Source organism: Canis lupus, chromosome 4, assembly GCF_011100685.1.
Source record: "Canis lupus familiaris isolate Mischka breed German Shepherd chromosome 4, alternate assembly UU_Cfam_GSD_1.0, whole genome shotgun sequence".
NCBI classification, from domain to species: domain Eukaryota; kingdom Metazoa; phylum Chordata; class Mammalia; order Carnivora; family Canidae; genus Canis; species Canis lupus.
Window position 1 is genome coordinate 64,543,994 of NC_049225.1, and position 144,179 is coordinate 64,688,172.

The 144,179-nt window shown below is 37.6% G+C and overlaps 3 protein-coding genes, 1 long non-coding RNA gene and 1 pseudogene across 12 annotated transcripts; 1 reads left to right on the forward strand and 4 right to left on the reverse strand.

Annotated features, from left to right (window-relative positions):
• Positions 1–1,643: 1,643 nt before the first annotated feature.
• Positions 1,644–2,216, reverse strand: LOC100687852 (annotated as a pseudogene).
• A 21,537-nt stretch (positions 2,217–23,753) lies between these two features.
• On the reverse strand, positions 23,754–34,785 carry ISL1 (ISL LIM homeobox 1). Of its 2 annotated transcripts, XM_038535133.1 has the most exons (6): positions 34,462–34,785; positions 33,311–33,500; positions 30,322–30,581; positions 28,176–28,462; positions 26,808–26,975; positions 23,754–24,751 (listed from the first exon to the last, which is right to left on the reverse strand). In XM_038535133.1, the coding sequence occupies exons 1-6, from the start codon at positions 34,487–34,489 to the stop codon at positions 24,635–24,637; spliced, it is 1,050 nt and encodes a 349-aa protein (XP_038391061.1). In that variant the 5' UTR covers positions 34,490–34,785; the 3' UTR covers positions 23,754–24,634. The 2 variants fall into 2 exon arrangements, 1 of the variants encoding a protein (XP_038391061.1); XR_005358482.1 differs by lacking the exons at positions 26,808–26,975; positions 28,176–28,462; positions 30,322–30,581; positions 33,311–33,500; positions 34,462–34,785 and adding an exon at positions 26,632–26,747.
• Positions 26,751–117,571, forward strand: LOC111095612 (amyloid beta A4 precursor protein-binding family B member 1-interacting protein-like). 5 transcript variants are annotated; one of them, XM_038535137.1, is made up of 8 exons: positions 26,751–26,908; positions 27,689–27,876; positions 28,166–28,356; positions 28,789–28,973; positions 31,607–31,711; positions 34,068–34,444; positions 37,180–37,235; positions 38,613–38,799. In XM_038535137.1, the coding sequence occupies exons 4-7, from the start codon at positions 28,865–28,867 to the stop codon at positions 37,195–37,197; spliced, it is 609 nt and encodes a 202-aa protein (XP_038391065.1). In that variant the 5' UTR covers positions 26,751–26,908; positions 27,689–27,876; positions 28,166–28,356; positions 28,789–28,864; the 3' UTR covers positions 37,198–37,235; positions 38,613–38,799. The 5 variants fall into 5 exon arrangements, 4 of the variants coding, with proteins under 4 accessions (XP_038391065.1, XP_038391063.1, XP_038391064.1 ...); XR_005358483.1 differs by lacking the exons at positions 37,180–37,235; positions 38,613–38,799 and adding an exon at positions 32,325–32,380 and having other exon boundaries at positions 34,068–34,202; XM_038535135.1 differs by lacking the exons at positions 37,180–37,235; positions 38,613–38,799 and adding an exon at positions 116,279–117,571.
• Positions 38,759–69,558, reverse strand: LOC102151185. Of its 4 annotated transcripts, XR_005358485.1 has the most exons (5): positions 69,339–69,558; positions 41,609–41,822; positions 41,363–41,470; positions 40,285–40,373; positions 38,787–39,127 (listed from the first exon to the last, which is right to left on the reverse strand). It is a non-coding gene; the product is annotated as an uncharacterized LOC102151185 (long non-coding RNA). The 4 variants fall into 4 exon arrangements; XR_005358487.1 differs by having other exon boundaries at positions 38,759–40,395; positions 69,339–69,540; XR_005358486.1 differs by having other exon boundaries at positions 38,760–40,370; positions 69,339–69,539.
• Positions 52,798–54,466, reverse strand: LOC119871538 (non-histone chromosomal protein HMG-17-like). Its single transcript, XM_038535138.1, has one exon. The coding sequence runs from the start codon at positions 54,402–54,404 to the stop codon at positions 54,024–54,026; it is 381 nt and encodes a 126-aa protein (XP_038391066.1). The 5' UTR covers positions 54,405–54,466; the 3' UTR covers positions 52,798–54,023.
• Positions 117,572–144,179: the final 26,608 nt, after the last annotated feature.

Consider the following 144,179-nt stretch of genomic DNA (forward strand, 5'->3'; position numbering starts at 1 on the left):
TTTCAGCAGTAATACTATTAGAAAAGGTGTTAGTATTTTTAAGGGGTTTTTTGTTTCTTTATTACATCTGAAAAAAATCCATATACAAAGAACCGAGACATGAGAAAGCATCGGTTCAAACAGGAGTGAATCTACAAGAATTAGGATTTGGGGAAGAGGGACAAGATTACCTAAACATTTCTTTTAAATTGGAAATTGAAAGCAAAATAGGTAAACAAAATCCTTACTAACACATAGTTATGAAGAAAAGCAAAATCGTAAGACTCTACATTTTTTTTAATTTTTTTTTTTATTAAACTATACAGCCCTTAAGCTACTCCAGGGCTCCTCATAAACAAAAGAGAAATGAGGGGATTCATGTGACTGGTCCTCATATTGTTAAATGTCTTCCCCATCCCCAGCTTCTTCATGAAGCAAGTCTCCATCCTCCCAACTTGAAAGAGGTTGTGCATCATTCCATAGACATCTATCTTCTGGCTACACCCTCACATTTCCTTGATTTACCAGGTTTTCGTCTATGTTCTAGGAATACTGTATCATGCACTAGTAAGCTGGACATCTATCCTAAGCATATAAGACAATAACTGACAGGGAAAAAAATGTTTTTCAATTTTGTACTCAATCCATTTGGTGTATTTCAAAAGTTGAAATATTTTTCTTCATTTATCAGCGAAAGAAGTTAGAAATTAACTTCAAAAAAATTAGCAAATGGCAAACAATTCTTGAAAGTCACAGTCACATAAATAGTGCATCTTAGAAAAAAAAAAGAGGGGTATGATAGGTTCCACTTATTTTCATGAGTTTCATCAGTTACTGGACCGACTTAAGGGTGGAGAGAAAAGGCAATGTTCAAAAAGGAGTATGTTATTAAATGAGGCATTTATTATACTCCTTCTAAGAACACCAGGTGGGAACAAGTTTTCTAAACTGGGTCTAGGAAGTAGAATGTGGAATCAATCCATAAAGGCTGTCCATCAATCCATCAAACCATAAGGCTGTCCAGTGGTTAATGAACTTTAAAAACATGACTCAATGGGGATGCTTGGGGGGCTCAGCAGCTAAGTGTCTGCCCTTAGCATCCAGGTTCCAGATCTAGTCTCAAATCAGACTCCTTGCAGGGAGCTTGCTTCTCCCTCTGCCTGTGTCTCTGCCTCTCTCTGTGTCTCTTCTAAATAAGTAAATAAATAAATTAATTAATTAATTAATTAATATTTTTAAAAATGACTAAATAAAAACAAACTCCAAACACATGCTCTGCCCCCACACAACAAAAAACTAAATATCCCAGATTATTCTCCAGAGTGGATAGATGGAGTCTGGGAGCAGCTTCAATGACCCAAATTAGTCTGTTATAGAGTCATCATAAGCATGTCTTGCTTTTAAACAATTTTTTTAAAACAACAAAACAAAAACTCATATTAATCACCTCTGACAATACACAGTTACTCTAATAAACTAGTACTGAGAGGTGGAAGGAGATCATCCCTACAGGCCTTGTCTCACACCAGAGTGCCTGTGGGAAGGTGCAGGGCATTTGTCATTTTTGCAAAAACGAATTTTAACCTTTAATCTTTAGTTTGATTTAACATTGCTTTTAGAATGACGCTGACAACAGCTGTGCGGAAAGGGCTCTAGAGAGATGTTCATAGCAGCATGCACCTGCGGCTCTTCTTCAGTTCTGGAGGCCCTAGGGCAGCCAATATTGCTTCGTCAAATACATTCTTTAGGCCTTTCTGTGTGAGTGCAGAACACTTCACACACTTGACTGCCTTCAGGTCCCGGGCCAGCTTTTCAGCAGTCTCTGCAGTGATAGGCTTCTGTTTGTTGTTGGCAAGTTTCTCAATCGTAGAGGGGTCATCTCAGAGGTCAATTTGAGTCCCAACAAGCCAGAAAGGAGCCTTTGGACAAGGGTAAGTTATCTCTGGCACCCACTTTTCCTTCATATTTTCAAGTGAGGATGGAGAGACCACTGAAAAACAGACTAGAAATATATCTGTTTGTGGATAACTCGGCCGTCATCATCTGTCACTATCCTCTTGCCCTGCAGTACCAAAAAGTCCGAGAGTATATGGCTCTCCACCAATCATAACTATGACTGCATGTTTGTCAAAAAATAGTCAGTACATACTCAGATGGAAATCAGTTGTGTAGGATATCAGGACACATGTGTTACTAATGGCACCATTGCCCACAACACTGCACTTAATTCTCTGCATTGCTGAAACAGCACTGAATCCACTTTAAATATTTCAAAATCAGTGATGACCTTGTTGCTCCAACAGGACATTGGCAGCACTACACAGAGTCCCCTCCACTCTAGTATTGTTAATATGAAACTTCCATGTGTGCATTGTAGGACAAAGCAAATGATTTAGTATAAAACATTCCAATTCTAATATTTCTGTCATTGAGAATTGGGATTTGGAGGAAAGCCAGTGAAGAGGATATACCCTGTAGTTCTGGCTTCGAATTAAAAGTATCAGTATAAAAAAATAAATTAAAAAAATAAAAGTATCAGTATAAATTTGTGATATGATGGTAACTTAAAAAAAAATTCTTCCCTAGTTCTTTCTTTTGAAAAGGCTCAAAAACATTGCATAATAGCAATGAGAACCACTAGCATCCAGACTGTAGTCTTAAAATATGGTTTCCAACTAAAAGATATCAGGGCTCTTTGGAGAGATAATTGACTGTAGGTTTGGGGCAGGAAGTGTATGTGATGATACTGGAACATATTGTCATACCAGATAGTAAATAATATTTTAAATACTATTAGGGTTATATCAAAAGAACTCAGGAGCCAAACTGAAGAGGTTCCCACTAAGCAAAGAAAGAACAATCTGAGCATCAATAACAGTAACATTGCTTTGGACTTGGATACTCCATACATGTTTACATTTATATTAATAGTAAGTAAAATAATTAATTTAATAGTTGTATTCCATTACGTGATGCTGATGAACAAATTCATCATTTTGAAAACTGGTAGGTAAGAGAAAGAATGATGTATCCTGCATTTCCTATTCAAACGGTACCACTTTTTAAGCAGCTAGTAGATGAGATAAAATGTCTCTTTACAGAAGTTTTCCAGCAAGTAAATGAAGATAGAATATCATCATTTTGTAAGTTATATTAAATAAATGGCTTTAGGCATTGATTATCAGTGGTTGCTACACCTCAGTAAGAGAGATACTCAGGTATTATATGCTTTTAATGGAAGAACACACCGCTATCTAGAAAATGGTCTTGCAAAAAACGAAACAAACAAAACCACAACACAACAAAACAAAAAAACCTGGAATCTAAATCTTGTTAAACCTCAAGATCCAGGGCAGCCCGGGTGGCTCAGCAGTTAACGCCGCCTTTCACCCAAGGGTGATCCTGGGGTCCTGAAATCGAGCCCCACGTCAGGCTCCCTTCATGGAGCCTGCTTCTCCCTCTGCCTGTGTCTCTGCCTCTCTCTGTGTGTGTCTTTCATGAATAAATAAATGAAATCTTAAAAAAAAAAAAACCCTCAAGATCCAAATATCTACAAAATGATTAGAAAATATGTTACATGATACCACAGGAATGTAATCAGTAAAATGCAGGGTGAGGAAAACTGTAGGACAATCTAGTTTTTTGAAGAAAACTAAACCAAAAGAGGCAGAGAGAGAGAGAGAAATGGAGAGGAAACACATTGATTGAAGGAGACATACCAACCAATCATAATGTGTGCACTTAGTCAAAACTCTGATTCAAACAATCTGTAAAAAATTATACACACATGCATTCACATTTATGAAACAGCAAAAAATTAGAATGTAACTGGCTATTTCACGATATTGAAAAATTACTGTTTTTTTTTTCCTTTTTTAATGATCTATTCATTTCTTTTTAGAATGAGGGAGAAAGAGAATGGGCATGTGGTGGTGAAGGGCAGAGAGAGAGGGAGCAAATCTCTAGCAGACTCCCCACTAAGTACAGAGTCTGATGAGGTGCTTGATCTCAGGACCTGAGATCATGATAGACTCTTAAATACAGAAAACAAACTGGTGGCTACCACAGAGGAGTAAATGGGAGGATGGGAGAAATAGATCAAGGAAATTAAGAGTACACTTATTGTGATGAGCACTGAATAATGCATATAGAATTGTTGAATCATTATATTATACACCTGAAACTAACATAACACTGTATGTTAATTATATTTCAATTCTTTAAATTCCATAATAAAAAGTAAAAAATATATACACTGATGCAAGTTCCCATTCTCAGATTCTAGTTTAATTGGTCTGGGGCTTAGGTATAAAAGAAAGAGATAGAGGAAGGAGGAGGAGGAAGAAGAGAAAAGGGAGAGAAAGAGGGTGGCAGGCAGAAGATCCACCTCTGTAGGATCCTAATGTGTGTGCAGCCTGGACTAAGAACCACTTGTCTACCCGCCAGCCATTCCGCTACTTCCAGGTACTCAGCCGTGTGGTTCTATCCCAGTTAGCTGGGATCCATGTTAAACATGCTGATCCCAGCCCTTATCCCAGAGGGACTTTTGGGAGGTTCAGGTAGGTTTGGGAGTATGTCATTCTGCTGTAAACCGACTGCGAAAATGCACATCAGAGAGGCCTTCCCATTGTTCCCCGTACACAGCCCTCACACCATCATTCATGGTATTGTTCATTTTATTCCTTCCTTCTTCCCCCTAAAATGTCTTCCCCTTATCCATTTTCAAATCAATAACCAAGTTCAAAATTCACCCATCTGTGAAGCCTAATCCCTTCAGCTGAAGGGATTCTTCCTCCTGTGAACTCAATTTTTTGCCCTTCCACAGGTTTATATCTGTTCATAGATAATGTTTCAGCTCCCTTACTCAATAATAAGCAGCCTTAGGTCAAAAGGCCTTTTTTTACATATCTTTGTAATTTCATAGAACTTAGACATACTTAAGACTTCACTAAGCCTATGCTAAATCAATGAAGTAATGAAAGTGTAACAGCTGAGATACTTACCCAGTAAGCTTTCTTAAGGACAGGTTAGCTTCCCCATTCCGCCTGCAATATGCAAGGAAGCACTTCTCCAGAAAGGTGGTACAGGCAGGAAGGCAGCTCAAGATATGTGACTATCAGCATTTCTCAAGAATCAGCCAAATAAGCTGTAAAATCTTAACTACATTCTAAATCAAAATGCCATGCTCACCGTTTTTACAAGCCAAAGAAATTGGTTTAAAGAAAAATATTCCAAGTCTTATTTTACATATAATAACTGTGTCCAAAAAATGTTGACTATCTTAGAGGCCACGTTTTATAAAAGTGTAAATAAATATGCCTTTATGTATAAATGTGCTTCAATTTTATGAGTCTTCTAAAGAAAAAGGGTATGTTTTTATAAAGACCTCTACTTCAAGTTCCTGAAGGAAAGGGGGAAAAAAAAAACCTTTCAAACTTTGGGAGGTTTATCATTATAAATTAATGCGTAGTGTTCATTGAGTGCCTGCTGTGCTCAGCAGTTGATCTGATTCTCTCGCTCAGTCTTCTATGAGTTAGGATGATCCACAGCTCATCGAGGAGAACAGTGAGACCTGGAGAGGTCAGCTAACTGCCCAGCTCACTCAACTGGCAGAAATGGGATTCAAGCCTCCATGCATTTGATTCTTTCTTGTGTAGACCTTTGTTTTCTTAGAATGTTCCAGTCTTTTTTTTAAGGTTTTATTTATTCATGAGAGACACAGAGAGACAAAGAGGCAGAGTCACAGGAAGAGGCAGAGGGAGAAGCAGGCTCCAGGCAGGGAGCCTGATGCAGGACCCAATGCTGGGGCTCCAGGCTCACACCCTGGGCTGAAGGCAGGTGCTACACCACTGAGCCACCCAGGGATCCCCAGAACATTCTTGTCTTTTGAGATGAAAACCACACATGGGCAGGGAAGGGAGTGGGGAGGAGAAGGGAGGGTGGATTAGAGGATGAGAAACAAGATGGAGGGCTTGACAGAAATCAAACAGATCACCTTCCCTGTATTGAGCCTCTCTGATCTTCACCTTCCTTCTCTGTAATAACATGAACCATTGAGAGCAGTTGGGAGGATTGTGTAAAGTAATGCATATGAGGATCGTAGCTCAGTAAATGCAAGGTATTGGTAAAACAACTGGTGTAGTCAACTTTGGTCTCATCCTGAACTGGGTGTTCTTGTAAATTTCTCGTTACTGGGTTATCGACTAATTCAGTGATATAAACTGACTGACTTCATCCTACACAGATTCTGCTGAAATCACACGGATAATATCTAATTTGTTGTTGTTCTTTGGGGGTTTTCTTGTCAAATATCTTAAAGAACTATATATAAAAGAGAGTGTAATATTCAAAATGCTGCAGATCTTTGCAGGATCCCAAACCTATCAGCTAAGCTGCTCTCAACTACCTCACTTGCCATGATCTGTCATATAAGCAGAAGGTTCCACTCTGTGCACAAATCTTGCCCAAAGGGATGAGACCCAGGAAGGTCAATGCAGTACACCTGTCACAATCAGCCTCCACAGCAGCCTTTCTGCAGCTTGTTTTACTTTACCCAGGGATAGCGATCATTATTTTTTCCTAGAGCAACCCTTCCTAAAGGCTCAGACCTGGCAGAAGGGAATGATCTAGGGAGGACACTGGGACATACAGGATGATAATTTTCCCTGTTTCTCTTTCCCTAATTAGATTGGCTTTATCCTAAACCAATTGGTAGATGTTGACCTCTTAGGATACCCATCAGAAAAAAAAATATATTTTTTCTGGAATCCATTTCTACCATCCATCCAGAAGGTAAATAAGGGATTTTATGGAGTAGTCTGAGTCCATGGTTAAATTCTAAGGTGACCTGATACTGGGGGATGAGAATTATTCTGCCTTCAAACTGGTGTGAAGCTTGAACGATGGACAGTAGTGAAGGGTACTGAGAGAGACTGAACACCACTGATGAATTATCTTTTTATTGACCAATTATAGACACAGATATTATTTATGGAAAATGTTTATAATCTCTACATTGCTTGTGAGAAATATAAATTACTAACCAATATAAACAGTTCATAATTGTGTACAATCTTTAGTCCTCAAAACAAGGCTAGTGCCTTCTTACACCTGGACTGAAGAAGAAAATAATAAAATTAAGTGTCTATGTATAACGTAGAAATAACTTTATAAATATTTTGACAGAATGATCCAGAAACCCATACTAATAAGCATACATATTTTTTCCTGGCAAATAGTGTGGTTCTCATACCTCTACAATGGCTGAGAATCTCTTGCTCTCTGGGGGAATCTTTCACATACTAATTTATTCTCCCTTTATTCACAGAGAGCTAAGATTGAAGAGGCTACCCTTTTTAATGTAGTACAAACATTTCTTAAAACTTAAGATCATTCATGTTTTTCTAAAAGATATGTTCAGATGCTTACACTTTTAATAATACAGCTATTTAAAACATAAATACAAAAAACATAAGACGTAAATACAATATTAAAAGTATAATCTTGTTGTGGAACCAGCACTAAAAAAAAGGATTTTTTATTGTTAAAATCTTCCTGAAAGCACTCTGCATTTATGAGATTAAGCTGTTGTGAAGTCTGTTTTATCTATCCCTGAAATTATTTTGTCAGTCTTTTTAACTATCTAAGTATTTTTTACAGTTAGAATTAAAAACCCAAACCTATCATTAGTATTCTTATAAATCCTTAGTAGAAAATCTTTTTACCAAGGAAAAGAAACAGACAATTTCTTCTTAAGCAGAGGATGCCCTACAACCAGAAACAAGGCATAAGTGATGTAAATGACACATTTTTCAAAATTTTTATTTTCTCTATTAGAATGATATAGAAGACAAATTATAGCCAAATATACAAGAAAAGCTTGGTCATGCTTCCAGTACAAGGGATTAAGCTTTCTTCAGTGTTCCTGTACCATTCTACACTGGTTGTGAGTAGCATTAGCATAATCCTGAATTATTAAGAAAATTAGAGGTCAGATTTACTTTACAGGAGAATTCAACCTCTCTGAATCAGGACTGAGAGGGTCGTAGCATTCCAGATGTGAGCCTGGTGGTAGGTGTAAAGTGCACCACATGGAGAGAATGTGCACAGTAAGGAAAAAGACAAATTACCCAGAGCTATTACTGTCATTAGTTCCATCAGCCTGGGAAGCCCTCCCACAGCATATTCAGAGCAGTGTGTGGAGAGGGCCTGGGGCTTATCACATCTCGCAGGGGGTCGTCTTCTGCCGGGCATAGTCACATAGCTTGACATTTCAGTTTTTAAAAAAAGAGAAAGAAAGAAAGAAAGAAAAAGTCTGGGCCTTCATTCTCCATGCAGGCTTCTCTCACAGCTCTACAACCAGTAGCTAAAATAAAGGGAGCCAGCCCACTGAAGGCTGCAATCATTTATCTGATGACAGAATTGCTTGCCTTTCTAGAGGTGCACACTGTTCTTTCACATAATCAGTTTTAAGCCAAGGACAATAAGCCTGGGCTACTATATTATACCAGAAGCTCCTTTGGGGGTTGTTTCATTCACCTTTTGAATATTTTGCCATAATTAAAAGGTTAGGAATCTATGCCACAAGAAATGTGATGAAATAATAGAACATCCACAATAATGTCAGATGGACTATTACATTTAGACTGTACAATGGTAACCAATGAGAAGAGCTTAAGGGATCAATGGATGGAACAAAGCCTTTTTCTCAAGACGTTTTTGATTCTGGGAGTACAGATGGATAATACTTATTATAAGATATTAAGCAAAAGAGCAAAATACAATATATATTTTTATATATGCACATATATGATAAACATACACAACAATTGTAACAAGGTAAGAATCTGCACTTCTGGGAAGTTATATGCAAAAAAGAATTGGGTTGTACTAAAGTATGATTTTTTTAAAGATTATCTTTTAATTATTTGTTAAATCCTTTTAGAGTTGCATATTCTAAAAAAAAATAAATAAAAAAAATAAAGTTGCATATTCTCCTCAGTTAAAAGAAGCCATAGGAGTATATGTATACAAGCATTCTCATGAAGAAAATAGGAACAACAGAAAGGAAAACAGATCCCCTACCTTGTCTAAAATCAAGAAAAAGCATAAAGACTCAGCATCCATCTCAACAAAGAACAAAGAAAAGATGCACAGAACCAAGTAAATTCTTTCAGGAGAATAATTTTCTCATACTACTACTACTAATAATAATAATTAATAATAATAATAATAATAGTACCATATTTAGGGTTTTTTACATAGTAGGCCCACATCAAACTAGTCCAACAACCCTTTTGTAAACACATGAAAAAGTGGTTCAGAAAAGTAAAGTAACATGCCCAAGGTCAAAGAGCAAGTATTAATATCCAAGACTGCCTGACTCCAGTAAATTATAGCATACTCTCTCACTCTCTCTCTCACCACACCTCCAACCCTATGTCTCTCTCTCATCATTTTATTAAACTCCAGCCCTCATTCTAAAATGGCAACTATTTTCTGTTTCTGTTTCTTCCTTGCCTTAATAAAGCAGTGCAGTTCCCTCTGACTTCGGTGGATCTTATAGTCACTCGTACTTTAATGTAAATACAGTAAATAAATATTTGAGTACTTGTTCTGCATTGTGCTGGTTCTGGGAATACAAAGCTGAAGAAAATAGACTCTGGGAACCTGTAGGCTAGTGGGGGATAGAAGCATTCAAGCAGGCAAAGGCAGTCTGTATGAGCACACAGCTGGGGCATTTGACCAGGGCTTCTTAGGGACCTGTTGTCTGAACTAAGAAACCAAAGGCTGAGTTGGGATTAGGCAGATGGATGGTGCATTATAGGAAATAATCCCTATAGAGGGCCAAGTGGGGAGAATCAAAAGAAGACAAAACCAAGACAAAACAAACATGGTACATTCCAGAAACTGAAAGTGACCCATAGAGCTGGACTTGGAGAGCAATGATAACCACAAACACATGGTTGTACCTATAAGTTTTGTTTACTGATGAGCTGAAGGGTTTGCTTTTCAAGGGAAAAAAATGATTCGTGATGTCAAAAAGCTACACTTAAAACTTTTTAGGCTTTCCTTGATTGCATGTCAACAATGAAAAGGGCTTTGTGAATAAACATATCAGAATGAAGTGTTGTTATGCAAATTGCAAGTGCAATTAATTTAAATGTAGTCGTGTCTCTAGCCATAGACTCTGAGACACTGGGCAACTTCTTTGGACTGGAGATTCCTTTTCTGCGACCTGGGATACACTTGTCTTACAAGTTTGTAGTTGAGAAAGAGAAACAATATAAAGCTAGCACCTAGTCTGGTGCCTGGTACACAGAAGACAACCATTAAATGGTAGTTCTAGTAGAAGAGTTTAGAGAGCCAAATGTTTATAAGTCTCATTTTTGTGACAAGAAGAAGGAAATGCCATTTTCTCATCAGCCTCACACTTGATTTCCAGTCCTGACTGGCTGTTCAAATACAAGATTATTTCACTCATGGCAAACTTCAACTGGGTTAATGATTCGCAAGCCTTCTTCTCTTCCCCATACTTCCTATCCATTCATGTTTGATATAAGAATATGTGCTAGGGATCAGAGGCTATAGATCACAACAGAAGCCTTGATTCATTCAGGATACAGCCTCTGGGGACACTTAGGACATTCCTAAACTAAGAAGAAGGTGTCACAAAAGATCTCATTTACTGCCTCTGTCATCCAGCCACCCATCTAGCTTATGCATGGCTTACTATAGGGCTAATTAGTTCAATGCCAAGAGGTTTGGGGACTCTTATAGAATGTCCAACTTCATGAATTTATCCTGTTTTTCTAAGATCGTTAATTGCATTATGTCTTACAAAACCGAGACCTTCACGTAACTCTACAACTTTCCCAAACTTGTTGCTTAGGTATTCTTGCTAAGCAGTAGTGAGTGATTTCAGGCTGCCACTCTGATTTACTGGGTAGTGGGGAAGGAAAGGATTCTCATTGAATCTCAAGTATAAAAATAGATTTATCATCATTCATTTTGAAGAAAAATGCTTTTTTCTCTGTAGAAGAAAAACAATTTTCTGAAAACAAATGTAGACTCGCTTGTTGTGGCATTTTTTTTTCCATAAAGACAATCAAGACTTTGTATTTGGAAAAAAAGTAACTAATGTCAGGTGATAGCAAATTAGTCTAGTTATAAGAGGTAAATGATATTTCCACTACTAATATATTTTGTACATGATATACATTTTAGAAAGTACATAGGATAAACACAAATGCTAATTTTTTTCAGAAAAAATATAAATTAAATTGTGTGACAATTTAATTTTGTGTGACAATTTATTTTTGTGTGACAATTCTGGGTTACACAGGGAATAGAATAACTAAAACCTCTACAGTTATAGGGTGTCTTTATTTTATTGCCTATGTGCTTTAACATAATCCCAAATTTAGAGCCTGGGGAAAAAAATGAAATATCTATCATTCTGAGAGAAAAACAGCATTAAAGAAATTACCATGACAAAACATTTTTAAAACTAAGTATTTCAACTATCCTCACTGAAATCTTTTGCTTTGTCTAGTCACACTTTTCCATACTCCACCCTGTTCATTTACCCATCCCTTTCCATTTCATTTGTGTTGGCCTCAAATCAAGTAAGACTTTTTTCTTTTTCCTCAATTCATGGCTACCTTCACTAAAGATTCTATGTTTTATCCTCTTGATTATACTCCAAAGTATTGGGTAGGGGATAATTGATCTTCTAAAATTATTTTGAACTACAAATAATAACTAACCTAGTGTGTTTGTGTGTGTTACTAGGTTTAGTTTTTATTTACTCTTAATGGGTTTGCAGTACAGGCAAACCTACAGTTTTATATGCCCTATTATTTTGCACAGCGCGAAGTAAAACTCAGAGAAACTAGCAGTTATTGGGAAGAATACATTTCAGAAAAGGCAAGTTATGGTAAATTTTCTCACTGATTTTCCTTTGCCATAGACACCTTGGAGATGCAAAGCTGTATGCCATCTGATTCTGAAAAGTGTTTTCAGCCTGGCAAAGCATCAGCTGTATGATGGATCACAATACAAAATGCAGGAGGATTTTGCTTCTTGCCAGCTGAATTTCTAAGGCCCAACTGATGTCTTTACTTCCTTTCAAACATGTTGTTTGTTTTCAGAGTCTTTTCAGCTGAGTTGTTAATAGTATAGTACTATAGAGTCCAAGGAACATCACCTTCTGATGAAACACATTTTAGCCTAGTGTCAACAAAACTAAGCAAATTGTTAACCTCTCAAACAGTTTTACAACATGCCAATAGACCTTTCTCCTCTTAGATTTTTGCCTAGTTTCTTATAATTGCTGGATAATTACCTCTCCACACTCACTTTCTTTTGACAGCTTAGTTGTAGCCTCTGGGATTTTAACATCTAATTGGTTTGTCTGCTTAGGTTGTGGATTCTCAAGTCTTCCTGATTTCAGCAAAGCCAGGCAGCCAGAGGTTAAAAACATTTTTGTAATTCTGTCCTCCAGAGTCTTTCTAAAAGGGTTAACAGAGGTGCCAGACTCTGGTACTTCTTCAGTCATTCTTCACAAATGTGGTAACTAGACTCAGTGAATACTTTGGCTATCAGAGTAGAGCTCTATAGAATCACTGCACTCAATAAATGTCCAATAACAATGGTGAGGAGTTAGATGAACTATATTTAAAGTATTTCTCCCCCTAATTCCCCTCCTAAATCTGGCTTCCATCTTTGCCTCTTTATGGTATCCAATGATCTCAATTCAGCCAAGTTCAAAGGCATTTTCTCTGTCCTTATCTTCCTTGATCTTTCTGATGTATGGGGCACAGCTTTTCATACCTGCCCCTTTGAAGACTTCTGGCTTCAGTTCCTGAGACATTTCTATTGTCTTTTATTTTTCTTCATCACCACCCTGATCTCTTCACCTATTTCTCACGTTTATATGTCTTTTTTTTTCTTATACTTTCCCAGTCACTTTTCTTCCAACAGATCTTTGATCATTACTATATTCCTTGTATCCTCTTGCTTTTTGCTTCTATTCCACACAGATTGCTTTGTTTTTACTAAGTTATATAGATGAATAACTTACAGATACCCTCCAACATTGATCCATTTCTTTCTTTATAGTCCCGGATACAACGAGGGCACATCAAAACTCAAATGTACAGTTTCAATATAGACCCAACGCAGTACATACGTATCTCATTTTCACTTTCTCAAGGCTCACCACTTCTTCAAAAGTCACTTCTTCAGAGAAGTCTTACTTGATCACTCTTCCTCAAATTCTCTGCACTGTTTATCTGCTTGATTTTTCTTCATAGCATCTATTACTACTTTCATATAGTGTGTATTTATTTGTATGTCATTGAAATGCACCACAAAAATACAGGTTTCATGAAGGCAAGAACTTTTTGCTTTGTCCACTGCCATATAGCCAGCACAAAGAACAGTGCACAGCATATAATAAGCACCAGATAAATATTTGAGAGAGTAAATGAATAAGTGAGTAAGGAAATGAACACATACATGATTTATTCAGAATCTGTCATTCAGATTCACAACCTTAGAGTTATCCTTGATTTCTTAGTATCTCAAAGCTCTATTCTATATTCTGTTGTAGGAGGGTAAGGCTAAGCTGATGTAATCAATGGGCCCAATAATAAATCAGCGGCTTAAAGAAGGTAAAAATTTGTTTCTCAATTATAGTTTAGGCTGAATGCTTAAGATAAGTGGGCAGCTGCATTCCTCAAAGTTATTTAGAACATTAGTTATTTCCATCATGTTGTCCCATCATACCCATAGGGCACTTTCATCATCTGCCCAGTTAAAGCTGGACTTTCATGGGTTCCAGCTAGCGGGAACGCAAAATAGAACATAAAGGAAGCACACCCCCAAGGCTAGAGTAACCTACATTATTCCTGCCTATATTCTGTTGGCAAGGATGTGCACCAAGGATGGTCAATATTCTGTATATGTGCACCAAGGATGGTCATGTGCACCACCCTCCAACTGTAAGGGAACCTAGGATATGTGGCCAATGCATGTGCTTATAAAGAAATGGAAAACAAATGTAGATGGGCGACTGCCAGTCTCCTCCACATTAGTCAATTTCTCAGAATATCTCTCAAACCAATGCTTTCCTTTTCTCCTCATGCTGCCTATAAAAAAGTCCATCCCTTGCCTGAAACCGCTATGATCCTTGACTTGCTTTTTTTCAAGCCTTCAATCTTTCATCTCACAAGCTTATCTCATTCCAAAAACCAAATGACTTCTCCAAATTATAACTATTTTTAATTCCTTGTCTCAGACTGCTGTGGCTAGCAATTTCTACCTATGCCAAATCTGAATTATTTGTTATGGATTTTAGTTCTCATCAGTCTCCATAACTACATGGGGATAAAGGATAAAAAGATAAAGGAGTCCAGTACATATTATATGCACTAGTCCGCATTCATAGGTTTGTCATTCCTAGATTTTTTTTTTTTTTAGGAAGGAGACTTATATTTTCAGTTATATAGCATCACAATATGTTTTTTCTTCAAGGCCCTGGATATAAATGACTCTCAGATCAGTAGTTGATGATGGAACTTAAAAGTCACAAAATAAAGCTCGGACTTGGGTTGAAAACAAATCTTTATCACTAGAGCATTATATAAGCAATTAAAGTCTGTCAAACAATACTTTCTCTATTAGCTTTCTGTAAAAGCCTGTTTTTTTTTTTTAAACACAACATTTTATTTATTTGTTCATGAGAGACACACAGAGAGAGAGGCAGAGACACAGGCAGAGGGAGAAGCAGGCTCCATGCAGGGAGCCCGACGTGGGACTGGATCCCAGGTCTCCAGGATCACACCCTGGGCCAAAGGCAGGCACTAAAGGGCTGAGCCACCCAGGCTGCCCTAAAAGCCCATTTTTAAGGCAGAAGTACGCACTATATGTTCTGAGGACCTCTGAAGGGATGTCCCTGAAACTTTCTCAGGAGGTCTATAAGGTCAAACCCTTTTCATAATAATGCTAAAACATTATTTACCTTTTTACATTCATTCTCTCACAAATGGACATAGAGTTTTCCAAAGGCTACATAATGTGAGATATGGCCACAGATTGAATAATGAAGCAGATATGAGGATTAAGCTCTCTTATATTAAGCCAAATACTTAAAAGATTTGCAAAATTAGAAAACTCTGCGACTCCTCTCAATAAATTTCTTGTTTTGTGACCTATACTTATTTTTCTTTAAAAAGTTATTTATGGTAACATGTTATTTTAAATAAATAATAGATATTTCAAAGTCCTCACTTTTAACTTCTCATATAGTAATATTAATAAACATAACCCACATAAACAAAAGCTCTTTGAGATCCTCAATAATTTTGAACAGTACAAAGGGGTCCTGAAATCAAAGTTTGAGAATCACTACTTTCAGGAGATAAATTATAGTTTTGCTAATTTATTGCATCCACCCGCATCACCATTCAGCATTTCCCCTCAATTCCTAGAAGTAAGGAGAGTGGGCATCACTGAAAATGTCTACAAAATAGTTTCCATTCTCTGATCTAATGTAGTCCTCATTGAAGTCATCAAGGACAGAGTATTGCTTCTTTGATGTTCTGCTCTTAAACATATGCAGGAAAGAAGAAGAAATAGAGAACTGTGCTGAGAAACAGGTATAGAGGTCATTAAGAAAATGGGCTCTGTGGACTCTCATGCATAACGAATGACTGTAAAGTGCTTTACAGATAGAAAAGTGTCATGTCATGGCAGAAACAACCACCCTGCATCTTTTGCTCTAGGAGAAACCACCTCCTTTCTTGATATTCCTTATAAAGAAGATTTAAAATATTCTTAGTCAGTAGACTAAGCGATTCTGGAATATTTCAACTTGAAAAACCAAAACAACACTCATGATGAATAACATTTATCATTTATACTCTTGGACCATCACTCAATTCTGTAATGTTACAGATCCTATTCTGAGGCTAGCCACTTAGCTTTGCCCTAGAGAAAACTCTATACCACGGCCAAAGGCTGCCATAATACACATTACAAATGCATATATTTATCCACAAGAATGATTTCATAGAGTCCATCACCACTACAAAATGAAAACAAATAAACAAAGCGTCACTCAAATTCTGGTAAATAATTCAATGGAAACAACTTCCTATATGTTGAGTAAGCAGTATATAACCAGCTTTGGTCCCAGGTCTCACTGGTAGAGAATCTATTGGATTTGCCTGGCAGAAATATTTCTGAACTATTAGTTAAATAAAGTTACTCCAAAAATTCTAAAAGGGGGTGGGAGTATTTTCAGGCCCTTTAAAAAAATAATACATCTGGTGTTAAAGCCAATTCTAATCCAGCCACTTCATATGCTCATTTGCACCTGCAAGACTAACACTCTGGGCTTTGATGTGATGGAAACGACTTTTTAGGTCATTTTAGCCCTAGCATACTTGCTATAAAGACATTGCTGGGTGAAATATCTCCACGTGCTGTTTTGCACATGACACATAAAGACATTTTCCATTAACGTTAATGAGACCTATGAATCCATTGATGGGATAACAGAACTAAAAGGTGAGGTTTTATTGGTGATATACCATCTTTCATCCAAGTGTTTAACTTCTCGTAAATGGGCAGAAATTTGTCCATGCAGAAAATGCAAGAGTGACTAGTGTCTCTGAAGTTGTAAAGACTTCAAGGATACATCATAGTTTTAAAAATATGAAATGTACTTTGATACAAATACAGAATTCTAAGTAGTGATCTCTAAGATATTTCCATGTGTTACTGCGGAAAGTGAATTATTTCAAAATTTACTAAGCATTTTCATTCTCCAGAAACTGATAATCTATATGTTCCACAATTAGTCCTTGTAGACACTCAGCATTCACTGTTGGTGGAAACAAATTACTGCATTTTACAAATAAAGTCACCCATCTTGTTTTAGGAATTAAATCTTAACTGTACTTGGGTTGACAGGCAATTTTAATTTCAAGTATTTCTTTTTAAGAATTGATATACCATAACAAAATTTTTTGACTACTGGTATAAAATTTTAAATAACTAGCAGGTATATTTTATGAGTTTAAAATGAGATTTTTTTTCACTATTTGATCCATAAGTATTTTTCCCTGTGTTGCTTAAAATATACTGTTTTAAAGTATATATGCTTTTTTCACAAATCTATCTCATTTTTTTCTGTTTCCTGCTAGTCCTCTCCCAAAATCAAATATGCTTTTTCCTTTGCTAAAGCTATTTTTAAAGTAAACCTTCTGTACATACCAAAAACCAAATCAATAGTTGTTCAATAAGTAATCATTGAAAATTTTAAGGCAAAAAGTTTTTATCTGGGTGTGGGCATTTTTTTTTAACGAAGGAAGAGAAAATTTATTTAAAACTAATTAAGAATATAGGTAATTTAAGTTATCAAAATGACTGCAGGATAGAACCTGCACAAGTAACATTTTGTCAATCATACCTTTATTGTTCACTGAACAAGTAGTTTACTGCTGGGTATTACAGGACTATGAGCAAACAGAACATTTTGAAGGAATACTAATTTAAAAAGCTACTAGGTTTTAAAAATTAAAGTCCTACATAGCCCTTAAAAGTTGATTCCCACCATATTTTACTTTATCATATTCAGTGGCCTGTCTAGCATTATCTCCATATACCTGCTAAGTATAACAAGTTTCAAACAACACGTTGTATTTGTGACAGGTCAAAATAAACAGCAACCCTTACCCATGAGAACAAGACAAGTCAGTGCCTGAGTACAGTTGAGAATTATTTTCTGCAGAAAGCATTAAAAAAAAAATCCCTACTAAAATTCGTCAATTTCATGAAACTTGAGTTTTGTCACATTTTGTCTTTTTTCATCTAACACACAGTTGTGAGGTTGAGACCAGACAGGGAGAAAGCATGATATGGATTTGTGGTGCTTCCAAAACTGGGAGATGGTGGTGTTTGTATTACCACCACATTAAGCACATAACCAAATTACTCTCACCCACATCTATGGTTAGTTTTCAAAGGAGGCAATATTATCTATTCCAAGACAATGACACACACACACACACACACACACACACACAGAATGTTGTTTGCAAACTACAAGAATAGTGAATAACAAGATGTAACTAGAAACTCTCCCTCCTTTCTGAAACAAGAGAAAAATCCCATAGGGGAGGACAAAAAATATAATTAATTTAACCTCAATTAATCTGAAATGCGAGCCACAAATCCTTGATTATGAATCCCCAAGCTTGGCTATTTGTCCTTCCAAAAAGGGCACTGCAAGCAAGCTCTGTTCCCAGTGGTGCCCTTGCTCCCAGTTGGATGGCAGTGCCAGCTTCTCGGTGGTGGAAGCCAGCTGGAGGATCAAGGAAGACCCATGGTTTGCCCAGTGAAGCGGTCACGAAAACACTGGAGAGCCACGTCACTTCTTTGTGCTCCTGGGGAAAGAAAGGGCGCTCGGCCGCTCAGGGACACCCTGTCCGAGATGGTGACGCATCTTTCTCGGTACATTGAGAGGTGGCGGCGGGCGGGGGGTGGGGTGGGGAGCAGCATATTACTGAACTAAATGTTTTTATTGATCGCCCTTGAGTCAGAGCTCACTGACCCCGCAAACCATAAATGGCTCTAGCGCAGAACTGTCATTTCCAGGCAGCAAGAGGAGATCCTGGATTAGCCCAAGACACCTCGCCCTAGGCTTTCTCCCCCAGCGCCTGCACCCACCCGCTCCGCCTCGGGGCCCAGCATACAGAGGGGGCCCCGCCGGGGCCTGGGTGCCGGGGCAGGAGGCAGGGCGCGAGTGCCGGGGGCGCACACACACACACACACACACACACACACACACAGTCGGTGGCCAGAACGCGAAGCGGCCGCGGCGCGGGCCCAAGAGCACAAACGACTGCTTTGCAGCATTCCCATTAAACAATAAAGCGAGCTGTAAAGCCTCAGGTGCTGTGTTTGTTGTGCCGTCTGTGGCGAGCGGTGGCTCCGGCAAGGGCGCGCGGGGCGCAGTGGGCCGGGGGAGCGCCTCTTCGGCTGATTCCAGGCACAGATAAGGAGCCGCCGAGCCACCAGCTCTGTCTAGACTCGCGACCTCACAAGTCAAGCGCCTTGTTTGGATTAGCCCTCCAGATCTGCCAACCTGATCAACTCCTGAAAGAGAAGGGCCCAGCAACACCCTCTTTTCCTCTCCCGGGCCGCGACTGTCCCTCCTTCAAGGGATCAAGGGCTGATTTGCCCGCAGGAGTCGCGGGGCTGGTTAGACCGGTGTCGGGTCCCCGCGTCTCCGCGCCCACCCACCCACGGGAGACGCACCGGAGCGAAGAACCCCTAGGAGGGGTCGGCAAAAATAAGCAGCCACCTCAATCAAGTCCATCAGCAACGCCACCCTGAAATAAGCAAGAACTTTCAATCAATGGGATGGAAAGAGGATCCCAGGCAAGGAGAGGGCGAAGTGGAATCTCCCACAGGACTGTCCTGAAGTGCGTTTCCCCCCACCTGGCGGAGAGCAATCTTACCCCACGTCGATCTAGGCGTTGCCTTTTGGAGGGGGGGATGGGGGCTTTGGGGGAATGGGAGGTTAGGGGGGGACAAGGTTTCTTTTTTAGAAGGCTTTGCTTATCATCACGGAGCGCTTTCCCAAAGGGTAATTAGGCAGAAAGATTGGAAAAAATAGATTTTTAAAAAATAAAGGGTCAAGGAGTCTTTAAGTGAGGCTCTGGGGAGACACTGGCTTCTCCAAGGCACAGAAACTGGCTTCTCAGAGCTAACAGCTTAAGCGCCATAAAAATTAAAGGATGTGATAGTAACAATGCTCACAGCAAACACTCAGCAGCGTTCCCTCCCGCCCCTCCCCCTCCTCTGCTCCCTGTGAACCAACTTCTCTGTCTACACTTCAGAAGTCTCCGGGAGGTGTGGAGAGATCCTCCATCACGACTTGGGACATTGTAAGCTGTGAAGTTTATGTTTGTGGCGCCTGGGCTCAAACAGCCATTCAGTGGCTTGCTCAGTTATCAAGAAAACAACAATCAGAAAAGATCAGTAAACAGACTCGGCTGCCAGCGCCCTGAATTAACTACTTGCATTTTAGTTTAAAAATATTGACCCACACTGTACAAGTTAATTGTTTTTATTTGAAATAGTTAACGAGAATTCGAGATTTGGGGCCATTTTCGAAAGTAACACTTTTTAAATAAAGGTACATACACACGCAAAAATCCTTTACCCTTTTCTCTCCGCACTTCCAAAGAAGATTGGACTTTCCTTGTTGTGACTAATCTTTAATTGTTGATAAGCAGAAAAGAAGTAAATATAGTCCTTAATGAATAAAACTCAAGCATAATTTGGATTATAAATCTCTCTTACAAAAATTGACTAAACTTTACAAATAAAAAAAATTAGTACTTTCTGCTTAGTTTACTTGTACTAGGGGTGGGACTCACACAAACTGGTTGAGTTATATCCAAACTTAGCTCTTCTGGTGGTTTGGACAGTTTTAACTTTTTCTTCTTTTTTTTAAGGAAATGGAAAAGACTAAATAAATCCATATGGGATTTACAAGAGATTTTTCAATGAGAACAATCTTATGGTTTAAAGAGTCAAGGTGCTAGGGAAATGCCAAGTACTTCTATCTTAAAAGTACATTGTCTTTTAGCTAGTAGTCAAAAGGCTGAGATAGACCAAGAAAGAGGTAAATGCAATGAGTTTAACAAACTTATTAGGGTGAATAGCAGCAGAGTATTACAGTCATTTATTTAATCTTGAACCAAAAAGAAAGAAAGAAAGAAAGAAAGAAAGAAAGAAAGAAAGAAAGAAAGAAGAAAAGAAAAGAAAGAAAAAGAAAGAGAAAGAAAGAAAGAAAGAAAGAAAGAAAGAAAGAAAGAAAGAAAGAAAGAAAGAAAGAAACCTTGTGAATTGGTAAGTGGGTACACACACCCACGAAGAATGTCAAATAACCAGAAATGTTATTTCAACGAAGAAAAAAGTCTCTTCAAATATGATTCTAACTTAGAAAGGACCCTTTTTTAATGGTAAGGAAAACCAGGTCCATTTAATGAGAAGGAGAGACAGTAGACTGAAACAGAAGTTGTTATTGCTTTGAAACAATGAGGGGGGTATCCTCTCTGAGTATAGATATTGATACGGATTGCCTGATTGAAGGAGAGTGTCCTGGATGTTTTTAGTTGCATTAAGTTTTAGCTTGCAGAAGCTGGAGGAAATGAGTCATAATGTCCAGAAGGAAGAATTCAGAGTAATAAGGGGAGGGAGGATCAAAGATAATAGCAAACAGGAGGAATTTCATTAGAAGAGCACAGCTTAAAGCTAGGTCTCCAGAGGTGTGCTGGGAAAAGGAGAGTATGTGCAAGAGATGGTTTGCAAACAAGGAGACATTTCAGCTACACATTTTAGAGCACATGCTGAGGAGTCTAGAAGGGAACACACCTTTCATATGAATAATACAAGAACTAGAATGCTATCGACCCATCAATCCATTCTCAGCCATCAGGCAACAAATATCTTGAATCTAGCAAGTGAAACCAAATCGTTCATCACTCCCTTCCCAAATTACTGTACTTAAATTCAAGCTGTGGACCTCAGAATAGTCTGACATCTATATATGTAAAACATCATCTCCTTCCCCACCCCTCCACCCCCCCCCCCCAAATCTTGGGAATAATTGTCAGGATAAGAAAGCATCACAAAGATGTGTGCCTCACTTAAGTCCTTCCGTTGCATTCAAACCCTAAAAGTTTCTATTTCCCATCTAACCTATACAGAGTCCACCAAAGGCTACAGCTGGGAAAGGGCACCTCATGGTTTCCAAACTAAGGCGTGGGCCTTTAGCAACTATGCAGACACCAATATTCACGTTGACCTTGCCACCTTTGCACTTATCAGTTAGCTATCCCAGGTGTCCTGGGAAGAAAAAGGAAAACTGAAAAGGTGGGCAAATAATGAGTCTAAAGGTAAAAGAGCCAAGTCCAATAGGAAGGATTAGGGAGAAATGGGAAACGAGAGAGAGAGAGAGAGAGAGAGAGAGAGAGAGAGAGAGAGAGATCTATCCAGAAGATCTGTGTGAGATAAGACGCAACTCCTGTTTTTCTCAACTGAAGACCACAAGCCATTATTACCGCGGGCCAAATTATTACCCCTCGGTGAAGAATTAGACACAACAATCAAAGTAATCAACGGGCATGTCTAATGCACTGTAACATTTTCAATGCAAAGTTTGTTTTCTCTCTGCCCCCACGTTAGAGCCTGTAATTAACCCGTTATGTAGAACGATGCCAAACAAAAGGCTAATTGAGGCTCGCTTCCCGACCTGCGGCAGGTTCGGAGAGGGTGAAAGCCACTGGAGAGCCCGGGGCCGCGGGGCTCACCCGGTCTCCAGCCGGGCCTCCACGCCGCCCCGGTCAGGGGCCCGCAGGGGCACGCGCCGCCAGACACACCACGAGGGTACGTTAGCCCTCCTATTTATTAAGAATTGTCACATACTTAAAACGGCATGACACTCGCGCACACAAATGAACCCAGTTTCTAAGGAGTCAAAGTATCATCCGGGGGGTGGGGGAAGAGAAGGGGACAGGGTGGAGCCCCAAATCCTAGCTCTACACCGCAAACCAAGAAGCACCAAGAAGCCTGATTTGGGGCAGGGCCCTTCACGTACCCCTGGATTTGGGCGCTCGCACTGGAGCTGCTGCAAATACCCGGGTGGAGGTGATGGGGTGGGGGGCAGCGCCGCTGCACGTCGCTCCGACCGCGGAGGGGGCCTGCCGCGGCCCGCGGCTCCCCGAGGGGCCTCCCCCGCGCTCCTCCGCCCCGGCCGGGCAGCCCTTAAGGGTCCCGGAATCAGAGTCGGGGGAGGGCGGGGGTGGGGAACAGGACAAGAAAAGACCCACGCTCACTGGTCTGGGAATTGCTGAGAAAACTCTCTCCCCTCGGCCTGCTCTTCCTGCGCAAGTAAAGCAGCATTTCTCAATCGGCTGACAGCCGCCCCTGGTAAATGATGGGCAGAGCTCACTGACTAGGCGGAAAGGCTCTCTCGCAGCAAGAGCTGAGACTGGAAATATAGGTCATTTCAACAATCCTAAGCAGGAGACTTTGGTATAAAGCACTTACTCCCAGAAAATAAAAGAGTGACTCCGAATCAAAACCCATTTATGCAGGACCCTCTTCCTATTTGGGGTGGGGTGGGTCGGGCAAGAAAAGAGCCAGGAGGAGGAAGGAGAGGTGGGGGTGCCGGACCGGGATAGCCCCTCATTTTCAAAAAAAGACAGTTAACATCACAGCTGAGAACCAAAGGCTTCCAACCAGTTTTGATTCAACTGTTAAAATGCAAACTGCAAGTTGGACCTTAACTATTCGCAATAAAATATCACACCTATTGTATGTCAGTTTACCCCATGCACATGCAGTTCTTAATTTCAGACATTTTAATGGCTTACTTGTAAACATATAAAAGAGGGACCCTGGATCACTGCATTTATTTATTTATCTATGCCAAACGTTTATTAGTGAAATAGTCCTGAAGATATAATTCTACATATGGCGCTTTGATTTCACATAATATTTAAGAAAAAAGACAAAACACATAGAATTAGACATATAATTCAAAGACCACGGTATAACCTTTATCTTTTTTTTTTTACTTCAGCAAACAAAAAAAATGTCAAATGACATGAAAAGTGGCAAGTCTTTCGACAATAAATAATAAATTACTTTATAATTTTTGCAATGCAAGAGCAAACAAAAAAAAAAAGTTTCCTTTTTTTTCCTCTTTATTTCCAGAGAGAGAGAAAACAGTCATTTTAACCAATAACTATACACATCTTTGGGGGAAAAGTTCGTGGACAGACACAAGTCAAACACAATCCCGAGACGCTTGTGGCAAAATAGAGGTAACCTTGTTGCAATGCTTTATAAGTTGGTTTTTAAATTTGAATTCAAAAACCTTTAAAGTCGCTTCAGACTTCTTGATAGAGGATGGATCTCAAAAAAAAAAAAAAAAAAAAAGAGGACGACGAAGAAGGGGGAGGGGCAAAAGTAAAAAAGAAACCAGCTACAGGACATGCTAAGAGACCCAGGATTTCAATTAACCCCTTGTTAAAGTCAACTAAAAACATCGCAAACCAATGCAGCTCCACCTTCCTGAAAGGACTCTTTCAGCCAAGGAGGCCAGTTTCTCTTCCTGTTCATTTGCTGGAGCTCCTGTTTGGCAAGGCAATGACCAATATAGAAACAGCACCATTCAGAATAGGATGGACTAGAAAATCTCTATTTCTGCTTTTTCTCTAGATGTGCAGTGAAATGAAAATGCTTTTTTTGAGATCCTTGAATATAAATCCTCTACGTTTTAAAAACGTCTTTTTTTTTTTTTTCAGTACTCCTAAGGTCATTGGATAGCGTATGTTGGGTTTGGGTTTTGTTTGTTGTTTAATTCTAGTAAAATCCCATGATTGTCTTCACAGTGTTGCTACCATATCACCTTGTCATTAAAACAGACTTCGTGCATTTCATGGAGCATTCATTTCTCGATTCAGTTTTCATTGACTGGGTCGTTAAATACTTTTGTTTCGGAGTTCAACATTATACTTTCCCACTTTCTCCAACAGGGAAAAAAATACATCTGAATGAATGTTCCTCATGCCTCAATAGGACTGGCTACCATGCTGTTAGGTGTATCTGGGAGCTGAGAGGACATCGACGCCACTTCACTGCCAGTGGAATTAGAGCCCGGTCCTCCTTCTGAAAAATTCACCTGCATAGAAGGTTGAGAAATGAATAAAGGAGGCTGCGATTGTATTCTTAAAAGGATTATAAGCTCATCATATGTGTATAGGTACGTGCAAGTGTTTTTGTGTGTAGATGGATATGCAGATAAAGATCTACATGTATAACTGAATTTTAACAGGCTTAAAGAAAGCCCACAAAGAAAAGAACTTGAGAAGAAATCCTCTCGCTTTCCCATCTTTCAAGAGATCTCTGTTTTAACTGAAACTGAATTCCCAACATTGTGTTGCGTTAAATTATTTAAGGACAAATGTGTTTCCCACTGTAAAATGGCATCGCAACTCTACCATGCATGCTCGAAATAAAATTATCCTGCTGGCTACATGTTGCCCTGGGAGCAGGCAAGTCCTCAGTCTCCAGGCATCAAAGCCTCTCTTCTTGAGTTGGAAAATCCATAACACACGCTCAGATCGTGTGACAGGAGATTCAGAAGAGGCTCCACAGAACAATGATTAACTCCTCAGAGGGTTCACAGCGTGGGCTTTCTTCCTTGTTGTTGGTCCTGCTGCCTTTTGGCCTTTCTCTCTTTCTCTTTCTTTTTCTCTCTTTAAATCAGGCTCTTCCTTCCGAGAGGAGACCCATATATTATAACGTCATCGCAATATAAATATCTGGCTCCTTCTTTTAAACCGAAAGTATTGTGTTGCTGTTGGAAACCTCTTTCTCCACTCTACCCCTATAACCCCCTCCTGCCTTGGCTTCCCTCCCACTGCTCTCATCTAACACTAAAGTTTTAGAAGGTACAAACACTTGGCTGCCCTGAACCCTCCTCTGACTTGCCTTCTATGATCCAGGTTTTGCTCAAATAACTCATAAGATTACTCTCACTTTAAATAAGTTCTTTTGCCTAATTCCAGAATTTGCCTTCCTTTCTATCCTATTAAACTTTCCCATGGAGAGGTCAAGGGGCTTCTCAAATTTGCCTAGCCTCTAGACTGGCCCACTTACAAATGTAAACCTGGACCAAGTCCTTGTAACCACTGCCTCTGACCTATTACCTAACTGTCACCACAGAGAAAGAAAATGTTCTCCAGGTAAATGTGAGGGTAAAAAACTAACCTCAACTAAAGTTTTACTTCCAAAGAAAGAAACAAGTTTTTAGAATAGATCTGGTTTTACAGAAGAAAATTCTACAGGACCGTTGACTATTTAAGAAAAAAGTAGGTGTATATATGCCATATCACTAAGTATATATATATAATACTCTTGTTTATCTGGACCCTTAAGCCTTTTGTAGGCATATGGTGAGTTAATTTTCACTTCTCTGGATGTATGAAACATACTAATGCTAACAGGTTTTTACGTGTTGTCTCTGATTGGTAGAACTCATGTTCATTTGGCTATACATGCCCCACAGTATGAGACTGTGCATAACATCTGAACTCATACACTTAAAATGTTAAAGTAATCCTACATTTTAGATTAGGTTGGTCCCAGAAAGGGGTATTAATAACAGAAAGTATCCATCATGTCTTTAAATAACTGAACTCTTTATTGATATATTTGAAAATCATACCCACACAGGTGCCTGCTGCTCATTGATAATAACATTGATTATGTCTTACAACATCGGTTATTAACATAAACAGCTCAATTTAGGTCTTTAAATACACCATTCTCTAGGAGCGGAGGAGAGAGTAAATTTACTAATTGCTGATCAAAATGACAAGGTCTTCTAAAAGTCCCTTCCAGCTCTAAAAGTCTAAGATACATGATTTTGCAACCCTGTACACCTTCCTATGCATGTCTAGTTAATTAGACACCTTGGAAGTTATCCCTCAAAGCGGGCCCAGTTGAGAAAAAATTCAACCTATATGGTCAAATTATGAACTCAGAGAAAGGACTCACAAGAAGTTTGTTTCCCTTGAGCGCTTGTCTCCTCTTCGCCAAGCCTCCTTCATCTCTCCCCAGCCTTGGGGCCAAGGAAGCACCCTCCCCTCGGAATCTTTCATTGTGTGACAGTTAAACCAGAATCTTCTTTTTGTTAGAGATTCAGCTTCCTCACTCTGAGAGCTGACACTTACCAGTTGCTGAAAAGCAGGCTGATCTATGTCACTCTGCAAGGCGAAGTCACTCAGTACTTTCCAAGGCGGCTGGTAACTTTGCACCTCCACTGGGTTTGCCTGTAAGCCACCATCGTGTCTCTCTGGACTGGCAGCCACCATGGGAGTTCCTGTCATCCCCTGGATATTCTGTGAATAGGCCCCCCCAATCCCAACACGTTAATGACCAAACTCCCTCCCTCCATTGTCCGCAGAGGCTAAGCAAATATACCCTAGCATTATCTTATCTATATAGTGGCCACTATTGACTCAGTTAATCTGCTGCATGTATGGATATTAGCCAGAGGGTTTCTTTTTTTTTTTTTTTTTATTGTATTTTGTTTTTCTGCTTCTGTGGGTGGGACTAGTAGGTCTGCTTGGAACTTACTAAATTAATATCTATTCTGACTTTCTCCTTTCCCTTTAAATCCACATTTTATCTCAGTTCCTCCCATCTGCCTTCACAGGCGGTAGTGTCACAGGGGCAGAAAGCTGCAGCCTCTGGACATGGTGGGTTTTCTGGGCCATTTCAGTTACACTTTCTACAGGCAAAGGCACTTCTCTTCACAGAGCCAACCCCCACCCCCAAGCATTTGGGTCTGGCTACTATTGTGCTACTACCAACTTAAAAAGTGCCCCGGCACAGGCTTGGCTGGCCTGCCAAGTTTAATGACAGCAGGGGTTTTATGGGATTTAAAAATAGGGCTGAAGCGGTAAAAAGAAAAGAAAGAGAACCTCTTTAGTTTAACTCAACCAGAAATCCTGGTGGAGTGGGTGCTGCCATGGGCTTGGGATGACAGTGGATAATAATATCTCTGGAGGCCTGGACTTGAACTAGAGTAGAGGGTGTCCTATCTTCGCAGGTCACCTTGGTGGATCTCACTGGTCTGAAGGCACTGAGGCAGGCCTTGTCAAGATTCAAGCAACACACCGAGGGGGTCCACCGCCAGGACGACCCACCCATCCACCTCTGAATTAGACAAGGAGCCAAGGAGGTGTCTCTCTCTCTCTGGTGCCTGAGGAACTGACAACCTGAATGCTGTCAGAAAGGGTCAGGCCTTGCTGCCCCCTGCTCAGCAGTGCAGGAGTGTTTGCTGGTGGGGGACAGGTTGAAGGGCACAAGCCCACTCACATGGGCTGGGGGTGGAGGTACAGGGCTCTACACTGGGCCCTTGCCAGTTGCTTCTCCCCTGGGGCCTGGGCCTGGCTAGAGGAGGTAAGGGGCTGCTGGCTTTTGCTTTTAAGCAGGAGGGAACCCACTTGCAGGCCAACCTAGGCAGCCCTTTGCACCTCGTGCATTTGCTCTGCTCCCCACTCAAGTTCCATATCCCCGGTCCCAGGGCCACTCACAGTTTTGTCATTGGGCTGCTGCTGCTGGAGCTGCTTCATCATGATGCTCCGCTTCTTGTCCTTGCACCGCTTGTTTTGAAACCAGACCCGGATCACACGAGGGCTAAGGCCCGTCATCTCCACCAGTTGCTCCTTCATGAGTGCGTCTGGCCTGGGGTTGGCGGCATAGCAGGTCCGCAAGGTGTGCAGCTGCTTCTCGTTCAGCACAGTCCGAACACGGGTGGTCTTCTCTGGCTGCTTGTGGACGTGGGGCCGCAGGGCTGGCTGCCTGGCAGAGATGGGCTCGGCTGCGAGGCAAGGGACGGCAAGGGGCGCGGTGAGCAGCGAGCGCAGGCCTGGGTGGCTCGCCCTCACAAGCTGCTCCCAGACAATGGCCAGTGCTTTGCAGCCACGACAAACAAAGCAGGGGGTGGCAGAGGTGGGGATCAGGGAAGCAAAAGGGAGAATAACATCTGGCTCTCCAACCTGAGAGGTCAATGCTGAGTAATTCAGGCTCAGAACGCAGCCTCCACCCCTGCTCTTATCAACATAGCCTTAGCAGAGGGGCGCACTTCTCTGGGGCAGCACTGTTCAGCATTGTTTCTCCTCCCTCTTTGCCCGTCCTCATACCCAGACTGGTCCCAGGTTACAAGAGTACCCACCGCCTCCAGACTCCTGGACAACAGCCACAGACTGTACATGGGAAGGAAATGCAGAACACCCCAGTGTCAGCCAGAGACACTATACAAGCCGGGAGGTCTCTAATGCAAAGGTCAAAGAGAATTCTGACAGAAAGCCTTGAACTTCAGTTCAGAGAGGGTAATCAAGCCACGGAGCTAAAGAAATTCAGTATTTCAGCCAAAACTCCCGTCCTTGATCTTTCCACTAAATCTACCTGGCTGTTCATGAGATGGACTGACCCAGTACAAAGGAAAACCGAAACTGTTGAGTTGCCTGGGTTCGGGACAAATGACAGCTGGGGAGAGTTCTGTCTCCTGACTGCCTCCCAATATTTCCATCTCTTCTGTGTTTTCCCACAAAGCCGAGCACAGGTTGCACAGAACTGAAATTGCCATTCTGTCTTTGCCCCTGTGCAAGCTAGTCGTGTACCCCCCCAGAACAGAAGCCTTACAGCTTCTGAAAAAGCAGAGTGCACAGATCTGTGTTTCCTCTCCGTCAGTGTTTAGCGAGAATTGATACTTTAATAATGCCCCAGGTAGATCTATTCCTGAGCGGTAGAGGTACTTCCCTTATTCCTGAAGGGAAGTAAGGTTTTGGAAACACTGTCTGCCTCCTCAGGGAAGGCCTCCTCGTGGCCAATCTTGCTGAGTTTCTACTCTCCTTCTCCCTGAAAGGGCTCTCTGAAATGTATGGTACAAATCCCGCACTTCTCAGGACCCCTAGGGTCAGGTCAAAACCTACTGGGTCAATTTAGTGTTAGGGCGACAGGCCTGAAGATGAAATTCTCACCAAATCACACAGAATGAATGGTTTAAAGAGGCAGGCTCCCTTTAAAAGGCAATTACTGCAGATTAGCTTGTTGACAGTTTTAAATTACAGCTCTGCGCAATGGCCTGCAGTTATTGAGACTGTATCTTTTCACATCCACTCTTTCACAAAAGGATAAAAATAAATTTTAAAAATATTTCAGAGTGTGGGGCAGTTGCAAGGAAAAAGGATTTGAAAGACTAAATGACTTAGGGCCACCTAAGCTTCCTTCATTGGGTTAAAGGAGGAAGCTCCGGGGGCCCAGAGCTCCACCCCTTTAATTAGGCAGCGGCAGGAAGACTACCTGGCGGGGAGCTGAAGCCCATTTTCAGTAAGCCCCGGTTTGGAGGCCAAGGTAAACTGGAAGTACTGTTTGGACGTGTGTATACACGTATGCACAAGTGGTGTACATTCATGTGTACGCATATTTAGATGCGTACAGGTGTGCTGGGGAAGGGGAGTCTGAGGAGACAGTAAGTGCACCGAATCTTGCGCAAAAGAGCGAAGTCCAGGGCAAACTGCTCCGAGAACACTTCCCCTGGCTGTGGGCCGCAGCCGCTGCCGCAGCCACTGCCCCGTGGCTACCAGGGGTGCCGCGGGGGCCCGCGCACTGGCCGGGCCGTGCTGGTCCAGCCCAGCGCCAGCCTCCCCCGGCGGCCTCCCTCCGGGCAAGGAGTACCTGCCATTTGCAGCGGCCGCGCTGGGTGCAGAGGGCTGAGCGGGTCGCCGGCGCCCAGGCTGGCCCTCTCCACCACGTCGTGGTCCGCGCGGCAGAAGAGCCCGTCCTCCCGAAGCGCGAACTCGTCCCCGGGGATGAGCTGACGGCTGCAGGCCACGCAGCGGAAACACTCGATGTGGTACACCTTGGAGCGGGCGCGCATCACGAAGTCGTTCTTGCTGAAGCCGATGCTGCACTTGGCGCATTTGATCCCGTACAACCTGAGCGCGCGGCCGGCCCGGGGCGGGGAGACAAACACGGAAAGAGGGGATCACTTTAAGCCGGCACTGCCTCGGCCCGAGATTGCTGAGGACCCCCGGCCACACGGGACCCTGAAATCTGCATTGGCCGACCAGCTGGGAATGGGCGGAAAGAAATCATTTGGTTTCTCCCTCTTCTCCTTCTGGTCTTTTATCCTCCCTTTCCTTTCTTATGAACCTCTGTGTCTCCGTCAGTACCTCCTTAATTCAGAATACCCCTAAAGTAAAAATGTTGGACGGGTTGGAAACCTGGACCTCTGTTCTAGCCCCGGCCCAGGGTAACCCTTGCAGCTCTTTGCAGAAAGGAGGCAGGGGGGACTCTAGTAGCCACTGGCCCCACACTTTTGCCTTCCTATCCCCCAATTTCTGCTGCTAGAAATGTCTCTAAAACTGCTACAAAAAGTCCTTCCAAGAGAAAAAAGAAAGGTTAGGGGATGAGACTGTCACCCCACTCATTTGTAAATATACAGAGATGCACAACAGAGTAACAAAATGAAACCTCTGAGGGTTTCCAGATTCCCCTTCTGCACAATAAGCACGTTGCAGTTTTTCCCCCAACTAAAGATTTTTTTCCTCGGGCAACAATGTTAACAGAAAGTTTCCTTTCCATTCTTCCTTTTATTATTATATTGAAAATCTGCTCCTGCTCCCTCAATCTTTTACAAGTTGCTGAAGCATCTACCTCTATTTCAGTTTGCTTGAGAATCATGACCACCCAGAAAAATGAAAAGACTCACTTCTAAGGGTTTTCTTGCTCCTGATCTTTCCTACAAAGGGACAATCCTTGTAGGTTCCACCTAGGCAGCACTGACCTGCCCCCTCCCCCCCTGTGTATCGGTAATAACAGAAGCGGGGGCATTCCTACAAATAGAATCCAGGAGAGGAAAAGATCCACACGAGGTGGAGGGAGGGCACCTCTCTCCCCAAAAGGAAGAAGGGCATTCAGAAATCTAAATAGTCTCTGTGTTCTGCTTTTACAACTATAGGAGTTCAAAGGGGCACACGCACACAACCGAGAGAGACTGAAGGGGAAAAGGCAAAAGCTATCGGCTCCTTCTATAAATGTGTACGCAAGAATTGGCTACGTGAAGGTCTGTATGTAATTGAGCAAAACACTATCTCCACAGGAGGAAAGATAGTCCTAGAGGTGCAAAGTGAGCTCTCCCTCTCTAGAATCTTGAGTTCACACACTAATCAAGTAAACAATGAAAACAGCTCATTTGTCAGAGGTTAGAAGGTAGATTCAAAAGTTTTTCCTCCCTCCGCCTACTCTATGTGAGATCTTCCATTTCATAGGATGAGGACTTTACCTTGCCTGTGACCAAACAATTTGGAAAATCCCTCCCCTTCCTCCAGTTCCCCACTTCCCCTATTTCCTCCCACTGCCCCCCCTCAGCAAAGTATTAATAAACCCTTACATGCACTGTTCAGTTTTACCTATCAAGATTATACTCTCTATTTCATGATTTTACAAGACGAAAAAGTGCTGGACACTAGACAAACAAGTAAAAATTGTGACTGCATACTTAACTCTTGACTAAACTTTAAGTTCTCAGCTCCAGAAATTCTATGCCTTACAAAAGCTAATTACTTGTTACTAGCCACTGGAGACATTTAAAAAGTATATAATATTTTGATATCATTTAACAGAATAGAGAAGGTGTTATCTCTTGTTTGTTATTAAAACAATAAAATTTTCTTTAGGAAGTCTACTGGTTTCCTAAGGCAGAAGATGGAATTTCTGCCGTACATATACACAGGTCAGAGAAAATTTGAGATTTGTGAAGCATGAACTTTAGGCATAGAATAAACTGGAAGAAAAAAAAAAAAAACTCAGAATGTTCCCTGTGTGGTTTTAGTCTTGTCAGTATGGGCAATTCGCTCATTTTATCAGTTACCAGATTTTAATGTGAGAAAGGAAGCTGTTCAATTATCTAAATATACCAATTGTTCGTAGACAGATGATGGGCAATTTGATCTGCTCTGTCTAATTCATCAGCTCAGATAAGATAAGAAAGAAAAGATAGTCAGATGTCACCAAAGGGTTAATATTTAAAAAGATTAAATTTCCGGTCTTTTTGCAGGGAGTATTTGGGTTGGTTTTGAAATTTTCCAAGAAAGGACTCTTACCCTAAAAGTAAAGGGGGCAATATTTCTATTTGCACTTTCAAAGTGCACTTCTAAAAATCCTTAGGTCAAACTTTTATTTCGCCTATTGCATTGACATCTCCACAGAATTTGTCAATTACTAACAGAATACTGAACTATTGAAATAAATTAATGAACAGAGAAAAACACTGCACTGTACGATACAATAAAAACCAACCTTTCAAAAAGAAAGTTTAGAAACCCCAAGTTATCCATCTTTAAATTTCTGCTTGTTTGTTTTGGGAGGGGGAGGGTGAAAGAAGAAAATAATTTGAGCATCGCCAATTCCAAGAGCAATTAAACAAGCTTCAACGCCACCCAATTTACGAAAGCCACTACTGAGTTTGTGGGGTCCCCCCCCCCCCTAAAAAGTGGAATAAACAGAATAGTTTAATTTGTGCAACGTCCTTAAAGATAACTTTTGCACACTGGACCCCACTAAGGCAAACTTCACAAAAAGACAAAGCTACATCAAATACTTAAAAAGGAGTAGGGAGAGACAGGGAACTCTCAGAGTTAGGGAAGCAATGTAAATGGCGTACCTGATATAATCTCTTTTACAGTAGGTTTTCCCATCTCTAACAAAGCACGTACAGCTCTCGTCCAAATACTGATTACACTCCGCACATTTCAAACATGCCGCATGCCATTCCAAATCCGGAGAAACCCTCAGAATATACTGATCGTGAATTTGATTGCCGCAACCAACACATAGGGAAATCAGACGTTTTTCTGAAATGAAAATAAATACATGATTGACTAACCGTTTACTTCCTACAGAGATAAACACACTTTTAGTGTCGTTCTCTTATAGGGCGTACTCTGGGAGGTTTTTTTTTTTTTTTTTTTTTTCTTCTTCCTTCTCCTTCCTTTCTTTCTCTCTCTCTCTTTTAAAGAGTATTGCACTTTGGGATGGTAATTGAAGTGTGCCATCAAAACCCTGACTCATTTTAAAAAGGAGGTGGAATATATGTAAAATGCAGATTTGAATAGTCTTACATTTGTAAGCCTAGCACGCAATCAAACCCGTTCATTTTGTATTTCTTGCCCCCCCCCCCAACCACCACCACCCCTCCTCCCTCTTTGCCGTAATCATTGGGAAAGATTATGGAGAAGTCAAGTCAAAGAAAAGGTTTTGACTAGCAGCGTTAAGGGAACGCTTATATTTTCCACGAAGCATGCTCTTTAATAGCACATAGGGCTGGATATTGTTAGCAAGAGCAGACATCAATACAGTTGTCACTCGTTCTCTTTTGCAAGTCTAATGCTAATTCACATCTCCGGGTATTGTATGTGCAGGCGGCACCTTTTGCAACAGAATAACCTCCTCGGAGAGCTCCGGGGCCCCGAGGAGGAAACCACCGCCCAGCACCAGCAGTAGCGCTCGGGTCCTGGAGCGCGCACGGGCGAATTCAAACGCGAGGCACGAGCAGTTTCCCGAAGATCGGAACCGACAGCAAGCATGCAGGCGTGGCGGCAAACGAGAGCAAGCCACCTTTCCTCCTCCTCCTCCTCCTCCTCCTCCTCCTCCTCCTCTTCCTCCTCCTCCTCCTCCTCCTCCTCCTCCTCCTCTCTCTCTCTCCTCTCTGCAGGCAGCGACTCCAACTCGGACGAGCTCCTGGCCCCCGTGCCTGAGAGAGACCCCCGCACAAGAACAGCACACCGAGCCCCGCAAGGTAAAATAGCCTCTTACTTTTTGGTGGATCTCCCATGTCTCCCATATCTGTAAGAGGGAGTAATGTCCACAGTGAAATGGTGGTTGTACAGTTGGTGACCAGCCCACAGAGAGGATGCTGGAGCTGTGGCTAAGTGGGAGACAGTGGCGCGTGGGGCTGCCAAGGCTCGGGGGGCCGCTGCCCGGCTGCGCCGCGCCCTCGCGGGTCGGGGAGTCCAACTTAAGCCGGCGGAGCTGGCGGAGCAGACGCGCTGCGGCGGCGGCGGACTCGGCGCGGCTCGGGCACCTCTCTTCCTTATCTCTTACTCAAACTTCTCGGCTCCAACTCAGCTCCATCGCCATTGGTCTGACGCTGCGCGCGGGGACGTCAGGCGAGCGCCGCGCCCATTGGCTGCGGGGCGCGCGGCGCAGCTGTTCTGATTATCATATTTCAGCCTCGCCGCCGCCGCGCGCCACTGACCGCTCCGAGAGCCCGCGGGAGAGGATTAGGGCTCCCGGCCCGGGCCGCTCGCTCCGGGCTCGGGCGGCTCCCTCGCGGGGCTCGGGCGGCCCGGCTGCGCTGGCTCGGGGCCTCCCGCTCCTGCTCCTGCTCCCCCTCCGCCTCCCGCGCCCCCTCCCCGCGCCCGCCCCTCCCTCCCTCCCTCCCTCCCCTTCCCCCTCCCGCGCTCCTTCCCGGCCGTGCCGCCGGCGCCCCCGCCGCCCGCCGCCCGCCGCCCGCCGCGCCGCTCCTCCGCCCTGCGCTCCTGGGCTCCCCGCAGTCCGGCCGGCCGTGCTGCGCGCGGGGCGCTTTTCTGCCGCCGGTGGCGAGTGGCTGGTGGGTAGGTCTTGCTGCCGACGAGGCCCTTCCAGGGCTCTAGGAAAGGGGGCGGCTTGGAACGACGGGCCGCTCGGCTCGCTGTGGTCCCGCGCTGTAGCTCACAGCGCCGGGCGCGGCGCGGCTGGGCCGCCGGGGAGGGGGAGTTCCCGAACTGGCTGCGCGCGGCGCGCAGGGAGCTGCCGCCCAAGGGCGAGAAGAACCGGGAACCGCACGAATAAGCCCAGGGGCATGGCTCTCTCAAGCTACCCCACTCCTCCGTTAACCACCGACCTCAGAGCACCCCCCCCCCAAAAAAAAAAAAAAAAGCTAGGGTGGGAGGTGAAGAGCGCTTCTTGCGTTAAGCGGAGAATCGGGTTGGGCGCACACAGGTAAAACCAAGTGGACTCCGCGGGCTCCTCTCTCCTCCTAACGGCCCCTGAGGTCTGCTTTTGCAGTTTGGCCCTGGAATGTAGCAGCGCACTAACCCAAAGCCAAAGCCTGAAATGATCTTCCAGGAGTGAAAAAGTTCGTAAAATTATCTGTATATATATATATGTATATATATATATATATATATATCCTGTCCAGTTCCTCTCTCTGCTGGCCTCCTCCCCTTTTGTTTGTAAGCAAACGTGTGCAATTCGCTGGTGGTGTTTCGGCAATTATAAGGACCGTTCTCCATGTCTCTCTAGTCTAGAGAGTAAAAAAAAAAAAAATGTGTTAGTCTAAGGGAGCGAGTTAGGGAGGAATCTAATACTGAAGGGCAGTGAAATACCTGTTTCACTTCACCGGGTTTGTTTATCTGATAATTTTCTCTCTCTCGGGGAAACAACCTGGAGAGAGAAGAACCTTGGCTCCAACTCGCGGGGAACCTTTTCCAATAATTTCTGACACGTACCCGTCACCTTTTACAGTCTCCCCAAAACAAAGTCACAGGGAAGGCCACGAAGAACACCCACATGTCTCCCAAAGCTTCTAAATAGACATCCCTTATCTAAAGTGACTGCCAGTTTTCTCTTAAAATGTCCACAAACCCAAGCAGTAGAAGGCGTAATTTCGGTGTCTTGCTGCCTGGGGAAAAAAAAAAACCCAGTTGGGTTAGGAAACTCCTTTCTTTGTACTTCTCGCCAGATCTAACCCTTGATAAGAGCTGTGAGCTCTCAGCTGGCCTCAATGGCTCCGTTTGCATGTATATGCTTTTCCAGAGTGCAAAAGAAGCTAAGGTGTTTGAGTTTCCTCCTGACCTAGCTGGGCTTTACCAAGAACACGTATCTGTTTCATTTTGTTTTCTCTCAAGGAAGAGTTTAACTGGATCTCATGCCTTCTGTTTTTATTATAAGTTATATCAGTGTGTGTGTGTGTCTAAAATTGAAAGTTGGAATAGACACATAGGTGGATAAATGTATCAATTTTTTTTTTTGTTTAAAAATCTGTTTTCTTTAAAGTTTCTAGCCTCCCGGTATTACATGCATGGAGCCCTTTGTCAGGCTGCTTTTGCAAAGCTGATCCTGGTAATCAAAACACGAAGCAAGTCTTCCCGGTATAAGGGCATGTTTCCCTTATAGATAATGAAGTTGACTCCAGTTTTTTTTTTTTTTTTTTTAAGATACCATTATAATGCCGGAAAGTAAATAGAGGATTTTAGCCAATCATATTCCCTTACGCCACCTTTATAACATGGAATTAAACAGAAGCTGCCAGAAGCCTGATGACATATTTGAGATCCACAAAACGCCCTCACTATCCATACTCCTTCAAATCAGTCACATACACAGTGTGATATTTTAACTTCCTAAACTAATAACCTATTCCTAAGAATTACTGCCCTTGATGGTAGCAATTCCAAATAGAAAAGCTGGCATGTGGCTTGGAGGAAAACCTTTACTCATGGGTAATTTCATCGTAATGGTGAAGACAATTTTTTTTTCCTTCTTTTTCAGCCTTCATTGTTATTGTAACCAAGAATTTTCTTGATAAGTTCCTAAGCTGATAAGAGGTAAAGCTCATGCAGAAGATACTCTCTGATAAAGGGAGAAATTAGAAGGAACCCAATAATATATTGTTCCATGATGGATGTGCTCTGAAGTTCTGTGTCTACTGCTAATACATTTTGCATCAGAATCCAAGTTAGGGGAGCAGTAATTTTTTCACTTCACCTGAAAGTTCAGATATGACCACAGATTATTCTCCTCTTTCCTTAGCTGATTGCTACATGTGCATTTAACACATCGAATATATCAGTAAAAAAAAAATGTGTAATGTTTTTATAGAACACAACAAAATGTGATTAGCAATATTTTCCCCCAGTACTTGATCACAGGAGCGACCTCTTGTGTTCGAAGGGGAGATTAGAACTTCTCCCTTCTCCTGACAAAAATGGACTTATTTTGACCTTTACACGTTCTGTTAGGTCAAAAATACATCTTTCAGAACAGCAGTTGTGTGAATCCCCTGCTGTGAGCTCCTCTATTAATGAGAGAAGAAGAATATTAGTAGTTTCTAAGTATAGTTCCGATTACCTCCAGGACACCTCAATATACTTCACAGTGTCTTTGAATATAAAAGGTATGCTGAGATTTAGTAAGTTCCACTTGAGTCTGTGGTGTCTGCCCACGTGCACTTGTACGCACCTTCCAAAATACAGTTATTACACCTAAAACTCCTGGTGGGCTCTTAAGCCCAAGTATTTGTGTGCTGTTACGTTCTCTGCTTTGAAATTTGAACATTCCACATCAAACTTAATGCCAGATACAGAATCCTGAACAAATATGTTCTCAGGCTACTTTTCAAAAATCTAAATAGGTTTTAATTGCAATTGAAAAGTGTTAATCACACATTTAGAAAGTATCTATTCCCGAACTGGCAGATATAAGGAATTTTTAAGTCCGTTATTTATGAAATTATGTACAGAAAAGGAAAAAGCTTTTTCCTTCCTCAATAACCAAGATTGGGAAGGAAAGAGGGTTTTGATCAGCTGTCTCTGAAATATGGATTTCTTTGGGAACTTCTTCCCAGGGAGGTGAAACTCTCTTTAGCCTACATCAGAATCGGGTTTGAAAGAGTAGTATAATAATTGGGCTGTCAGTTTCCATGAAAAAAAAATTATATATATATATATACATATATATATCATATCTTTTCTGATATCCAAAAAACATGTAATTTGGAGGTCAAAATCAACATTCACCTCAGAAGTTAGGTATGGAATATATGTATATGTACTCTGTTCCTCTTCTCATTTTTACTTTTTCAGTGTAATCTTATTCACGTAGAATAAGGCTATATAAACCAGTATCTTAAATCATATCCAATCATTTATATTCCACCGAGAATGAGGGTGTGTGTGTTTAGAGCCAATTCGCCCCTCTTCCAGTTGTTTTATAGGTGGTGGCTTACTGAGGATGAATCATGAGAATCTGCACTCAAATTTCAGAGGAAAAGGGAAGAGATCTTATTTTGAACCATCGGGTTTGAAATGATTGTCTCTCTTTTAATTGTCCATTAAGAAAATACAAAGCAATGATAATAATAAAGGCAGTTGTTAACCACCACAACAACCACCACCCTTCAGTTGTGATTCTCATTTTATTGACCAAGACTCCTGCTGCAAATGTGGTTTCCTTGAGTGTCAATTGCTTTATTAACCAGTTGAAACAAATCTGGGGATGAATTAGCAAGTATCTTCTTCTGCAAGCTGAAGTGTGTTTCTGGGTTCAGGTGGCTGTTTCCGTCACCGACGTTCCGGATATTCTTTACTGGCAGAGGCAGCCCGGGAGGCAGCGTTCCTGTGCGGTCTGCTGCTCGGTTACCAGCCGAGATAGAATTCCACGCTCCCGGCGGCGGGGAAGCCACAAACCTCAGATCGGTCTTGAGAATGTGAGGTTCGCTCTTCATTGCAGGGAGGAGTTCGACCAGTGGAGGACAGAAATTTGTACCCTTCATTTAAAATTGTGCTTCTGGAAATACTATGATCGCACAAAAGTGGCTAGTAATGTCAGGTTAAATCTTTTTCTTCCCCCCCTTTTTTAGGGAAGGGGAGAGTGTTTCTTTTTTGTTTTTGGGACTGTCAGTGATTAGGAACAGGTAATTTTTAACTTGCTGGGAGTTCTGTGTGGAGCCCAAGTTGGAGCCAGTGAAGGCAATGTGCTGACTGGGAGGTTCTGGCCCAAGGACGCTCTGAAACCTACATCTGGCAAAGCTTTCCTTAAATGTATCGGATTCTCATGGGAGTAGTTGGGAATCTGGAGAAGAGAGAAACCTTTATCTCTCAAGTCTTGGACGAGTAGCCTGAAAGCTAACATATCTGCACTGAATCTAGCAAAACGGGCCCACCCGAGCTCTCAGGAAACCGGGAGCAAGTTAACTCAGTCGAGTTGATCAAATGACATTCCTTCTGAAAGAAATGACACCCTGTCCCCCACTACAATTTTGTCCAACGGGCAGCTCTGACTTTAGCGCCAAAGGATTGATTTCCACCGCCTGCTGGAGGTTTACTGGGAACGAGTGGAGGAGGGGAGGCGAAGGTACCTTGGAGGAGGTCAAGAGGAGGAGGAGGAGGAGAAGGAGGAGCAGCAGAAAATTACCAGCCAAGCGGGGGAGGGAATTGGAAGCCCGGAAATCTATCAGGACGCCTCAAATAACCTTCCCTTAGCCTCAGAATTCAGCGCTCAAAAATCAGCCTCCTAGCAAGGTGTCCTGGGCTGGAGTCCTCGGGTGGGTTGCGGAGGTGATGTCAAGAGTTATAGCTACTTTCTATGAATTAACCTAGTGGCTAAACTGTCAGGGCTGTTTAGAGTAGCTGAGAGATGTGTGGGGCAGGGGCTGTTTTTAAGGGGAGGGGCAATCATTGGTGGCATCTACAAGTAGACTCTGAGGGAGGATGGGAAGGTGGATTTGGGGCTAGAAAAAAATCTTCAAATCCTAGTAAGTGGTTGATCAGTTCGAGAGATTTTAGCGAGAATTTTGAAGACTGCCGTCTGCTTCTACTCCTCGGACGGACGTGATGGAGAGGATGGAGCTCTGGGCGTCTTTGCGCTTACAATTACCTGCGCCTCCGGATCCAGTCGGTTAAGAAAACTACTCAATTTTGTGAGACTTCAGGTTCAGAGACGGATTGGCCCTGCTACTCCACCTGCTAAATACCGAGAAAGGGGGCTCTGGAGACGACCCGTTCCAGAAAGAATGCCACTTGATCAGCTCAACTGAGTTAGTGACTTGCTCGGGAAAGGGTTAGGAACGCCTTCCCTGCCCCCCCCCGCCCTCCCCGCGCAGCTGCGCGGCGGGCGCCCAGGGCAACCTGCCCACCCCAGGTAGCCTCTCCGCCAGGGCCCCGGAACTCCGGTGCTGTGGCTCTTTTCGGGCGCAGACCCCTGCGATCAAGTGCCTGGTATTGCCTAGAACCCACACCCTTCCGTGTTCAAGCACATATGGTTCTAGAAATTTAGCTTAGCCCGGGTCCCGGGATAAGAGAAGCCTGAAACAAAGAGACGCACCACCCCCGCCCCCTCCGGATCCCCTGGGCCTCGTCGTCCCTCCAGGGTTTCCAATTGGCCAACCCTCTAGTGGGACCTTCACCCCCACTCCCCAGTGTTCTGCGCTCAAGGGCATTCTTCGATTCCATCTTCCCACTGACAAAAGAGGAAAAATAGAACTGGATCTACCCCCTTGCCTTCACTCCCCCCAGACCTAAGGACAAGAGCAGCTGCATGCAGACCTCTCTGCTCCCCAGGTTGGCGAGCGCAGCCCCTGGAGAGGCCGCTCAGGTCCTTAGTGTGAATTTCCTTGCCACCCGCCTTTGGGACCAGAGCCCGGGCTGGCCTCCGACGCGCGGTGGTGGGCCCAGGTGGGGACGTGAAGGCAAAGGTGAATCCTGTCGCCCGCGGCTCCGCTCCTTAAAGGAGGACGGGTCCCCGCGGGCCACCTGGGGGCCGTCTGCTGGGGGACCTCCCAACCTGCTGAAGGCGAGAGTGGAGAGAGAACGCTCAGCCCCCGCCCGTGGCCTCAGAGATGCAACCCTCTGGGGAAGGTTAAGGCTCCAGGTCGCTCCCTTCTCCGCTCGCGCTTCAATCTCCCGGATTTCCCTCCAAATGAATGCACTCGTGAAAAATGAAAGAATCAAGGTACCATTTTAATTGCTTCAGACCCGGTCGCATCACCTCTTCGTGCCAGCTCCTGAGGCTCAACTTTCTCCGAGTGCCTACATTCCAGAAAATTGTAAGGACAGCATTCCCCCTGCGTCGGGAAACGACAGTATACTTATTAGTCCACAACCCTTAGAGAATAGTTTAATTCTTAATATCGTCCTCAAAATATAGACACCTCAAAGTATTAGTTGCCCCCCCCCCTTTTTTTCAAGTTTATTCTACTCACTTTGTGTTGCAAACGTTGAATTGGAAAACAAGAGAGAAACCCCGCAGCGTAGATTCACTTCTGTGCTCCGCTGTCAGGCGGGGGACTCGCCTGGGCTGATTAGCAGAGAGACGGGCTCCTTTGTTGATTTAAGAGTTCACCAGCCAAGACGTAACAATTACCTTGGTGCCTTTTCTCAGTTGTCTGTTGTTGACTTCTATCTGCAGTGCCTCCACTGTACAAAATTAGATCCAAAAAAAGAAAATAAAAAAAAAAATTTAGTGAAAATATAATAATAGTAATACAGGTCTATTTTAACTGGCTTTATTTATAGATTGTCTATATCTCACATCTATATGAAAGATATCAAAAGTGTATAGCACATCTTTTATGTATAATTTGTTATAATTATATGCTAATGTAACATCATTTTTAAAAGTTAATGCTATAAAGCAAAGTTTGAAATGCTATTTCTTCTACACATAACACCCTCTGTCCAAAAAATAATAATAATAATAATTAGCAGGCTTAAAATTGATATTCAGAGGTGTTTCTATAGAGAACAAAATCCAAAACTTTGAGAACAGAAATCCAATGAAATATGATGATGGTACATATCTAGGTCGTACAGATTAATACCCTGAGTAAATACTCTCCTGTTTTGCACAATCTCATTTTATCTTAGTTGTGCACTTAAAATTTGTATTTTATCATTTAACTCTTCTGAAATATCTGATCCTGTCATATCAGCAAGGAATAAAATCTGAAAAAGTCATCAATAATGCTTAAGGAATTATTAAATAACTTTTGTGCTTTGACGATATTGTGTCCTCTTTATTTAAATGTAAATATTACTATGTTAAACTTAATTTAACTGAATAATATAACAAGATAATATCACCCCATCATAATTTACAAGAAATTAATATAAAGTAAAAGAGCAAGTGTAAACTTCTTTCCATAATGGCTAGTTAGGGTTTATTATCAAAATATAGTAATAATAATAAGAATCATATTGTAACAAATATGTAGCTATCCACTCTCCTATCAGAGTGTTTGATCTAGTTGTAAAAACATTGAACTATTATTATGTGATGTATGGTCTCACTTGAATGTAGCTAAATTGATGTTTTGCCATATTTTAAGAGTCTGTTCCCTACTCCCTAGATACATGTAACAGCCTAGAAAGATCGCTGCATCTTGAACTGTAATGCTAAATCAGAAATTATATTATTGCCCATAACTAGCATCCTGCTGACTTTCACTTAAATATCAGGACCCAAATTATTTTATATTTCACTTCAGAATGTGGTACAATGTGCTATGCCATTTTATCTTCTTGGCCTCATCTTAGAATTTATTATACACTCTCCTTTTTATGAGCTACACAAACCATTGGTGATAGTGATGAGAAGCACTTTATATAGCTTTGGATTCTTGTATGGTGTATGAAAAAATAAAAATCATCTTTTAGGTCTTGATGGTGTATTCCTGCCAATCCCAAGATGTTGATTTAGCTGTCCCGAATGTCACATGATGTGCCTCTCCATAATCCTGTACTCAGGCCATTGCAGAATTGCTGACATGACTTTAGTGTGCTGTGCCAGGTCAAATATATTCTTTTGAATTATGCCAGCAGTGAGGAAGAAACATGAGTATGGATCTCAAAGTGGAAGTAAAGGTGAGTGGATGGAAAATCACTCTTTTTGAATATGGTGGTAGAGGAAGAATTGAGTGTACATGACTTTAACCACCATCAAAAAAGAGGAGGAAAATAGGTGTTAGACTAAGAGAAGAAAAGTTTTCCATTTTGAGAAGAGAAAGAGAAAGTTTATGAGGAAAGAGAAGAATGAAGTCACTGTCAAGAGAAACAAAGGAAAGGAACAGGCCTCAGTGACCCAGTTCATCCTGATAGACTGCATTTAAGAGCAAAATCCAGATCCTTATGAGTTGTAGATGGAAGTTGAGAAAGTAGATGAAGACTGGGAAAAAGTAGAGTTTATATAGTTATTTTAATCTGGCATTTAAAACTTTAAAACTCCAATTTAAGGGGTTTTTCTTTTTTTTTTTAATAGCCTGGCAAGATTTAAAAGTTGCATTCATCTTTAAATATATACTAGAATGAATGCTTAAAGTAAGCTCACTGTTGGTAAGCTGTTACAGCACAGAACATGCAAACCAAAAGTGCTGGAACTATCATAAAATGGACTCCTACATTAAAATTATATATATGTAATTATATATCTATATCTATCTATCTATAAATAAATATATATATATATATAGAGAGAGAGAGAGAGAGAGAGAGGCTCATTTAACAACAGAATTCAGGACTCAGGAGAAAAGACTAGATCTGAGAAGGAGTTTTTAAAAGTGGCTTTAAAATATTCTACAGTTTTTGTTAGCATTGCTTTTTCTACAGATTGGATTATACCGGAAGGTGTAATTCATATGTTTAGGACTGCTCACTTAAACCACAATACAAACAGAAAGATGTGAAAATGCTGCCTTATGCTCAAATTCATGACAGGCTATTTGAAGGGCTGCCAGCAACATTGCTGTTATGTTAGCATTTCTGACCTGGCTTCACGTTCTCCTAGACTGTTTCTTCGGATGTGAGAAGAATGTAAGCCAAAACCACCAGGGAGCATTCTTCGCACCCAAGCACTTGAGACAGTTTGGGTGTCCAAAATGTTGAAAAGGTCAGATACAGTTGTTCTCATAGAATCTATTCTGGAGGTCATGGGGTCAGAATGTCTGCACATGTGCACAAACCAAGAGGCCCATAAAAGCCTGATAGGAGGCAGCAGTACCCCATAAAAGGTCACACCCAGCCAGAATCCAACAACATTTGAAAGGCGTCTGCTATAGAGAAGAAATATGAGACTGACAGCATTGGTAGCAGCAGCAGCACAGAGATGGATGGGGATTAATCATGGTAAAATACGGAGCAAAAGAGACAGCAAATTCTGCCAAGCATGAATACTTCTCTACTCACATGTTTCACAAAGTACACTCTTCAAAGTACAAGCCGATTGGCCAAGGTCAGGTTGATCTTTGCTAGGCTAAAAGAAGCAGCTGCTGAGTGTATATCTTGGCCAATGGGGAACACATAAGGATTTTTAATGTTAACAAAAGGAAAATTATTGTGATTCAACAATAGAAAAACTTCTGATAACACAACAGGAATCAAAATTGCATTCCCATGGAAAAAAAATGCATTCCCTCTCTGTGCTCATGCCATAAACTTTGGGATAGTACCCATTTATAAAGATTCTTGGTTGTCATTAGCCTATGGATCTCCAGGACTTTTCTTTTCAATGTATGCCCCTTGTGTTTGTTAGATTTAGCATAGCATCTTGCCTTATTTCATAATCTCTCCTCGTTGAAGCACCTTTAAGCAAAACATGTTACATGACAGCTTTTGGAAGACTGAACGGGTTAGCCCTAAGCAGTGCAGTTTACAGGGCTCTCAGGAAGGGTACCACAGCTGAAATAGCATCCCTCGGTTCTATCAAGGTACACCAACTAACTGGTAAAGATTTACTTCCTTGATACTCATAAAGGCTCTTTAATCTTCAGATATTTTTGTTTAGTTTTGTTCGTTTCTTTTTAACTTAAATACTGAAGCTTTTGGTAGGTGATTTTTCCCTGTTTCTTTATCCTTTTGTATGATTATGAAAGTTTTGTATAATAAGCATGCTGTGTTGACAGTAAGAAAGAAAAAAAGATGTTAAAAAGGAAACAACAAAGATGGACTTAAAAACAAGTGATATACAATGAAATACCACTTAACACTGAAAAGAAATGAACCATTGACACATGCTATCACCCGGATGAAACTCAAAATAAACTGAATGGAAGAAGGAAGTCTGACAAATGGACACATTGTATGATTCCATTTATATAAAATTCCAGGAAATACACAGATTAATGCAGAGTGACAGATCCACTGGAGCTTGGGGATGCGGGTTGGTGACGGAGAGGCAGCAGGGAGGGATTGCAAAGGGGCTTCAGGAAACTTGGAAGTGATGTATCTTTTGGAAGTTCATTTTCTTGACTGAGTGGATTGTTTCACATATATATTATATATATGTATATATATATATAATATATATATATACCAAATATATATACCAAATCATACACTTTAAATATGTACAGTTTATCATATGTCAATTATACTTCAATAAAACTATTGAAATAGATTCCAAGAAAGGAGGAAACTGAGTACTGTGTTGCCGTCTTCTTCTTCTTCTTCTCCTCCTCCTCCTTCCTCCTCCTCCTCCTCCTCCTCCTCTTCTTCTTTCTTCTTCTTCTTCTTCTTCTTCTTCTTCTTCTTCTTCTTCTTCTTCTTCTTCTTCTTCTTCTTCTTCAAGATTTTATTTATTTATGAAAGAGAGAGAGGAAAAGGAGGGGGAAGAGCAGAGGGACAGGGATAAGCAGACTCCAGGGTGAGTACAGAGTCTGACAGGGTTGGAGGAGTTAGGAAGATCATGAGCTGAGCTGAAGTCAGATGTTTGACTGACTGGGACACCCAGGCACCCCACCTTACCCTTTATTATTATTGTTTTTATGATTATTATCATTGTTACACACTTTTTACAGTGAGGTGATAGAGCAAAGGGCAAATAATGCACAGCATTGTATGTCATAAAATAAGGCATTTGAAGGGAGAGAAGAAGAAACTTACCTTAACCATTGGCCTGACCAGTGTTTTGTCAGTTGTTGTTCAAGAACACTAATCTGGGGACGCCTGGGTGGCTGTCCGTTAAGCATCTGCCTTCGGCTCAGGTCATGATCCTGGGTTCCTGGGATCAAGCCCCACATCAGGCTCTCTGCTCAGTGGGAAGCCTGCTTCTCCCCCTACCTGCTTGGGTGTTCTTTCTCTCTGTCTCTCTCTCTGTCAAATAAGTGAATAAAATCTTCACCAACCTGAATTTCCTTTGATCTAATCCCATAATTTTCAGCACTTTTCTGTCCTCTTGTAGTAACAGTGTTAGGGATCCCAGCATACACTCTAAAGACAGCATCTCAAATATCCTGCTTTCCCCAGAGTCAAATTAATTCTCTAGTTTCTAGCACTTTGAGGATAATTTTTCTTTAAAGATTTTATTCATTTGTTCATGACAGACAGAGAGAGAGAGAGGCAGAGACACAGGCAGAGGGAGAAGCAGGCTTCATGCAGGGAGCCCGACATGGGACTCCATCCCGGGTCACCAGGATCACACCCCGGGCTGAAGGCGGCACTAAACCTCTGGGCCACTGGGGCTGCCCAAGGGTAATTTTTTATGATGTCATTTTATACTTGTTTAGGTATAGGTCTTTCTACCATCTTTAAAAACTCTTAAGTTTTTTAGGAGAGAGTCCACTTCTACACCATTATTATAAACCATTGGCTTTCTCAAGATCTTTAATGAACTATTAAATGATCTCCCAACCAGATTGTTGTAGTCCTGCTGCCTTTGGTTGAACTTCCTCAGATGTCAGTGGCTGGTTGGTTCAAGGGAACAAAATTCCTGAACACTCCGCTCTGTCACCCAGTGGATGCTAGAGTCAGCCTGATTTATGTCTGAGTTCTTCATACACTTTGGGCACAACCTCCAATACCTGGCTGCAGCTTAAGGCTTCCCAGATAGGTTAGCCACTTTCTTCTTTCTGTCCACTGTGGATGGGTCTCCAGCATGTCCCAGCTCATTCCTTCTTCCTTCACAGCAGCTGTGAGCTGACCGTTGTATCTGATCTTCAAGCAGTCGTGATGGTTCTGCCTTTAATCATTCAGCAACACACAGGTTTTGCTGTGAGGCAGGCAGGGAGAAGGGTAAAGGGAAGTGATTTAAATGTGTTAGTCCTTAAATATAAGATTTCTTTCTCTTTATGTTTTGGATTTGGGGTTTAAACATCTCCTGAACCAAGGAAAGGATCAGGCAGTAGCTCATTTTTGGATCTTTCCACAGGATGGGACATGAAACCAGTAGGTGAACACATGACTGTTGAAGACAGGGAAGGGTGTAAGGCATTTGGAGGCAGAAGAGATGAAGCAAGATCAAGAACATTAGTGTTAATTAGAAACCTTCCTTTGTACCCTGGTTAGAAGCTTGCTTTTTCATATGCTTCTGTGCTTCTTTCTAGAGGCATTCTTAAAGATTTTTTTTTTTAAATTTTTTAAATTTATTTATGATAGTCACAGAGAGAGAGAGAGAGAGAGGCAGAGACACAGGCAGAGGGAGAAGCAGGCTCCATGCACCGGGAGCCCGACGTGGGATTCGATCCCGGGTCTCCAGGATCGCGCCCTGAGCCAAAGGCAGGCGCCAAACCGCTGCGCCACCCAGGGATCCCTCTAGAGGCATTCTGCTTAGAAAATTGTCTCCTACTAGCAAACTTTCAAAGCAGAAAAAAAAAGACTGAAAGACTGATGTCAGGAAATGTGCTTTTTCCTTTGTTTTTCTCTTTGTGGAAAAGACCCTTATTTGCTCACCAAATGTCCATGCCCCTTCTATCCATCTTCTTTCTTACTAATAGAATTCTGTTTTTGTTTGCTTGGTTATTAGATATTTTCAGCTGAAACACTTGATTTCCTAGCCTCTCTTGTAGATAGGAGTGGCCAATAAGGCAGAAATGGAAGTTTATGTGTAGGTCTTCTGGGAAAACTACTTAAAAGGGTCACAGACAACTAGCATGTACCTCCCTTGCTCCTACTGATTTCTCTCCTTGATTAGAACCTGTGGCCAGAGCTCCAGAAGCCATCTTCTTTTTGAGAGATAACCTTGAGGAAGAAGCTATACAAAACAAGTAGTTGGAAGGGTTGTGTGGATCTCTGATTATTTTCTAAGGCCATCATATCATTTCTGAAGGGCTGTATTATCTATTACCGCATAGCAAATTACCACAAGTTTATCAGCTTAAAACAACACTCATTTATTATCTCATAGTTCCCTTGGGTCATGAGTCTGGGCATAAGTCCTTTGCTCTAGGTCTCACAAGGTTTCGATCAAGGTGCAGCCAGCATTTTCATCAAGAGTCTTGACTGGGGAAAGAATCTGCTTCTGGGATCACTCAGGATATTGGCATAATTTATTTCCTTGCAGTTGTAGAACTGAGGTCTCCATTTTCATGCTAGCTGTCCTCCAGGGAGTACTCTCAGCATGTAGTCCAGGACAACTCCATGTGGCCATCTCTCTAGTTTACAATATGGCTGTTAGCTTCTTCAAGGCCAGCAGAAGAATCTCTCTCTTTAGAAAAGGCCCCTTCCTTTTTTAAAAGGCTTTTGCTTGATGAAGTCAGGTGACCCAGAATAATCTCCCTTTGGGGGAACTCAAAAAACAGTCAATTTAGGACCTTAATTACATCGGTAAAGTTCTTTCACCTTTGCCTCATATGATATCCTAATCAGGTGAGTGACTTCCCATCATATTCACAGGTCTTGCCCACACTCAAAAGGCATGGGTAGGGCAGCCCTGGTGGCCAGCGGTTTAACGCCACCTACAGCCTGGGGTGTGATCCTGGGGACCTGGGATCGAGTCCCACATCGAGCTTCCTGCACAGAGCCTGCTTCTCCCTCTGCCTGTGTCTCTGCCCCCTCTCCCTCTGTCTCTATGAATAAATAAAAACCTTTACAAAAAAAAAAACAAAAAAAAGGCATGCATAGCAGAAGGGGAGAAGCTTGGAGGATATCTTAGAGTTCTGCTTACAACACTCTACCCATGGGCTTTACATCCAGAGGATGAACTTCTCATTTCTTTGGCCAAATAGACAGGGACATCTGTATTACTTGCAATCAAACACAATTCCTAATTGTTAAAATATCTGGAAAGTAATTATAATGGAAAATATATAAAAGAATAAGTTAAAAAAAGTAACTTCAAATTAATACAAAAACATGTTAGTTAAATGCATAAATTTAAACAAGAGTCAAAAATAAAAGTCCTCATATATATAATAAAACATGTAATCATATATTTATACATATATGCATCTGTATTTTAAAAAATTGAATCACACCTCACATGGTATTGTCATAAAATGTTCATGTTTGTTAATGCCTTCCCTCCAAAAGACTACTAGGAATTCACGTTTAGTCAGTCAAACATGCTGGGTTTATTGTTCGTTGCAAAGAATACTTCACACCATGGAGAACTCTGTAGTGTGTTGGTAAAATGGTGTTTGAAGGGATTTAGAGGATTCATGCTGTGGTTTGGTGACTTTGGAGAAGAAGTCAAGGAAATGGAGATTTGCTTACTCTGGAATGGGTGCTATCAGGAAATGGGGAAAATTCTATGATTGAGTATCCTAATAAATCTTTTCTAGAAGAAGGAAAGACTAGAAGGAAAATAAAGCTGTGAGGAAGCATCAGTCAAATTAGCCAAAAGATATTTGATATTTCTGTGGTTTGTGCAGTGCCCTGTGCTTAGAAAAAATTATGAAGTGGTTTTTATAGTGACAGAGAAATAGAACCTCATGTTGATATTCTGTGAGATTGTTTTGTTTGAACAGGAGAAAACCGAGTCTTAGCTGGAAGGGCCAGGTCAGCTCCTAACAATTAGCAGTAGTGAGTGAGGCCCAGCTGTAAGCATCAGGCCAAGTTCCTGGATGTCAGTGGCTGCTTTTCTCTTTCTCCCAGAGAATCTCTCTACTGAGAGAAAAAGAGAGACACAAATGATGTAATACATTGCATTGAACTAGGGATAGAGAGGGAACATTCCTCAGCATCTTAAAAGCCATCTATGAAAAGCCCACAACAAATGTCATTCTCAATGGGGAAACACTAGGAGTCTTTCCCCTAAGATCAGGAACAAGACAGGGATGTCCACTCTCACCACTGCTATTCAACATAGTACTAGAAGTCCTAGCTGCAGCAATCAGGCAACAAAAAGAAATAAAAGGCATTCAAATTGGCAAAGAAGAAGTCAAACTCTCCCTCTTCACAGATGGCATAGTACTGTACATAGAAAACCCAAAAGACTCCACCCCAAAATTGCTAGAACTCATACAGCAATTTGGCAGTGTGGCAGGATACAAAATCAATGCCCAGAAGTCAGTGACATTTCTATACACTAACAATGAGACTGAAGAAAGAGAAATTAAGGAATCAATCCCATTTACAATTGCACCCAAAAGCATAAGATCCTAGGAATTAACCTAACCAAAGAGACAAAGGACCTATACCCTAAAAACTAGAGAACACTTCTGAAAGAAATTGAGGAAGACACAAAGAGATGGAAAAATATTCCATGCTCATGGATTGGCAGAATTAATATTGTGAAAAGTCAATGTTACCCAGGGCAATTTACATATTTAATGCAATCCCTATCAAAATACCATGAACTTTCTTCAGAGAGTTGGAACAAATTATCTTAAGATTTGTGTGGAATCAGAAAAGACCCCAAATAGCCAGGGGAATATTAAAAAAAAAAAAAAAAACGTAGCTAGGGGCATCACAATGCCAGATTTCAGGTCATACTACAAAGCTGTGATCATCAAGACAGTGTGGGACTGGCGCAAAAACAGACACATAGATCAGTGGAACAGAATAGAGAATCCAGAAGTGGACCCTCAACTTTATGGTCAACTAATATTCGACAAAGTAGGAAAGACTATCCACTGGAAAAAAGACAGCCTCTTCAATAAATGGTGCTGGGAAAATTGGACAGCCACACGCAGAAGAATGAAACTAGACCATTCTCTTACACCATACACAAAAAGAAACTCAAAATGGATGAAAGATCTAAATGTGAGACAAGATTCCATCAAAATCCTAGAGGAGAACACAGGCAACACCCTTTTTTAACTTGGCCACAGCAACTTCTTGTAAGATACATCCATGAAGGCAAGAGAAACAAAAGCAAAAATGTTTTATTGGGACTTCATCAAGATAAGAATCTTCTGCACAGCAAAAGAAACAGTCAACAAAACTAAAAGACAACCTACAGAATGGGAGAAGATATTTGCAAATGACCTATCAGATAAAGGGCTTAGTATCCAAGATCTATAAAGAGCTTATTAAACTCAACACCCAAGAAGCAAACAATCCAATCATGAAATGGGCAAAAGACATGAACAGAAATTTCACAGAGGAAGACATAGACATGGCCAACACGCACATGAGAAAATGCTCCACATCACTGGCCATCAGGGAAATACAAACCAAAGCCACAATGAGATACCACCTCACACCAGTGAGAATGGGGAAAATAAACAAGACAGGAAACAACAAATGTTGGAGAGAATGTGGAGAAAGGGGAACCCTCCTGCACTGTTGGTGGGAATGTGAACTGGTGCAGCCACTCTGGAAAACTGTGTGGAGGTTCCTCAAAGAGTTAAAAATAGATCTGCCCTACGACCCAGCAATTGCACTTCTGGGGATTTACCCCAAAGATACAGATGCAGTGAAATGCCAGGACACCTGTGCCCCGATGTTTATAGCAGCAATGTCCACAATAGCCAAAGGTGGAAGGAGCCTCGGTGTCCATTGAAAGATGAATGGATAAAGATGTGGTTTATATATACAATGGAATATTACTCAGCCATTAGAAACGACAAATACCCACCATTTGCTTTGACATGGATGGAACTGGAGGGTATTATGCTGAGTGAAATAAGTCAATCGGAGAAGGGCAAACATTATATGGTCTCATTAATTTGGGGAATATAAAAATAGTGAAAGGGAATAAAGGGGAAAGGAGAGAAAATGGGTGGGAAATATCAGACAGGGTGACAGAACATGAAAGACTCCTAACTCTGGGAAACAAACAAGGGGTAGTGGAAAGGGAGGTGGGCAGGGGGGTTGGGGTGACTGGGTGATGGGCACTGAGGGGGGCATTTGATGGGATGAGAACTGGGTGTTATGCTATATGTTGGCAAATTGAACTCCAATAAAAAGAAATTTAAAAAAAGAACTAGGGATAGAGCAACTATAATCAGTCTATTACACACATAAATATATATGTAGAAATATAATGTTGTTAATAGTTCTAGACTTCATTTCAAGGCATTTCCATGTTTGAAATGTCCTATTTTGGTGGCATGCACACACACACACACACATATACATACATATATGAAATACAAACCTATATATACTTACAGATATATATTTTTAAGAGGAGGCATTACTCTAAAGATAACTATAGACACATTTATAATACATAATATATAACATCTACTATATCTACTTTGTTGAGAAAAAGCATTATTAACCATCTGCACCCTGAATCAGTATATTAGTGAGAACTTGTAGGATTTATCTCGATTGGTCTTTGTTTCAAAATTGTATAAAATAAACAACTAACTGCTGTTGCTAATATCAACATTTTCTAAAAATATGTTGAGTATGTTGTGTCCTTCTAAATATTTATCTTTTTTAATAACCTCAATAAGCTATATTTTGGGAAGCTTTTTGGGTGGGCAAATAAATACTTCCAACCGAGACAAAATGAAGAACAGTTCAGTTTAGCATTTAGAGATTCCTCTAGCATTTACAGAGATTCCCTTCTTATCTACTCATCGAAATGTCCTTTGTCCAAAATAGGTCTAGTCTATAATGATTTTCTCCTTAAAGTTGGAGAAAGTGAGTTTCTACCCACTGGTTGAACAACCACTCTGTTTTCCCATTTGTTTGTTTGTTTGTTTGTTTTCCAAGCCAAACTGTATCCAGCTTTATTAAAGATACTTTTCATAATCATGGTATTTCAGGAAGGACATGGGCGGACGATTGTTAACAGCATACAACAACTTTTAAAGCCCCTTCTTCAATGGACTACCAAAATCAGAAAGCCACTATAAAACCCAATGAATTCTTCATGTGATGCTCTGAACAGGGAAAGTTTAGAGTGAGGGTTGACAGTTCACATTTAGCATGTTGTTTAACAACTTTTCACAAGCCGACCCTGACTTTCAGGAAATGAAATGAAAATGGTAGAATTATCAATCTGAAGATCTACAAGCTAAAAAAAAAAAGGAACTCTTGAGGGACGCCATCTCAGTGGTGACAATGTAAAGTCCGGATTGCATAACATACTGGGAACCATTTCTTGGGGTCAGGTTCCAACAGGTCTCTGGGTTTAAGAGAATCAAGTCTATGTTGAAGGCAGAGAGAGAGAAGAGGACATAAAAAAATGAATTTTAGTCTTTCCACACCACCAAGGTGGCTCATGTATGCCAACATCAAAGAATCCCTCCTCCTGGGAGTCCAGAGGAAGTTTCTCAAAACTAGAAGGGAAAGGTGTTTTTCCCCTTGTTATCAATCTAGCTTCGGAGATATTCTATTAGTGACATATGCCCTTCCCCCAAAACAACAATGAAATGTTCTGTGTGCTAACAACATAGCTTTTAAAAAAAAGTAAAACAAAATTCTGCATTTTTATAAAACTTGATAAAAAATAATATTTCAAACTGTACAGGCACCAGAAGTAGACAGTTATCAAAAAATGCACACACTTCACTTGGCATCTCCAGCACCTTCAGCTTTCTGTGCCTGGTCTGTTTTGGCATCTCCGTTTCCTGCAGGGTTATTTCCATCCTTGCCAGCATCAGCTTTCATCTTTTGCCCTTTGGGTACCTTCTCTCCCTTCCTTTCAGGGGCCTTTTTAGGCTTGGGCTCTGGCTTTGGAGGAGCAGGTTTAGCAGATAACCTTGCAGATCTTCTCTGTGGCTCATCCTTCACCTTGGCTTGATCTCTTTTAGCATCCCCTTCAGCCTTTCTCTTGGGCATGGTGGTGACGGCGGCAGGACGCAAGCGCTGGACGCGGGGACTCAGTGGCACGGGCTTTGGCTGGTCCGGGGGTCGTTCTAGCCTCTTCTTCTTCACACTGTACCCCATCTTTTTATTAAAGAAAGTGGCCCTTTCCAAATTCACTCTGAAGTTCCAGCTGGAATATTGTGCATTCCTCACCTTTTCAGTCTTTCAAGTATTGCAAACCTTCTCTACAAAGTGCACAGTTATCTGAAATGAAATGTGGATTGCTTGTAAAAATAAGTAAGGAAAACTTGTAATTTCCTAGAAAAAAGTCAGAAAATGAGAGTTATCTTTGAGTGTTTGGATTGAATTTCAGTATTCAAAGGATGAAATCTTTCAGAATCTTTCATTTAACGTTGTTGAAAAAGGTGTGATGTAAGCACAATACCGAACCTTCTTTCCATAACTCCTGGAAGGCTGCCATAGAACATGCATTTACATCAAGTCTTTGAGATGAGTAAGCAGTTACCATAGATCAGCTTAGCAGCCAAAAGGGCACCAAATTCATTATTCAGTTTCTCGGTTCTTAATTTTGCCAGGTGTTCTATACACATGCCTCCTGCAATCTGTAAACTGAAATGTTATTTTATATCCAGGTCACCTGATAAATTAAAGGGAAAGAGAACAGGTATTGCTGTCTCTTGAGAAGGTACCTTGATGAAGCAGGTGATTTTTATCACCTTCCACATCATATGGTATAATTGCCCAGATGCTGGAGGGGATATCCTGCCAAACTCTGAACTCTATGAGAGTCATTTGTATGCCTAGGCTGGTCGTGATTGAGCTCAAGTGCCCAAAAAGATGATCTGGACTATAATACAGTCAGGCATAGTCTCCCACCCTTGGTTTATCCATTCTAGGTTTATTTCCTATTCCTATTTGGCCACTGAAGCACCCTCATTGCTCTCAGTTGATGCCTCTGGTGAGTTGAGGCAGCCCACTTACCTGAGGTTTGGTTGATTTTCAAACACCAACCCAGAAAATGCATTCTGAAGGTATCTGCTTCAGATTTCCTAAAGTCATGTGTGGAAAGTCTACTCATAGAGAAGGTAAAGTTTAAGTCTTAGTTGCAAGAGATACATGAGACAAATCTAATTTTCCTATTCTACCATAGTTCTATACCTCTAATATTAAAGATTATATTTTAAAATCAAAAGATTGATGTGATGCATCATACCTCTATACTGCTTTATCTCTATTTTTAAAAAAATTTTATTTATTTATGATAGTCACACACAGAGAGAGAGAGGCAGAGACACAGGCAGAGAGAGAAGCAGGCTCCATGCACCGGGAACCCGACATGGGACTCGATCCCGGGTCTCCAGGATCACACCCTGGGCCAAAGGCAGGCGCCAAACCGCTGCGCCACCCAGGGATCCCTATACCGCTATATCTCTAATATTAACTGTGTAATGCATACCTCTGTACTTCTAATATTAAAGATTATATTTTAACATCACAGGGTTGATGTGAAAAAACTAAGATAATTGATGAAAATAATTTGTAAATACCAAGCAGATTGATTCTATAGGCATTGTAGTGATGGAAGTAATGGTATTATTATTATCATCATCATCATCATCATCACTACCATTATTACTACTGTTATTATCATTGGTAGTAGTTATAGTAGTAGCATTAGGAAGGATATAGTAGATCTGTTTCTGTTCAAGTCACCAAAGACTTAAGAATGGGAAGGACACTAAGGATTTAATTGCTAGTTAATAATTTGCTGATGATTATTATATTTTTTCTAGCCATGTAGAAATACATAGCTTTATTTTTTTCTTAGAGATTCCAGGCATGTTACCTATATATATTTATGTTTATGTGTGTGTTTAACATGCCAATAAATACTAAGATGAGCACATATTCACATATGTGTGTGTGTGTAATATGCCAATAAATACTAAGATGAGCACATATTCATTAATGTTGTGCATGTATTTTGTAAGTACCATCCATGATGTAATGTGTGATATTATATCACATTATAACTTTATTCACACATGTTATAGTACACATCAAGTTAAACAGAAGCTAATACCTCATAACAAAGACCAACTATCATATATATTAATTAAAATCCGATCTTAGTTCTCTTACAAAGTATAAATTATCATAATATTGTGTAAAAATGTTAAATTGATCTTGGAAATGCAAGTATTTACACATATATGTGTACTTCTAGCACATTGTTTTACTAACAAGTACCAGTAAGTCTAATGAAGGCAGCTCAGTGTAGTTCAAACAAGTGTTTAATGCAGACAACATGAGCATAAATCTTGTCTGTTCTTAATAGGCCTTAGAGATAGGAACCTATTTTATAGATAAAAGTAAATGCTAAAATTATAATCTTAATGTGCATATTTAACCAGTTTTATAATTTTACAATCGTTTGATTTGAGGCATTTTTAAAATATGCATTACCTAGAGAGTGAAGTCTACTCTTCTATCTTTGTTTCAGTGAGAGTGTAGAACTGACATTATCATGTCTCTATATGTAAGACTCTTTGTGGCATGTCCAGTAGTGATAATGTGCTTTGAACCATCACCAGTCCTCTGTCCTTTGTGACATTCATCCATGAATAAAGTGAGAAGAGGTAGAAAATATAACAAAATGGTAACCAAAGCCAATTTTAATTGATGTAGAAAAAAATATCAACCCCACTTGGTGGAGAACTTTAGCTTTATTTTCCAGAATCTTTCCTCATCTGCCTGTAGCAAAACTTAATCTATAGGGTTTATTTATAAAATCGAGAAAGACTTTCAAGATTTGCATGAAGTAAAGTTATTTAACCAATTTGAGTGGACTGGTGGAGGGTTGTAAAAATTATGCTATTTTATCACTTTATCTAATTTATCAAATTTGATGAAGTGTGAATGTTTGTGATTTAAGTTCATACAAACTTCCTTCTATTGGCGACTTTGACCCAGCTCTTACTTGGGCATAATTAAGTTGATGTATATATACACACAGTATAAAAGAGCCAGATGTAAAGTGATAAATGTATTTTGGATATCAGTCTTTTGGATATTTATTTTCCATATCATAGCAAATCTCTAGAAGATTGACTGAATATCTTTGATCAGTCTAGATATTTGGCATTGCATTGATAAGGTTTCTGAAAACAGCCATGGTAATTGGTTTAATAGACTATAAATAAAACACATGTGCTCCTGATGAGCACACACATTTTTTTTAAGATTTTATTTATTTATTCATGAGAGGCAGGGAGAGAGAGAGAGAGAGAGAGGCAGAGAGAGAAGCAGGCTCCATGCAAGGAGCCCGACATGGGACTTGATCCCGGGTCTCCAGGATCACACCCTGGGCTGAAGGTGACGTTAAACTGCTGAGCCACCCAGGCTGCCCAGCACACACATTTTTAAAATTAAATCCTACTTACTGTTTATTCTTGTAATGATCTGTTATATCTAATTGACCTTTAGTGTTGCAGTGAATTGTATTACCTAATGAAAAATGTCTCTATTCTTCTTTCTGCCTTTGCTAATTAGTTTTAAAAGTGCCTAAAACACATTTTTTTTCTCTTTGAAGGTATTTTTGTGACATTTGGTAAATGTTATTTTTTTATGTGTAAATATATATAACCACTGTAAATGTGTGTGTGTGTGTGTGTGTGTGTGTTAACAGATGAGGATTCAGTTTCTTTGTAGTGGGGACAGACACTATAATTCAATCTGAAAGATGAACAATTTAAAATTTTAATTACTGGTAGACTATTGTACTTTCAAACTTTCTTATGTTTGGGATTCCTTCAGAGCACCTCAAGGACAATTTAAGACTCAATTAATTGAATTCTTTTAAAAAAAAGATTTATTTGTTAGAGAGAGAGAGAGAGAGAGAGGGATAGTGAGAGAGAGCAGAGTGTCCTTGCAAGCAGGAGAAGGGTCAGAGAGAGAGGGAGAGAATGCTCAAACAGACTCCCCACTGAGCATGGAGCCTCATGTGGGGCTGGACCCCATGACCCCTAGAGCATGACCTGAGCTGAAATCAAGAGTTGGACACTCAACCGACTGAGCCACTCACGTGCCTCACAATTAATTGAATCTTAAATGAATAATTATGAAAAAGATATTCTGCGTTGAATCAGAGTGTATTGGCAGCAAAGAAATGGCACACTCAAAGGGCTTAACGAGAGTTATTAATGAAGGGATTATTTAGGTAAGTGCGGGCAGGGTTAAGGGAACCAAGAGGTAGTGAAACAGCTGGGGCTAGCAGCAGTGGGGAGTCGTTATCATCCCTATGCTTCAGATGCTAGAAGCTGCAGAAGGGAGGACAGTTGTGGCCAAAAGGGCAGTGATCATGGGTCACATAGGAATAAATACTCTACCTCTCTCTTCCAGCTTCCCATTGCCTGCTGGTACCTCCCATTCATTGATCTCAGCTAGAAGCCGGAGGTTAGCCTTCTATGGCACAGATCAAGATGGAGAAGTAGAAAATGGATCTGATCTGGGAAGCCAGAAACAATTAGCACAGACCCTGTATTCGATTTTTTATTTCTGTTGTAACAGATTATCACAAATTTTGTGGCTTAAAAATAACACAAATTTATTCTCTTATGGTTCTGAAGGTCAGAAGTCCTAAATTTAAGGTGTCTACAGGACTACATTCCTTCTGGAGGCTCTCGGGGAAAGTTAGTTTCCTTGCCTTTACCAGTTTCTAGAGACTGTGTATTCCTAGACTCCTGGCCTTCCTCCAATCACTCCACCCTCTGCTCTGTTGTCTCAGGTCCTCCTCTCACTCTGACCCTCTTGTCTCCCTCTCCTAAGGACCCTTGTGGATACATTAAGCCCACCCATGTAATCCAGAATAATGTCTTCAATTCAAAATCCTTAACTTAATCCCATCTGCAAAATCCCTTTCGCCACATAAAGTAATGTACTCACAGATTCTGAGGATTAGGACATGGACATCTTTGGGGAGCCATTTTTCTGTTTGCAGACCACAGACCCCAACTAGCCTATTAATGTGAAAGAAATTGAAGTCTCTGCTATAGGGAGATTAAAACTAGAGACTGTGTTTACACATTTCACGACTAACAACGAGTTACTTTTATCATTCGAAGAGTGTTTTCTTTTTTGAAGAATGGAAAAAATGTCAAACTAATATTCTGTTTAATGTTAACATGGTTGTATATATGTAGGCCTTTATATTTTGAATATCTTCTAAATGTTCAACTTCTCAAGTTACCTTCTCCATATCTCATGGCATGACTACTTCAACATTTTTCATTGAAAAAAAAAAACTGACTTGGGGAAATAATAATTAGTAAGGTTTATTGAGTTGTTAGGTTTTTCTAGCCATTTTCATATACAATGTCCCTGTAAGAAAGATACTATTATTAACTGCATTTTAGAGATGATGAAACAGATATATAGATTAAGTAATATGTAATATAACTAATAAGTGGATATGTTGGACATCATTTTCTATTCATTTCCCTAGATCAATTTTCCACTCTGCATGGCTCTGGGAGGTTGAACTATTCACATTGCATGATCCAGGCCCTCTTTTTCTCTGGTTTCTGATTGGCTTTAACTAAAGGGAGAGGTCAGCAAGCTTGGTGGTGGAAGAAGAGAGAAATGGTGTTGCTTTTCATTACTGTACTGTCACTCCATCTCCCTTCCTGTCCTGCTGCATAGAGAGTCTGCTTTCTTATGTAGCTATAGCTTCTGTTAGGTGTTCTTTCCACTCTCACCAAATTCTGGAACTACCACTCCTTGAGTTCTTGAGGGTAGTAATGGTTTTCATTTTTGCTGGTCCTGGGGTTCTTTGATGTCTCCTGTTATTTCTTTCTACTTTCCCACATCTCTGTAAATAAATCCTTCATTATTTTCATTTAAACCCCTCTGAAAGTGCCATCTTTTTCTCTCCCTTTGGAAATTAGCTGCGATTTGATTATAAGGATATTTGAATCAGAAGCTGAGTTTTTAATCGTTTAATACATTGACTTTAACAAAAACACGTCTCCCAAACAAATGAATTTACAATTCAAAATGAATTAGTTGCATTTAGTCAACTGCTTATATACTTATTTATAGCTGCTAATTTTTTAAAAATGACTAATTTGCTCAATTAAGCCAGTTTAATAATTTTCGTATGCAGACATGGCGTATCTTATGTTGGGTTTAATGAGCATACTCTGTAATGAATCTATCTGTAAATATAAAGCCAATTGACCCTTGTTATTATTCTGCCATCAGTGAGCATTGTTTATAGCATCTTATCTATCATGCTCAGATTTTATGCTTTGCAGTGAGTTTGGGTTCAACTCATTAAAATGGGAAACTCATCAAATTCTCTTTCAGAGAAAAGAACTCTTACCCTGCAATATACAATACATTTCTGTTCTTTTACAGATTTCTTTTCACTACTTTCTAAGTGATGGTGATGTCTGTTTCCTTGACAACAAGGTTGGGTGAATGCTGCAATGATACCCAGTGCATGTCAGATGTATTCATAAAGTGAGTTGTAGTTGTTCAGAGGAAATATATCAGAACAACCTTGTCTTCTTTTGTGAGCAAAGATACTAATGAAGGAGCTTCTCATTGACAACGATTTCCATGGAGCAGAGGGGATAGGTACACGTGATACTTAATACCGACCTATCATGTTTTTGCATTTGTTTACTCGTACTGTTCACTTTTTTCCCCCAGTTATTCTTAAGTCACACATACTGACCAACTAGTTTATAACTTGAAAGCTAAACAAACATGTCATCTATTTTTTTTACAACTATGGCATATGGTTAAAAGATAGCATGATAGTCTCCGGTGGTCTTTGCACCTAGAATATGTAGTTCAAAGTGTATTGTGACAGTATAATAGTCATTCTGGGCTCCAACAGTAGATCAATCGGAAGTCTTTCTTACCAGTTGTTCCTGTGAGTCTAAATTACAACGTCTTTATTGATAAACCTGTAATGTAATAGGATCCTAAAATGACTTTTGGCTCATTTTAAAAAGATATTAGATTCTTTTCATAGTCACCTAGACATTAAGTGTATATTGATGTGTTTGAATTATTTGTAAATTTCTCATTCAAACAGTACATATGGAATCTCTATTAAGGGGAATATGATTAATCAACACTTTCCTTTTCCTGACCAGACAGATAACAGTTTGCTCTACTTGAGTAATGAGCTTCCTGAAACTAAAACCTGGGACACATTTATTAAAAATTAAATTATATATATATGATATAATCTTGTGATTATGGAATATAGACACTAAGGCTTTACAACTTCAGTTCTCTTCAATATTAAGAAGTTTTCCCAATGGTTAAGGATGTTTTGAAGTGAATAGATTAAATTTCTATTGGGTAAAAATGAGAATCAGTCCAGAGAGCTTATACTTTTCCACCAATTGAACACATTGATAATCTAACTAAATATTCATAACAGAATTTCTTTCACGGATCATGAAGGTTATGTCTATTGTAGTTATTAACAGAAGTTTATATCATCCACAAAACTACCAGATCCATATACTATTAGTAGCTGTCATCAGTTGGGTGCCCTGGGAAGCAAACTTCAAAATTAAAGATGGTATGTAGCAATTTTGTTCTTTGCAAAAGGATGAGAGCAGGGTTAGGAAGAGGCGAAAGTTGGGCATTGATGCAAATGTAGCAAAGGCTTTGGCCTACCTTATGGGTTGTTCTGGAGCTAGGATGGCCCTTCTAGCTTGTCCAAAATTAAGGTGAGGAAGCTAGTCCTTATAATTCCATATTTACTAGTCATTGCATATGGGCTGCAGAATCGCAGATTTGGGAAGCTCAAGTTCCACAAGTAGGTCACTGGGAATCAGGTAGGCAGGGCCATGGCTATTTCTGTCATTTGGTTCTCAGATCTATGTATTATACCTATGGGGGTTGTTGGATTCTATAACAGTCATTTGTTTACTGTGTACACTGTTCCCTGGAGGATAGTACCATCATCCTTACATGGTAACATATCCAAACTTGCACCTTGGCTGTGATTTTGATAGGTCATTTGATGCTCTACAAAGCCATAAGCCTCTGTGTGTGTAATATGTGACAGGACCAGTGGACTTCATAGTAATGTGCTCACTATCATAACTCCTGTGTTGTGAAGTGGACCCATATGTCTAATGCAAAGTTATAGGGCATGATGTGTTAGTATATCAAACATCCTGTAAGCCCTTGAATGATGGTGCTAGTTAAACCTGTATGGACAATAAAGTCACCCTCACCCTTGGAATACATGTCAGTCACTGGCAAGGTATACCAATAACACTTATCATGGTAGAGGGATCGAATGTAATAGACTTACCACCAAGTGACTAATTTGTTTCTTCAAGGAACAGTGCCATATTAGGTGCTCATTGTTGGTCTCTATGACTAGCAGTTGATAATTCAGCTATAACAGTAGCTATATCAGCTTTGGTGAGTAAAAACCCACCATCTTTAGCCCACATTTAGCCACCACCTCTGCTTCTATGGCTACTATTATTTATGTGCCCATTTTATTAGCACTGTGGTGGTTAATGATGGATTTGGACTGATGTCAACTGGCTGAATTGTTCTATCCATCTGGTTGTTTAGTATCTTTCCCATGGTGGGCATTCTCAGGATCAACACTTGTGGGAGAAGAGAATGAAGCAGGATTGGGCTAAATAAGAAATTGTACTATTGTACAGTCCCAGTGAGGCCTCAGGTGATACCATGAAGGGCTTGAAACTTTAATGGCTCTTCAGAGTTGCTCTGAGTTGGGAAAAGAGAGCTTGGCCTTTATAACACTGAATCAATGAGTCACTGACTGTGGGCTGGCCTTGAAAGGCAGATATAATTTTGGGCAAGGTGACTTTTTTCAGTCCACTTCTCCAGGGTGATTATAAGGTGGAGAAAAACAAACAAAAGACTTGACCACAATGAACTTGAGACTTTAGGAGAATCTTCTTTCCACCAAAACTAATCTAACCCATGCTTCAAATCAACCTGGATTACCATCCCAATAATTTTTAGGTTTATAAGAATGAAGCCTCCTCCACTGAGGACTGAGATGTGACTAAACAGGCCAGAGATCTAAGCTGTCAGATAGACTACCTTTGGGAATCAAGTCCATCTGAAAAGTTCCTAGCTGCTAGTGATAAAAAAAAAAAAAAAAAAAAAAAAAAAAAAAAATACACCACCAGTTTCCTGCAAATGGAGACTGACATATGCAGGGAGCTCTCCCTGGTGCTGCTTAAAAACTTGACCAAAGACTGCCTCCTCTGTTTCATCTTCTTTCAAATACTGCTTATCTGATCTGTTTTTAGTACATCTTGCTTAAAGGTGTTTTATTTTGCCTCCTTACAATCCTGCCAAATCTCCTGGAAAACCTCTGTTGCAATTGTGATCTGATCTGATTCTAAACATGTACCCAACCCTAGTCATCACTTATATCTGCCACCCTGTGACAATTCCTCTCTCATTAACTCACCCTATATTGTTTTGCTCAGTACACAGAAATCATCTATTGAAAGCTAAAGTTATATGCATGATTCTTTTTAAAAACATGAAATTCATTGGATTAAAATGCAAACTTAGTGAGGAGATTTGGGATATCACATGAAGTTGAAAGATCAAAATGCTTGTTAAACTTTATTAAATAGTTGTTCAGTATTTTACACAGAAAGAACAAAAGCTATATATCAAACTAAGTGAATTAAAATTAAGATAGATGATGAGAAACACTCTCTTTTTTATATGTCAATTTTTAAAAATGCTACTCATTATAATATGGATTTAGCTACATAGCTTGTCAAGTGAATATCCATTACACCTTTGTGTATCCCTTTAACATCCAGATTGGAATACCTTTTTAGATAGAGAAGAGCCTGAAAAAGGTCTTTAAGTTTACCATCCATCACTGCAGAAATGTTAAAAAAAAAACATTTCTTAAACAAACAAACAAAAAAAACCAAACATTTCTTCAGACAAATGTTCAAACTCACAAGGATCTTGAAATCCAGATATGATGTAAGGGCATACCAAAGAGAGGAGGTATGAGCTTGAGAAAAGAGATAAGAAAGCAATAGAGCATATTTGAAACATAGTAAGTAGAGCATATGGTTGGAACACCAGATATTCATCACACTAGTAGGAAAGAAGGCAAGGAACATATAGACACTGATAGGACTATTAGAAGCCATAATGCCTAAGACATCAAGTAAACTGATTAACAAGGGAAAAGATGCAGTATTAATAGTGGCAATGGGGGAAGAAGAGATACTAAAAGCATAGATATGGATATAAGATTGTTAAAATGGCCTGGCTATGCAATTTTTGAAGGCATAAACTAGAATTTGTTAGATTAATAGAAATAAAAAGAAGATAAGTGGGAAAGACATTTAAGAATTATAATTTACAGAATTTGGTGACTAATTTTAAGTTGGAGTGGATTTTTATGGGAGATTTTTATAAGTCAAAGAAAGCTAAAGTGTTTAGCTTGGATGGATGAACATTACATGAGTGTCCACTAATTTAAATAGAACTATTATGAAGAATTTGGTTGGGAAGTTATGACGTGGCCGCAGAACATCAGATAGGAAAGCAAAGGATAGGTCTAGCACTGAAAAGGAAGCTGAGTTGAAAGATTAAGTTGTGAGCTACATAGAAATTATAGTCATTGGGGCACATGGGTGGCTCATTTGGTTAAGCATCTGTCTTCCACTGGGGTTGTAATCCCAGGGCTCTCTGATCATCAGGGAGTCTGCTTTTATCTCCTCTCCTTCTGCCCCTTCCCCCACTTGTGCTCTCCTTCTCTCTCGCTCTCTCAAATAAATAAATAAAATATTTTTAAAAAAGAAATAATAGTCAAATTAAATTAAGTGGAAATGAAATAGGTTGATCTACTAGTCTGTTGAATCCATCTGGATCTTGGGATCATGTGTCTGTAGTTTGAGGGAATTTCCACAAGGTGGTGATGCATTCTTACTAGGTAGCATAGACTTGAGACTTCAAAATAAATATTAAAAAGAATCCAAAGACAACTATTTTTTAGCTTCTTCCTTGGTGGTCTTCTGAAACTACCATTTGATGTATTATATGAAAATGTTCTTGAATAACAAAATATACTATAATTTGTATTATTATTTTCTAAGATGTATCAAAAGTGTAAAGGTTACTTGGAGTAATTAAACTAATCACAAAATTTAGGATCATGTAAAGCTGCCTCAAGTTTCCATGTAAAAATAAAACATTTTCTCAAATTCCTGGCATAATTCATTATATAATCTCTCTTCTGTTTGCTTTTATGACAGAATACTCATTTAGTTCTTATTTTCCAAATAAATCTCTGTTTTCCCCACTAGCCTCATATTTTTTAATGTAAATAGTATTTTCTTTCTGGGTTTGGAAGCATTGTTCTACCCACACTCTCAAGAAATTCAAATCCTCTTGACAGCTGTATCCCACTCACACTTGCTTAGAGGTCCAAATAAAAACAATTCTCTTCACATGTGAATGAGTCATCACTGAATCATATAATATTACAAATATACACGTATCTCTAATTATCACTTATCTGAACTCTTAACCACATACTCACTATGAATACTTGCAAAATTTCCCCCACATTCATTATTGAGAACATAGTAATAGTAAAAACAATTATATTGCATTAAGAGTTTGAATGAGAGTGTGTAGATTGTTTTAGTCATATCTTAACTCTTCTAATAGGATCTTTGTTTAAAAGTATTGTGCAGGGATCCCTGGGTGGTGCAGCGGTTTAGCGCCTGCCTTTGGCCCAGGGCGCGATCCTGGAGACCCGGGATCAAATCCCACGTCAGGCTCCCGGTGCATGGAGCCTGCTTCTCTCTCTGCCTGTGTCTGCCTCTCTCTCTCTGTGTGACTATCATAAATAAATAAAAATTTAAAAAAAATAAAAATAAAAGTATTGTGCATTATCTATTGTCTTCTTTACATTATTAAGTGAAAGGATCTTTTAAGAAATTAGGCAAACCTAAAGTCCAGAAAATCCATTCATTGATAGAAAAATTCTAAGTGCTAAATTGAATTGAGAGATGAGAACTCATAAAAGACATAAGCCAGGCAAAGCACTTGTCTTTGTTTACCAGACATGCAATAATTTTTCTTTATGTGAGAAAGTTAAAAAAAAAAAAAAGACAAGAAAAGAAAAGAAAAAAAAATGTGAAAATTGTTGTTGGTACTAAAAAACTAGAGAAATAACCAAGCATTGTGTATTAAAAGCCCCAGTCATTGTGAAATGCCATAGAGAACCATGTTGAAACAGCAGAAAGCATTCAACATCTTCAAAGACTTGAAGAAAAGAAAGGGAGAAGTGAGGTCACCGAAAGACCTTAGTTTAAGTAGGTTCAGGATGCTTCAACAGCTTTTACAACTATGCATGACTATGTAATTTGAAAGTCATAGGTGAAGCAACTGCTGCTGATATTCCTCAATAAATTGCAGGAAATTATTGATAACATGGTTATTATGCAAAAGCACATTTTCAATTTTGATGAAATTGGATATCTTTAGAGATGAATGTCATCATGTAGGTTTATTTCAGATAACTGGGAGAAGACAGTGCCACACACCTGAAGCTCTCAAGGATAGGCTAGCATTGCTTCTAGGTGGAAATTATGGAATACTGTTAAGCTAAAAATTTGTAAGCTTGTCATTCCCTGAACCACATGGCCCCTAAGGGATCATTGAAGAGTGCTTTGTGAAACAAGCATTTAATGATTATAGGAAGTGTTATCTTTGTGATTATTCATAATGGAATACATGAAGGAGGAAAATCTTGCAAACAAACCTCTTTTGATAACAGATAAGTTCCCAGACATTCCTCTATTATTGATTAGGAACATCTTATCTGAGTAGCCTCCCCCCCCCCCCCCGTTATGTTTTTAGTTCCTGTAGTTATTGATTGGGAAGATCGTATCTAAGTGGTCTTTTTTGGATTCTCAAATAGTATGTGTAGTAGCTGGTATGATATTACTCCATTAACAGATTTATGGACTAGTTTTAACATCAAGAAAGTCCTTAAAACTTAGCAATCAGGTTTTGGCAAAATGCATCACAACATACAAAGAACAAATGTGAAAGATACTTCGTCTCACAATTTGTGACTCTTTTCCAACGTTTTAGGAAATGGCTGATGGAAAGCAAAAATCCTTAGAGCTTGTGGGGCACCTGGCTCAGCTGGCTCTTAATTTTGGCTCAGGTCATGATCTCAGCCTTGTGGGAGCAAGCCCTGTGTTGGGTCCTAAGTCGGTCCCCAAGTTGGACTCAGTGCTCAGCAGGAGTCTACTTGAGATTTCTTCCTCTCCCTCCACCCCTCCCCTTGCTCATGCTCACTCTGTCCCTAAAACAAATAAATCTTAAAAAAAAAAAAAAAAAAAACAACTTTAGAGCCTGCAAACAGATTTTTTGAAGTTAATAGTGGAAATGATGAAAAATTATTAATTTCAAATAGCAAAGAACTTACCACCAAGGAATTAATTTAACTTGATGCTCAATATAGGACAAAAAAAGAAGACCACATATATTGTGCATCAAATCTTTAAAAGAAATTTAATATCAAGTAGACAAAATGATTACTCTTGCAAGTGATCTCAACATGGAACAGTACATGTGGAGCCCAGGTCATCTACGTTGATACCTTGAAGTACTATATTTTCTTGTTAAAATTGTAAGCGGACTTTTACAGCAACCTTGGCCTGAGAATGATATGATTACAAAGAGCTCAGCCCCTTCAGGAAAGAAGGTTTGAGTTGCACTACCAGATTAGTCACTGTGATGACTTTTGTGTCAGTTTGATTAGGGGGCACTCAGGATAATTGATCAAATTTATCCTGGGTATGTTTGGAGGGTGTTTCTAAATGAGATTATCATTTGAATAGATAGACTGAATAAGGTAGCTTGCTGTAGTAGTAGTCATCCAGTCAATTAAAGACCTGAATATAGGGCAGCCTGGGTGGCTCAGTGGTTTAGTGATGACTTCAGCCCAGGATCTGATCCTGGAGACCCACGATCAAGTCCCAAGTTGGACTCCCTGCATGGAGAGACTGCTTCTCCCTCTGCCTGTGTCTCCGCCTCTCTCTCTCTCTCTCTCTCTGTGTCTCTCATGAATAAATAAAATCTTAAAAAAAAAAAAAAAAAAGAGACCTGAATATAATAAAAAGACAAACTGGCTCCAAGAGAGGACTGCTTGAACTGGGGCATTGGTCTTTTCTAGCCTTTGGAGTGACATTGAAACAATGGTTCTTCTTGAGCCTGATAGCTGATAGTTTTCCATTTACATGTAAAAATGTATATTTCAAAACCATATACACATGGCAATATGCTAAATACTATTAGAAAATAGAGGTAGATTACAACTCCATTACTTTCCCAGGAGCAAGAATTTTAGGGAACATAAAATTCTCCCAATGAAAACTTTACTTCAGTTTCGATTCAAACAGCTAATGGTGATCTGGAACCTTTGCAAATGGACCTTGGTTGAAGTTATTTGTTGAAGACTGGCCAATGTCTAGGCTCATAATCAACATTAAACCCTTAGGAATGATGATTTTCTGTATTTCAAGTTCAATTACTTGCATTATGTACATGTAAAATTTGAAGTTAATAAATATAAATGACATATTTTACATGTGAGAATTTTCTACATTTCACTTATAAATTCATTGAGATGCCATTATTCATGGGTTATGTATTTAATTTATAGATTTGTCATTTGTTTACTGGAATAAGCAAATAGACTTTTAAGACCAACTTGGAAAAGATTTGTGTATTGTAAGGACATGAATCTCTAAACTTGAATATTTTCTTGATTGAAGTTATTTCTTTTAAAACAGAAAAGTGATGATTTATGTAAAATTATCTTTCTCATTTTATTTCTCATATATAAATGAATACTTTTTTCCCCACTTGCAATCTTCTGTCTTTCGTTACAAAATATAGTGTCACAGAGAATTATAAAAGTTATACTAATTATACATATATATGTTTATATGATCTTAATTCCCCTACCTTTTTAAACTTCTGCATGCAGGTCCCTTTAAAAATTCCTTAGTCTGACAGTTGGCAGTTAGTCAGTGCTGAACCAACTTCCTGTGAAAGGACATTATTTTGCATGTCCTTTGAGACTGGATAATTAATGTGTAACGTTTTACTTAAACTCTAATTAAGTTTAAATTAAAATTCTTTGGGGTTTTAATAGAGGAGGAAGCATTTTGGTGCCTTTTTCACTTAAGCGTTATATTTGCCAGCCTGTCTGGGTTAAAGCACCTCCATTTATATAAACTTAATATTGTTGTTTAAATGTTGGCGTTTGGTCTGGAAACTTTAAGAAAACTTTGTTGGTTTTTTTTTCCCTACCCTCTATTACACTTTAATTTATGTTAAAGATATTATAAAACAAATAAGGCACTCATTTACTATTTACTTCTTGCTAGAAACTGGAAAAGTACTATTTACTCTTTTCTCAGAACTTCACTGATAAAACACTATAAATTAAGACTCATCTTAAAAAGCTTTTCTTTCTATTCTCCAAGGAGCATAGCTAGCTACATATGTAAATATTCCTTTCTCCATGACCCTGATTTTCTCCCCTCTGTTCTCCAGGCACTGGTTCCATTCTGAGCACCAATCATATGGATATGAAAATTCATGAACAAGCTTTATCAGCAAACATTACCAATTGGAGGACTGCCTTGTCTCTAGCTTGAATACATACTCCACCCCCATCTTTGAGAGGTATCATCATATCCTGAACTTAATGTGTTTTCAAATTAATTTTTACATTCAATAAATTGTGTTAGTTTTACCCACTCTGCAATATCCCTCCTTTTCTACCTACAGTTCTCAAAATTAGGAAAGAGTTTTAACTTACAGTTAATCACTTATTGTTATTCCTACCCAAGAATATTTTTTAACTTAAAAAAAATGCCTTTTTTTAAGTAGTTGGTAATTTGTCAGATCTAAAGAATAGGCCAGATTTACATAAAGCCATAGACATAAAAAGTTCTTAGATATGAGCTGATATGTTTAAGTCTTTAAGGTGGATGTTTGCCAATGGTTCTTGTGACTGAATGGTGAACATTTCTGGAAAAAAATAGGTCAACCAGTTTATTGAAAAATCCAGTCACGTTGAATTTTGGCTTTAGCATCTACATTCCAAGCAGGTGGCAGCTTTCAGAAATGTGTTGAATTTTTCTATTCTTTTATGACATTGTAGTTAAATGTCCAATAGGAAATAAATGAGGTGGGACACCTAGGTGGCTCAGTGGTTAGGTGACTGCCTTTTGGCTCAGGTCATGATCCTGGGATCCAGAATCAAGTTCCTCATCAGGCTTCTGAGAAGAGCCTGCTTCTCCCTCTGCCTATCTCTCTCTTTCTCTCTCTGTCTCTCATGAATAAATACATAAATCTTTAAAAAAGGAAATAAATGAGGATTTATTAATTTAATAAATATATTAGATAAATGAAAATGATTATTAATTTATCTAAATATGGTCTCTGCCAAGATTGAATGAAGAAAGTGAAATAAATAATAGTATATTTAATGTACATACTATTATTCTTTCTGATCTGTGTTTAAAAAAATTCCTTTTTTTCTTAAAACGTATGGGACTCATAGCATTGTTATAATACACACATTCATTATTGCCACAAAAATAAATTAATTAATTAAAACAGATAAAAACCACTATTTTTCATGAATTTGCATAATTACTGGTAAGTTAAATTATATCATCCATAATTATAACTTGTAACAAAGTAAATAAAGGGATAAAATAGATTTTTAATAGTAGTGAGGGGTGCAGTGGCAGTCAATTAAGTGGCAGTCAGTTAAGTGTCTTGGTTTCAGCTCTGGTCATGATCTCAGGGTGGTGAGATCAAGCCCTGTGTTGAGCTCTGTACCCAGTGAGGAATCTACTTCAGATTCTGTCTTCCTCTTTCTGCCCTTCCAGCTCATGCTCTGTCTGTGTATCTCACTCTCTAAAATAAATAAATAAATAAATAAATAAATAAATAAATAAATAAATAAATAAACCTCTTTTAAAAAAGAGAGAATAGCAGCTAGTAGTGCAAGTCACTTTAGAAGACAACTCATATTTTTTTTCTGAAGTAAAAATAAAATTGTATTTGTTAGTTTCATAAGAATTTATCTAGACCAATTGCCAAAGGATCTTTCTGGTCAATAATTTATCCAACAAATATATGTCGACCAGTAAGCTAAATCAGCTTTTTTATTTAGTACTATTTATTTATTTCAAATAGTCCCTTTTACAGTATTTTAAGATCCTAATGCAACATTTATATTTTGTTTTTAAAGATGCCAAAATGCCTAAAATAACACATTTTTAGGGTTTACAAAATCTATAACACATATTTTAAGCCTGCTCTTACATTTCTTTCTTAAAAATTTAATTTTAAAGTAATCTTCATGTCCAATGTGGGACTTGAATCCACAACTGTGAGATCAAGAGTCCCATACTCCACTGTCTAAGCCAGCCAGGCACCCCAAGCCTTCTCTAACTTAAGATATAAATATTTTACTAAAATATCATAATAAATATTAATTAAACAATTTATATGACACCATATATGTACTTCAAAAATACTGTCTAGATGAGAGTTTTTAGATTGAATATACATAAACAAATATATTAAAGATGCAAATATAGTTAAAATATGAGCAATCAGCATTTAAAATTTTTATTCTATACTTCAAAAAATGATTGTGTCATTAAATCCATCTATATAGGAGAAAAAGAAAGGGAGGGAGGGAAATATAGAGAGAAAGAAACGGAGAGAGAAGGGGAGGCGCAGGGAGGGAGAGGGAGAAGGAGACGGAAAGACAATACGAATATATTTGCAGGCAAAGAATTTAAGTTTGCAAATAAGTTCAAAACTTAATTTGAGAATTTAAACCTATTCCAAATAATTTTGAGCCTACAATAATATTGTAATGGTATACTGAAATAACTGAGTACCCACATTGTATTTTTTATTTTTTGCATGCATTTTATATTTTGTTATGTTTTCTTTTATTCATTTATTTTTAATTTTAATAAAAGATTATATAGTAAAAAATTAATATGATCCTTTTGTGAAGATTCTCATAAAGTCTGCAACTTCAAACCAGTTGCCTGGCATTCCCTTTTAACCAGTGTTCTTTAGAATTTTACTATCACATTGCAAATTTCCAGATTCTAATACATGAACCCATGTTCACTCAGCATGCTATGAAAAGAAACAAAATTGACTTTTAATGTAACCATGAAACCATGGCATTCCATAAATTGCAAATTATCAATGTCAGTTACAACTCTTAATGTCCAATAATCTCTTGGCAGCTTTTTTGAACAGAAAATCATTTTGCAAGTTAATATTATATTGAAGTATTTGCTTTAGGGAGAGGGTAAGAAGAGTTTTGAAGACATTTTTTTGGGATGCTAGATTTACAACCCCTGCTCTTTACCAGATTTACCATGTAATCTTTAATCTCTGGAAAACTTTGATTTAACATGTCATCTAAAAAATATTACTTTATACTTTCAAAGATGCAGCCAGTATGCCATGCATTTTGTCATGCCTTGAAAATTACAAATATCTCTATGTATTTGGGTGAGAGTATCGTTTCATGCCTGTTTGTGTTTTTTCTTAGCTCTATACATAAAAACATATGAATTTTATATGAATACTAAACAGAAGAATGTTTTGTTTTTTGTTTTTTGGTTTTTTTTTTTGCTTAGAGAGGGGAAGGGGAAAGGGCAGAGGTAGAGGAAAAGAGAGAATCTTAAGCAGGCTCCACATCCAGTGCAGAGCATGATGCAGGGCTCAGTCTCACAACCCTGAGATCATGACCAGAGCTGAAATCAAGAATTGGACGCTTCACCAACTGAGCCACCCAGGTACCCCAAGACTGTTTTATTTTTTTGTAATCATATATGTCTCCTTTTAGATTTGTTTCTAACTATTAAATACAACTTTTTTTTTTTAACTAAGGATTCTTATTAAGATTCAGAGATGATTGGATTTTGTTTTTTTTCCAGTGACCTGAATTTAGTGGCCTTTGCCTTATATGTAACTTAAGAGAGTCTACATGCAATTCATGTTGGCTAACACTATAATCACTTTCACGATATTTGCTAATTTTCTTCTAAGAATTGGTCTTGAAATTCCATACTCTCAAGATGTGAAGCTGTCTGTGGAATAACATAAAATCTCCAGAGTAAGGAAATTTTAGAATGTTATAAAGCTTATATTTCACCTTATAATGTCAAAAGATCTATAGAAAAAATGTTAAATACTTAAGAAGTATGACTTTTAAATTAGTCACATGAAATTCTAGGCATAAGCATTAAAATTAAGTTATGACCAACCTTTTCATGCAAATAACAAATGCCAAAATCAAATCTTATATGAAGATCTTTATCCGTATATTTATGTAGAAAGTGATTCTTAAACAAGTGAATTGTGAAGTTTTGAATTAAGGATTGACAATGAAATGTTCTAACTGTTAATTCTTTTTTTAAATAGATAGCATTTTTTTCTTAATAGGTAGATATGGATATAAATTACACATAGAGACATACTGGATCAAAAATATGATTAGAGGGATCCCTGGGTGGTGCAGTGGTTTGGCGCCTGCCTTTGGCCCAGGGCGCGATCCTGGAGACCCGGGATCGAATCCCACATTGGGCTCCCGGTGCATGGAGCCTGCTTCTCCCTCTGCCTGTGTCTCTGCCTCTTTCTCTCTCTGTAACTATCATAAATAAATAAAAAAATTAAAAAAATATGATTAGATTGCATTTAAAAATTATTTCTCCACCCCCTACCCCACCTTCTGTCTGTGGCAACTTTTAATCTGTTCTGTATCCATGAGCTTATTTCTCTGATTGTTTTTTGTTTTAGAATACTTATATAAGAGAGATACAACAATATTTTTTGTTTCTAACTTATATCATGTAGCATAATACCCTGAGGTCCATCCATGTTATAGCAAAATTTCATTCTTTTTTATGGCCAAATAATATGTATATGTGTGTGTGTGTGTGTGTGTGTGTGTATATATATATATATATATATATATATATATATATATATAATCCATTCATTATATATCCATTATATCTATTATATACATTCAAGTGGGTACTTAGATTATTTCTGTATCTTGGCCATTCTAAATTAACATGGGGGTACATATATCTTTTATGTTAGTATTTTCTTTCTTTCTTTCTTTCTTTCTTTCTTTCTTTCTTTCTTTCTTCTTTCTCTTTCTTTCTTTCTTTCTTTCTTTCTTTCTTCTTTCTTTCTTTCTTCTTTCTTCCTTTCTTTCTTTCTTTCTTCTTTCTTTCAGAATATTCCATTCAAAAGCAAGAGAATACACATTCTTTTTAAATACACATGGAATATTTTCCAGGATAGATCATATGTTAGGTCACAAAACAACTCATAATAAGTTTAAGAGTATTGATGTCATATAAAGGATCTTTTCCAACCACAATATTATGAAAATAGAAATGAATTACATGAAAAAACTGGAAAATTCACAAATGTGTGGAGATTAAACAACATGCTATTGAACAACCAATTTGTAGAAGAAGAAAACAAAAAAGAAATAGATACCTAGAGGTAAACAAAAATGAAATATACCAAAATTTGTGGGATGCAACAAAAGCAGTTCTAATAGGGAAATTCATAGCAATACATGTCTACCTCAAGAAATAAGAAAAGTCTCAAATAAACAACCTATCTTTTCCTCAGGGAAATAGTAAAAGAGGAACAAATGAAGTCATATTATAGAAGGAAGGAAAAAGATTACAACATAAATAAATAGAATAGAAACTAAAAATATGGTAGAGAAGGTCAGTGAATCTAAGAGCTGTTTGAAAAGAGCAAAATCAACAAACCTTTAGCTTAACTCACCACAGAGAAAGAGAGAAAGAGAGAGAGAGAGAGCGAGAGATTGGGGGGGGAGTCACTCAAATAAATAAAATCATAAATGAAAAAGGAAATGTTTCAATTGGTACCTCTGAAATATAAAAGATCATAAGAAACTACTATAGATAATTATATGCCAACAAATTGGACAACGTAGGAGATATGGATAAAATTTTAGAAACATACAACCTACCAAAACTGAGTCATAATAAAATAGATCATCTGAATAGACAATTACTAGTAAGGAGATTGAATCAGTAATCAAAAGCCTCCCAACAACCAAATCTAGGACCAGCAGATGGCTTCACTGATGAATTCTACCAAATATCCAAAGTATTAATACCAATTCTTCTCAAACTCTTCTAAGAAGTAGAAGAGTAGGGAATTCTTAAGTAACTTTTATGAGGCCAGCATTAGCCAGATAGCAAAACCAAGTAGGATGCCACAAGAAAAGAAAATTATAGACCGATATCCCTGATGAACGTAGATGCAAAAATCCTGAACAAAATATTAGCAAACCAATTCAATCGTACATTGAAAGGTTTAGACACTGTGATTAAGTGGGATTTATTCTAGAGATGCAAAAATAGTTCAACATCTGCAAATCAGTCAATGTGACACATCACATTAAAAAACTGAAGGATATGATAATCTCAATAGATGCAGAAAAAAACCTTTGACAAAAGTCAACATCCATTTATGTTAAAAATTCTTAACAAAGTGGTTCCTAAGGGGCATCCCAGGTGGCTCAGCCATTTAGTGCTGCCTTCAGCCCAGGACCTGATCCTGGAGATCCGGGATCGAGTCCCACTTCGGGCTCCCTGCATGGAGCCTGCTTCTCCCTCTGCCTGTCTCTGCCTCTCTCTCTCTCTCTTTCTGTGTCTCTCATGAATAATTAAATAAAATCTTTAAACAACAACAACAACAACAACAAAAAACAAAGTGGCTCCTAATTCTTGAATGTGGATGCTATTATGATGTTCTTTAAGATATTTTTTTACTAGTGGTTGTGGCTGTGAACCACAACCTCTTATTGTCTCTTGCATGGCGTTCCTTGTTACCTAAAAGAATTTTAAAGTCAGTAGGTGAAGATTAAGAGTCTTATATCTGGCTAAAGCAATATCAGTACATATGAGAGAGTCAACCTTGTAAGAAATCACAGATCTGATCATTTCCTTGCTTAAAAACCCTTCCAAATTTCCCTACTGCCTACTGCCTACAATTTGAGCTTGGTAGTGTACACAAAAGATCTCCATGAACTTGTTTCTATCCATTGACCTAGCCTCATTTCTCCAATCTCCCTCTATTTTCCCTCTATTTTTATTTCCCTTTATTTTCCCTCACTTTTAATACTTTAGTAATGCCAAGTTCTATTTAACTGTACACATATATTGTTTCATGGCATTATGCTGTGCTCTTCCTCTTCTGTTTGCTTTCCAAAGAATGACATCATAACATGGTGATCAAGAGTGTGCACTGTGGAGTCAGGCATGCAGACGGATTTTAAATCTCTGTTGTGAGTCTTTTGAAAGGTTACATACCCTCACTAAACTTCAGTTGCCTTATCTGTAAAATAAAATAAAAAATAATTCATACCTTTGGGTGAAATAATGATTGTGAAGGTATTAGTAAAAATTGAGCACAGAATATGAACTCAATAAATATTAGCTTTATAACTGATTTATTAAAGGGTTACTGGAATATATTATGAGTTTCTATTTTAACAATTCATGTTAACTCTGTTCTAATGGATCCCCTTTTCTCAATATATAATAGGTTCCCTTAAAGATGACATCTTAGTCCAATTCCACAGGTTTTTATTGACCTCTGTTTATTCAGTCTCATTTAAATTCTTAAGGCTCAGTATTGTTTATTTAAAAACTCTTTTTTTTAAAGATTTTATTTATTTATTCATGAGAGACACACAGAGAGACAGAAAGGCAGAGAGACACATGCAGAGGGAGAAGAAGGCTCCATGCAGGTAGCCCGATGTGGGACTCGATCCCGGGTCTTCAGGATCAGGCCCTGGGCTGAACGCAGCACTAAACCTCTGAGCCACCCGGGCTACCCCTATTTAAAAACTTTAATTTCATATTTTATCTAACCCAGTTAGTACAGGATAATTCAAGTGAGATGTTGAAGGTAGTAATTTGCTAGTGTTCCTTCTCTCATACATATATGTACACACTCACTCACTGCTCTTCCTTGCGTTCCCTCCTCTATTCTTGGCAAAAGAAGACAAGACTGTAGTATTGCAGCCTCTTATTTGCCTATCTTGCTGTTCCTGCTTGCTTTTTATGGCCTTGGCTTGGACATATGTTGTTTCCAATAGAACTTACTGAAGAGAGAGAGGAAAAAAAAAAAAAAGAACTTATTGAAGAGAGGTTCTTCCTAAGCAACTTCCTGACATTTTGTGGCTATCCACTCACCTATCCATCGAGACATCTCAGGTCATATGCCTCAATAAATGTGGTTCTTTGCTCCTTGCTGGGGTTGTCCCACCTAGACTATAGCACACAATCTCATCTAACTTCCAGAGCTTTCCAGCATTCATTTCCCTTCTCCCAGTTCTGGGCTTCCTATAACCTTCAGAATCCCGTACCCTATTTCCTAGGCAGCTTAAAACTCAAAAATTGAGAAAGTGGTATTGGACATCACTTCTAAAATGCACCATTATGACATCTGTCCCAATCCTCTTTTCAGATCCAGTACATAAATTCATAACAATCAAGTGGCTTTGGGAGCCTTTTTACCTATTGGCTTAGAAGAGAAAGACCCTGCTTTGTTTTTTTTTTACAGGGAGTATATAAGAGAAAACTGTCCCTCTTTATGAGCACTATAATTCATCAAGAGGCAACATTTTCTCCTTAAATGGACAGTGGTTGAAGTACAGAGGGTATTGTGAAATAGCTCCCATTTCAGGAAGTCCTGTGGAGAGGTGGCTGGTCTCCACAGCTGGTGATTCTTTTGAATTTGTTGCTTGGGGTACTAAAAGCTTGATATTCTTAACCATGATCGTAAGGGTACAATTACATTCTGAACATATAATAATATCTTCTTACATTTCTATCTTCTTCAGTTGGGCATAATATTATCTTAGAAGTCTTCCCTAAATCCTGAATTTGATTAAAACATTTCCTTCTCTTTGCTTGTACATCACCCTTGATCTTAGCTATTACCACAGTATTGGACACTCTATTCTCTTTGCTCCACCTTATATTTCAGCTAGTGTTCCAGCACAAATGACAGAACCCAAGTAATCTTTGACTGGCTTCGTGTGGGTGCAATTTGCCTTAGTGCTGTGCCTTTTACCTCTCCTTTACTGCCCTGGGCTTCTCTTGATGTCTTTGCATAGAATGGCTGTGGTAACCTGCCAGCACTCAGGTTGCACATGCAACCTGAATTTTCTTGAAATTAATTCTAGTGAAGCCACCCTTAATCAATGTACAACTGCAGCTAATAGATAAGTGTTTCCCTCTTTTGACCATTGGGACACACAGTTCTGAAATGCATTTTATAAGACTCCTGAAATGGTTTCTGCATGGTCACTTCCCTGATCCTATACTTCTGCTAACAGGAATCATATTCCCTTGCAAACTACTAATATTCAGGTCTTCATCCAAGGCTATGATTTTTTGGGAAAACTCAGCCAAGACACCATATTATGTTGAAATAGTTTAATTTTGGAATTATATTCCCACCATTACACTGTAAGTTACTTTCCTATCTTACCACTGTACCTGCACTCCATCAATCTTTATTGAATTAGCATCATTTACAATTACTCTTTCCAAAAAAATGTTAAAGAAATATCATCTTATAACCTATCTGAAGACCAGGTTCAAATGATCATATCCTTGATCACTGAAAAGATAAATGTCAGATTTCTGTTAATATATTGAATAGCAAAAGATTCCTTGAAAATGCTTGAACTCTGTGTGAATTCAGAATATCTCACAGTATCAGAAATCTTATCATACAGATTTACCTTAATTAACAAGAATTTATTTCCTACTGTGTTTAGAGTATAGAATTAGATACCTTGAAGTGAAGAAATGAATGTCTTCGTTTGAAGGGCCTGGGGTCTATGCAAGAGAGGCAAAACATACTCATGTTAAATTCCTGGGGAGCAACACCAGTGAAACATCAGACTATACCAAAAAATGTGGTAGTAATTGAAAGCTCCGTATAAAGTCTTCTAAGAAGATACCAAATTCTTTTAAGTTAGTGTGGTATCATCCACTTGATATTACAATTAGCAAATTGATCAATTGTTCTGTTTATCTATATCAATTCTCCTGTCAGTGTCCCTTTATACTATTCAAAGCCTCCTCTGGTTATATATAAGCTAAAAATTATGTTTTTATAAAATGAGAGTTACTTTCTCTTCAGCATCCAATGATAGAATTTTCTGGATGGAAAATGAGTAAATTAAAAACATGTCTTTGAAATTTGGCTTTTCTATATTTCTAAGTAAGTTGAATACTGGAAAAATTGATAAAATTTAATAATTCATCAAATTCAAATGATGAATGGCACATTTGCCACATTGCTTTGCTAGCTCAATGAATGTGTTGTGCTTGATGTATAAATAAATCTATTCCTAAGATAAAATATTAAGCACATGCTGAGCACTTATAAACATACCTGAGAATTCTTCTAAAACAAATTGCTCTGAAAGTATGGATTTTAACAGCACATTTCATTCCCATTATTTGTAAACTGGAAGATGTAGGTTTAGTTGAGCAATAGGACACATGGTAGTTTTAGAGCTTGTGTTAGGTCTCAAATAAGAATTCCGAAAATGGGAAAAGTGTTCTGTATTACAGAGGGGGAGTGCCTTTGTCATGTAAACAAAGGGGAACCTAGTAGTAATTTAAATTAGTTACATACATTACAGCTTGCTCCTTTGACAGATTGCCTTATTCTTTCAATATTGAAATAAATAATAGACTTTGCTTTTCCAAGTAGTACATCTATTTAATATAGTCTCATGATTACAAATATATACATTTTCCTAGATACAACAAATTTTAAATGTGATATTTTATAGCTAATGTAACAGAAGTGGGTCCTAAATAAAGCAATTAAAGTCTGATAATATGTTTTTTTTTTTTTTATATTTTGGTTGGTGTGCAGATATGTTACCCAGGCAATATTTATGGGTTTTAAAAGTGATTCAACTGAATGATTTGTACACAGTACCATGTTTTTGTAGCAAGAAGATTCATTTCATTTCTTTAAAGTAAGCCTTTCACATTTTCCAAATACATTCAAATTCTCTGGAAAAACATACAGTGAAATATTTTAATAATAACCTCTGGAATTGATAAAATTTATTAAGAGCAAAAATAAAATAAAACTGGGAATATCAGTAATGAATAATGAATAATGAGTAAGGAGTAGTTATCTATTAAAAAGGTGGTATTTGATGAAAGCATCTCTACTAAACTAGATAATTTAATGACTTTGTTTCCTCCAATTTATTTTTACTAGCTATCTAGAACTCTATTTTAGGAAAGCAAGAATGAAGAAAATTTCTCCTGGGTAGGAATCCTAAATTAGAAGAAATGCATAGTTATATCTAATTTATAACTATTCCATGAAGGTAAACTAGATCTAGTTTGAACTTCTACATTAACTTAAAATTTATTTAGGAAAAAATTCAGTCCTGGGAATTTTGGCTATTCAAAAATTCCTATTTGTGACAAATGTATCATACTATTATCATACAAGGTATTTTTTAAGATTTTATTTTTAAGTAATTACAACACCTAACATGGGGCTCGAACTTACAACCCCAAGATCAAGAGTCATACCCTCTGCAGACTGAGCCAGCAAGGTGCCCCTATTATCATACAATATTTTAATATGCATATAATATTTGTTCCTTATCTTTATATTTATTTAATATAGTCTAAAATCCATGGGGTTTTTTTGTTCATTTGTTTTTAAAGATTTTACTTATTTATGAGAGACACAGAGATACAGGCAGAGGGAGAAGTAGGCTCCATGCAAGGAGCACAATGTGGGATTTAATCCTGGGTCTCTAGGATCAGGCCCTGGGCTAAAGGCAGGCGCTAAACCACTGAGCCACTGAGGGATCTGCTAAAATCCATGTTTTTAAGTCACTTTAAACCAAGTACTCTAAAAAAGCACATATAGATCAACTTCCAATTGGGAGAAATCTACTTCATCATAGGACCCACATATTCTGAATTTATTTTGGAGGTAGAGGATGCATTCAGGAGAACTGGCTCCAACCTTGATTTTTAGATACTGCAATTCCGATTACAGCATCGTCTGCCAAAATTGTGGATCAGGTACTAACTGACTATATGACTTTGGACAAGTTATTTGGTCTTTTTGTATCTCAGTTTCCTAATCTGTAAATTTAGAGACATTAATACTTGGCTGGATTAAAAGGGTCAATGCCTGTAAAGTGCTTGGTGCAGTGCTGATGCATACTGAGCACTGAATAGATGCTAACTTCATTAACATCACAGTCAGGCCAATGCTTTGTACTTCACACTCTCCTAGATTTAGAAGTTACTCCTTTTTCGGATCCCTGGGTGGCTCAGCAGTTTAACGCCTGCCTTTGGCCCAGGGTGTGACCCTGGAGACCTGAATCTAGTTCCACATCGGGCTCCCTGCATGGAGCCTGCTTCTCCCTCTGCCTGTGTCTCTGCCTCTCTCTCTCCGTGTCTCTCATGAATAAATAAAATCTTAAAAAAAAAAAAAAATTGTTACTCCTTTTCTTGTTTCCTAGATAGAAACTAGAATCCTCAGTACAGGCGTAAAATTAGTAGTATTTTTTATGCTGACTCATCAAAGACTAGGATTCTGCATTTTTGTCTTATTTTTTAAAAGCCAAGAAATATAATCAAAATTTTGGTATCAAACAACAGCCTGCATCAGCAGCAACCTTTTTTTTTTTTTTTTAAAGAGATGATATTGCCTTCTTATTTTCCTAAAGTTTTGAGATAAGTGGCAGTAGGGATGAGGACAGGTATAAAATGTAACTAGTAAATTATATAGAAATATAGAATGATGTCTATTATTATTTACTCAAAGTAAAGTGAGATATGTCAATTGGTCTTGAGTTCCTATTTAGGGATCCATTCCCTGGAGAATAAGAAGGGCAATTCCATGACGTCAGCAAAGGATCACATTCTGGTCCAGTTACAGGGATGCATTTTTTACCTTCCTGGTAGAAATATCTATCTGCCCACCATAAAGACAAAACCAAAAGAGAACCTATCCCTATGGTGAGAAGCTAAAAGTGTAATCAGTTAACACCTATAGATAGAAATAAACTAAAAACCAAAATAAGAGTGTGTAATCATGTGATAGATTATATGGATAGGTACCATGTGGGATATAAAGAAAAGATTTCTGAGCCTTGGGTTCCTCATCTATAGAAGATAGATACTAATGCTCACATCACAAGGCTGTTATGAAGATTAAGGTATAAAATTATATGTTATAATAAAAAGTTTGGCACATTACATGTTCTTAATTAATGTTAGTTGAAACATATCATCCAGGCTTGAAGTAATTTAAAAATATTTTTTCCATACATTTATATGAAGATCCTATTATGTGCCAGATATTGAGGATATGGTGGTGAAGAAAACCAAAGTTGGTTTTACTTACATAGAGTTTAAACTCCAGTTGGGAAAGAAAGAAAACAATTACATAAATATGTAAGAAAATACCAAACAGTGATATGTTAGAAGACAATGAAGGAGTGAAGTAATGTCTTAGAAAATGAGTTGCTTTGGACTGGGTGGTCAAGGAAGTCCATACAAAAGAATGATATTATAGTTAAACACTGAGTGAGAAGAAGGAACTAGGTATGCTCCTGTCATGTGTTCCTCAATAGAGAAATTTAAAAATTTCTGAAAGTCTCTAATGAGCATACTAAATACTAAATAAATACTACTAAATACTACTTCAAGATCACTAAACTGACTTGCACTATATATATATATATATATATATATATATATATCCCATGATTTTAAGAAACTAACACAAGCCCAACGCTTCCTCAGGGAATTTTGTTTTTCTTGGTGTGTGAGGGTACACGATGTGTGTTTTATGCAATGCAATTATTGCTAACCTGCTTGATTTTCTACTTGAAATGATTATTCTATGCAATTGAACTGTCACCGTGATGACACTTTTCAGAATGTTAAGCTCTATTGACTAACATGATGTCTTTATTCTCAACAATTGGTAGCACGTTCTCTGAAGGTGGCCTGGCCATAATACAGGAATGAACACACTTCTAAACCTCTCTGTAGTGTCACTCTTCCCACTATTTGCTCCTTCCTGAAGCACATCAATAAATTATTTATATGAGATGTTGCCTTGAAATAGTTTTGTCTGTGGCCTTTAATTAATTTGGGAAGTTAAGAGATTGAAAAAAAGGTGGATGTGCTAAGATACACATGATAACCTGGAAGGTGCATTTCATGGGAGGTTATCAAGAAGCTTTGTTATGAATCCATGTTAACCTTAAATCCCTCCCAGGATTTGATAGTGCCCTTTGTAAATGTTTCAAAGAGTTTCTAGGTTTTTCACTAGCTTCTTCTGCAATAATGAAATATATGGAGTATTTAAATATACAATTGAGTTTAAGAAATTTGGGAAGAGACTCCTTTTATGACCTTAAGTAAATGGTGAGATTTTAAGAATAATAAAAATATCTAAGGCTTCCCTGAATATTGTTGAAAGGCAACTCGCTAACAAGTTTGAGCAAGTTTATCATCACTCAATAAATTATTCCATTGTCTGCATAGCACTGTCCTTCTGAATGAGGTAGTATTTCAGAATATGCCTTGTTATCTCCTTCTAGACATAATTGAGAACATATGATGCAAATAAGAATGTAACATGGATACTGCTCTGTATATTTCTTTTGGTAAATCTTTACCACAAACCTTATGCAACTCTGTCACTGGCCCAAAGTCAGTTCTAGTTTTCAGAATGTATATGTTTTGCCTATTTTCAACACTGATGTGCTATGAAGTTGCTTTTCCACTGGGGACTGGATACTGGAGAAAATAATACAGAGCGTTTTGGGAACGGGTTCTACTTTTTTTTCAGTGATACTAAAACTTCCAAGTGAAGAGAGCCTTGAGTTTCTGAAGAACCAAACTGCTGAAATAGAGAATGAAGAATGTCTACACCTACTAAGAAAATATAAAGATAGGATTATAAATGAATACACCCATAGGTGATAATAGATTATATCACCAGGAGAAGAGGGAACTTGTATTTGCCTGGAAGGTTTAGTTTTCAATCTTTTATTCCTCTTGGATTCCTGTATGTACATACATAATGGCTTAGGTTTAGACTAGTTCAAAAATATGTTGGCAACAATAAGTGATCATGGATGGAAGATTTGAAATTTCTTGCCTCTCATTACTTAACAAAAAAGGAAACATTTTTTAAATGTTTAAAACCTTCATATTCATTAAAACCTTCATATTTTGTATGAGTGATAGGTAGAGCAATGATAAAAAGGACTGACATTTAATTGAAATAGGCTTATGTTAAAATTCCAGTTCTGACATTTGTTAGACATCCTGGGTAACAATGAACAGGTTCCCAAACCTTTTACAGTTTAGTTTCTTTATTTACAACCAGAAAGAGAAGTATCTATCTCACAGGAATATGACAATTAAAATAATGTAATATATATCTAAAAGTACTTGGTACAATTCTGCATATATTTGGATGTTCTTGTCTCCTATTTTAAAAAGTCACTAACTTCTTGTTGAATACCACATGGAAGCCACCTTTCTCTCATTATTTTTTTACTTTTCTCAATGGTACCATCATATCTTCCAACTGCCAGTGATCAACTATGGTCAGCTATGCTCTTTGCACATTTAAAGTCACCTACTCTCTATTTATGACACACTTTCACAAAGCTTACTCTTCTTAGCTTCATTCATGCCATGTTCCTTTTTGCTGAGGACATTCTTATAAACTTCATATTTCCTAGAACACTGTCTAGCATTCTATCATTATTTCTTCTGAATACTTGTTTATGTTATTAATTAAGAAAAGTCAGCTTCTAAGTCTGTCCATTCCACCCTACTGCAGATTGGATTTTCCAAAGCTAAATTTATCATGAAGGCTAATGTGCAGGATGTATATTAAGAGGTGCCCTTGGAATCAATACCTGTAGACTTGAGGCAAAATAAGCAGGATTGGGATGCCTGGGTGACCCAGTCAGTTAAGTATCCGATTCTTGATTTGGCTCAGGTCATGATCTCAGGTTTGTGAGATCAATCTCTTCATGGGGCTCTGCATGGAGCTTGTTTAAGATTCTCTCTCTCCCTCTGCTCCTCCCTGCTGCTTGCACACATACTCTCTCTCAAAAAGAAGAAGAAGAAGAAGAAGAAGAAGAAGAAGAAGAAGAAGAAGAAGAAGAAGAAGAAGTAGTAGTAGTAGTAGTTAGTAGTAGTAGTAGTAGTAGTAAGATTGGATTAAGATTACCACCAACTGTGGTTATTCTGAGGTGGGCTGGAATGGTCTGACCTTTATAATTTTGTTTTGCTCTATCAGTTATTATGGCCCCCTCTCTGAAGATGTCAACTTGATCAAGGTGTTTTTTTGTCACTGAGACAATGCCTGAAGGGGCAGACAAAAAAAATATTGTTTGCTGACAGCATCATCAGTAGCTGGCATGGCAAATTATTTATTGAATAAGGCAGTTGTATCCTCTTATATACCACATATCCATTAAACAAAGCTAGCTAATTGAGCTAAACAACATGACCTTAGTGTTTAGTAACATCTACTGACCAGAATCACTTTACAGTGTCGAAAATGGGGATCTGTGTCCCATGCTAGAGATCAGAGAGCCCCAGTTGTTGACAATCTATGTAGTGAATCTTGAGCAGAAGAGTGAGTTTTATTCTTGAAAATGACCTTCTTTATATCTTGTGGACTGGTCGAAGAAGCAGCAAGGTTATCACTGAATAACAAAGACCTTCTGTTCACAGCCATGTATTTTAATACTTATTTAAATGCCAAAACAAAATCCACAAAGTTTAGGGACATAAATCAGAAGTGCATTTTTCTTATGAACTCTGCCTTTGTCCTAACAGACCCCAGAAAAGACAATTTATCACCTCAAAACATACACAATCACATTTCTCCCTCCAGAATAACACTGCTAACAAGGATTTCAAATAGCTTTTTTTGAGAGCCTTAACCTTTTCAAGGATACTCATCACATTGATTTCTCAATAGTTTGAATCTCTGTATTCTCTCTGAGTTCAAACATTTCATGGTGACGTTTTCTGTCAGACAATTAAGTGTATTTATCTGAAGCTGAATTCATGCATACAGAACATCAGTCTTCTACTCAAAAACTCTACTGGCTGTTCACTCATTTTAAAAAACCTCACACCTTCTATGTTAGGTTTCTAATTTTATAATCAAATAATACCAGATGGTTGTAGTTGGTGCAAATGATTTATCATGTTTTGTCATTATGACCTTCTCAATTCAACAGATTCAATAAATATTTATTACAGGGCACTGTGCTAGGGACACAGGGCATACAAATATAAACATAATACAGACACTGGACATTTTTTAAAAAGATTTTATTTATTTATCCATGAGAGACACAAAGAGAGAGGCAGAGACCTAGACAGAGAGAGAAGGGACTCCCTGTGGGGAGCCTGATGTGGGACTCCATTCCAGAACCCTGGGATCACAACCTGAGCCAAAGGCAGAGGCTCAACCACTGAGCCACTGAGATGCCCCTGAGCATTTACTGAATTGAATTTGTGAAAGCAATTTTGTGTTTGTAAGAGAAATAAGATATATGTCAAATAGCTATCAAATGAGAATACTATTGGTTTTGGCCAAGGGATTGGTATCTCCTCATGAAGGAGATAGCATTAACGTTTGGCCTAAAACTTTGATGGTGATTGATTGATTTATTCATCCATTTATTCATTTATCTAAGTTTCACAGGTGAATAATGTTCATTATAACAAAATTAGAAAATAAAATTAGCTGAAATAATAATAAAGTAAGAAGTATGCACAACCTCACTATTCATACTTTGTTAATCTTTTCCTTGATCTATGCTTGTTTGACCAAACTATGTCAAATGTTCACTCAAATCAAATGACCTTCATCAACTTTACTGATGATTTGTTACTAAACCAAAATTCAGAGTTACAGCCAGTTTTATTTTTCCTTATTATGATCATAGCTGGTTCCACATGTGTTTGGATTCTAAACACAAGGTTACATTTTCAATTCTAGATGTAAATCTCAAGCCAGGAGTGAGCATGTCTTGAGTTTATTCATCTTTCAGCCAAAGAGCTCAGGTATATCGCTTTTAATGACCCTGAATTCAACTCTGGCAAATAGTTGTCTCACCCCCAAGGACTGTAAGATTCATCAGAAAACAAAAAGGAAATGAAACAAAATAAAAATGAGGCAATAATAACATGGATTTTTCATATTGTATTCTGGGTTGAAAGTTCACACACAAAAAGAACATAAATAGCTAATTTCCCAAAATGCAAAAATAGAATGGGAAAGCAGGCAAATACCATTAATCTGTAATGACTCTCTTTTGTCACTCTTCTCAATTTATAGATTTTATTTCTTAAAAACATCTAATTTGGCATTATTAATAGTATCTGACATATACTCAGTGTCTTATAATGTTAGAGTGATCTGCATGCAATGTCTTGTTAGCCTCAAAATGACTAGTAAAAAGATGGTAGTCTCTTAATTTTACATATGAGAAAATGGGGATGATGGAAGGTGATGTGAAAATTCATTGTCAAGTAGCAAGTTATGTGTGAAACGTGGACTAGGAATCAGGTCTCTAGCTCCATTTTCAATGGCTCCAGTAGTTTTTTAGATGCAAAACCAACCAATTTTCTTCTCACTTTTGAATAATAATATCTGGTGAATCCTCTCAGAAGAGGAGCATTTTCATAACTCTCACCTGAATGAACTATTGTTTAAATGCTATTAGTTTTTGGCAATAGGCCTGAACTGAAGTGCTGACATATGGGAATAGAAAACCTTTTTGCTCCTTGCAGAAAACATTTATTTTTCCTGACAGTATATCTTCAAGGTAGCTGCTGGATGGTGTTAATAAGCTCAGGGGTAAGGATCTAGAAGAGTGACAAATATAGGTGTGAAATTCAGCTACTCCTGATGTAAAATAAGACCCGTAGGTAGCAAAGAGCCCTGAACCAAGAGAGAGCACTGTGACTCACAGGGTTTAATAAAACACAACTTGAAATGTTACCTTGGGGGGCTAGGCGAAATATGCAGTTTAACGTAAATAGTTTTCAATGTGACTTTTTCTCATTTTAAAGTAAAAAAGTAAAAAGTCAACAAGTTCACAGATAACTTTTTGGCCATAGTTTTTATAATTCCTCATGAAAAAGCTAATTTAAAAACTTAATGTTATTATCAAATATTCAGTGTCTCCATGAGACCTATGTACGTCGAAAAAATATGCTACACATGAAAGAACAGGAACTTAGGAAAAAATGATACTGCATATTAAATCTTTTGGGGGTTCCAAGATAGCCCAAAATACATTTCAAAATAGGTAAATTGCAAGTTCAATTTGAGGATACAGAGGGTGATAACAAAGGTGATTGAAGAGCTAAAAGATAGGATTTATATGGAAGAATATTTAAATAATTTAACTGGAGAAAGACATGGCTAAAGGTAATAAATTTCAAGTAGGTTGAATATTTTTAGTTGATAGTAATAATTTGTCTTTCAGTTTTCCTGAATGAAGAATAAATTATGTAATTTTAAACAATAATGTAAGAATTTCAGTGAGATGGAGAAAGAATATTTTTTATTTAGCTAGCATTTATTGAGTGCCTAGAATTTTGTAGATTCTCTGATAGGTAGTTGGGTGTAAATATGAATGTGATATGTCTATAATAATTCTGTGGTCTCTTCAAACTCCTCCATGTGCAAAATTTTTTTTAAAGATTTCATTTATTTATTTATGAGAGAAACAGAAAGAGAGAGAGAGACAGACAGAGACAGAGGCAGAGGGAGAAGCAGGCTCCCTGCAGGGAGCCTGACGGGGGACTCGATGGAGTCTCGAGGATCAGGCCCTGGGCTGAAGGCAACGCTAAACCACTGAGCCACCTGGGCTGCCCCATGTGCAAATTTTATCTTTCCTTTGGACTCATCTCAAATTCTACTTTCTCTGTGAGGTCTTTCTGAATCCCAAATAATAAAGACTGCTTTATTAAAATAGTATGTATCTTTTTGAAATGTAAAGAAGCATTTTGATATTTATTCCTTAAATACCTCTCGTGAGTCATACCAATTATCTAGAACAATGTTTGGCACACTTTGTTGAATAACGAACAAGTTAATGATAAAAGGAATATTTGAATATGGGTCACATTCAAGAAATAGAATTCCCTTATACTTAGGATGTAGTATTACCTAAAATGGATAAACTATATGCTTAAATTCCATATGGTTAAATTCAAAATGATAAGTGCTGGAATTAACATATGTGATATACCATAGGAACACAGGTATGAATAGTTAATTTTGACTATGGTAGTCAAGAGAGGGAGGCTTACAATGTTTCTGAAGTTCTGTTTTGAAAATTTTTAGAAAATGCTGCCTGTACAACTGGGATATATAATATAATCCCAACATTTTCTTTCTGGGGAAATGAATATATATTTTGTTAACATTTCAACTATGACTTTTGGGGTTAATAACACAGAAAAACCTGCAGCTTAAAGAATACTTTATCACTTTTCTTTGCCAATATCAATTTATGCTTCCATATTTTTAAATTTTTCATTTGCATTTAAAAGACTGTGACCGTCATTACATCCTAGATGAAAACTATGCTGACTTGTAGGGTAGATCATTTTTGTGCACAAGCTTTACACTCATAATGAGCACTAAATACCACAACTTTACCTGACCTAAAGAAGACTGAAACAATATTTTTATGTAACCAACTATGGACATTAGTTCTCAGTTGTCCTTTCTAAATCATAGAGCTTTTCTTTAGATTACTTGTGGAAGGAGAAAGTCTCTTTTTAAATAGCTGTTCTGCTGGGCTAGCATTTGAACTCAAAATTTTGCTTCCCATTTTAGAGAGGATGCCTAGAATGCTCTATATACTAAACAGGGGTGATCTTTGGAATCCTCTAAACTCTTCTGAGATTTTGAGCTCCAGCTCACTTTCTGCTATTTAAATCTGATTCCATTAACATCATATTTGACTTTCTGCTTCTATACTACTTTAAAGTCACTATTTCCCCCCATTGTTTTCCTTAAGCTAATCGTAAAATAAATTTTAATTTTAAAATTAGTAATTTATGAGAGTGGATGGAGGAACAATCATGAGAATGGAAAAATAATGGCCCAGATATATGAATAAGTGGTCAGAGAAAAGCCAGACTGAAATTGAAAAGAAGATACAGATAATCCACAAGGATAAATAAAAAATACAGAATAAGAGAAAATTTTGTCTTTGAAACTATTTCAGCATTCCAGGAAAAATATTAATACCTTACTGGTGTAGAATTTACAAAGGATTTGGCATGATTATCTCATTTGACATTCAGGATAATGCTGTAAGTCAGTCATTATTCTTATTTAAAAATGAAAAAAAATGAAATATAATAGAGACTAAATGAATTGACAAAATTCACAGGACTGAAAGTGTCCACAGGATGATTCAAACTCAAGTCATTTGACTTGAAGAATATGCTTAAACCACCAGCTCCAAGATGAAATAAGAGCTATATGATCATATCACATTCTTAGAATTGGAATGGAGGAATGCATTTTGGCTTCCTAATAACTTGCAATAGTACCTTAGATTTCAAAACTGCATACTGTCTACTCCTAAATGCTATATAAATAGGCCAACTAAGCATTGCCAAAAATGACTAACATGCCCAAATCCCTGTACGCAGAAAAGTCCTCTCTAAGTTTTGAATATTCTATATTGTGCTGACTCCGATACGATGCCCTCAGCTCCATATATCCATGTATATACAGGCATTTATACAAATGTGCACAAATAGTTCATCAGAAATAAGAGAAATAGAACTCAGATCTTACTACTCCGACCACTAATCTTTCACCTTTGCCATGACTTCCCCTTCTACAAGGGTTTGGTTAAAATATAATTATGGCTTTGAAATATGAGCCAACACAGTTGGAAATAACTCCTATACTGAGTTAGGAATCTACTTTTGTATAACCTAAATGTTCCAGTTTGGCTTAGAGAACTATATACTCTGTTGATAGGTCTTCAGATACTTGAAGATTATTATCATTCACTGTCTCTCACAGGCCTTGTCTTCTTTAAGGAAAATATTCATAGTTCTTTGACTCATTTCTTAGATGAAATAATATTTATATTATGTGTATACACATACACACATATATGTATATATATGATCCATCTATCTATCATCTATCTATGATCCATGTTAAACTCCCCTTCAAATGTGGCATTTATCTTAATGAGAACCATATAGACGTGTTCAATTTAATGCAACATTCAGTAGAATCATTACTTGTTTTGTTTTTGTTTTAAATAGATTTAGCTCACGAAGCTGCTGTGTCTCCATAGTAAGATTTGCTACATTACGCTTAAGAGAACTCATATCCTCAGTATATGGACTGTTAAGTCATTCTAGTACAATCATTTTGAGCTGAAAGTAACTTTTCATTTAACATTTAATAATTCCTATCTTTATAATTCCAGCTAATTATTTCAGTCAGCCCAGATTTTATGGAATTTGGATTTCATCAACTTGTGAAGTAACTTTCCCAACTATGTTTATGCCATCCTCAAAATTGATGAGAATATATTCTGTATTTTTGTTTATTGTAGTATACAAGGTAGTGTCCAAGTGAAGCTTTTTTTTTTTTTTTTTTTTTATTATATAAAGAAATGGCTTTAACAGGTTACAATCAATACAGGACTCAGGAATCCAAACTTTTTGGGAAATAGGTTAACCAACATCAAATCTACCTAATGACACTGTCTTCTGGACCAAATTCCCCATCTAGGGGATCCCTGGGTGGCTCAGCAGTTTGCTGCCTGTCTTTGGCCCAGGGCATGATCCTGGGGTCCTGGGATCGAGTCCCGCATGGGGCTCCCTGTGTGGAGCTTGCTTCTCCCTCTGGCTGTCTCTGCCTCTCTCTCTGTCTCTCATGAATGAATAAATAAAATTTTTAAAAAATCCCCATCCATTTTACAAGATAGTGTAAAATAGTATGGTAGTGCCTATATTTACCTAACACTAACCACTCTCTTTTTCTTTGATGATGTAATGATCACATTCTCTAAAGCATGACACTTTTGTCTAGGAATATGTTTCCTTAGCTAGAGAGTATACTTCCTGGCCTCTTTTGTAATTTCTGTGACCACTTGACTATGTTTCAGTCAATGGAATGGTGTAAAAACAATCTGTATCCTTCCCTTCTCTTCCTGGGAGTTAGCAACAAATGGAACAGTTGACTTGGATCTGATAGAAGCCATATGTCAATGAAGGCAGTGTTTCCATATCAGCCCTGCATTATCTATCTTTATATTTTAGATAATTTTAATGCAGCTGCTTAACTAATACATATAATAGGAAGAAGAACTTCAAATGTCTTGTGGATGTCTTCTTTTTTCACCTTCCAACGTAGTAATCTTATTAGTCAAGAATAATTTATGCTAGTAGGCACTCATTTTAAATGCAGATACTTCAGAAAGTGTTGCCTATCGGTCATTCACAACTCATTGTCTATAAATATAATCACAGATCCAAATATATTTGTGATGGTAACAGCTTGGAGAATAATAAGAATTTAGATTGCAGGTGAGTTGGATGAGCACCAGAGATTTAGTTTTGGACTGTGAAGCACTTGGTTAAGAGTGACCTTCGGTGGAGATGGTGGTGTAGACAGCCATACATAGGCCATCCTTAAGGATCTGTGTGCCTGAGAGGCAGCAAAGCAACTGTTCAGAAAAAGAAAAATGAGCAGGATCAAAAGCTAACTCTGACTCCCTTGCAATTTTGATTGGTGACCTACTTGCATGCATTGTGTTTTTAGAACACATCTCAAATGTAAGGTAATGTAGGTCTCCAGGGCCTGATGGCTTCCATCAGGAAAATTTTGCTGCCTGGAAAGCTTAGCTTACCCCAGCTCAGGGTAGGCCCTTTGTCCAATAGACATATTTTGCTCTCTACTCTATACCTGCAACAACAGTTTGAAAGTAAAGGGAGAAGGAGAGCAAAAAGAGGCAGCAGCAACAACAAAAACAATGAACAGAAGGAAGAATTATTCACTAGACAGCTAACTACTGCAGAGAAATTCATATTCTCTTACTTACCTGACTTCTTACCTTGATTCTACTCCACTATATTCTCATCTCTATTTTAATAAAGATGGGCATTTTAGAATTCCCTTTTCAGTGACCTACAAAACCTTATCCTGATGAATATTAAAGAAAAGTTATTGCCTGAGGTGGTTGAAAGTATTTCAGTGCACTTCTGACAATGTTATGGAAATAGAATTCACAATTGCACAACTGGAATAAAACAGCAGGCATGCTACTCCATCCCAGTAGTGACATGTAATGTATTAGTATGCTAAAATTCTCCAATATCAACACATCATTTTGAAAGAATGTGGGTGCATGGTTGAACTATAAGCAAAATAAATTTTACCTAAAATATACGATGCTTTCCCTCCTCCCCCACCCCAGTCCTGGCTTGTTCTCTCTCTTCTGAAAGCATCTGTTATTGAAATAGCTTGCCAAAAATGTCACTGCCAGATTTTGCTGGACATGGGCTCTGATCATTTCCAAATGACAGAAAATCAGCTGTGGGATTTATGCTCTAAGTAATCATTAACCATGGGCCTTGCATTGACTGGGTGGAAAATATAATGTTCTTAATCTGCTGATCTGCAAGGTCAAGCTGTGCCACATGCTGCCTGTTCCCAAGGATTCAATATCAGCTACAATGACGGCAACAATAAGACAGATTTGCCCTGAAAGATAAAACATTCCTTTCCCGGTGGTTAGAAGTACGAGCACCCATGTAGATATTCTCCATGTTAGAGAGAAGGCATCAATAGTACTTTTTCATATATGTGAAAATCACAAGGCAAGACTCAGACATTAGCTTCAGGAAATAAGAGAGATGAATGTGCCAATATTAGCGCAGAAGTCACAATTTGCTTAATTTTATTTGTCTTCTAATTGAGTGTTTACTCTTAGGATATACTTATATGTTTTCACTAGGTGAAAATATTTCCTAGATTCCCCTAGATGTATTCTCCAAATGTTTATTAAATTAATGTAATTCAAAACCTGGAAGTTACCTAAAATTCTTATTTTAGTAGCTATTGCCAGCAAACTATCTAAGTGCCCCTAATTATTTTGTTGAAATTCAAATATTAACCTTTAAAAATGTAATGAATTAGGATATCTGGTTACCCATCAGCATGTAAGGAGCTTAGAAGTGGCTACTGCATCCTAAAGACAAGAAAAAACTGAACAAACTGAAAAACAGAAAACTCTTTTTAGATCCATCAGTTAGGGAGGTCACAGAGCAAATTACTGCCTCCTGATTGGAAAAGCACTGACAGGTGAATACAGAGAATCGCGTTACCTGAGCAAGGACCCACCAGGTAGACACCTCCATAGGAGTGGAGGTTCAGTGTGGACAAGAGTTCACACTGAGAGTTAAAACTCCAGTGGGACCCAATCATAAGAGGTCACACTGAGAGTTAAAACTCCAGTGGGACCCAATCATAAGCACCTCTGCCCTATCCCTTTTGTGAATTTAACTCCAGGGTTATACCCCATCCTCACATTAAATAACAGATAAAAATCCCCTCATATTTCCAGCAGGGAGAAGAGTAAAAGAACAACTTTGAAATAAGCCAGAGCATTCAGTTCTTAGTAAGACCTGTTTTCAGGAGAAACTATTTTACCAAAACCTAATCTGCTGGGGTATTATCAGAGCCTAATTTAACTGAGGCAAAGAAAATAACCAACTCCAGCACCCTTAAGCCATATTATCCCGCCTAAGAGGAAAAAAAAGAAAACAAAACAGAAAACAAACAAACAAAACAAAACAAAACCAGAAGCAATGGTGAAGTTCCTAGTCCAGGGGCATAGACTTACCAAAAGATTTACCAAATGCTTCTCTTTCCTCCACATCTTACCACTTTCTAAAGGCCTATCTACAACAACAGTTCCTTTTACCCAGTACATAATGTCCACCTTTTGACAAAAAAATTGCAACTTATCATAAATGGCAAAAAGTAGTTTGAAGACCCTTCTCAAACATCAGAATGAATGTCAGTTATGGCTGGAATATTGGTATTATCAGACCAAGATTTTTTTTAAATTATGATTAATAGACAAAGAAAAAACTAGTTTGAGAAAAAACTAGACAACATGCAAGAACAGATGAATAATTTAAGCAAAGAGATGGAAATTCTAAGAATCAAAAAGAAATGTTAATTTTTTTTAAATATAATAAGAAATGAAGAATACTTTTTAAGCTCATTAGCAGACTGGACAAGGCTGAGGAAAAATCTGAATCTCCAAGCTTGAGGATGTAACAAAAGAAGCTTATGCATCTGATAATCAAAGAAAAGAAAAGACTGAAAAAAAAAAAGAACAGAATATTCAGGTACTATGAAACAACTACAAAAGGAAAAGGCATAATTTATAATGAAAATACCAGGAGAAGAAAGAGAAAAGAACAGAAGCAATATTTGAAGCCAGAATGACTGAGAATTTCCCCAAATTAATTCCAGACACTAAACCACAGATCCAGGAAACTCCAAGAATTCCAAGCAGGATAAATGCCAAAAATAAACTATACCAAGACATATTATCTTCAACTTTCATAAAATGAAATGTGAAAAAATTTTGGAAGGGGAAAAAGATATCTTACCTTTAGAGACACAAAGAGTTACATCTAAGGAAACAATGCAAGCAAGAAGAGAATGGAGTGAAGTGAAGAGAATGCTGGGAGAAAAAAACACACCAACATAGAATTCTGTATGCATTAAATTATCCTTCAAAAATGAAGGAGGGGCACTTCGATGGCTCAGTGAGTAAAGCATCTGACTCTTGATTCAGCTTACGCCTTGATCTTAGGGTCTTCAGTTCAAGCCCCACATTGGGCTCCATATTGGGCATGGAACCTTCTTAAAAAAATGCAGGAGAAATATTTTCTGAAACAATCACAAATTGAGGAAATTTGTTGCTTGTATGTGACCTGCCTTACAAGAAATGTTACAAGAAATTCTTCAGGGAGAGGGAAGGTAGTATAAGTCAGAAACTCAGATACGCAAAAATAAGGGGAAGGCATCAGAGAAGCAATAAATGAAGGTAAAACAAAAACTTTTATTTTTCTTATTTTTAAAGTATCTGATAGGTTTGTTTAAAATAATAAAATGTATTTATTTGCTTTTTTTATATAATATATGTGTGTATGCTTATATATGCATCAGGATATATAAGGATGTATAAGGTTATATAAGCATGTATATATGTCTTTGTATGCTTAATATATAAGTGAAATGAATGATGACTATGATATGGGAATGGGAGGGAAGAAATTGGAGCATTTTGTTATTGTAAGATGCTTGTACCACCCATGAAGTTGTATAATGTTATTTAAAATGGATTTGAGGGGCACTTGGGTGACTCAGTTGATTAAGCATCTGACTTCAGCTCAGGTCATGATCTCCAAGTCCTGGGATGGAGCCCCACATCAGGCTCCTGCTCAGTGGGGCGTTGGCTTCTTCCTCTCCCTCTGCCCCTCCCCCCTGCTCGTTTGCTTTCTCTCTCCTGCTCTCTCTTTCAAATAAATAAATAAAATCTACCAAAGAAAGAAAGAAAGAAAAAAAGAGGACTTGGAATAGTTGTAAATGTATATTGTGAACTCCAGAGCAACCACCAAAAAATATTCTAAAAGCATAAGTGATATGCTAAGAAAGCAGAGAAAATAGAATTATACAAAATGTTCAATTAAAACACAAAAGGCAAGGGGAATCCCTGGGTGGCACAGCGGTTTGGCACCTGCCTTTGGCCCAGGGCGCGATTCTGGAGACCCAGGATCGAGTCCCACATCGGGCTCCTGGTGCATGGGGCCTGCTTCTCCCTCTGCCTGTGTCTCTGCCTCTCTCTGTGTGTGTGTGTGTGTGACTATCATAAATAAATAAAAAAATTAAAAAAAAAAACACAAAAGGCATACAAAGTGTAGGAACAAAAACCAGGGTAAGTAAAAAAAAAAAAAAACAGGGTAAGTAAAAAACAATGATTAATATGGTAGATAGTAACCCATCTACATCAAAAATTACTTTAAATGTCAGTGGTCTAAATACATCAACTAAAAGATAGAGATATAAGTGGAAACTTGTAGAAGGTGCTATTGGCAAATGTCAATGGGAAGAAATGACCTGCAAGAAGACCAGAAACAACATCTCTTGGGTATATTAAACAAGATTTACTTGTCTAGAAGTCTAGAAAGAAATCAACACATTAGTGTATATAGTAGAGAGATCATCAATAACCTCATTGAGAGGTAGAAATTTAGGGATGATAACTTCTGTGATAGATTAAAGATGATGTCTAATTCCTCTTCCTTTTAATATGTGGGCTAGTTTTAATGAATAACTTTCTAAATTGCCAATACAATATACAGGGACTTCCAAGGCAAAGTCATTAGAAACCTTGCACCTCCTGACAAAGCCTCTTGGAACACTCATTCTTAGAGCTCAGCTTCCACTGATCGGAGGAAAACCCCCAGCCTACAGCTCTGGCTGAGTTCCCAGCTGACAGCCAGCTACAACTTGCCAGCTATGTGCATGAGCTGTTTTAGAAATGGATCTTCCAGTCCCAGCCCAAGCATTTCAACTGATGCTCACAGAGAAGAGATGAGTCACTCTGCCAAGTCCTGCCCTAATGGCAGACTCATGAGTAAAATAAATAATTGTTGTTACTTTAGGCCACAAAGTTTTGGAATGGTTTGTTATGCAGCCATAAATAACTGGAATGACTTCTAAGTGAGGCCTCCTATGAATATAACCTTCTCCTTCCAGACTGACCCATACACATGTAAAACTGGAGTCATCCCATATACATCCTAGCCAGGATAAGTGCTGCAGATATTTTCACCTGGGCCAGGTTCACCTAGTCAACCTCAGAACTATCCAATTTCAGTGAGGCACAGAGTTCAGAATTCAAACAGGCATCAACTATTAGGTAATCCAGGGAGTCATGCTTCTGAGTTTATTCCATAGTACCAGTCACAAATTCCCATTGATATGCATAAATTGGGGAATCTTCAAGTAAAGCAGATATCACCAAAGACTTGCCTTCATTGAAGCTAAACTATGAGGCCTCGTTTTCTATGATCTTCAAGTCTGGCCCTTCATTTTAGCTATCACTTTAGGTCCTTTCAAACACACTTTAAATACTGAGCATTTGACGACCTGCTGTTTTATCTCCAAGCAGCCCTTTCATGGGGGAAACCAAGAAATAGTACAGAGATGAAGCAAAGAAAAGCATATTTTCAAAAAACAAAACAAAAAAAAAAATAGAAAAGAAAAAAAGAAAAAAAGAAAAGAAAAACATATTTTCTCACCAAACTATCACGTCTAAAAACTGATGATCATTTTCCTTGGACATTGTCTTCCTGTGACTCACTAAAACTCTTACGTATTCAACATCAGCTCTTCAGCCTAGCTGTTCCAAAGACCAGCTTTCAAGAGAAGTGATTGTGCAAAGCTACATAAAATCCAAATCTGTGTGAAAGATTTGTAAACCTTTCTGTAGCCCAAATAAACTTATTTATCAGTTGCTCTTCCATGACTAGTGTCTTTTCCATTAAAGAAGTAAAGTTTGTTGATTTGGACTCTCTAGATCAGGAAGAAGAGGATCTAGCTTTTCTAGTGAAGTCTCACCTTAACTATCACTGCCACTTCTTCAATAATTGAGATTTGACATCTGGGAAATCTGATCTGATGGTCTAGAGAGGGAGAAGCAAAATCTTAGCTAAACTACTCCAAAATAAGAATAGTGGACAGTATTAATCTACTACTCATTGCAGGCTGGGAATTCTTTGAAATGTGTTACATGGTTAACTCAGCAAATTGTTGGGTTAGATTCTATTATTATTCCCATTTCATAGATAAGGAAATTGAGGCACAGAGATACTAATGAAACTGTTGTCACATAGATATTAATTATAGGAACTGGTACAGGAACTGAGGCAGTTTAGCTGCAGATTCTATGCTCTCAACCTCTATTCTTAGGATGCTGATGGAAGATAAGCATGTGTCTACGTAATAGTGAACCTTGTATCAGTTTGTATGTGTGCTGTATATGAGAGAGAAAAAGACATAGAAAGAGACAGAGAAGGATAGGAGGTTTTGAATGATTATCAAAAAAGAAAGGGAAAGATAAAAATAATGTACTTGTGGATTGTGAGCAACATACCTCAGCTTATGACCTCAAGCATTTTCTGGGTAGGATAAAATATGTTGCTTCTTGGGAAGAAGACAGGGAAACACTATTATCATCTAACAATATTTTTTGAGGACTTACTACATATGAGGTACTGTAGGTATAAGGCAATTTGCAAGTGCCTACTCCAAAATGTCTTACAAACTCAGAAACCAAACCACAACCTAAATTCCAAAGCCATACAAAATCTGCTAAGTGCCAAGGGCAAGGTAAAATTTAGGTGCTGCAAGACTGGAGCAGTTTAGGGAAGCTTTGTAGGGAGGTGGGTCAGGTAGAGTTAACAAAGCCAAGAAATCATTTGTAGATGTTAATCCATCAAGGGCTGTGCAGGGTGGCCCCTTTTCAGTCTGGCTTGCTAGAACAAAGCCCAGAGAAGCAAGCATCTTGGAAGCAGCTAGCACCAAGGAGAGTGCCAGACAGGCCAGCCATCCAAATGAGAGTTCCTCAACCCCTTGGCGTCTTGGCATGGTCCCATAAACAACAGTTGACTATTGCCAGGAAAAAGCTCAGGAAACCCCACCAGACCCCAAGGGAAGATTAAGTGGCTTCTTTCCAAGAAAGCTCAGAATGTAGTTCTTATTTCACCCCTACATGAGAAACATGAATTCTCCCAGACAGTAATGGTCTCCTGCCTCTTTTAATCTGCTTGTTTGCGACGTAAAATTGATAATGAAAAAGCAGTTGTCTTGAACCTTTCTATAAACGTAAAGGAATGGAAATATTAGTTTTATGTAACATTCCTGTTGATTATAGCATATCCATTAGCAGGAGGATTATGGCTTGCTCAATCTTTATGGTTTTTGATGTAACTAGCTTTTTAAAATTTCTTTTCCCATAGTGCTAGTGAAAAGCATAAGATAAAAAGTGTAAACTAAAAGCACAAGATAAAAGTGCAAAATAAAATACATCTTTTTAAAATTAGTGCTGAAATAAAACAATTTCTAAAGGGTGAGCTAAAGAAGAGAAGAAAGAAGCCTGAATAAAACTAGACACACACACACACACACACACACACACACACAATGGCATCTTGATCATCACATACTAAGCAAAACCATATAAATTATTTTAAAATATTTTGCTAGATTTATGGATTTTCTCATAAGTATATAGTGCATCAAGTGAGAACAAAAGTAAAAGGTGAGCTCAGGATTTTAGTGAGAATTCAGCTATCATCTCAAAAGCACAGTAACAAGGGTGGGAATAGTGAAAACTAGGAAAGGGAAGGAAATAAGCTGAGGTGAACATTTGATCAGTTAACATTATCTCAATCTTGATTGCTGGAACTCCCTCATCTCTCCTGGCAGCTTTGTCAACCCAAGCTTACAAACTTTGCAATGTTGTTTGATTTTCACTAATGGAAGAGGATGGTATGTACTGATGTGGTACAGTATTTTTCCCCAGTAGATAAATAAGTTGGTGTTTTTTTTAAAAAGGATCATGTACTGTTCAATTCTTTCGTTTGTAGAAAAATGAAACATGATCCATTGGAATACAGTGTTACTATGGTGAGCAACAAAACCAAAGTAATTTAACTGCCATTTGTACACTCAACTACTGATTTTTCCAATACCTAGGAGATAAAGTTTGCATACCAACCTAAACTCTGGAAAATGCCCTAAGAACCAAGAAAAGAAATAAATTTAGGTATATGAAACACTCTTTAAGCCTCAGCTATTCTTGAACTCTTTATTTTTTTATTAATGTGTATGTTTGGAGTACAGCAGGTGCGTAGGAAAATACAGCACCTATTAAGCACTTAGTAGCAAAAAAAAAAGCACTTAGTTGCTTACATGTACCACATTTATACAAGAACTATAATTGCTCTTTCAGATTGATAAACGATAGCTGGGTTCTTGAAAGAGTATAAAATCTGGCTGAGAGTACAAGATTCTCTCTCTCTTTCTCTTTGATAAATATTTAAGAACTTAGTGCAAATATTAGAAAGTCTTGAATTAAAGAGTTTTGAAAAATTAATTCATCAAATTACATTTTTTCTTTGCACTATTCATAGCATATCATGGATCAAATTCATTGTATCCTAGTCTACTAGGTAGGTCTCTTAAATCTTGACCTTGGAATTACATGGAATTATCCATCTTTTGTTCTCTTCAGTAGTTCTATGTTCATCCTTCAATAAAAATGACATTGAATTCAGATCCAAGTCATATATATAAAGACAAAACATATAATACCTTCCTATATATTCTCTGATTGATATTGTAATTAATAAAAACTATGTCAGAGGAACTGGACGGTACACCAGAGGCAGATTTATGGTATTTACATATTTCTTTTTTTTTAAGATTATCTTTATTTATTCATGAGAGACACATACACACACACACAGAGAGAGAGAGAGAGAGAGGCAGAGAGGCAGAGAGACACAGGCAGGGGGGAAGCAGGCTCCATGCAGGGAGCCCGATGTGGGATACAATCCCAGGACTCCAGGATCACACCCCGAGCCAAAGGCAGACACTCAACTGCTGAGCCACCCAGGCGTCCTGTATTTACATATTTCTAACTCTCAAAATAGTCTTCAACATTTTGAGGGTGGTTGCTTTATCTTTATCTTTGTTTCCTTTTTATTAAACACTCATTGACAATTTTTAATGCTGGATAAATAAGTCATGGGCTTGGAGTTAGAACTGAGTTTGTATTCAGGCTTTGCCTCTTTGTTGACCATCCTGTCTCTAACATTGGGGCAAATTTTAGAGAAGCTATTTAATGTGCCTCATTCTGTTTTTAGTTCTGTAACATCAAGATAATAATGCTGATCTACTTGTTTCATAAGATAAATGCAAAGACATTACCCTTTACTTATAAGAATCTGTGAATTTCAAGTAATTTTCTTGAAAAATTGACAACCACTATTGATATATCAGATATATCATGATATATATTGTTGATAATATATATTGTATAACAATATATAATATATATCGTAAGTTATTAATATGTATCATAATTGCCAACTGATGTTTATCGGATGTTAGCTTTTATATTGTAGAATACAAAGATAAGTGTAATTTTTTATTATCTTGTTGGAGAGATAAGAGATACACAAAAAGACATACTTAATACACATTAGATAGCTAGAGAATCAAATAAGTTGAAGGTAATAAGCAATATAGGATTTCAAAGTAGAGCACCATTAGCCACTCCAGTGCAATCTGGGAAATTTTTATGGGAATGCTGGGAGGTAAACTAGGCCTTGAAGTAAGATTCAGGCCTGGAAAAATGAAGAGAAGAAAAAACATTTTTGAGAAACAAAGAAGTAGCAACAGTAAGAATTTGGGGACTTTCAGTGTGTATAATGAACTATGAGGACATCAATTTGACTATATTATGGATGATTTATAAGCGGTATGATTAGAAAATGAAGTTAAATGTGTACATATTGTCAGGAATATAGAGAATCTTGAATGCTGAGCTAATGACTTACTAAATAGTCATAATGGGAATTGAAGGCTTTCTGAATAACTATGCTATGAATAATTAACTCAATCATCTGCGAAGACCCTATTTCCAAATAAGGTTACATTCATAGGTACCAGGAGTTGAGACCTCAACATCTTTAGTGGGGACACAGTTCAACAACGTCCAATTGTTTTCCATGTTTATAGAGACAGTTGGAAATGAATCACTTCTGATTCCAAAGTAATCTACAGCTATAGAAACAAAACTCAGTTTTCCTGCCTTCATTGAGTCATCTCTTCACCCAACTTAATTAGTATCCATTCTTAAATTAAGTCTCTTTATCCAAATAACTGCTAAATGAGATATACAAAATCCTCAGGGTTGTGTACCAAGTGTAGAACTGTTCCATGGATGAAAAGCATTTGCTGCCATAAGGTTAAAAGAGGAGTTCACAGTGTATGAAGATGGTATTTTTATTTTGTAAGGCCAGAAACATATAATGCCACCCACTAGAGTTATGCTGCTTTCTGTGTCATTAACTGACTTAATGTTATGTATCTGAATGTGTCTGATCACAAAAAGCAAAATGGCTCCAGCTTCTTGTGGACATTCTTGATTTTTCTCCACAGTTGTTATAGACAAAAGATACAACATTACAACTTAATGTGCCTCATGATAGCATGCTGTAACAGGAATAAGTTGACCAGCCTTCAGAAGTCAAAAATGACCACCACAGGAAAATGATTGGCCAGAGTTATTATCTAAACAATCTAAGTAGTTATGTGTGAGCCATGAGGTATTGAGCATAATAGCTCTGTCTAGACTTAGCACTTGCATAATATGTTTATTGCTGTCTTTTTTGCACTAGCTGATCAAGCAAATTGTAGATGACCTCTTTAATGGGCACATTCATGACATAGCCATAACTGGACAAATCTTGGTATTCTTAAAATACAAGATTTGAGAAATCTTATTTTTTAGGCTTTTGAAGTAATCGGAAGAGTTTGGTTTACATTTACAAAGAGTAAGTACTTTGATGAAAGTCACTGGATAAATACCATCTCATCGTTTCCTGCCAATGTCAGTGTGAAAACCAATAGCAACTCAACGAACATAGGCATCCATTATATTGAGGAACACTCTTTATAGAAGAGCAATACAGCGAGGTGAAGCGGAAAGACTATGAACTTGAGTGCCAGGTTAGATCTGGGTTTGAATCCTGGTACCAGTATTTGCTAAGCTGTGTGAACTTGGAGCCACGCTCTAAACATGAAAAATAAAGCAATACTTCCACTGTAGAATCATTCTGAGGACGAAGTGACATAGATAAGGAAAGATGCTAGAATAGTGATAATCATAGGTAGGAATTCAGTAAGTGGCAGCTATTACTTTTCTGAAAAGGATGAGTCACACTGAATTTTTTCTCCTTTTCAGTTTGACATGACAATATTTTTGGAAAGGCTCATTGAAAAGCTCCTTCTGAAACTCTGATTTCTCTTGTATTTCTCTGGTGATTTAATTGCTCTTATCATATTCATGGCCTGGTTTTTTGAAAGAAAATGACAACTGGTTTTCAGTAAACTTGATACTAGTTCACTTTTGGTTTTCAGTTTGTAGTTCCTATGTTGGGTTCCTCAGATGAAACCCTGAGAAAAGGATTCACATACAAAAGAATATTAAGTTTCCCCAGGAGAAAATGGTTAGGGCCAACACAGGACACAGAAGAGAGAAGAAGCTAGGAAGGGTGCAAAATCCCATGTAGGGTAGCTTCAGGCAGAAACCCCTGGAGAGCTCTAGAATATAAGCTGGGCCTCCAAGATATTCTCACTTTAGGCAAAGTGGCTGGGCTTTCCTACCTTTTTCCAATCAATCATTGGCTAAAGCAGCAAGAGCTAGTGGTATAAGGAACACAAGTCTGGAAACATTTCTACAGTGTTTGCTGCAAATACAGCTGCCAAAAGCTACCAGAAACTTTTTTCTGTGGATGTTTATACTACCTATGCATTTATGGAATGCCTATAGGGTATTCATATAACACACAGAGAAGAGGACTGCAATTCCTTGGTTTCTACAACTTCAATTTTTACAATTTCAACTTCTATCTCCACTTCAGAAATTGGAAGAATGAAGTATGAGGTCACATATTTTGTAATGTCAGATCTGGGAAAAGAAGTCACAGAGAGCTATTTCTGACACAATAATTCTTCTAATTGCTCTTGAATATTTTATCTCTAACAGGAATTGTAATATCATCTAGCACTAATCACGGAAAAAATAACAAACACCTAAAAATGCAAAGCAAACTAAGGCAATTTATTAAATGTATGCACAGATAGTACTAAACCCTTGTCATCATAATATAATTTCTCTCTCAATTAAATTTAAATAGAAATGATTTACTGAATTGTCCATTATTTCTAAGACTGTTAATTATGCAACAGTAAGTCAAGAGAAAGATGTACAGTTGACAAATCCTATAACCAAATTATTTTATTTTGGGCAAAATACTAATCTTAGGAAGGCCTTTGTTCAAATCCTTGTAAAAGCTTGCTGTTTCAGTAATGTAGCCTCTGAATTTGTGAAGGTAACCAATTCTTTGTCTTGTTGTATATTTTGTTCCAATCATAGCATGAGTTACTTATTAAGAAACTAACCACTCTTGTAGAATTGTCAAAACTGATGTTCTACAGTTTTGCAACATATCAGGCTCTTCCCCTAAAAAGGAAGATAGAATGAGAGATAGTAAAAACTGCACACACAGAGATACTGGCATTTTAGGCAAGGTGTACTGGACTTTATTTCTGCAATTATGTGTTTTTTTCCCTCTTCTATTTGTTATGTTGTCTTTAATTTGGGATTACGTATATAACTTTTTCCTCTAGATCACTGTAATAAAGTATTAAGTGTTCTTAATTCCCATCATTCCTTTTTCTCACTTTTTCTGATGCTACCACCAGATTAATCTTTCTTAAGTGTGGCTTCGAACACGTCCTTCCTTTGCACTAAAACCTTCAATGGCTCCCTACTGCTCACCTTGTGGCTCCCTTACATTTAAGGTTTTCAATGATGAAGTCCCCTAAGCTACTCCTTCAGACTTACCTTTAATTTCCTTTGTTCCAGCTGCTTAAATAGTGTATCAATATAATCTGGTCTTTCCCACCTCTCTGCCTTTGTTCTCGCTAAATTGTCTCCACTTTGATCACTGTGTATTGAAATTGTACCCAGCAGAGAATACCCCAAAATGTGATTATTTCTGAGTTTCAGTGGTTGTCATTGTCATATTTATGATTTTCTGTACTTTCTAAAATTTCTACAATGAGTATGTACTATTTATTTATCATTTATTTATTTATTTATTTATTTATTTATTTATTTCTATTTTATTTATTTATTTGAGAGAGAGCAAGGGCAAGAAAGAGTGAGAGAGAGAATAAGAGAGGGAGAAGCAGACTCCCCACTGAACAGATAGCCTGATGCAGGGCTTGATCCCAGGATCCCAGGATCCCTGAGATCATGACCCCAGCCAAGGCAAAGCCTTAACCAATTGGGCCGCTCAAGTGCCCCCATATGTGTTTTTTCTTTCATATTCAGGATAGAACAATAAAACTTAAATCAATCTTTTAAGACCTATCTTCTGTGTCCCCCATTCCTTCAGTCTTCATTTGTCCTTCAATCAGTCCACCTCCCTTCTGCTCTCTTAACACCACCTGCATTCCCACTCCTGTCATCGCCCCCAGGCCCATTCCCACGTTGCAGCATTTAGCTCTCACACTGGTTTTTAGCTAAATGTGAATAAAAGAGAAGATTCTTAGAAGACTTTTGATTTATGTAATTTCCAGAAAATAGCTTTACAAATGTAACATTTTTATGCCTAGTGAAAGCATAAATCAAGTAAAGGATCCCAAATCTTCTCCAAAGAAAAACCCTAGCAGATATTGGACTCAGATATTGGACTTCCTACTAGATTCTGCTGCTTATTGGCTCTGCAATATTGGGCCAATTACTTAAACTTTTGATAACTCGGGTATTCTTCTGTAGAAGAAAGATAATATGAGCAGCTGTTATTCATAGTTATAGTGAGGACTAAGTGAGTTGATACATTTAAAGCACTGAGACCAGTACCTATCACATGGTAAGTTTCCATAAATACTAGCTATTATTACCAGGAATAATCTTCCCTATGTAATAGTAGCATGTGCTACAAGTTAACAAATGAAGGCAAAATATTAACACTGATTCAAGAGTTCCTGAGCTCACATAATTGTGGCATTTCTTTGTGCCTATATCCTGTCACATACAGCTTGCAAAATTTAATGCTGACATTTTATAGAATAAAAAAAAGGAAAAGAAATTCTCAATGTTTTATGGAACTTGACAAAATGACTCTCCACCATCCCAATGCTAAAAATGGACAGTTATGTGAACGGTCTTTTTTTCTGCCTGAGTTAGAATATATTTATTATCTTTGCTGATTATAAATATAATAAAAACTTACTGCAAAATAATTAACAGTACAAATTTGTGTAAAACAATAGATAAAATATTCTATGCCAAACTAAGTGCATAACTATATGTCTAAAGACGCATGCACACAAACAATTCTAAACATATTTTTGTAGCCTATTCCCCAGTTTTCTTTCCTTTTAATTAATTATACATCATTACCATCTCTCTATGTCAGTGCAAATGCATCTACATCATTCTTTTTAATGGCTGTATATTCATTAAATAAATGACCAATATTGTACTGATAGACAGTGAGGACATTACCCAGCTGTTTATTGCTATAAGCAATGCAATAAACATCCTTTCACTTAGATTTTTTTGGTGCATTTTTCAGTGAATTCCTTGGGATAGATTCTAGTATTGGACTTGATGGATCAAAGGGCATGCACATTTAAAATGTTAATAGACAAGCCAAATTGCCTTCCAGAAAATTAGACCAATTAACATCTCTAGCAACAATGTATGGAAGTCTCCATTTTCCCACTTTTGATCACATTGGATATTATCATTATTATTAATTTTGCAAATCTAATTATTAGGTAGTCTTCTATTTTACTGGATCATCTGCATTTTTTCTTTTGCAAAATGCCCAATTAATTCTCTGTCCTTTAATCAGAATATTAACCCTAGAGGAACACAGATTGAATTTATTAATTGTTCTGATATGTTTGTTTTAGCAATTAATTCAAATTCCGACCTCCCTCAAACACAGATGCATTTTAGGGAGTATTTGCATTTATTTTCCACTTAGTATTCTTAAAAATTTGCTCAAGCATTGTGTTGTCTTTTTGATTCCTGCAACACCATCCCCCAAATTCCTCATTCTGTCAAGATAATGATACTCTTGACGATGGCGAAGAAATCCGAGGAACACAGCATTTGCATCTCAGATATAATATTGCTAATATAAAAGAACTGTTAGCGCCTTTCATTTACAGGGCATGTGAGGCTGGAATATTGCTAAGGAAATTCTCATCGAGTCTAATATTTAGAGAATATTCCCGTTTCTATTTGTGATGAGGTACACAAACACAAATGATGTTAGGATACAAGCTTAAAGGATTAGCAATGTTTTAAAAACAGTTGTCAGACTCATGTGAAACACCTGGTGAAATGTGGATTTTTTTTTGCCTCAATAGTTCTAACATTCGTACTACAAAAATATTAGGAACTCTTATCTTTTGTCTAAAAATCTGTTCTCTATAGAAACAAAATAATTATAGAAGATCTGTCATTAGCTTTAACACATACAGTTTTAGTTAATTCCCCTATATCTATTACTTGAATTTGGGGTAATATATGTATTAAGGATGGGAAAGCAGGAACTTTGAATTGTTTTAGTAACTCTGTTAGTTACTGATTTGGGGGCTCAGGGTAGTTACACAAACTTTATCTCCAAGCTTTCTTCATCTCCAAACAGAGAGAATTAAACTACATATTATTGAAAGCATATTGAGTTGTATAATGTTACCATACCATGGTGCTATATTACTGTGATGGTTTGCAAGGATAGTGTTCAGGAATACAATTTCATATAATTTAGGGGCTCCTGGGGGCACAATCAGTTAAGCATCCAACTCTTGGTTTCAGCTCAGGTCATGATCTCAGGGTCATGAGATCGATCCCCACATTGGGCTTAGCACTTTTGTGTGGAGTCTGCTTGAGGTTCTCTCTCTCCCTCTCCCTCTCCCTCTGCCTCTCTAGCTCATACTCTCTCACATAAATAAATACATCTTTATAAAAATTTTAAAAAAATAAATGATGTAATTTAGACTGAAAATAAAAAGCTTGAGCTATATCTTTATACCTGGAATAAGCTTTTCTAACACTTAAATTTTTAAAATTTTAACCAAAAATCTTTCCATTAAAGGGACTGGAGCAGAAATAGAAAGCTTTCTATGTTTTTATTTTGTGCTTCCCTGAACAGGTTAATTTTTTTCTAACTCTGCACATATATTACTTATGTAAAAATATAAACTGAGATTATCTACATGGTAAAATTGTAGGATTTTTCTTGTTCTTTATATATTTCTATATCCAAAAAACTAATAAACTTTATTAGTTTTTTCTATTTATTTTTTTTTTCTTTTGCAAGTTTTTATTTAAATTCTGGTGCACTGTTATTTTAGGTGTAGAATTTAGTGAATGTTCACTTACATACAACATCCAGTGCTCATCACAAGTGTCCTCCTTAATGCCCATCCCCCATTTAACTCATCTCCCTATCTCCCCTCCAGTAACCCTTATTTTGTTCTCTATAGTTAAGAATATGTTTTATGGTTAACATCCTTTCCCCCCACTATATTCATCTGTTTTGCTTCTTAAATTCCACATATAAGTGAAATCACATAGTATTTGTCTTTATTTCACTGACTTGTTTTGCTTAACATAGTATTCTCTTACTCTATCCACATCATTGCAAATGGCAAAATTTTATTCTTTTGATGGCTGAGTAATATTGCATCATATATATATATAATATATACATATATATGTATATATATGTATACCATATCTTCTTTATACATTCATCAGTTGATGGATATTTGTGCTCTTTCTATAATTTGATTGTTGTTGATAATATTGCTATGAACATCAGGGTACATGTATCCTTTTGAATCAGTATTTTTGTGTCCTTTGGATAAATACCTAGTAGTACAATTGCTGGATCATAGGGTAGCTCTATTTTTAACTTTTGAAGAACCTCCATATGTTTTCAAAAGTGGCTGCACCAGTTTGCATTCCCACCCACAGTGTAAAAGAGTTCCCCTTTCTCTGCATTTTTGCCAACATCTGTTGTTTCCTGTGTTGTTGATTTTAGCCATTCTGACAGATGTGAGGTGATATCTCATTGTATTTTTGATTTGTATTTCCCTGATGTTGAGTGACGTTGAGCATCTTTTCATTTGCCTGCTAGCAATCTGGATGTCCTCTTTGGAAAAATGTTTATTCATGTCTTCTGCCCATTTTTTAACTGGATTATTTATTTTCTGGGTGTTGAGTTTAAGTTCTTCATATATTTTAAATGCGAACCCTTTATTAGATATGTCATTTGCAAATATCTTTTCCCATTCCCATTTAGTTTGTTTATTATTTCCTTTGCTGTACAGAAGCTTTTTATCTTGACAAAGTCCCAATGGTTTATTTTTGCTGTTGTTTCCCTTGCCTCAGGAGACACATCTAGAAAGAAGTTGTCATAGCTGATGTCAAAGAGGTTACTTACTGTCTGTGTTCTCCTTTAGGATTTAGATGGTTTCCTGTCTCACACGTAGGTGTTTCATCCATTTTGAATTTATTTTTGTATGTAAGAAAGTGGTCAAAAACTAATAAAACTTTAAAATCTCTTATGGACAGGTTTGTATGCATGTAAAGAGTAGGAGAATTTCCTGAAATGGTGTGATGCCAAGGCTTCTAGAATGAAATCCAAGAACCTGGTATCAATGTGTCTCCTCCACTCCACCTCTGACCTCAGGAAAGTTCCCTGCTGCCTTCCTTCTTTCACTCAGCATCATCTTAATTAAGCATCTCTATTGTGATGAAGCTTTAGGGGATCACATTCTTGTAAGGGTCTTCAGACAACAGATTATTACTACAATATGATAAACCACCAGTTTACACTTAGCAACTTCTTTTTACTAAATCCTTGATCATAGATGGCTTTATTGAAACTTCCTTTTTTTTGCAGTCTGGTAGGTGAAAAATATTTTCTTACTTTATTAGCTATTCATTTGATTCTTAATGAGCTTATTGTCCACCAATTTGTGTGTGTGTGTGTGTGTGAGAGAGAGAGAGAGAGAGAGAGAGATTTTCTTATGATTAAATCCTTTGCCCCTCATCAAAACATAGGAGAGCAAAGAAAGGGGGAACTTACAGAGCCCTATCTCTAGGGTAGGGAAGACTCTCCTAGCCAATATTTGAAGGATGATGAGTAGACATGACAACAGTGATAAGATCATCCCTCAGCTTGAAATCCACCTTTCTATACTCTGCTTTGCAAGACTGGAACTAGAATTCTGAAAACAACAGTTTTCTTTTGCCTCTGGCTCCCTGCTAGGGAGGTTTCCTTGCCAAAGGGGAACTGGAGGGAAATTGGAAAGCAGGAGGGGAAATAGGATTTGAGCCTACTCATGTACTTGCTGTTACTGACAAGGTCTCCCCAGGGTCTCCCTAGTCAAACCCCTTTACCCTGGCAACAGGAGTTGGTTGAGATCTCTAGCAGTTTTTGTTTTGTTGTGTGTGTGTGTGTGTGTGTGTGTGTGTGTTTGGCATTCCAAGAACTGGCTTCATTGTGACTCCTCAGAGATCCGGGAGCAGCCTGAAAGTGCATGTCCTCAGGGTGCTCCCTCCTCAGCCAGCTCTCTTCCTCTCCTGGTACACCAGCTCCTCTCCTCACAGACCTGAGTCCATGGGATTTTATGATCTATAAAACTTCTGAGTTCTGTGAATGTAACTAAAGCCCGTTCACTTGGTTCTTGGTTCTTTCCAAGAAGCTGCTTACTTTGGCCATCATCTCTCTTATACCATTCAACACCTATTTAACTCATTTATATTAAGTTCTTTCTGTTGAAATACCTACTGGGATTTTTGTTTTCTCTATTGGAAGTTGAGTATCTTCTGTGGGGAAAGATGAGGACAGTTGGAACTATTAGACAGGGACTCAAATAGATGCTCAGACTCAAAATATCAGAATGATCTGTTTATTACCACAAAACTGAGCTCAGTATGAACAGTCACTTCTAGCTTCAAATTTTCAGATCCAGAACTGTATAGATAATTTTGTTATAAAGATGGTTTTTGCCATAAGAATAGCTGAACAGCTTACTTTGAGATATCTTAAATTATGGAGCAATAGTAAAGTATAAACAATTAGAGAAAATCTTCAGAATTCATGCTATCAGTTAAAGCAGAAATTTTATGTGGTAATGTGGCCTCTAAAGTTTTTAGAGTGGTGGTAGAAGTGCAAATGTCTTTTATTTTGAGTGGCTTGACTGAAATTGGAGTAAAGGTGTTAAATGCTCTGGTGTTCCCCAGCAGAAGGACCTAGAGTAGATGAACAGTTGGCCATTATCACTCCAGGAGAGGATCATTCTTCTATCAGAGTTCACAACAAGATTTTTAAATACTAGTGGAGAGTTTTAGACATTAGGCTAATGCCTTTTTAGATCCTGAGAATGAAAGACGAAGAAAAAGGTCAAAAAAACAAAACACTACAAAAATCATATTATAGAATTATTAAGTCTTCAAAAACTTTTTAGAATACTTGAGACCTCTATTCCCCTAATGTTGCTAACCGATTGAAGTGGCCATCGTAGCTAATAAGCTGATATGAGATGGTACTTTTGAAAAAGATACTGCCTTTGGGAAAAGCCTCTATGTGTCATAGTAGGGTAATAAGTTCAAGGGAAACCTAGCTGAGACACTCCAATGATTTCAAAGCAGCTTAAATGTAATAAAATAGGCGTGAAATGTTCTTAATAAGTGCTCTTAAGTCAGGCTTCTTCAGCCTGATATTTAGAGGTTTTAAGTAGAAAAACATTTTCAAATGCAACAGAACATGAGGTAGGATCAAGAGTAGTATCTATAAAACTAGGCTGAGCACTGTTTTAAAGTTTATAATGTGTTACAATAAAGGAGCACACTCCACAGTTACAACAGATTTTTTCATATCTTGTTTGTTACTTGACCTTAAGCATCTTCCTCCGTTAAGTATCTCTCATTGTTTCATAATCATTTGTGGGCAAGGAATATTTCAAGGATTTTATTTTTTTATGAGAATAAGTCTAATAGGGTTTCTTGAGGGTTTTTTTGAGATTCTGATTTCATGTGTTATTTTTCATTGGTTGTATTTCAGAACATGTGATTACGTTGAGTACATAAATGATTAGATAAGTTCAGCAAAGAAAATCTATAAGTCAGATCTTGTAGTGCTTTGAGCTTAAGTTCTGAGGTGTTATAAAATATTTTCATTTTATGGGATGTGTGGGTGGCTCAGTGATTGACGGTCTGCCTTTGGCTCAGGGTGCGATCCTGGGACCCACGATGGAGTTCCACATTGGGCTCCCCATGGGGAGCCTGCTTCTCTCTCTGCCTGTGCCTCTGTCTCTCTCTCTCTGTGTCTCGTGAGTAAATAAATGAAATCTTTTTAAAAAGCTTTCATTTTATATAGTTTTGAATACTTAGTCTGAATTTCTTATTTAATATGTGATCTATTTCTCTCATTTTTCTTTTTAAATGTACAGACTAACTAAAAGAATAGAGACTTTAAAAACAAAATCCTTTAAGTACGAAGTGAGTCAGTATCTGGTGAAATTAGGGTTTATGAACTCCCAAACTATTTCTTCATATCTAATCTCCAGCATCCACTCACTATTTTGCATTTTAATTCTTGGCTTAGAAAGGATATTTTTAAAAGGATGCCCTTACTCACTTAAAAAATATTCAAATACATTGATTTTCTTTGATGTCCAGATTTTATTATTGGATTGGACAAAGTTATGATGGACTGACTGTCTAAGCAATGACCAACTTGGCAGAGACAGGTTATCCCAAAGCCACAGTAACCAGAAAATGTCCTTGTATTTCCAGGTCAGATCAGTGCATCAATGTGGGTGCTTGGACAGAAGAAAATTAGAGAATGGGCAAGATTTACCAATGACAAAGATTAGAAGGAGGACCAAAGTACAACTGGCTCTGATAGATCTTGCCGTGCAGATAGCTTAAGTGATCTTTTCTAACTTGATCCTAAAGTGAAGAAACTTGTCTAGAGATAACTTCAAAGGGATGTTTAATGAAAATAATACTGGGCTGGGGATTTGAAGAACTGATTTAATTTGTTCAGCTCTGCCAGCCAGCTACCAGCAGTATGACCTGAAGAAAGTTATTCTCACTCTTTGTGACTCAATTCTTTTTTCCCATTAGATGGAAATTCATTTTTTTTTGTTGTATTTGTTGTTAAAGCTTTTTGTGAAAAAGCATTTATAGATATTCAGATGTTTAAAGTAGAAAAAGTAAAAGGTAGTAACTTTTATAAAAATTTTGAAAAGTTAAAAGCTCTATATTGACCCAAAATATTATTAACCAATCATCATTAATTATTTGGATTATTATTAACATTGTGTACTTTGTTAACTAGTAAAACGAGTAAGTAATAATACATGTCTTATAATATAAAACATTGATATTTTAACATATTGGCTATGTAAAATTACGGGGTAAAATAGGCATGATAACAAAAATGAAAACAATTTCCAAGAAATTAAGAAAAAAGAAAAAAAGAAAAGAAAAGAGGGATGCCTGGGTGGTTTAGTGGTTGAGCTCAGGGTGTGATCCTGGTCCGGAGATTGAGTCCCATATCAGGCTCCCTGTGAGGAGCCTGCTTCTCCCTCTGTCTGTGTCTCTGCCTCTCTCTGTGTGTCTCTTATGAATAAATAAATAAAATCTTAAAAAACAAACAAAACTCCATACAGGTAAGGTAATTATAATTATAAACTTGTGAAGTAGTTAAGCATCTTTTAATATCACCACCTCCCTTTTTTAAGGCTCTAAATGGAATGATTTTAATGAACCTGAATATAAGGACTCCAAACCAAGAGTATAAAATTAAGGCAGCTATTTTATTTCGAATAAGAAAGTGGCATAAGCAACTCCAAGGATCCACCCACTAATACAATTAATATGCTCAATCCACACAGCACTCACTACGCCATTTTGGGAGAAAAAGTGTCTTCCATCAGGCCAGTCCTGTCATCTATGATGATACCTTCTTACAAGGCAGACATGTCATCGATTGACATCTGCTTCCAGATGAAGAACCAGGTCCCCAAGGAGCAGTTCAGCGCTCACATTTGGAGAGATGACTCTCATTCAGGTTAAAGTTGAATGCAAGTGCTTAACACAGGGCTGCTGAGTGCTGATCTTGAATTAGGTAAAATAAATGTGATTTTCCACATTCCCACAACTGCTTCCATGTAAAAATCACTTTTATAATAAAAGCTCCTTTCATTAAAACAGTGTGATCAAATAATCTTACAAAGGGAAGCTCTCCTAGTCCCAAGTCTATAATAGAAAAGCAAGGAAAAAAGACAGATTCTCTGCTGGGATCATGTTCAGAACATTCACAGGGACGAAAGGCGAGCTAGGCCCTGGGAGCGCTACTCTGGTCAGCTGGCAGGTTGTACACTGTGCACTTTGGTTCCCCCACAAACAACCAAGTGGCCCTCGTGCAGTTCTTTTCATCCTGTGTAAAGTGGTGATCAATCCCTACAGGAAGAGTTATCGTATCTCCTTGTTGCATGAAAATGAGGACCCACCTGTCCTCTTTGTCTCTCATATCAAAGTACCCACCACTGGCCAAAACGTGGTGGATCTCCATCCAAGTGCAAATGCTCCTCATAGAACATCTTTATCTTTACTGTATAATTTGGGAGTTTGTCCTTACATATGGTTATTATGTCTTTCCAGGACTAGTTTCTCTCTTTTTGGATCTTTTCTAATTCTGCATCATTCTATTTGTCAGGATCCAGCTTCCAGTAAACAACCTCGAGCCTAGACAGCTGTTCCAGGCAGACCAGGTAGCCTGGCTGCACACTGTCGTTGGCGGACTCATCCCTGTACCAGGCCTGCACGATGGCCAGGGCTGGGCCAGGACCCCATGAACACCTGCATGCACGGCCTGCCCCATCCTGCTGACCCTGCACTGCCAGCCCGAGGAAGAGCCCATCTTTTACCTGTGGGTCAGAGGCTAACCGAGAATTAACCACTACTGTTGGCAAAATATAAATGACCAAGGACTTCCTGTATGGAAATCACATTGTGAAGACTTTATGGGCTACTTCTTGAAGACTGGCTCTTGATACACTAAAGGGAAGATAAAAGATTATATAAAATATTCTTCTTTCATGTTGTAGGACTTTCAAGCCTAAAGTCTTCTTAAAATTCTGTTTTGAATATCAGATATTGAATAGTAACTTCTTTGCATTTTTTTGGACATCCAAATCTTACCACCTCTATCAAATATGGAAGCTTTTGGTTGATCAAGTGCACGGAAAGAGAAGAAATAAAAATAAATTGTTTTTCAAAGCACTAGCTGAAAAAAAAAAAAAAAACCACTAGCTGAATTTCTAACTATCTGTTATTTATCACCACTCTATATATTAATCTATATTATCTATTCATCTATCTGTCATCTTACTGCTTATCTGTCAATCTGTATGGACATAACACATAGCAATAGCCTTGTGTTCATACACATGCAAAAAGACACATCTGAAATACTTTTCCACAAACACTAATAATTTTTTTCCTGTGTGATGAGTTTTTGAAGGTATTATGCCTTCTTTCTCCTTTTATAAATTGCTCCATTTTCTTTTTACATAAAAAGAGTATAATTTTTATAGAAAAATATTTTTCTTAAAAATGAACTAAAAATAATTTTTTCATTCATTACATGGAATAGTAACAATAGAACCCATCTCTTAGTGTTGTGATGAGGATTAAATGAAATTCTAGATGTCAGGTTTGTCTCAGGACCTCCTGTGGTTCATTGGTGACACTCCTGTATTATTATTTCAGTCATTTTTTCCTAATCATATGTAATAATTATGGACAGTGTACCTTGTTTTGATGTATACATCCAAAATCTCAGTGTATTTTCTGAAATTTTAGGGAAATATCATCTTTCATAAGACAAATTTTGGTGATAGTTTCAAATTTTGTGTCTGAAATAAAGGCAACTTTAGCCTTTACAATGAGACTGGAAAAAAAAAAAGAAAAAGAAGCAATTTAGTGGAGGATAAGGTAATGTTACACAGAATAATTCGCATGGGGCAGCACTGGTGGCTCAGTGGTTTAGCACCGCCTTCGGCCCAGGGCGTGATCCTGGAGACTCGGGATTGAGTCCCACATCAGACTCCCTGCATGGAGCCTGCTTCTCCTTCTGCCTGTGTCCCTTCTTTTCTCTCTCTCTCTGTCTCTCATGAATAAATAAATAAATCTTAAAAAAAAAGAATAATTCACAGTTTAAGAGACAGTTTATAAAGAAATTTAAAAATCTAATCATAAAAGAAAAAATCTAACATAAGTACAAATCTGTTTTTCCCCTTCCATCTATAGCTATAGTAAACAATATATTATGAAAAACTTCAAACTCATTTTTGCATGCATATTTTCTGGTAAAATCTAAAAACAATTTAACCATTTCAATGTAAATTTGCTAATAAACCAGACAAAACAAAACTGTAAGTGCTTAAGACTTAAGTAAGGTAGTATGAAGGGATTTTTGTCTGAAAATTCCTCTAAAGACTTTTTTCTTTTAGTTATAGTAATGATCCCCAGTGGAAAGCAACAGGGGAAAATATGTGTAAACTGATTCTTTGGCCATAAAATTTTTAACTCTTACAATTCCAGATATAATTTTTAAATTCTCTTTTATTTGCTTTATCTGTTTTAATTTCATTTGAGTAGTCTCATGCCAGATTTACCATGTATTTTCATAGTGGTTGGGTAACTTTCTTCACTTAAAAATTTTTCCATAGGTATTAATTCCTCTGTTGATGCAATTCTTAAAGATTGAGTTGCTCTAACATCAGCTGTTTATTAATACATGGGTTTGCAAAGTCAAATCAAATATTAAAGAAACATTCCAGCTAAGGCAGAGTTCTGTGTCTTCTTCTTTTGCCTTTGGATGTAAGAGTTGCAAGTATAAAATTGTGGTCTCTCAGAGGGAAGTGAAAGTTTCAGTTAACCCCAAATTCTCAGATCCATTGTCAATGATCCAGTCCTAGATGGGGGGATCTGCTGGACCCCCATCCTCTGTGGGTTTCTCTTTCAGTATCCTGGAGCTGTAATCAATTGTGAGTTGCACATGAGGGGCACAGTAATTATTTACTGTCACAATAAATTATATTTCTTGCCCTACAACTTTTTTTTATGGATGGTTTTACCCTAATTATTTGGAGATAGTCTATAATTTTCTCTTTTTAATTTACAGATCTACATTTTAGTTGTTTTATGAAATGACTAAATGAAAGTACCTGGCACAGTAGAGACACTCAAGAGTTGTTAGTTTTCTTACTTTTTTCTAGACTGGGAAAATTAATATACACTGCTCACTTTGTTAATGTAAATCTAATGAATTTTCTGGGTCATGATATTGAAAAGAGCCAAATATATACTTAGTCATTCAGAGGAAAAAGGAAGCTTTCTAATTCCTGAGCCATGAATTTCCCATTAACATTTTAATTCTTTAATCCATAGAGGAAGCCATGGCTGACTAATAATATAATACAAAGTTTACCTATAAATCTTCTGAAAAATACATTGAATATCTAATAAAGGTATAGTCATATTTTAAAAGTAAAATGAGAACTTGTTTTATGTATAACATCCTGTAATGACATGAAGATTTTAAAATGAACAATTATTTTTATTACTCTCTTATTAATTTTAAGGTGGACCTCTGTGTTAAAATATTCAGATATGGTCAATAAGACCGTCTCAAGAAGAACAAAAGGGTAGAGCTTATGTTTTCATCATTGCTATTTCAGGAACCACCAGGATTTCAAAGGTTTACTATTTAAATCCCCTTGCTTTTGTTTCCACAGAGTAACAAAGATACTCTGAAAACCAATGGAACTACTATTTCTCTTTTGCCATTGTGTTCTGAATACAAATGATTACAAGAACGTTCTTTCTCTTTTTTTCTTAGACACTGGCTAATGCTTTTAGAGTCAAGAAGGTACTAACTGCAAAAATGAAGGAAGTCCTATTGGATACTTCCTCAGTTTATTGAAAGTTTATTGAAATAACAAAATAAAATAGAGCAGAAAGATTCTGTTAAAAACTGGTGTGGTTAGCTTTAGGTAACATTGCTATTAAAGCGAAATCTTATTCATATTTCTCAGCCCACAGCATGTACAAAATTAACAGTTAAAAGAAGAACTCAGAATGAAAAAAAATGTTAAAAATATATCTTGATGAAACGTTCACTTCCCTCTGTATAACTTGTAAATTAGCCATGAGAACCTCCCACCTGTACCAAACTCTCATTCTAAAAGTATACCATTAGTCTTCCCTTGAGCTTCCCACGGTTTTTATATCTCATTTAAATTTCCTTTACCCACATCTTTTCTCCCTATCATTCAGTCTTCTCTAATATCCTCAGTTGACAGTGACTATCATTTTTGAAATTAACAAAGTAAATGAACAAATGGAATGTTGAAAGAATACAGTAAATACCTGATAGAGTAGAAATAATTTCTATCATAATTCTAATTTAGAGTCTCTGCATTTATATTATAACCTGGACTTTATCTTTGATCCTCCTGCTCCTCAGAGTGTGTTCCTTGGACCATATCCTTACAACACCTGGGAGCTTGTTGGACATGCAAAATGTCAGTCCTTATCCAGACCCAGGAGATTTAAATCTGCATTTTAAACAAATTTCCAGCTGTTTCATCTACTCATTAAAATTTGAAAAAAATCCTACCCAGCCTACCCAGAAAATGATATCAAAACTTATCCTTGCGTTACTTGAGTTTACAACTGAAACTACAGACAAGCTTGTAAAAATAATCAAGTTTTAATGTTTAAATTCAATAAAACTACCTTTTAACATTGCTAAAATGATGCTGGATAATATAGCCAGTTGGACTGAATCATTCTATTTTTATTTATTTATTATTTATTTATTTTTTTAAAAGATTTTATTTATTTGTTCATGAGAGACATGGAGAGAGAGAGAGAGGCAGAGACACAGGCAGAGGGAGAAGCAGGCTCCATGCAGGGAGCCTGACATGGGACTCGATCCCTGGTCTCCAGGATCAGGCCCTGGGCTGAAAGCAGCGCTAAACCGCTGAGCCACCCGGGCTGCCCGAATCATTCAATTTTTAATTAAAAAATTTTCACTTCAAGATGCTGTTCCATTCCCTATTTTTCATTAGATATCAGTCATTAGATATCTTTAGTAGACATATCTGTATCTCCATTAGATACCTCAGAAATCTGAAAGAATGTGTACTACTAGACAGACCCATTTGTGTTACTTACACTACTGTGATGGGCTGGAAAGCTCAAGTTCTTTCAGTCTTCCCATCTCTCCATTCACAATATCCAATGACTTTTTTAGATGATCTCCAATTCTTAGTTTACTTCACATTTCTCTGGCCACAAGTCCAGTCCCACCCCTAACAAAGCTCTTGGCCTCCATCCAGTCTCTGCTGCTGTCACTGAACTTCCTAAAGACAGCATTTCCTAAAGCAGGTTTACAGGAACACCAGCTCTATACTGTATTAGTGAGAATGACTTCTCCACAGTGTTCAGTGGGCAATCGTGTTTAGGAATGCTTTATAAAGCACAAGAGGATTCTTTACCATCAGTGGATCATACTTTGAATAGCACTACATTGAATTGTAGTTCTCAAACTGAGAAGAGTAGATATTGAAAAGAAATTAAAAACTAATCGTTGACCCCAGCTTTCATAGGCTTATGGTCATTCGGTAGTCATCAATGAGCTAAATGTATGAAGTGTTTAGAAAAGTTATTTGACCAGAGAACCTTTTTTTTTTTTTTTTCCACATGGTATCTACAGAAACTGGGGTGCTATACTATGTTTTAAAAAATGCCATTAGGGCTTTCCTCGTGTTCTTCTGCTTAGGACTCAAAATGGCTTAAGACTCCCACCCCTTAGCACATCGAGTTCAAATATCTGTGTTTTTTTTCTCCCTGTAGGACTTACTTGATCTTATTTCTGCCCTATTATCCTACCTACACAAAATTGTGCCCCCTGGCTTTACCACACCCAGAGTTAGCTATCAGAAAGGCTCCCCTCCCAACCCCCGACCTACATAAACTATACAAAGCCCTATCTCCCCAAGCCTTTGCTCACAAAGGGAACGAGATTTTCAACGTACCACTCAAATCTAAAGCATATTTAATGCCTAGATAAGTTTCAGACTTTTCTGGCTTAAATTGAGCTTTCCAAAAGTAAATCCAGAAAAGAGGATTTGTGTAAAAGTTATTTATTAAGATGGTGCAGGAAAAAGTAGGTAGGGGAGGAAGAAGTGGGATCCAGGATGAGAAGGGAGCAAGCATGGCCACCATATGTAGTGAAGTCCCATAGAGGGTCACTTGGGCTCAGCCTTGCAGAGGAGCTCTGGAGACAGCGTCGTGACACCTCTGAACCATCTCATCCAGGTGCATTGATTAGGCTGTGCCTAGTTGGTGGAAAGGGGCAAAGATGCACGAGTATTCACAGCTCCTGTCTGACAGAGACGTCTAGGTTGGCTACTCGGAATGGAGGCACACGGAACCTGGGAGTACAAAGCTGGTCACGCATTCAGAGATAGCTCTGAGGTCTGGTGTCAGCGGCAGCTTCCCGACCTTCTCTAACACTGTCACTCTCTATTGATTGAAGCCTCACTAAACTTGTCTCTAGAATTATTTAGTTTTGCACTTTCTTGCTCTCTATGCCCCTGTATATATTTTTCTATGTTCAGCAAGCTTGTAAACTCTTCCCGAGAAATATTCATGCATAATAATTCTCTTGTAACTTCTGCATTCCCAAGCAAACTCAGTTATTTTTTTAGGAAGCATATTACCAAACAAGAATTAAGCTTTGCTTATCAAGAATATGAATGTGATAGTGACAGGACTCCAACACACATCATCTAACACAAGAAGCAAGGTAGAAGCTGGGATTCCAGTTGGGTCAGGGTTGAAGGAAAGATTATTATTTTTTACCATTATGTAGGAATTAAACTGGACTATACTTTACAAATTAGTTCATTCCCCTTGATATTTGGATCATAATAACATACAATCTCTTTTTTTGGGTTATAAAAATCAGCAAGGTTATTAGGTTGTTGTGGGATACTTGGGTGGCTCAGTCAGTTAATCATTAGGCTCTTGGTTTCAGCTCAGGTCATGATCTGAGGATCATAAGATTGAGCTTCATATAGGGCTCCAAGCTGGACTGGAGCCTGCATAAGATTCTTTCTCTCTTTTTCTCCCTCTCCTTATGTCCCTCCCCTCCCTTCAAAATAAATAAATAAATAAATAAATAAATAAATAAATAAATAAATTGATGTGAGCTGACAATGCAATTTGGAAAAATGATATATGAGTCAGTAGATTCACATCACCACTAAGAACATTCAAGATTTTATTGTCCTTTTCTCTCTAAAAAATAATATTTTTCCTCTATCTTTGTTTTGAGGGTTAAATAAAATAATAACGTACAATAGGACTTTATAAATCAGAAAACACTGTTTCCATTTTAGCAATCATAGTAGGTATATTATGCAAACAAATAGAATATTTGTTGTTACTCAAGTGCGAACAGCATTAGAATACAGTTAAATTGTTTTTTTAGAAGCCAGAAAGCTTTTAGCGAACTCAAAATTCTAAGTTGATTTTCATTTATTTAAGATTTTTGTAACTAGATAATATTTAGCATATAATCACTGCGCGAATGATAGGTTGCTGCTTAAAAGCTCAGAGTCGGAAATCTGCATGTTTCAAATTGTATTGCCTTCGCATATCATTTCTTTTCCCATCATTAAGGTAGCTTTAGCATGAAAGGCTCAAAATTGCCAATTAATTAAAACTGTTGCCCAGTTTCCTTCAGCTGTGCATATAACCCTGATTGAGCTCTGCAGCTGGGTGAATGCAACCCTCGAATACCAATCTCATCTCATAATTGGTTGCACAATGTTGTACCTCTCAAATATGTGGTCTGATGTGCCAAACAAAGACCAGAAAACCTCAGTTTTCCTAAACTTTTTTTTTGGCATATAGACTTATATCATATTTAATCTTTTGGTTAGCTCTTTGAAACGGGTAATTGGGGCAAACATTCTAGATTTTGACTTGGTCTGTTTCATATTGGAAACATTGTTCTTCTAGGTGCTCCAGAGAGGACATCAAAAAGTACTGTTGGTGATCTGGGCCTTCTGGTTTACTGACAACCAGTTCCAAGAGAAAAGAAAGCAGCCAGGCTACTGAACAGATACCTGACACGGTGCATAAATCCTGAGCAGTGAGCTTTGTGATGACCTCTAATCCCATGGTAGCCATCAATGTCATCCATTCTCAAGAAAAGCTAGCATTCTTATGCTTCATTAGTGAAAACTGGATTACCTAATATCCTGAATTTTCTGCATCCTGAATGTCACATTCAAGTTTTTGGCCCAGAGGATCTGGTAAGTTACCTTTTAGTGAGCATTTATATTATGCCAGAAACCATATCATGCTATATACTTTTTCTCATTTGATCCCTACAATAATTCTAGAAGTAGATGCAATTTTGATCCTACTTCCAATTATAGAAAAGGAGTTGAGAGATTATAGTAATTTCTCATCTTCAGCCAGGTTTCCCTGGAGCAGAGCCAGAGATAAGTATTCTAGGGCAGGTGGTTTACTAAGAAAGTGCTTCCAGGAGAAACCAATAGGTAAGTGGGAGCAAGAGAGCAGGAAAAGGGAGAGAGCCAGGAAGGAAGAAACTTGACAAAGTCTCAGAGGTGACTTTAGCCTATGAGCACAGGGGAGTCCTGGGGTGTGAGGTGAGCTCAAGATTACTCAAGTCCAAAGCAAGGGAGCTCCATCTTTCCTGCCTCCACACCGAGCAGTAATTTGTGGAGTCTTATCCTAGGGGGTTGTAAATTCCTAGATACTTTCTCTTCTGGGCAAAACCAGTTTCTAAAGTCCAAGAATGCTCCTGGAAACAGGGAAAAAATGGGGCTGCTACTGGTGATTGGAAGAGAAAATTCAATAAGGAGGGCTAACGCAACCAACGTTATCCTATGCAGCACATAGCTAAAATGCAGGGAGACTGAGCTTTCATCCAAGCTCTCTCTGACTCTAAAACTTAGGAATTTTAACCACTATCCTGAATGTTAGACAAAAGTGGTCTGGAGAGTGGGCAATCAAGGTAATGGGGGTTCTGTATATTTTGTCCCAGGAAGAGTTGACAAAAATTAACCATAAATATCCTAAAGTAGGGAAGATTAGAGAGAGAATAGACAGTTGTCTTGAGTTAGTTTGAGAGCTATCAAGCCCTTGGAAGTAAGAGTTTTGAACTAGGTTGTTTCTAAGTGCAGACAGAAAATAAAGGGTATAAACTATAGGGAAACAGGTTGAAGCTTGATATAAGGAAGACTTTTAGGGCAGTAGGACTTTTCTAGTAATGGAATCAGCTGTTTCTACAATGAAAAAGTCGGCCATACCTCACATTTCCAAATAGTCCTAAATATCGTCAGTCAAAGAGGGCTACTGCAATGAGTGTTGGATTATGAGATTAACCTCTAGGGACCTCTGATTTTCTAGAATGAGAACATAGTTTGGAGAAGCTGCTTGACTTGCTATGTCATCATTCCCAGACATAGATGTTATGGTGATATTATAGATATGCCCCTTTGTTTTAACACAAAAATCAAGTGTACTACCTTCCATTTGAAATATGAAATTTAAAAAGAATCAATTGCCCTGCTGACCCACCTCTACCCTCCAATCACCTTTCCCATCACATCTGTTCCTTTGTAATAAAATGAGCCAGGAGACAGTATGACTGCTGCATTAGGGAACTGAGTATGTGCAAATGTCCTCTAAATTGCTTAGAATAAATCTGAACTTCATGAAATTGAAGCAAGAAGATTGTAAAACAGAGTTTAAAGGGAACTAAATATCACCACAGAGAATGTGGCTGCAGAATCGAGTCAAAACAACTCAAAATAACTAATCTAGTACAGACAAGTTCAATAATTAATAATCCCACTTCAGAGGAAACTGTTTGTAGGCTATCCACAAGTATTTTTACTTATGCTTTTAAGTTTTTCAAAGCCTGACACTGAAGGTCTTAAATTATTCAAATTCTATGTATTTATTTTTAAAACATTGAAAATCCTGAGAAAGACGTCTTTGTTCCAAAAAGAGGCTCCCTTTCCCTTTTCAAATAAAGTGTCACACCTAAATTATCAAGAACATTAATGGTAGTTAACCAACTCATCAGAATTAGTTCTTATCTTTTAGTGCTACCTTAGGAAAAACAGGGGAAGTGCAGAGTTGAACAATTAACCAAGAATGTGCAGATTAAAAGCTTCTGTGTTTACTTAATAAAACTAATTATCAACATTTTCTCAGTGACAGACTTGATTATGATTGGAGATTTTTTTTTAACCTCTTTATCTTTTACTCTCTGTTTTTCTCATATTCTCTATGCCTCTTCCTCTCTGTTCTTACCTTGCCTTCTATGTTACATAAGGAAGAAAAACTCTAATGAAAGGATGCCTAGTTTTCTGTCCCCTGACTGAAAACAAGGGTAAAGAGATCAATGGAGACAGTTAGTGTGATCAGTAATTCCCAGAAGGGTTTTTGTTGTTGTTTGTTTTAAATAAAAATATGGTACCTTTGGGCAAGTCCCCATTTGATAAATGGCTGCCTAGCTCATTGAAGAGTCCTCTCTTCCAAGAGGTTGGTGGATAAGATTTCCTACGTTTTATACAACATGTTATAGCTAACTTTTTCTTAACTTATCATTATGTTTTTAGATTCAACCATGTTAAAAGATATAGCTGTAATTAATTTGTTTTGGCTGCTGTGAAATATTCCCTTGTGTTACTGTATCACAATGTATTCATCCATTTTCAAGGTAATAAAGCTTTAGGTTGTTTCTAATTTGTCTTCTTTTTTTTTTTTAAAGATTTTATTTATTTATTCATGAGAGACAGAGAGACAGAGAGAGAGAGAAGCAGAGACACAGGAGGAGGGAGAAGCAGGCTCCATGCCAGGAGCCGGACTGGGACTCGATCCTGGGACTCCAGGATCAGGCCCTGGTCTGAAGGTGGCGCTAAACCGCTGAGCCACCGGGGCTGCCCTCTAATTTGTCTTTTATTGACAAGACTGCAAAGACTTTCTTTTACATGCTTCCTTATGCACAGATTGGTTTTTCCAACGCTTAGGACAAGATTTTCTCCCTCTAAACTAAATGGTGCCATACTGCTCTGCAGGGAGGCCCCACTGACTTACACTTTTACCCTTGATGTGCAGTGGGGAACAGAGACCAGTGTGTGAGTGTAATGTCCTTTATGAGTTACCCCTATAATGTATGTTAGTCAAGGACATAACATGAAAGGATGGACTTCAAAAGGTAAGACAAATGATCTATTATGGATAATTGTGTGAGTTGCACAATTAAGTATATAATCTAAGGTAAAGACATTTGAGCATCCATGATGGTAGGCATAAAGCACAATAAAAGCCATGAAACTGAGAAGAATTCTATGAAGACTGGGGAAATGGTGAGCTAGAATCGTGTCGGCCTTTGAGAAGTTGTATTATGCTGTTTCTAAAAGTATTTCTGCCTTTGTATATAAGTCTATGGCTTATTTACTTTTACATTATTTACTATCTTTCTGTATCAGTCAGGCCCTTGTCTAATTTCTTCTACAAGGGTCATAATTCCTATTGTACAGTCAGAATCAAAAATACATTTTCAATTTAATAGATATTTATTGAATATTGAATTAAGAACTACTTCTCTAGGCCCTGAAGATTTAGCAGTGAGCAAGACGATATGCTCTTTGCACATACAGAGCTTATAATTTAGTAGGGAGAGGGAGGGAGACAGTAAAAAAGAGAATACAGTAATTTCAAGGAGTATTAAGAATGTGAAGGAATTAGGGCTCCTGGGTGGCTCAATTGGTTAAGCATCAGACAGCTGATTTTGGCCAAGATCGTGATCTCAGTGTGTGAGATTGAGCCCTGCACTGGGCGCAATGCTGGGCTGGGAGCCTGCTTAAGATTCTCTCCCCAGTCTCTCTCAGTATATACCCCCTATTCCCCCATCCAGTTGCATGCATGGGTACTCTCTCTCTCTCTAAAAAAATGTGAATAAACTAAAATAGTGATTTCAGAGTCTGGGGTTCATCAACAGCACATTTATTGTGAACACCTTCCATGCTTCCATGTACCAATGCATGGCATCAGTTCTTACCAATTTTGTTCAGTGTTCAAAATAATAGAGGATAGAGGTCTTAGCTTTTGAACTTGACTTGAGATAGCCTAACAATATTTATATGAAGGCTTTTGATATCATCATCTGATCATATCAGGGAAATTATTATTGCAGTAGTTTTGTATTTATTATGTGATAGATAAACAATGTAGATATTTCAAGAAGGAAATTTATAATCCAGCAGAAGAGATCACAAACCATACATAAAATGTTCCCAGAACACATAGCAGCAATTGGTGGCTCTCTACTTGGGAGGTGCATACCCTGAGAACTAAAGGAGTTTGGAAAAAACACTGGGGTTGTCAAGAACGAATTCCACCAGGTATGATTTAGGCTTGAAGACTGACTGCAGTTTGACATGGAGATTGTCAACTTAGATCTGTGTGGCATCATAATTCTCTATGAAATTAATTCGTTTACTCCAGCAGCTTTTCTCTTCCTGCCCCAGATTCCATTCCAAATTAATTGGACTTCCATCTGGCATCTGCTTATTAGGCCTGATTTCTTGCCTGGAATGGCCTCAACTGTTCTTCCCTTGTCTCTTCCTAGTATTCTTGGTTTCTTTACTTCTCTTGTGGGTGGGTGGGTCCTGAATTCCTCTGTGCCCCCAATTACCTGCAGGCTGCCACTGTGCTGCCACTGCTGACACTGCCGGGTTAGTCCTAAAATGGCCTCTCCCTTCTTTCTAGTACTTGCTACAGCAACAAGCAACGTGTAGAACAGAAGTCACTCAAAGGAAAACAAAATCATAGTGATTTTCTCCTGCTCAGAAAAAAAAAAAAAAAAAAAGAAAAAGAAAAAAAAATCTGTTGGCAGCAATCTTCTTTCAGAGTTCTATTCTCAACAGCTACCTTGACAAGTTTCCTTCAATTTTATTTTATTTCAGTTTAAAATAAAGTAGGAACAAAATAAAAGGACCAACAAGTTGTACTGCACTGACAATTCAGAAGCACATTTTATGAGCAAGAGGGTGAGTTTGGAAGTCAATCTAAGGAAAAATGAAAAGAAAAAGGATATGTTAGAGATTCCACATAAAAGAAAAGAATGAATGAAATCGTGAAAAGAATATACAGAATTCTAGATAATAACAACTGAAAAATACAGGGCTTGATACAATAGCATTCAAGATTTTTCTAAAAGAACCGTGAATGCCTTTCAGCCTAAGATTGTTTCAGGAATTCACTTTTCAAAAAAACCCCAACAACGTAGATTCTCATGTATTTACTCAATATATTTATGAAGTCTGGGTACAGCCATCTTTACAAAACTGAGGTAAAGAGCTGAATTTCTGCCGTTGAACAGTCTGCAGTCCCATTCAGACAAACCAGGATAGTAAATACGATCATTAGCTGAGGCAGCTCTGAGCTGGGCAAGAGTGTGGTGGAAACAGGCTCTGCTTACGTTTTTTCTGCGTAATTAACATCTTACATGTAGGGTGGCTTTAGAAACTTTTGCCATATTTTCAACTTGACATTATAATTTAAATTTCAAAGTTAGGTCATTGATCCTCAAACCTTTAAAAAAATTTTTGTAACAAAATGGGATCCAGTTACTTTTCCTTTCCCTCACCCTCCTTAATTCTTCTGCTCCTTTTTACAGCTACCTTCCACCCTATTCTGATTTCTCTTTTTAGACTCAGATCTCTCATTCCTTTCTCCTGGCTTTACGTTCTAGGTGTGGAGACAGAGTGCCATTTTCTATTTCATTACTCTTCTCTACCCAGCTAGAGTGCCTAGTGCGGGGTTCTGTTCAGAGAGGGCTTGTTGACAAAATGCTGGAAGTGTCTAAAGCCACCCCAGAGAGAGGGTGTTATTGCAATGCTATCTTCTTATGGATTTCAGAAAGAAATCAAGGGAACTGATTAAACAGAGAATGTATTTGTACTGCGGAATCACCTCCCTGAGAATCAGTGGGAAGTAAATTACAGGAAGGAATCCTGCAGGGAAAGTTGTTCTTGATTAGACATCACTCTCACTGACCCCTCAAAGGGAAGCCCAGTGCTCAGCAGTGGTACATTTTGACACAAAGCACAGGAACCATGTGAATTAGTGCTGACGGAAAAATAACCTGTTAAAGGAACTGGATTGGGATTCCATTTTAGCAAGGACAGAAAGCCTAATGATTCATTCACAGGTTGATATTTTTGAAGGGGAATACAAACTCATCATGTGGGAGACTACTGCTTCCCAAGCAAGAACCCCCTGTAGGTATATATATATATATATATATATATATATATATATATATATATATATATTAATTACCATTTACTTTCTGATTGTTCTCAGTACAATATTCTTATATAAATGAGTATATGCTATCAGAAATGTACAAAGTACAATGTTAAAGTTTTCCTCTATTCTAAAATTACCCTCCAAGGTAATTTTCATTAACTGGTATATATCATTCCTATCTTTCATTTCTCCAGATATGCCGTGTTTAATGGTTTTCAAAATTATGTAGAGATGAGATCATACTAAATTTGTATTGCCCTGTAATTTTTTTGACTTAACATCCTTTGTTTAGATCACCAAGCCACAGATAGAAATTTAACTATGCTAGTACAATGTATGAGGATTTATACTGAATAAATTCAAACTCAGAGCAGAGTTCCCTGGGCTAAATTCTCGGTTCTGTTGGGCTTGTTTTCAAAGAAGCAACTGACTCTCAAACAAGAAATTCATTTGGTGTTTGGTATTTGAAATAACTTAAAACATGAACAGAGAATGGTTAATCATGAAACCTGATACAGAGGAAGCACTTAATAAATACTTATTCAATTGTATTCAATTAATTTCCCTTAGTCTGCTGTTACAAGTGAATAGCAGGGTTCTCTTAGTCTGTCTATATATTTATCGTAAAATATCAGCACCTGAATCCGTCTTATTTTATCAATTAGTTTATAAATATTTATTGATTGCTTACTGTAGTCTGTCAACAAAACTCACCCACTATGATGAGTCTTTTCTACATCAGAAATTTTGAAGGTGGGAAGTCATTCTCAAATCAATAATAAGATCAATAATAATAAACTGTTTCATTTGTAAAGTACTTTGCTGTTTACAAGACACTTTCATATAGCCTCATCCCATTTAACACTCACAACAGCTGTGGGAGTCTGATATAATTCCCATTTTATAGAGAAAGAAAGTGAGCCTCTCATAGTAATTGATTATCCCAAGCTGCTGAACACAGAAAAGTGAAGAAGCCAAGACTCAAACTTCCTTACTTCAAATGCAGGATTCCTCTGGTATATTTCTTCTGGCTACAAAAGTTACTACTCTATGGGACAAGCTCATTAAAAAAAAAAAAAAATCACATCTAAAGAGCTGTTTATATAAAGTGAAAAAGATGGTCTCTGTTGGTATCAAAAATAACAATTTAGGACATTATGAGGATATGTGTACATTTGACCAGTAGTATTCAATCCTGCCTATTCTCAATTTATGTTCTTTTGACCAGGAGTATCAGCATCCCCTGGAAACTTGCTAGAAAAGCAAGCACCCCCCGCCCCCAACACACACACTCCTCCTGCTTAGACCTACCAAATTGGTATTTGTTTGGGGGCTAGAAATCTGATTTTAATAAATTCCGTAGACTATTCTAATGCACATTAAAACTTAAGAACCATAGTTCTATCTAGTGAAGTGGAGGAAGATAAATAAATTGCTATTCAAATCTAAGCAACAATGTGTTTGAAACTTCTTGTTGAAACAGATTTCTACTGAGGTCCAAAGATATACCTTCTATAGCGATCAAAGGACAGCTTTCTTGCTTGAAACACAAGCAACTGCTCTCTGGTACAGGTAAGAACTTATTGCTTCCAGGTATAGTAGTAGAATTTCATTTCCCTTAATATAGCCTCTATATTCTTACTATTGTGAAAAAAAAATTGAAGCCTCTTTAATATACTTCTCCATTAATTCTCATTTCCCACATAGGAATATGAGATACTTTTGTGCCTTTTACTGGTTTATTTAACACTCCAACACATGACTTCACAGAAGTTGTATGTTGTAACAGTATCCTACAATGTGATGATATTAGAAAGTGGGCCCTTTCCAAGGGAATTAGAATTAGATGAGATCATGAGGTGGGGTCTTCATGAATGAGATTAGTGCCCTTATAAGAAAGCCTGCTTCTGTTCTGCTCTCAGCCACATTCAGATACAAGAAGGTGGTCATCCACATCCTGAAAGAGGATTCTCACAAGAACCTGACTGGACTGGCCAGTACCCTGATCTAAGAGGATTTCTAGCCACTGAAACTGTGAGAAATAAATTTCTGTTGTTTATAAGTGACCTAGTCTATGGTAATTTGTTACAACAATCCAAAGTGACTAAGATAATGCCTAATTCATAAACACATACTTAAAGTGAAAGGAGGAGAGCCATAAAATACAAAAGGGTCAAGTCAGACTTAGGCTACTGCTTAAAACTTTTCCCACATCATACCATGATTTGAAATATTCTTTTTCTTTCTTTTTTGTTTTTTAACAATTTTATTTATTTACTTGAGAAAGAGAGACACACACAGAGACGATAGCGCAAGCAGGGAAGAGACGGAGAAGCAGGACCCCTGCTAAGGGAGCCCAACTCAGGGCTCAATTCCAGGATCCATTGAAGACCTGAGCTGAAGGCAGATGCTTAACCAACTGAGCCAGCTAGGTGCCCCGGTTTGAACTATTCTTGAATGTGGTTTACTGCAGCAGAGACCTGAGATTTGATTCACATCATCCTTGGGTGGCCGCATCTATTTCAGGGAGTTCTTAGGGATTCTCCTAGATACTCAATCATCAACATAATGTAAAAATAGTGTGGGGCAAAGGGTTCATTGATAGTTTTTCTATTAAGTTAGAAGAGTTTCAAGTAATTGCATGAAAATATTGTCACCCAAAGAAAATGTTGTTGAGTAAATTGATGAACAAACTTACAAGAAGCAGAATTTTGAGCATCATGCATAGTATTTTTGCGTGTGTGTGTGTGTGTGTGAATGAACAGCCAAATATGTGTGGTCCACAGAAACTTTGATGTGCATTTAATAAAAAAAAAACCTCAATTTTATTTTTAAAAAACAGTTTTAGGTTCATAGCAAAACTGAGGGGGAAGTGTAGAAAGTTTCCTTATATCTCCTATCCCCACACAAGCACAAACCATCCGACTTCCATGTCCTGCACCACAGTGGTATATTTATTACGATCAATGTACCTATATTGACACATCATAATCACCCAGAGCACATAGTTTATATTAGGGTTCACTCTTGGTACATCCTAGAAGCTTGGACAAATGTCTAGTAACATGTCTCCATCATTGTAGCATCATACAGAATAGTTTACCTGCTCTAAAAATCCTGTCTCTGTTTATTCATCCCTCCTTCCCCCCACCTAACCCTGACAATCACTGATCTTTTTACTGTCTCCAAAGTTTTACCTTTGCCAGAATGTCTCATAGTTGGAATCATATAGTAGGTACCTTTTCACATTGGCTTCTTTCACTTAGTAAGACTTCCCCCAAGTCTTTTCATGGCTTGATAGCTCACTTCACTGTAGCACTGATAACATTCCATTGTTTGGATGTACTCGTTTATTTATCCATTCACCTACTGAAATGCACTACAGTGTCATCTTGGTCACTTCGAAGTTTTGGCAATTATGAATAAAGCTGCTATAAACACACATGTGCAGGGTTTTGAGTGGACATAGGTTCTTGATTCATTCCTGTTGCTCCACAACCACACCATTTGTTGGAAGGGGTTTAGATTTGAAGACTCGAAGAAACACATTGTAATATCTCATTCCCTGCTGACATACAGTGTTAAACATCTTTGCCAATGTTTACTTGCCCTCTAAATGTCTTCCTTGGATAAGCGTCTGGTCAGGTCTTTTCTATTTCTTACTTGGGTTGCTAATTACCTTATTAGTGAGTTTTTGAGGGTTCTTTTTATATTTTAGATAACAGTGTTTCATCAGGTGTTTGTTTTGCATATACTTTCTCCCAATTTGTGGCTTGTCTTCTTATTCTCATGCCATTGGCTTTCACAGAGCAGAATAATTTTAATGAAGTACAGCTTCTCAATTGTTTTCTTTTCACAGTTGATGCCTTTGTGTGAGAAATTATGAAATCTAAATTCCTTCAGATTTTCTCCTATGTTATCTTCTAGGAGTTTTATAATTTTGCATTTTATATTGAGTCTTATGATCCTTTATGAGTTAATTTTTGTAAACAGTATAAGATCTGTGCCTAGATTCCATTTTTTCTATGTAGATGTCTAGTTGTTCTTGCACCATATGTTGAAAAGACTATTTTTGCTCTATTGTGTTGTCTTTATTCCATTGTCAAAGATTAGTTGACTATATTTTTATGAGTCTGTTTCTGGGATCTATCCTGTTATATTGATCTATTTAACCACTCTTTCACTGATACCACACTGTTCTGATCACTGTAGCTTTATTGTAAGTCATGAGCAAGTTATTCATTTGAAGATGGGTAGTAGTCCTCCAACTTATGCTTCTCTTTCCATATTGAGTTGGATATTCTGAGTATTTGTCTTTCCATAGAATATATATGTTGATACCCACAAAAAACTTGCTGGAAATTTGATTAAATCTATAAGTCAGGTTGGGAAGAACTGACAGTTTAACAATATTGAGTCTTCCTATTCATGAAGGCTATTGAGCCAGCCTTGCATACTGGGATAAGTCCCACTTAGTAGTGGTGTATACTTTTTTTATACATTGTTGGATTTGATTTGTTAATGTTTTGTTAAGGATTTTTACATCTATGTTCATGAGAGATATTGTTCTGTAGTTTTGTTTTTTTTCCTTATAACATCTTTACCTGGTCTTGGTATTAAGGTAATTTGCCCTCATATAATTAGTTAGAAAGTATTCCCTTTGCTTCCATTTTCTGGAAGAGATCTCAGAGAATTGGTATAATTTCTTCCTGAAATATGTGGTAATATTACCCAGTAAACCCAGGTGGGCCTGGTTTTGTGTTTTGGAAGGTTATTAACTATCATTTCAATTCATAAAAAAGATACAGGTCTATTCTGATTGCCTATTTGTGTGTAGAGGGGTTAGCAAATTGTATCTTTTAAGGATTTGGTCCCTTTAATTATCAAATTTGTGAGCATAGAATTGTTCATAGTGTTCCTCTATTATTTTTTATTTTTTTTAATATCCTTGAGATCTGTAGGGATGACCTTACTTTTATTTCTGATATTAGTGATTTGTATTTTCTTTTTTTTTTTCTTAGTTCTCCTGCTAGAGGTTAATCAATTTTACTGATACTTCAAAGAACCCATTTTTTTTTGTTTTGTTTGTTTGCTTTATTCATTTCCTGTTTCCAATTTCATTGCTTTCTGTTCTAGTTTTTATCATTTCTTTTCTTCTGTTTACTTTGGATTTATTGCTCTTTTTTCCCCTGGTTTCCTACGGAAGCAGCTTAGGTTGTTGATTTTAGATCTTCTTTCATTTCTAATGTATACTTGAATGCTATAAATTTCCCTCTCATACTACTCCTCTGAGTTCCACAAATTTTGAAAAGTTGTGTATTTCCATTTTCATTTAGTTCAAAATATTTAAAAAATTTTCTTGGGATTTCTTCTTTGACCCATGTGTTAGTTAGGAGTGTGTTGTTTAATCCTAAAAGATACATGCACCTCTACATTTATTGCAGCATTATTTACAAGAGCCAAGATATGTCAGCAACTCAAGTGTCCATCCACAGATGAATAGATGAAGATGTGATATATACATACAATGAAAAATTACTAAGCCTTAAAAAAGAACAAAATCTTCCCATTTACAACAACATGAATAGACCTAGAAGGTAAAATGTTACATGAGTTGTCAGTCAAAGAAAGACACATACCATATGATTTCACTCTTATGTGTAATTTAAAAAAAACAAAATGAATAAACAAAGAAAAAAAGACGAACAGAAAAGCAGACTATTAGCTGTAGAGTATAAACTCATGATTGCCATAGAGGAGGGGGAGGGTGAAATAAAGGGGATTAACAGTGAGCACTGAGATATGTATAGGATGGCTGAATTATTATAGTGTACACTTGAAACTAATGTACCACTGTACATTAATTATGCTTGAATTTTTTTAAAAAAAGAAGTGTGTCATTTGACCACCAAGTATTTCTAGTTTACTTCCATTGTGATCTAAGAGCAGACATTGTATGGTTTCTATTTTTTTAATGTGTTAAATATGTTTTATGGCCCAGAATGTACTCTATATTGATAAATGTTCCATGTGAGATTGAGAAAAACTCTGCTGTTGTGTATGAAGTAGTTCATAGATGCCAGTTACATCCAGTTGACCTATGGTATTCTTAAATTCAATTATGTTCTTACTGATTTTCTGTCTGCTGGATCTGTCCATTTCTAATAGCGGAATGTTAAAGTCTCCAACATTAATAGTGAATTCATCCTTACAATTCTACCAGTTTTTGCTTCACAAATTTTGAGACTCTGTTGTTAGGTATCTATACATTATAGATTATTATATCTTCTTGGAGTGTTGACCTCTTTATCATTATGTGAAACTTCTCTTCATCCCTGATAACTTTCCTTGCTCTGAAGCCTGTTCTGTCTGAAATTAATATATCTACTCTGCTTGTTTTGATTAGTGTTAGCATGGTCTATCTTTCTCCATTACTTTTCTTTTAATCTATATGTGTATTTATATTTAAAGTGAGTTTCTTGTAGGAAACATAACTGGGTCTTGTTTTCTGGTCCATTCTGACAATCTGTAGTATGTGTGTGTGTGTGTGTGTGTGTGTGTGTGTGTGTACAAATATATATATATAATTGAACTATATACAACTATATATATACATATATATATATAATTATTGTTATATATATAGAGAGAGTGCACACATGCAGGGGGATGAGGGACAGAGGGATTGAGAGAGAGAATCTTAAGCAGGTTGTACACCCAGCACAAGGCCCCATGTGCATGTGAGGCTGGATCTCATGACCCTAAGATCATGAGATCATGACCTGAGCTGAAATCAAGAGTTGGACACTTGACTGACTGAGTCACCCAGGCACGCCCTGACAATCTTTTAATTGAAGTATTCAGATCATTGGCATTTAAAGCGATTATTAATATAGTTGGATTAATATCTATTATATTTTCTACTGTTTTCTTTTTATTGTTCTTATTCTTTGTTTTTATATTTGTCTTCTTCATTTCCTCTTTTACTTATTTTGATGGTTGCCTGAGAGTTTGCAATATGCCAGGTACACTTTCAAATAACATACTACTTCACAGGTAGCGAAAGTACCTTATAATAGCAAAATATTCTTAATTCCTCTCTTTGTCTCTTGTATCATTGCTGTCATCTATTGTCATTTATTTCATATATATATCCTTACACATTGTATAATGTATACATTGTATACATTTTTGCCACTATTTTGAACCAACTGTGGTCTACAAATAAAAATTTTGTTTTATCTTCACTTATTACTTCTCTGGTGCCCTCTGTTATTTTTGTTGATCTGAGTTTCTGATTTATATTACTCTCCTTCTCTCTTGTGAGATTTCTTACAAGGCAAGTCTACTGTCAGCAAATTTACTCAACTTTTGGTTGTTTAAGAAATTCTGTATTCCTCCTTAATTTCTGAAAGGTAATTTTGCAGAGTAGCAAACTCTAGGCTGGTGTTTTTTCATTCAACACTCTAAATATTTCACTCTCCTTTCTTCTTGCTTGCATGGTTTCTGAAGAGACATTTATTTTTTTCCTGCTGTCTTCTTCAAAGACTTTTTGTTTATCTCTTCTGAAGTTTAAATATGACATGCCTAGGTGTAGGATTTGGGGTATTTTTCCTATTTAGTATTCTGTGAACTTCCTGGATCTCTGGTTGAGTAACTAACATTAATTTAGGGAAATTTTCAATCATTATTATTTCAAATATTTCTTCTGTTCCTTTCTTCTCTTTCTGATATTCTTATTACATGTATGTTACACCTTTTATAGTTGTTCCACATATCTTGAGTATTCTTTACTTGTTTTTTTCAGTCTTTTTTCTTCTTTGTTTTTCAGTTTGAGGAATTTCTATTATCATATCCTCAATCTCAGAGATTCTTCCCTCAGCTATGTCTAGTCTCCTAATGAGCCCATCAAAGACATCCTTCCTTTCTCTTACTGTATTCTTAATACCTAACATTTCTTGTTGATTCTTTCTTAGAATTTTCATCTCTTGCATTATCAGTGTGTTCTTACATATTGTCTACTTTTTCCATTAAAGCCCTTAGTTTATTAATCATAGTTTAAAAAAATTCTTAGTATGATAATTCCAACTGTCCTGCTATATCTGACTCCGATTCTGATCCTTGTTCAGTTCCCCCAAACTATTTTTGCTTTTTAGTGTGCTTTTTAATTTTTTATTGAAGGATGGACATGAAGGACTAGGTAAAAGGCACTGTAGTAAATAGGTCATTTGTAATATAATAGTAAGATGTAGGGGGAGAGGAAGTATTCTATAATCATATGATTAGGTCTCAGTCTTTCAGTGGGACTGTGTCCCTGGACTGTGAACTTCACCAGTGTTTCCCAGCCCCCCACCCCTTTAAGTGAAAGAGGATGGCTAGAAGGGGCTGGTGTTGGTTATTTCCCTTTCTCCATTTAGATTAGGCTCTGAAAAAAAAAATTCGGTAGTTTACTTGGGTAAAACAATTTCTTCTGAGGGTAGGCCTTGTTAAGAACAGAATGTTCAAATTTATTTCAAAGAAGTAAGAGATTTTCTCAGATATTCAGCAATTCATCAATTACAGTTCAGGTTTTCCTTCCCAGCACTAATTCCCATGAAAGTTTCTGCTTTGGGATTTCTGCTCTGATATATTGTGAATCTGTATCCTCCTGTCTGTTTCTCTAATTTGGGGGGCAGTAGTTTGCCCAGTGACCCCACTACTCTGATTGATTTAGGAAAGTTTGATTTTTGTTGTTCAGCTCCTTGCTTGTCGTTAGAATGGAGTGACTGACTTTTATGTCAGACCAGAAAACCTGTGCTCTCTTTACAGATAAAATTGTTTCCTTTCCCTTCACGCTGAACACTATTTCACTAGGGAAGCAGATGACAGAAAGCTATATATCTAAATAAAGTTATAACAATGGAAAATCTGTACCATATAACATAGCTTTATAATCATGTTGCTATTTGGAAAAAGATTAATCACTAATTACAGTACAATTTTTAATTAAAAAGAAGGTGGGAACTAGATAAAAAAAATAAGTATGTGCAGTAAGCTAGTGATCAAAGCCAAACATTAAATTAAAATGTTTTCTATGAAAATATGAATCTGCTTATGCAGATTATCCCACCGAATTATTCCACCATCTGCAGAATTCATGCCTTTTTGTTTGACTCATTTGTTACAAGTAGCTTATCAACAATAGCACCCACTATTAACATAAATAAGAGATTCTCAGATGACTATAGGAAGAAACAATTGGAAAGTCATACCCTGTTAGAAAAATTAAAGAAACCAGCACTATATTTTCATGTTATGTATTACAGTATCAATGGGACTGTGTCTTTAAGAAATCTAGTTGTATTCCAAAAAGAATAGCAAATGTTAATCGTATCATAGAAAATGTTGAAACATTTAAAGATGCTCTTTTTTTTTTGATCTAGCTATAATTTTAATGCAGAATATGCGTAAAGATGGAAGCCCATTCAATGAATAATCTGCACTGCTGGCTGTGGCCAGTTATACTCTTACTGAGAAAATTTTTAAAATCACATTTTTTATTTAAAACATTACAAAACATGTCTTTAAAGACAATATTCACAATATGATGCCTGTATTATACATCAGTAGACACACCAACCTTCAGCTTTTATTTGTATGATAATGAATTGTTCAGAGAAGATATGAGCAAGCTTTCCTAAATGGAGTACCCACTGTTGATTCTTGTGATCTATGTCTTTTAGTCTGAGGCAATAATATGAGTACACAGAAGACATCAAGAAGATTTTTATTTATCTTTATATATATCCATCTATTTAGTTATCCAGGTAGTTACCTAACATCTATCTTTGTATATATATTTGAGATATTAGAAATGAAAATTCCTCTGTAAGATTCCAAATGCCCTTCTACTGGAAATGAATCTATAAGTTTGTACTTCAATGTAAATTACTTTTAAGGGCACCTGGCTTGTTTAGTTGGTAAAGCATGTGACTCTTGATCTTAGGATTGTGAGTATGAGCCCCACATTGGGTAGCCAGAATTTCATGTGAAGCCAAAAGAGACTAGAGGGCAAGGAGAAAAGACTATCACATGCTGAGACAAGACAGAAAAGAATTTAGAGTGCATTAAAAATGAAATTGTTCTAGATTTGTGTTTTCTTCAGGTTCCTGAAGCAACTCCTTCCCTAGAAGCACTTAGATTTCTCCCATGTGCTACCTTCGGTGTGATTACTGTTGATAGATGGCTGCTATCTCTTCTACATCAATAGGAAGGATGGTGTACTATAGTTTATGAAAGGAAACAATGCTTTTAAAGTGGCTAATGGTTATATTATTGCTAGAGGTGAAACTAGAGTTTATTTAACTATTGGAGAAACAAGTGTTGTTGGCTTTCAATGGAAGGCTCAGGCTAGAGGCCATTTTGGAGAGACCAATTAATGTGCTTTGAAGCTTACTATAACCTGCTATGGTTAGTGAGTCCATGATTTTTAGGGGAAATCTAAATTTGCAAGCTCTGTCATAGGCCTCCATTATCAGAAGTAAAGACAATAAAAAGTTTGTGTCAGACTTATGTCTGCTGTTATTAACATATTTTGTCCATAAATGTGTTTCATTAATAATAGCAAATGGACTTGGAGAAAAGTTATTAAGTGTGAACATAAAACCATGTCCCATATAGCTCAATTCAGCAGAGTTTATCACATCAGAAGAATGTCAAACAACAAAAGTTAAACAGGACGGGGGAACATAAGGCAGGAAAACACTAAATTAAGAATAATGAGAGATTGTTAACCCCTCCAGGATCAAATCAAACTTTTTTAAAAATTGAATTTAAAATTAGACAGTTAGCTTTAGGCTTTATTTTTTTATTCCAAATAGTTGTTTGTTAGTGTCCTTTTGTTTCCTGAGTTCTCTAGGAGAATAAAGAAAAGGAGCATATGCCTGCTATCCAAAGGCTAGAAAACTTGGTTCATCTTAACGGTCAGGACTACAGTTCATATATGGTCATATCAGGCAGTACCACACACAGAAAGGGGTTTGTAAGCAGACTGTGTCAGCAATCCTATTCTTGGATGCAAAGGATTATAAGCCTAGCACAGAGTAAATAGTCAGTTTTGCTTACATTTTCAGAAGGCTGGACAAAAGGCTGCAGACAATATGCACAAAAGAGCTAAATTAATTCCTCAATTCAAGACAAGAGGTACCTACCTATATGTTGAAAGATAAATGGGATTTGCAACTCTCTACTTGAACTTTTCCAGTAATTAAGAACAACACTATATTTGTGCAGAGTTTGTTAATGTATACGTCTGTAGACACTGACATAAACATCTTTAGGTGACCCATGCACAGGCAATAAAGTGCACCTGTGATTTTAAAGTGGACTCTTCAAATGGGTAAGGACATCCCATTTTCACTAACAGTGTGTTGAAAAACTTTTTTTTCCTTTTCTGATTTAGACTGTAAAACATTACTTTAAGTAATGGCTATTTTCAACCGCAATAATGAAATAGTACTACTTTATTCTCCTTTAGTTTTCCAGACATGTCAAAAGACCATTTGATTGCTTAATTTTTTTAACATCTTGAAGTTCTTAGAACCAACTGGAATAACATCACTTCAATCTGAGTGAAGACATCTCTGATTTTCAGAATTCAGTGACTCACACATATTGTAGGAATGCTATTTTATTAGTTTAACACCTCAGAGATAATGTTTCTCTGAGGACATGGTTTTGAAGAATATTAAATTTAGCAAAATTTTCCAGCGAATTTTACTATATGAGAAATTGCACGTTAACATGTATATGAAATTTAATATTTGAGAATAATATTCTATCTAAAAATGGCACTTAAATCTCTCAGGGGGCTCCTGGGTGGCTCAATCAGTTAAGTGGCTGCCTTTGGCTCAAGTCATGATCCCAAGGCCCTGGGATTGAGCCTCACATCGGGTTCATTGCTCAGTCTGCTTTTCCCTCTCCCTCACCCATGCCCTCTCATTCTCTCTAATAAATAAATAAAATATTTTAAAAAATCTTTCACATTACAATTGCTGTTATGAACTATGAGGTGTATTTGTTCTTTTAGTCAACTGATGCACTGGAGTAAATTAAATAGTAATCTACTATGTAAAATGAAAGAGTTAAATCTTCTTGGTAAGCCAATAAAGACTTCAAAAGTGTTTATTCATCTATATATGTTAATATGAAAGTGTGCTCATTTTTAATAAATAAATAAATAAATGTGTTTTCTAAAAAAATAGCTTTTTATAATGAAGATTTTTTTTCTAAATTTTTAAGAAAATAAGCTTCTTGAAGAGATCATCAATTGGACAAGATGATTCTGAAAAGAAAAGAACCATAAGAATTACATTTACATGGAAAAACAAATGAAGTATAAATGGGTTTCAGGAAGTGCCTTAATCAGACTGAATGTGACATGTGAAATATTTTTTAGCTTCCCAATTGGGATTGTATTTTTATGTTTCTAATTAAAGTAAACCTTCAAAGATTAAGTGAAATAAGTAATTGCTACAACTATTTACTGAAAGTGCTTAGCTTTATAGAGTGGTAACATTGGACATTAAAATGGGCATAGAGCTTTTTTACCCCTAATGGTATTCCAGAATTCCACTCTTCTAGTGCTACTGTGCACACTGATCATAAATTCCCTAGAGGTACGAAGGTTTGTTTTGGAAGAGAATTTAGGAAAGAAAGGATTGTGAACTTGAGTTTTGTGATCATTTCCTATTTTATCTTCATATTGAAAATGCTTGGCTATGGGAGACTGACATCTCATATACATTTTATTCATTAATTCAACAAGTATTTGTTGTGTGCACCTAAACAGCCTTACTATTTTAGGTACTGAAAATAGGCCAGTGAAGAGAGTAAACAAAAATCCCTATGTGCCTCATGGATCTTATACTCTTTTTTTTTTTAAAGTATTATTTATTTATCTATTTATTTGAGAGGAAGAGAGCCTGCATGAGGCACAAGCAAGTTGGGGGAGGGGCTGAGGGGAACAGAGAAGGATAAGAAGACTCTACTCTAAGCAGGGAACCTGACATAGGGCTTGATCTCACCACCCTGAGATCATTATCTGAGCCAAAACCAAGAGTTGGAAGCACAACCAACTGAGTCACCCAGGTGCCCCAGGGATCTTATATGCTTATTATATTAAGTATTGCTGTATTCAATATTTTTTGAATGAAAGCTTATTGAATAAATGTTGAAGGAATGGCCATTTGGGAGAGCCAGAAAACAAGTATTTTGAAATTTTGTAATTATGATCATTTTATCATTGTATGGAAATTATGGAGTTTCAATTGAGCATACAAGCTGCTTTCATTAGATAATATTTTGAAGGAATGTAGCCACCTAACCATCTGCATTTAGGTTAAAAGCTATATTTCAAAAGTTCTGTGTCACATGCAAAAAATTGTGTAAGCATATTCTAATAACCTATCTTATCTCCTAGAAAAATAATTAAATGAAATCAGAATCTGGTAACTGTTGTTCCAAATTAGAAGCTAATATTATGTCTCTATAGTCTGTAAGTAAATTCATTATTATTGATAGAAATAGCTTAGAATAGTGGGAGGACAGGTAAAGGAGTGTCCTGCTTGTCTGCTGGCGCCAAGTGGTATTCTTAAGATTAAAGCTCTTAAATCTTCATTTGTAGCATTACAAACTGAATGTCATAGGCCATTTGCCATATCCACCCTAAAGAATAGTTAAGAAGTAAGTGAATGATTGTACTCAAAAATTTCTCAAGATGAGAATTTTAAAAGGTGGGCAAAGTAATTTTGAGAAAAATAAGGATGTTTTGTATATAAAGATATGTATGCTTTTTTCAGATGGAAATGTTACAATGTTCAACCCTTTCTTCTATCCTTTTCCTGACATAGAAGCAAACACACACCAAAGAAATAATTAGCCTATGAATTTTAAAGAGACCCTCTTCAAAACCATTCTGTAATAGGAAACTTTTGTGGAATATCATAGCATACATCAACCATTAATAGCCTCTGAAGTTGGCTCTTATATGGAAAGAATATATTTTTCATTTTTCTTTACAGTATAAATATGATCTTTTTCTTTCCAAGAAATAATGTCTTGAACCACCAACAATCACTGTGCTAAATTTGGGTGTTTTATATAGGCTGTGTTTATTCTATTTACCAAATGCAAGTTTC

Coding starts and splice junctions, on each gene's coding strand:
- LOC119871538 (XM_038535138.1), bottom strand. CDS start 54,404: ATGGGGTACAGTGTGAAGAAGAAGAGGCTAGAACGACCCCCGGACCAG.
- LOC111095612 (XM_038535134.1), top strand. CDS start 28,865: ATGCAGAACACCCCAGTGTCAGCCAGAGACACTATACAAGCCGGGAGG. Junction 28,974..31,606: donor TGAACTTCAGTTCAGAGAGG/GTAATCAAGCCA, acceptor TTACAACTATAG/GAGTTCAAAGGGGCACACGC. Junction 34,445..38,612: donor AGCACACCGAGCCCCGCAAG/GTAAAATAGCCT, acceptor CCCCTCTTCCAG/TTGTTTTATAGGTGGTGGCT.
- ISL1 (XM_038535133.1), bottom strand. CDS start 34,489: ATGGGAGACATGGGAGATCCACCAAAAA. Junction 33,501..34,461: donor CATGGGAGATCCACCAAAAA/GTAAGAGGCTAT, acceptor TTTTCATTTCAG/AAAAACGTCTGATTTCCCTA. Junction 28,463..30,321: donor GCGGCCGCTGCAAATGGCAG/GTACTCCTTGCC, acceptor CTTGCCTCGCAG/CCGAGCCCATCTCTGCCAGG.